This window comes from Osmerus mordax, chromosome 21 (assembly GCF_038355195.1).
Source record: "Osmerus mordax isolate fOsmMor3 chromosome 21, fOsmMor3.pri, whole genome shotgun sequence".
NCBI lineage: Eukaryota > Metazoa > Chordata > Actinopteri > Osmeriformes > Osmeridae > Osmerus > Osmerus mordax.
Genome location: NC_090070.1, coordinates 5500052 through 5632189, shown reverse-complemented (window position 1 = coordinate 5632189; position 132138 = coordinate 5500052). Strand labels below are relative to the sequence as shown.

Below are 132138 nucleotides of genomic sequence, written 5' to 3'. Positions count from 1 at the left end.
TAATGGGGAAGGTGGAGCCAATTATGCAAAGAGAATTGGTACTGTCAACAGACTGTAGGACTATCTCTGCCTTCCACCCTCTTCCTGCTATCTCTCCTTCCTTTCCCTTTCCCTCATGTTTTTTTCTTCTTCAGGAAAAACAAATGTCCGTTTTTCCATTCATGTCTCCCCACCCACGGTCCCATGCCCTACACTTTCCCCTAGCCTCTTCAAAGACAGTAGGATAGATATCTTCCCTCCCTCCCCCACCCCACCCGACCGCCCCTTCGCTTCTCTCTGCTCCTCCTGTGACTGTCATGGGAAGTGTATACGAGAAAGATAAGGACCATTTATGTGTATGTGGGGGTGGGTGGTCTTATTTGCCTGCAGGTGAAGAGGGTTTCAGGTCTCTGCGGGCCCATCTTTACATTGTGTTCCCCCACCGTTCTGTCAACACTCCACTGGAGCACTGTTGATTCAATGGCTATAGCCTCACACCAAGGACCCTACAGAACATATGGTCGCTGTCCACACACCCACACTATCCCATGCACCACTCATATCTCCTCGAGCTTCATCATTGATGAACCACCAGTATACATGCATTGAGAAGGGCCCATATAACATCCACATGCTGTGCATATGTACATTCAAATAAATGTTTGTTTGTCCAGCGGTAGATACAAATATAGAGAGTTATTTGTTCCTATTAGTGATAATAGTTGACAGGGTTGATGAAAAGTCGCCACTGTCTATTTAGTGGCATCAACATGGAACAGAGGGGGATAGGGTGAGGGGTGAGACCGGGTCGTCAGCAGGGCCAGATAATGTCACGCAGGTGCTGCTCCTTTCCCCCCCGAAGGCCACATTCTTCCATGGCCATGTGTTGCCTGAGCAAACCACGCATATGAGGAGCGCCGTCCCACCACCGACTAATCAGTGCCCCGGCAACATGCATTGTTGCTCTATGCAAATCCATTCACATTGGGATAGAGGCTCGGGGGGGGATCCCAAGCTCAGGCAACAAGAGTTGGAATAGAGAACGGAGGCCAGCCAATAAATGAAAGTTTGCCTTAAATCCGTGGGATAATAGAGGCAGAGGTTGGGGCCGAGCCTCGAAGCCGAGATAAACAGAGGGATTACTCCTCGGTTTTGCATCACTCGCTCTCCTCTGGGTGGCCCTTAACCAGCAAGAAAGCAAAGGGGGAGAGTTGGGGGAGAGAGAAATGAGAAGAAGAAGAAGAAGAAGAAGAAGAAGAAGAAGGAGGGGAAAAAAATGGTTAACGCATGGACATTCACACAGCACATGGGGGAAAGGGGTGAGCCTAATTCCATCAAAGACGGAGAAATTAGCAATTAATTTATTCGAACCTCCCCGCCCTTCAGCCAGCCCCCCCCCAGCCCCCGTCTATTTTAGGCCCAATTGTTGGTCAGTTCTGCAACATCTGGTCCGGAGTCGTCCATGTGACTGTCGACTGATGGCCCCTCCAACAAAGTAGCACATAAGAGAAACCCCCCCCCCCTTTTTTCATTCATTTCTTGTCCCTCGGAGATTAGTTAGGGACGTGGAAAGTAATCATTAAAAATGTTGCTCTTTTGCAGGCCATGCATAACCACTGTGGGCAGCGACTTTATTTGCAATTGTAATTTAAAGAATAATTAACGAAGTTAAATGATTCTGTAAATGTAGAACAACTTGAGTCTTTGTGCTCAAGGGTGCATGAATCTCCCTCCTATGGCTGGTTGCTCTGATAAACTCAGTAATAAAAGGATGTTGCCCGACGCTAATGACAAATTTTGAAGTGTTTTTGGATTGGATTTGCTCATCCTTCTGTCTACTCCTCTATGCTTTCTCTCAGATGTTCTGTGGATTCATTTGGTACATTATCAAATATTTTTTATACAGTATTTGTTGATCTGTCCATAATGTTCATTATTATCATTGTTTAGACTGGATATACTCAAGTGTTTTGAAGTCCGACCTGTAAACTTAAGTCACAAATGGGGAGATTGTGTAACCAATGCCTGCTGCATGTGTTGTAGACCTATGTCTAGTTTAGTCAAGCCTCAACCTAATGTTTTCCTATCAAATGTGTTGTGAGCAATCAGTGTTGACCAGGCGAACTGCTATTGCCAAGTTTTTATTCAGTGTTTGAGATATGGGCTTTTGAACAGCAGCAACAGCAGATTATGACTCTCCCCAGCTCTGGTGGAAACGAGCTGTTGACATTCTTCAGGGTCATTGTCCAAGATAGCAGGGCCAACCACCAGGATTTAGAAGATAAACCTATCCACTGAGACCTTTATCCACTTCACATTTCACTACAACTGGGAAAGGTTAACAAAACGACTCATGGCAATGTTGCTTTACGAGGCCTGTCTTTCTCATGAATGTAGATTTAAATCATGTCATGTTGAAAATTACAGTACTGCAGTCGGGTACTTTTTGGATACTTGTGTTATAAGGGCTTTTACCATTCAGCTTGTTTATCATAAAAGTCTACCACGTCATCAAGATGGTTAAAAGTGTTTAATGAATATCAAAACGTTGGGTATCAAGTAAAATATATTCATGTCTTGCAAATGCAACTTTGCGCTATGGTTTAAGAGTGATTGGGGCTAGTTGTGGTTAGGCTAACAGTTAACATTACCAAACAATTAACATTTAATGTTTATCCGAGTCCATTTTAAGACTTGTGGCCTCACCTACTCTGCCCATTTCAAATGCATGTCATGTAATGTACTTAAAATGGCTAGTGGCCTTTTGGACTAAATGTGCCAAGAACTTACCCTGCACTCTCACACAAAATGGTGCGAAGAGGAAAACAAGGCCCATGAGCAAAAGGGACTCATTTTGAAACAAATGAAAGGAATTTATCGTTAATCCGCAGTCAAAGTACAGGAAGACGAGTATGTTATTGTTTTTTTCCCATGATCCTCTTGGCGACCTCGGCCCTAGGAAAACAACCCCGCCGCACCAAATTTTGGTTGTTGTTGAAAGGACACAAAAGCACAATGAGGAGAAGGGAGCACCACTGGCTGCTGTCTTGGACCCAGCAGAGGAGTAGGCCTCACCATACAGCCTGACCACTCCAATTCTGAGCTGATGCTAATGAGAGCGCTCTGATCCCTCCGGCGCTTCCCATGTTTTCAACACCTTCAAGGACCACATGGCGTTAGCAGCATAAAGACAACTAAATGAGAAATCCGAACGTTTTTTTGTGATGCCGGGGGCCTCCGCTTTTCACTGTGCCTACCCTTTGAATATTCCGCTCCCGAAAAGAAAAGATCATAAAGAAGGTGCCACGGGGGGCATGGATGAGTAAACTTTTCAGGAAAAAATGGCATATTTGCCGATCCGAAGCAATGATCGATTCATGGCTGTACGGCGCCAAAGCCGGCAACGGAGGGAGAATCTCTCCCAGATTGGGCGGAGGAAAAGAAAGAGTGAAAGAAAGGAAAGGGAGATACTCAAATTTGGAGGGTGTTTCTCACAAGCACTGTAATGAGATCACTAACATCTTGAGTCGGCCTCCACTATAGTCACCAAACAACAGCCTCGCAGATGAAAGGTGAATGGGCCTAGGTTCCCGCTGGCTGTTTTAGACTCTCCTTTTATAGCACTGGGCCCGATGAAAGGCTCCTGGGCAGTAGCTCATATTAGAGCAGAGGCACACTGGTTAATAGGATGATGCCTTTTGGCTTTTGTCATGAGATTATTAAGGGGCTCTGTTGTTGCCGGTGCCTGTTGAGTACAAGCCTCTAGAATCTTCTCTCCTCTCCTCATTGTCTGGATTTATGTGTCAAAAATGGGTCCCTTTTGATGAAAACACCTCTCAGAGCTCAATCAGGTGAGCTCTGTTTAGGGGTCTCACATTTAGCCCCTCAAAATATCTCAAGTGCTCTGTATTTTACTAAAAGCCCTTGAATCTGTCATCATCTTTGACAAAGCCAAAAGCTACAGAGGGTATGTCGGGTCGGGGAAAGGCTACGAATTAAGCAATCATCCTCACCGAAACAAGAAAATATGAGTGAAAGGAATTCATTTAGCCCCTTATAAATTAGTTGTGCAGTGCAAAAGGGGCCAAGGAGAATTGTGCATTTGGTTTGTCATTCGAAGCAAACCAAGGTTGTTGATATGGAACACCATCGCCTTTGCTTTAGAATGGCTGTTTATAGTGTGCCTGTGTATAGGCAGTGGGGCACAGTGCTTCTCTGCAAGTCTTCAGTCGCACACCCAGTAGAATTCATCATGGCGCGAGACTTACAAATAAGAGCAATCCATGAAAAAGACCATATCAATTCAAGCTTCATTTTTAAGAGATTATGTGACGACTGAGATTATGCACTACTGAAGGAAGTAATTGGACAGAACCGGGATAAATGTTAAACAGGTTAGCGTAAAAAACAGGGAAAGCTTTATGTCCATTTCACAATCATTGAAGGCCTTTTCAATCACAAGTGCTTTATACCCTAGATTAGTTTTGGTGACTTAAGGAGCTGGACTACCTCAGACCCCCCCCCCCCACAACCACCACCATCTGCACCTACCCTCCTCCTCCAACCACCCCCGAACCCCTCTCAAAAATAGCGCAAGGATACTGCCAGCCTTTTCACTCACTTCTTAACAAGACGGCTCCAAAGCACAGACCCACTCCAAGTAATTAAATCAATCCCTTTGTGCTTCCCAATATTCTCCTTCAGTGGATGACTGCTCCAGATCTGATTATGTCTCTTCATGCATATTCAGGGTGAAGCTACAACTTGTCCGTAACAAGCGCTTAATGTTTGCGTCATGAGACGCTAACGTTCTCCAATTTCTACATTTATTTTCCCTCCCCTTCATTCCGCTTTTGATATCTATCCTTAGTCTGCAATTTGTTTTTGGCGGGTCTTAGACAGCAAAATGAGTGGTCACTTCAAACGTCCTGCCATGGAAAGGGGAAAAAAGCGTAGATGAGAAGTTAGGGGTCGAACCCTGATAGACAAATTGGATTAGTGAGTATTGGATTAAACGGAAAACGGAGGGATAACAAACAAGAAAAGCTGGCTGTGATCACAGGGTTTAATATATTTCTTTTCCTCTCCGATCCCTTTCTTCTCCCTCCCCCTTTTCTTTCTTTCTTTTTGAGGTAAAGATCCCAGGCTTAAGACAGACTTATTAAAACCAGGATTAATTTGTAATGCTCCCTTAACCCTCAGGGTCAACTGAAGATTTGTTATCTAAAGCAAACAGGAAAAATTGTACTATAACAACACAAGGGCTTAAAGTCCATTTATGTGGGGCTTTTGTGACATCTTAGGTTTAGAGGTAAGTGTTATCCTCAAGATATCTGAACTAAGAAAGTGAACCCTAGCAGGACATTTTGGATTTGGGGATGAATACGCAAGACTTGTGTTTTTGCAATTGTTCATCTTGTCTTTCACAGACACAATGATGCGGCTGTCATGTACACGTTGTGTGTTAAAAAAGAAGAAGAAAGAACGCAAATCAACCTTAATCTTGATAGCAGCAGAAGAAATAATGCCAAACCTCCATCCTTATGAATGAATTCACAAAAGGCCCACACTTCTAATCAGCAGATGATGAGAAGTAATACAATTGAGACCGTTGGCCACTCTCATTAGCCTTATCTTTTTAAGGTATAGCGGTGGCTTCGATGGTAATCTTAATCTTATTTGTTTATCGAGGCTCACGTCACTCCGGTCAGCGTGAACGCCTTTGGGGACATTCTTGGTCCTCACCAACCAGTGCACCATGCGCTGTGATATATGCTCAACCTATACCATAGGATTGTGGAAGGCACAAAGGTTTGAACTGCGGTAAAAAAAAAAAAAACTTTTGACATGAAAACGTTGACAACTGTCACACTGGAATAAAACAATTGGCCAGAAATGCGATACACTTTTATTATATTTTATTGCATTTAATCAAACAGTGTTAAAAACAGAAACAACAAACATCATTTTATAATAATTCATATATATATTTATAATTGTATACTTTTATACATACTTTTATCCCATTTTATATGTGACACTCAACCTCTATTCAGGGGTCAAAACTACAAACCTTATTCAAGGTATATTTCAGACCCCGACAGAGAAGGTTTTGCTAAACGTGCCTTCCAGTGTGTTGGCATGTGTGCTCTAGCAAAACATAAACAGACCTTGTGCCCTGACAACTTCTACACCTGCTTGAGAAGGTGCAGTAATCCAAGATGCCATCCCCCATGAATTGATACCTGGATATTTGTTGACTTGGGCATCGTCTTGAATATCTCGTCGTTTGTTTGATGGAATACACAGTTGGCTAACGTCCTGAGCGTACAGCCAATTATAAGCAGACAAACAAGCGCCGCCTCGGTCCAATCCTTTATTTTAATCAAACTACATTTTTTTTCAGTTCACATGCTGGGTTTCAGTAAATATAGAACCTGTGCCATTGATCTCACATTCAGTTATTCTAAAAGTCGTGGTAATCGTTAACTTTTATTGAAATGTATACTATGGTAGGCCTCTTGCAAAGACGGTTATTTTTAATCTCCACCTAAAAGGGTAAAAGAGAATGGCAGAAGTCCAAGTGTATTAGTAGTTAACAATAAAATACATGTTACCATCAAGTGAAGTGATGAATTTGCTTGTCGCTAACCCTGAAAGTTAAAGTGTGATCAATTTCCTCCTTGTATGTTGCTTTTAGTAATCCTTCCTAAATTGCCCTCCATTGCAGTTTGTGTATCTGCTATTTTGCAGTGGATTAATGCAAGTCACTGGTGGCAAGTGTTCAAATCAATGTTTATTAATGGTTTCTTTAAGTGTTTAAAGATTAAGTCATTAACATATTGATGAACTTTTCCAACTTGCCCAGGGAGAAACAAGCATGTACTGGAGAGCCTCAACAAGGTTCTGTATTCAATCCAGTTTGCATAAAGAAGCAGGTAGTCAAAGCTAATAATAGTGTATTTTATAAGGTTATGGTTGCATGGTCGGTCAACATTTGGCTATTGCTCATGTTTCACTCTATAGGCTCATTGGAAGTTGATATGTCATTTCGGGCACAGAATGAAAGAAGTCAAATAATACAAATTGTATTATTCATAATTATTCTGCTCTCAAAGTTTAAAAGGATTACATATTATCAACCGATAGGTTGCATACATTTAGGCAGGATAACATTAGGTCCCAGTCACTGTGTCCTCTTCACAATATGGAGCTCCGTACAGTCACTCAACACAGATTGATTTTGCCATTCGACGGCGACCTGCCAAAACCCTTTGGCTCGCAATGGTAATTCCCTCATGCACCTGATAAGGTACCCGATCCATAATAAATCAATTCTAATTAGTTTGAGGGGAGGACTTGGCTTAGGGGACTCCACACTCTTGTTTTTTTTCCACGTTCCAAATTTGTAGTTGTTGTTATTCACCCGCCAGTCATCTGCACACCTGATATCAGTTAATCTCCTGATTATTAAGTGGGGATTATTGATGGAGAGGGAACAGCTGTATTTTGTAATTTTTCGTTCGTCCCAAGGACATGACTGTTTGTTTCCTCTACACAGTTTTGGTAGGGGTGGCGGGGGGTTGTTCCCAAACCCCATAAGACCCCTCCCCCCTCCCCCACCAAAAATGGTCTAAAATGAAAAAGAAATACCTAAAATATATGGGTTCTCCCTACACTAACTGCATTAGCATTCTGACAGACGATGGGGGAGAAGGTGTGTGTGAGTGTGTGTGAGTGTTTGTGTATGCGAGCATCTGCCCTCCCACTGTGGCTGTGTGTGTGTGTGTGTGTGTGTGTGTGTGTGTGTGTTTGTGGCTAACTGCTGGGTCTGATGGGGAGCTGTCAATCATAAAGAAAGTGCAAAGAGGTGAAGGTGAGACCTACCAGGCAAGGTGAGAGCAAAGACACTCCAGTGTTGCAGGTTTCCCCCACATAAACAAATTAACATCTTTCTAATTGGAATGCCCAATCACAAAACCAAATATTGTTTTGACCAGCCGTACTACTGACCCCTTTGCCTAGAATTACCCACAATCCTCTACCACCCCATGCCTGCCATTGATTTCCTCCGCCATTTTTTATGTTTTGGTTCATGCTCAGGCTCTCCGTATTTGAAAGTTGATGCTTCTCTGTTAAAGGGGGGGATTCATGCATAGACTCCCCTACTTTTGTAGTCCGTTGCGGGTTTTATATGATAAGCTTTTTTTATACGTTCAAAATCAATATGTAATCCTGTGCAGGGGCTTATCCCCTGGACTAGGCTATTCGTGAGGCTCTTTGAGCTTTGTTACAGGTCTTCTGGCAGCTCTATGCCCCCAGATTGATTAGGTGCAGTGCCAGAATCCTATCAAATGGCCAGCTCTGATGATGGTGCAAACTCTTTCAGGGCCTCTAGTTGACTGGAACTGTAGATAAGGCCGGGTGGCAATTCTCTGGCTCCATCCTAAACTACGGTGGAGGAGGGTGGTGGTGGGTGGCAGGGAGGAAAGGAAGGGGGGGGGTTATTATCTGCAACTATTTTTTCATCCATCTGCTCAAATGTACTTTTTTGTGTTCATTTACACATCTGCATGGATTGTGTTGCGGTTTCCTTTTCTTGCAAGCAACTCCAGTCTTTACAAACTTGTAACATTCACATTGGAAAGACAATTGATATGTTGCTGGTGCATCGACATGCAATCAACTTAGTTCTGCCTAAGTCTCTTTTCCTTTGGACTCAGGTTTCTTTCTTTCACTTTCTTTATCCTGTCTTGTCTGATCTTGCCCCTTGCTTTGTTGAACAGGTAACCCCAGAGTTAAAAGCGAATCCACCCTCATTGTACATTGATAGAGCAAATACTCATCTAGAAATGGTGCTTTCCCAATCACAGAACTCACAAAGCCAGCTCTAAACATTTCAAATTTGAATGAAAAACGAATTATACAGCATGTGTCATGATCGGTATCTGGAACATGACAATACATCTAAAATACACAGGCTTCCATGCTTCCTGGGTAGTGACAAGCCAAGTTGAATATGCATCCTTACGGGGCCCATTCCAAAACACTTACGAGTAGATTTAACCTGGTTTTATGTTCGTCAAAATAAGTCCTTAAAGACTCTTTTTCTCCCCTCCGCCAAGCAACTGAGAAATGCTGTGTCGCCCTCAATATATATTTTTTCTCTTTTTTTCCACGTATGAAGGGTCACGGGGAACTGAACCTGTGCATTCTTGTGTGGCTTGCCAACGCTCACATGGTTACCACTGGTGCGCATTGTTAGGGATATCTGAATGAGCACTGGCCATGCAAGTTTTAACGTGATTGCCTGGGGGCAGTAGAGTGAAAGAGCAAGGAACAGAGTGAGGGAGAGGAGGGGTGGGGGGAGGGGGGGGCATAATCCTAAAAGGATTGGAAGTTGCCTTACTCTTTGCTCAGCCACCCCCTCCTCTCTCTCCTCTGTTTTTGGGGGGGTTGCAATGGGGGGGGGGGGGGGGGGGCGGGGGGGGGGGGTGACGGGAGGTGGAGCGGTGTGGTGGCTTGGGTCGGGTCGGTTGGGTGAGTGGCTGTGGCATCTCAAAGCTGGTGTCTGATTTCTCCCTCCTGCTCCTCATTTGTTCTGCCGTGTCTCTCATCATTCCTCCTCATTGTTTACCCTCCTAATGAGAGGGGCGGGGCGGCCTGGCCTGTGACGGACAGCTACATGCTCCCCTCTGTTCCCTGGCTTATCTCCCTCCCTCCCTCTCTCTCTCTCACTTCCCCACCTCTGTCTCTTTCTAGCTCTGTCTGACTTTACACATGTACTCTTATGCATTATTTTAGTGCTCTGCACTTGACACTGAGTGACTAATAATCCTATTTGAATTTCCTCTTCCTGTTCATCCACTCTAACTGTCGCAAAATCAAAGACTCCATCTTCACACTTGAAATGGAAATTGGTCTCATTCTGGGGCTGGAGAGCGGAGACACATTCTTTGATAACATACCAGATACGATTCATTAATAGTTAATTGGGTTTGTTAAGTAGTTCATTGGGTGTGTAAATCTGTTTTAGTTACCTACAATAAAATAAACGGAAAGGACGTGGAGATTATGGCGGGGAATTGTATGTATGATGTCCCAAACATTGGTGTCATTTGGACTACACTGAATAACAAACTACATAAGATAACAATACTGGAAATACAAACTGTACTTATTGCAGACTGACATGTGAACCTCTGCCCCTCATCAATTATTAACCACAAGTCTCATGTGGGCTATTCCCCTATATGTGGTCTATACCTCTAGATGTGGTTTATCCTTTCCAGACCCAGTACATCCATATTGAGGTCAGATGTACACCAACGATGTCTCAATCTGTCTTTGGCCGTTTTAGATCCTATTTGCTCTGTGTTTCAGGGCAGTGTGGAGTATCTTTAGCAGGCCTACCTGTCAGCACATGACCTCCCAGTGCACCCGTGAGAGGTGGCATCTCTCAGAGTCTTTAGTGGGGACCTGATGCTTGTACCTCCATTGTACAGGAGCCAGGTGATATTACAGACCCAAACACTAGCTCTGTGTAAAGTACAGTACATCCCCATGCATGCTGGAGCTCCACATGTTTACAGTCACCAGCACACGTCAACCCTAGTAACAGCAGTGCTGGTCATGTGGTTCAAGTTCTATTTACAATGTTTTGCTCATTTTAGTTGGAAAGATGATTGGTTATTTGTTCGTCTTAATTGTGCTTTTTAAATGCTTAGTTTGAAGGGTTAAGCAAAAATTGATCATTTACTTGGATTCATTTTATAATGTTTCTGCACAGGGGACAAATGTGAGACAGACATCGAAGCCTTTAATTTGTTGTTATTTTAACTTAAAAGTGTGGTTTGCTTTTAGACATGCTATTACTGTGTAATAAGCCGATTAACCAAAGCAATAGTGCTTTCAATTTTCAAGATCCTCGAGTCATAAAGAGACAATACTACATGAGCAAGTTGAATACAAAATGCCATAAAATGCATTTTATTTTTTATGCTCATAATTGTTTTTGAAGTTCCACATTTGTGAATGTTCATATTTGGTTTAACTTAAATGGAGAGATTAAGTGTCATTTGAAATATTGAGGTTTATTATATATGGAAATGTGTATTGTCCTATGTCAATATTTAAACCAAGTGGTTTAAGGATTTGAGATTTAAAGATAAGATTTTTTTTTGCTTATTAAGTGAGCAGATTGAGATTTTGTGGTTTAAAATGGTCATAGAAAGGTCACCATTTTCTAACAAAATGTAAAATAATTTTAGATGGCACAGATGGCTACAATGCATAACAGCACTCTCATGCATAAGATATCATATTCAAAGACGTTTTGACATGTGTAGTCTTCTCTCTGGTTAGCTGTGACAGAAACTGTGGCACGGGTCCATATGTATATCAACAATTCAGTTATGAATTGAGGAAATCGGATGAATTTTCCTTGCCCTGCCTCAATGAAAAGTGTATTAATTACAACTTTTGGCAATGTTTCTGGAATGGCCTGAATGCGATATTGACATACAGTAGTTGGCTAGATATTATTAGATGTACGGGTAGATTTTGAATACTGTTGTTAAATTACAGAAATCAATAGAAGAAAAAAACAATTAAAGATATTATTTTCCCATTTTTAAATAAGTTAACAGGATCTGCAATCATGGACATACTGTTTTTGTATGCTACAATTTTCACAAAACTGAAAATAATAATTGTAAAATCGTGCATGACAAACCCTTTTTTATTATTCCAAAGTGCGTCTTCGACCTCCCAATTCCGCAGTACGTGCCTATATATACATTTATATTTCCAGCGCTGGGCAATGCAACACTTTTTGCTTGCATCCAAAGAAGAAAAAATCCTTTTAGCGTCTGTTATCCTTGATGAAGTCAATATAAAACAAAGTACAAAACAATCAGCGTTATCTTAACACAGAGTCAAGTGCTGGTGTTGTCGTGTTGCTAGACATAGCCTACCTGGGCACGTTTCTCTCAGAGTGGATTGCCCTGTACTGCAGATGTTCATACTTTGAAGTCAGTCGCTAATACTGCACAGGTGTTGATCACAAGGATTTTTGGACAACCTCAGACACAGCAGTTGAGTGTTCAAAAAGGGCCGAGAGACTACCAACTCCAGTTTAAGCTTTCTGACAGTTTGGGACTTTATGCATCATCGTTTTAATAAGCGCCGACAACATACACGACCCTCTCCAATCCTAGAAGCTAAAAAGACAAAATGTACACCCCCACCTCTTCAGACGCGCTGATCCCTGGATTTACGGGTTTAGTATTAAGAAAATGCTACTGCAATTTGGGATTAGACCCCAATACCTTTACAACAATGGCGTTGTTATTTGATATCTTGATACATGCAATCGATCACATCCCCTTTGACAGGCCTGTGTGGTGGCCGAACCTTACAAAGGTTGTCGCAAATTTGTGAGATTAGCCAAGGAAATAAGAGTTTGTATTTTTTTTAGAGGCCTACGCGCAGTGCCATTGCTCCAAGTTAAAACTTTTTTGACTCTGCTGTTTAAATGTCAGCTATCAGCTTTCTAAACCCAAATAATTTGGAATGTTGTAAAACGTTCATAACATTATGTAGGGGCCTATTTAAAACGTCAAAGTATGCTTCTTAAATATTTTGGTTTGACTTGTAGGCTATTTAAAATTGTATTTTTTTTTTTATGTTTATTTCACATAGGCCATTGTTCAGGTTCTAACAGCTCTGATTGATTTGATTTTCAGACATGAACAAATCGAACAGTTTTTGACCAAGCAGTTGGGTACAGAAATGTTTTCACAGAAAATAATTGTGAATGTGAATTTCCAACAGTTAATGGAACTTATTTACACCATTACACAGGACTATAATAGAACATTGATTGAGGGCACTGAAATTGATCGTAACATTTATGTCAGAGCTTTCTTGAGAGATTAGCCCAGTTAGACTGAACTCCGCTTCTATTTTGCAATAGAAATCATAGCTAGGATTAACTCATCATTAATATTCATGAAAATATATTACACGGTTAAATCAGAGCCTCCAGAAAGTGTTTAGAAAAGCTACAGCTTTGTAAAACTACTTCAAGTTGTGCAGTAGGCCTATATGAAACATAGGGCTTTTATTGATCAAGACTTGTCGTTGCAATCAATGGTCCTTTTACAATTTTCCATTAGGTTTGATAGTCCTGTAGTCTGCAGCTTTGTAAAACAAAATGTATATATTTATATTTATGACGTGCATAATTTCTTAGTATTTTTGCCGATTTTAGTCTATAAACATGGGTAGCAGCAGGCCGGTTTTCTTCTCCATTGTCCAGATGCAGTAAACTGTTCTTTGATTTGTTTCGTTTACGCAAAACAAAATGGGCAAAAATAAAGTATGATCTAATTGAAGCAGAAAACAAAGTCAAAGTTTCGTATTTTATCTATACTATTAGAACGACTTTCATCAATTACATGCGCTCACGTGGTATATAGTATTACTTTATCTTTTGCAGGGGAGGGGCCTTCTTGCAACCCTCGCAATTGACTGGATATTCCTGTCGCCTGTAAGGACGTACAGGCGCTGGGATTGGATGAAGTGGGCGGTTCGGCATGTATCTCTCCGCTCATAGAAGGGTAGGGTATGAGAGGGTGATCAATCTCAATCCGTCAACATTGGCAACCAACTTACCATAGTGCAAGACGCAAAGATGCAATTGATTTGATTTTGTTTTGGATTTTCAAAGCAGAAGTTTGCCTCTGAGACGAATCATTCATTTCGAATTATAAAGGGCATCCAGTTGCAATATACTTGATTTTAAGTGTGCATATACAGATACGAACTCGTCCATTTGTGTACGCACCTTGGTTGTCTCGTTCTCAAGACTTTTCTTAATGTGGATATTTTTAATACACGGGATCTTCTCGACTTGAACACAGAGACAGGGAATACAAACGACGAAAAACGAAAGATAAGGTGAGTTCTTCGATATTTTTTATGGTTTCTATTGATCTTTTTATTTTATTTTACCTACATGTTGCCAATGTAAATCACTTGATAGTGCTTGGATTGTCAAGCCATACTTTTTGTGAAATTGTCCTCTATCATTTGTGATCTTTAACTTTGGCAAGCTATGCGTTATTACGCAAGTTAGGATCCTTTCCAAATGATCGGTAAATTATTCATTAAAAACAATCGTCCTCGTTTTAAGAGTATACTATAGATTTAATGCAATAATTATCTTATAAGACCTTAAAGTTGACCACACTGAAAATTGTGCTCGTATGGTGTAAACATGATGCAAGTACCACTTCAAGTTTGGTTGGCGCACTTTGATTTGGAAGGGCAAAACTCTGAGGCCTTGGAAAAATGGGGACCGAATGTGTGTTTGGGGTGTTGTTAATTTATTTTGCTGATAAGACCTGCTCTGTTAATTGTCTCCCTGGAGGTCTAATCTGAATTGTAATGGAGTTCATTTGCACAGAGTTTTAACCATTTACATTTGCTTAAACTCCTTCCTGCGGTTATGGAAATACAGCCACGTATTTACGCCTCAATAAAAATCCATCAGCCGGTCCGTGTCCTCAGCGTGGGCCCAAGTAGGTCTATTTAAAGGCAGTATATATTGATTGTTGCTACCCAATGAAGTGAATAACCAAACCTATTTGTCTCAACTTTTACATAATAACTATCTAAACGACCCCCACCTATTATGTAAATGCTTATTCAGATAGATTGTCGTGTATGCCATCAGGGGCTACTTGGTGGAGAGAGAAACAAGACTCACAATCAAGACTTACAATGTGACTGTAGGCTTATACATTGTATAATACCATCGTATAATAACAGATATAGCTACATAAAGGGGTACTAGTTGAAAACAAATATTTAATATGGCACAATTACAGAGTGCAAGATCTCCATATAGGTTTTTATATTTGGGTTGTCAAGATGTACATGCTTTACCTACAGTAGCCTATGCCCCAACATTTGGAATATCAAACAACATGGTAAAAAGGATACCATTTAGGATACAGTTTAGTCTACGTCTTAAACGCTCCTATAGCATCGAAATAAGTTGATGCAATAGGAGTGTTCAATGCCTAAATATTCGGACTTCCTCACTTAGTAGAAAAATATCTTGCTAATGCCATAAAATCTACTAAACTGGTAGTTTAATTATTTGGAAAGTCCTTGATGACCTGATTTATGCAAGCCGCCGTGACTGAAACCTTCCCTTAAAATGTTACTCATTTGGGGCAATTCCTATTGAGCCAAGCAATTAATTGTCCAATAATTAATACATGATGCCTAATGTAGGCTTTTTGTTTTAAAAGCTAAATGCCATCATCAAAACAAGGGTTTCTAAGTTGGCCACAATAAGTCGTGTCAAATGGCATTAACTCACGACTAGCGACAGATTTCACCCGTAATTATTTATTTACCGTCGTGATGGATGACTGCAACCCCAGTTTATAATTGGATATCGTTTAGCCATGTTAACGCGTCATGTCATACTTTGTTTGGGATTTTGGTAACCAACCGATTTCTTTGTACAAAGAATCAATTTTCGATTAATTAAGAGAAATTGCGATTAACGTGCCACACAATTGGCTACATGTCATTTTGTTTGCCATGCACCCTTATGTGGCGTGCTTACTTTATATTTATTATTTCCAAATAATTATCAGTTTAATGTTTTGCCGCCTACTCGTGTCAAGTTTGTTTAAAAAAAAAGTTGGCCAGAATTTTCCTTTTGCTTGTTGATACTCCAGATGTAAGAAAAATCAAGTCCTTTGATCTTATTAAACATTACATTTACTCCTAACGCATTTCGAAAAACTTTTATCTAGTTAGGTCACTAGATTTGCCCTGGTTAACATTTTAAGGCTGCACTGTATCTCAGTTCAACAAGTGATTTTATGGCCTATACTCATCATGCCTCTCCACACAGGGACCTTTCGACGGACTGCAACATCGGGGAAATCGATTTTTTTCGCGCTGACGTTGGTTTCCCCGTGTCCGTTTCTAGCATGATGTCATACCTCAAACAAGCCCCGTACGGCATGAACGGACTGGGGCTCAGTGGAGCGACTATGGACCTTCTGCATCCATCCGTGGGTTATCCAGGTAAGCAAGGAGTAAGGGAAATACACATAGTCTGTTGAACTAGGCCCACAGCCTGGTATTGGTGTACTCCTCTCCGTAGGTGTGCGTAAGTCTACACAAAGAAAAATACATATTCTTTGAAGACTTAACAATAACTGTCCATTTCTGAAATATCACTAAACCAATAATTTATAAAGCATTTAGTTAGGATCGTCAGTTGACAATTATTAGCCTACTATATTTATTCGTGAGATGTGGTAGGACCGAAATGCTTTGAGAACTTTTAATTGACAGTGTGTTCCTTTGCAGGTAATCCCAGGAAACAGCGGAGAGAAAGAACAACTTTTACGCGTACTCAGTTGGACATTTTGGAGTCCCTTTTTGCAAAGACGCGCTATCCGGACATATTCATGAGAGAAGAGGTTGCGTTGAAAATAAATCTGCCAGAGTCTAGAGTACAGGTTTGTAGTGAAATTTATGTTGGCCTTTTTAAAAAGCACTCTATTTAAGAACAAAACATCACATAATGTGAAAAGTTATTTCGTTATGCCATTAGTTAGTTCTATTCATGGACTCGAGGTCTATGATAATTTAACTTATAACTTATTATTTAGAAAATAATTTACAAAAGTAATCACTTAAAAGGACAATCCTTTGAACTTTTGAATCCTCTTTTGAAACTGGCGTGAGAGCCTTTATGTAACCAGCTTTAGCGCCCCTATCCCGGGCTTATTTGGCAATTATGGCCGTTCCCTCTACAGTTTCAGCGATTTAGCTGAGAAATGTACACAGTAGACAGGACAGTAGGCACCCAGCCCAGGTAGAGGCTGTCAATGAGGTCATCACTACAATTTACTGTCATGACCTTGGAATGTAAAACTCCTGAATTCAAATAGAGAATTCTCTTTTGATTATTTACTGATTCTTTTTACCTCTGTGCTGGCCAAATGCGTGGCATTTTACTGTAATTTAAAAACCAAAAGGTCCATTCGTTCTCCTGCATGTTAAACTTCAAATAGGTTACATGTTAATATAAATCTGGATTGTAACATTGACCTGTCTCACATGAAATGTTCTGAAGGTGACCTCTATGCCTTTGTCCCTCAGGTGTGGTTTAAAAACCGAAGAGCCAAGTGCCGCCAGCAGCAGCAGAGCGGGAACAGCGCCAAGGTTCGACCAGCGAAGAAGAAGTCATCTCCGGCAAGGGAGAGCACGGGGTCAGAGAGCAGTGGCCAGTTCACACCTCCGGCTGTGTCCAGCACCGGCTCTTCTTCCTCCTCCTCTTCCTCGGCCTCGTCCGGCTCCAACACGTCGGGCCACGGAGGCCAAGGCCTGAGCGCTTCTACCTCCGTCACTGCCCCTGTGTCTTCCATCTGGAGCCCCGCTCCCATCTCCCCGGCCCCTGCACCTCCCCCGGTGCCTGATCCCACTCCCCCCACCAGCGCCTCCTGCATGCAGAGGTCCGTATCGGCCGGTGGAGGAACCACCTCCTACCCGGTGTCCTACAGCCAGACGGCGGCGGCCTACGGTCAGGGCTACCCGGCCGCAGCCTCAGGCTCCTACTTCGGAGGGGTGGAATGCAGCTCCTACCTGGCCCCCATGCACTCTCACCACCACCCCCACCACCCGCACCAGCTCAGTCCCATGACGGGCTCCTCCATGTCTGGCCACCCGCATCACCACATAGGCCAGACCTCAGGGCACCACCACCATCACCCCCACCACCACCAGGCCTACAGTGCGCCAAGCCTGGCCTTCAACTCCTCAGACTGTCTGGATTACAAAGAACAAACAGCGGCGGCCGCGGCGGCCTCCTCGTGGAAACTCAACTTCAATGCCTCAGACTGCTTGGACTACAAAGACCAGGCCTCCTGGCGATTCCAAGTCTTGTGACTTGTTCTTTTTTTTCCTTTTCAAAGAAGTGTTCTTGTTTTTGTTGTATTCTTTTGAAGAGCATTCTCTTCCGAACGTTGAGAAGTTATGTAGAGACAATTACCAGGACCCTTTTAAGTTAACATGTAAGAAATCAGATAACATGACATGTCCATTTGGCCTTGTGTTTTATTTTGCCTTTTAGAAATAAATCATCTATAGCTAGAACAACCGTACTGGTAAATTTGAATCAGATACCCACAGTTAGGGCAACAAGGAATATTTTTGAAACAATGAGCCACTATTGAGCTCAACTCATGTAGGCCTTACTCCCTCCCCTTATTCTGCGTTGGAGCAGGAACTGCGTGTTTTGGATTTTGCTTAAATACTCTTATTGACCCTCAATTAGTAGAGCATCACAATTTGTCCTAAAACGTCAAGTGAAAGAATCACAATTGTGATTCACCCATATCAGACTTGACATTAATAAATCATGACGCTGCTATCGTTTTTTTCTTCTTCATTTTGCTGATATTCCAATTTATGTTGAATTCAACTTGGATATTGTTCATAACTCGTTGTCCGGACTGTAGTGTTGTATTTTGGAAGTTTAATTGCAGCACTTGTTTATAAGGTCAAATATTTTGCTATTGTTCTTTACGAAGAAATGTGAATTAGACACGCAATGTCAGTATTCCATTGAGATTTCAAATGTACATTCGTGTCTTTATAATAAAGATTCGTTGAAAACACGATTGAACACTTCGTTGCAAAGTTTTTTGTTGTCATGTTTTGCAAGACATGAGAACGAATATGGGATTCATTTACATTTCTGTGGTTGCTCCCCAGAAAACTTTGAACGATTGATTTTGCACTTTCCTATTTACATATACATATAATTAATGGAGAATTTATACTTGGAAGCAAATTGTTTTTGAACTAGACTAAACTGTCTTTAATTCACATGTTCATTTTGCATGCACCTGCATTCAAGCATGGGATTTGCAATCCACTCATTGCAATCACTCTCCTGTTTAAGAACTGGTATCTTGCTACCCTACATCCAGGTCCAGATCCATGTCGATAAGTTATATACCAACAATAATTAATAAGAAAATGTGCTTGAGGCACTCTCGTTTTAAAAATACAAGTTGTTTTATAAGATTAGGGTTCTTTTCCAGAGAAAATGCACTGATTTGTTTTGTACTTTTAATTAACATCATTTCAATTGTGTGTTGGCGTGTCCAACTATTTGATGCAATATAGAAGCTTAAGGCAAATCATATGCAGGAAAGTCCAGCTATTTTCCTGTTCAGGCTGCATTCTCCTGTGATATAATCTCAGTGAGCAAACCCCCACAGAGCTTCAATCAGGGCTGGTCAGGTTAGCAAACATGTACATTGGAATCCCAGCATTTATGTTTGCATGTTGACAGTAATGTATAATTTTGTTGATCTAAGAGGAAAAAAGGGACAAAATCACGCTTTTAATTAACAGCCATCTCGTCTCTTGCGGTGTTCCACACCCGTGTGTACCAGCTGGACAAACAGGTTTAGGTAAACATGGCGCCCAGGAGCAGCCTACACGGCGTGTGTTTGCCTGGGTTGTATCCCACTGGGCAGCGCCAGTGTGCAGCCTCCCTTCCTCTCCCCTCCTCCCGCAAACAGGTCTGGGATTGATCACATTTGCATTGAACAAGGAAGAGCTAATCTCTGACCATGTTCAGGCAATCAAGGCTGCTCATTTTGCTGAACACTCATATCCCAAACATCTGTTTTTCGATGTCCCGTTACCACGACAGCAGCTCCTTTGGGTGGACATTTACATTTAGTCATTTAGCAGACGCTCTTATCCAGAGCGACTTACAGTAAGTACAAGGACATTCCCCCAAGGCAAGTAGAGTGAAGTGACTTGCCCAAGGACCCAACGTCATTTGGCACGGCTGGGAATCGAACTGGCAACCTTCAGATTACTAGCCCAACTCCCTCACCGCTCAGCCACCTGACTCCCACAAATGGACAGTTCCATTTGCTGTTTGAAATCTTGTGTGTTGCTCTGTGAATTTAAAATGTTTAGGTGTATCTTTTTGGCCCTTGGCTATTTGGAGTCATAGAATAACATAACCAAATTGAGATCTACTTCATGAGCCAAATTTGTTTATCATATCTTTTGATAGACTTAAAATGTGCATAAAGTATATCAAAGGTACATTTTTAGATTTAAATGTTTCATGGCATCGTCCTGGACAGTTCATTGGAGTGGAACACACTTTCAAAGCATGATGAACGTGTTTCCGTGCATGTAAAAACAAACTCCTTCGACTTGCACAATACAGTTCAAACCTCAGGCCCTTGGCTAAAGTTCATTCTGACAGATACGCTTCCTTTTCCTAATAAGGAGCAGTCCTATGCTCCAGAAAAACTTCAAAGTAACCTCTCAAGTAGGCACTCGTGTACGTATAAGAACAAGGCACTTTGGCCCGGCTACTGTCCCACACCTAAATTATTCACCGTGGGGACGTGGCCAATGCGAACAAAGCTACTTCCTTGATTGCATCGAAACCTGTTGGTGACCTGCCCGCGGAGGCGTCCACGACCTGAACCGTGACAGCCGTCTAAACGTCTTGCATGTGTAGATGTTGTCTGTCAGTCTGAGTGTGAAGGAGGGCCGTCTGGTTGGAGAAATGGGATGGGTATACGGGTTCGAGCCGACAGTCATCCCTCGAATAACAGCAACAACAGACTTAGGGCCATGAGTTTGTAGGCCGCCATCAGGCATCGGTGAATTGTCAACATTTCACTTTTTCGGGGTGGTTCTCAGAAGCACTGTACTTCACACCACAAATAGCCCTGGAAATCATTTCATTTTCTTTTCCATGAAAATAATACAAATGTTATGCCCCAAAATAGCGAAATAGTGTGACCGGTTCAGAAGTTGAATTTCGGTAAACAGTAAATAAGGACAATACGTTATGGTATGAGAAGAAATTTATGTTTTTGTGCTTCTTTAGAGGCAATTGCTGTGAAGAGATGATAACTCTCTTAACATAAATAGGCCTCCGTCCTGCAGGCCTGAACTAGACTACGTTGTTTTCCTTTTCAACCACCATGTCATTGTTAAGCCCTTGTCAGAACCAAATGCTGATAATTGACAAGATCCTCTACACTTCTAATATGTTTTTCTAAGAGAGGCCCCAAAGGACCATCCCGTTTCCCCCACTACTCTCTAAACACTAACACAACCACCCAGCAGTGTTGCTTTAGAGATGGAAAAAAACAACACATAAAGAGGGGAAAAGCCAAATCATGGCTTCTGATATTGTGCACTTCCAGTATACAGCTCCTTGTGTATATTTTCATATGGAAATCCCCTTTGCATGGTGGGTAAATAGATTACGATACAGTGGGGGATTAGGGATCGCCGTGCCGCGGTCTCGCTAATCCTGAGCACAGACTGTCAACAGCCCTGACATGTCCAGGACTCCTTCTCATACAAAATGGCTCCTCCGCTACTTAAAAAGCAAATCTGGAGGTTTCCGCCATGAATATTCCCCAACTCGTTATTCCTCGAGAACGAGTCAAGTCAGCCGGCGATGGAAAAAGCATTGTGAAAGAAAAAAGCAAGGATGAGAGATTGCATGAGGACAATAGGGGACACTGTGAGTTGCCCATGTTGTGTTTCAGGGTGTTAAAAAACGTTATTGATATGGAAGTGCAAGTTACTCATGGTTTTGATGTAGCTTGGATGAGATCCGAGGGCTTCCAAGTCAACATCCCCTTGACCACAGATATCTGGCCAGCTGTTACTGAATGCAGCACGTAAAGTTTAACGCACAGAAGTCAGTGGATCATGGAGGATACCCTGCGTGGAAGTAATGCCTCCAAGTGGCTCTTACTTCTGAGGATCTGGGAGCTAAACCAGGGCCTCTCCTTGAAACAAATGGCGATAGGGAATCTCTTTGTTGGGCCGTGCCTAAGCCTAATCTAATGATTCAGATGACTGGGGGCCGTGCTTAGTTGGATAGCCAGTGGCTCGGTTCAAACAAACCGATACGGGTGGAAGTTTCCCAAGGATTAACACTTAAGGAAAGAAAAAAACATTTTCAATACCAGTGCCTTACAGGCGATCCCCATTAACTTGAGTCTTGGAGTGCTATGGGGAATGTGAGCACTCTAAATGTTGCTGAGCTGTGCATTGAAGTCCATTTCCAAACATTGATACACCTAGGCTATTGCTTGAAAGAAATACACCTGTTTATTTTCAGCCAACACAATTTCTTGTTACGTCAATGAATAGGCTAGATAGATTCATGCATTGAGCCTTCACTCAGGCCTGCACAGAACTCTACATACATATTCACGTGTGGCGTATTTTGCTGGTTAGCAGAGATGTCGAGGATAGGTCCTTGAGTAATGACTACAAAATCCAAGAAATACTATATATATTGTACTCATTTCTCAAAACTAGCCATCTCAAGGTATTTAAGTATTTGTTTGTCGCTGTGGATAAAAGCTAAATTGAATAAAATAATTACTAATGTGAACGATGAGGAAGCAAGAATTTCCAATCTAGAGATCAAGGGAAGTTTTGACTTGTCTTAACTGACACCAGTTTCATCCAAGCAGGTAATGTTTATAGTAAATATGACACATTCTCCCTAAATCTTGAGGCAGTATCTCGTTCGGTTGGGTGCGCAAGCTCTACCATCACTTTGATGTTATATAACTAATTGTGGCAAAGAAAGGAATCTATTTGTTTGTGGTAGACTTTGTTGTGGTGTTTTGTGGCATGTCCCCACACGCGTGCGAGAGCCCAGGTTTGAGGTGCCCTTCGGTGTTGCTGTCACAGTTTGACGGACAGCTCAGCGCAACACAAGGCACCTGGGATTAACGCTGGCCAAGCATAAATAAACACCGGCATTTTAAGGCCAGGCACCAAAGACAGCAGCTGATGTGTCCAAAAGACATTTGACGGCTTGATATGGCCTTGTTGAATATTTTCACTCACGGAAGTCATGTTTTAGTCAGGTCATTTCTGCATGGGAGTTTATTTAGCCTGAGTTCAGATTTAGAGAGTGTTGTATGGTGCTACTGAGTAAGTCAATCCCAAGGAAGGAACAAGCCTACTCTTTCTAAGACCCCTGGGACATGATACTTTATTTGCCATCCATCTCCCACTAGAATGATCGGTCGCATTGCAGTTGATCCATGTGTACTCTGTGAATACACCGACACCAGTGGATGTGAGAAAGATAGAGATGGAGTGATGGAAAAACAGAGGAGAGATGAGATCTGTACGATTCTGACCATTTAGAGGACGCCGATAATGCAGCTCATAAGCAGATCAGATATGACTGCTTTTATTCACAAATGTAACATGGGATATGCACTAATCTTATTTATTTAAGAGCTTTAAGGGCTCACAATGAGGGGCTTTAGCCTAAAGAGAGATCTTCTCTTATCATTAGTTTAGAGGAAGGCGATTAAGAGCAAATTATAAAATAAAGAATTAAAGTCTCGAGGCCCACAATCTAGATGAGATCTCAGTTAAATACAATCAATTTGAAAGAGTGCAGTGACATATGGACTTCACCATGGGATACGACATGATGCATGGACAGACCCACATATGCAGATACAAAAAGACACACACACACACACACATTTCATATCAAGGACAATTGCCCTTGACTCAGCAATACAGTCCTTTTCTGTCTGACCTTCACTCTGACGTGGTGTCATTGACCGCAGGCACAAGCCACTAGTGAATGAAAAGGGATGAAAGAAAATATGTCGTTACATGGCGCACATTCTCTCTGAAGGGCTGATTCCAGTCCAAGCCACTAACTGGGTCTCGGTCTCCATCAAGTAATTCACATTATGGGATGTCATCGTTAGTCCAAGTCTGAGGAAAGTCGTAAGGGACAAACCATCCACCCTTACACACACCGCTTTCCGGTTTCTCCGTGCGGTCCTCCTTTTCATCTCGCCTAAAGAACGGTGTCTCTTCAGCCGAAAACACTTCATTGGATTGTCTCATTATGAAAACAACAGAATCGGATGAAGGACTGGGCATACTAGGCGACTCTGCATGGGGGCAACCCTTTGGGTTTACCTAACCGACCCTGCGCAGTATTTGAGGGGAGATGTGACAGTGCAAGAATGGGGTCACCCCCTCACCCCCTCCCCCTCCTCTCCCCTGGTCTACCCTGGTCTCTGGGGGGGGGGGGGGAGCCACTGGGGCTCATTTAGCCCCGGTGGCTAATTAAAGGAGAGGGCAGCCCACTGGGTGAAACGTCAGTGCCCTCCTCCCTCTCTGCCCTCTGCACCACCGCGCCCCTCTCGCTGCTCCCCCCCCAACCCCCTTGTTGTCTTAAAAGTGGCCGCGGGAGTGTTAATAATTTGTCTCTCTCTGTTCTTTTTTTCTCCCCTCGTCACTCTCTCCCCCTCTCCCCTCTCATGTCTCTTAAGTGATCGGGATGGGGTCCTTTTAAGGCCGGCCGCCCCTCTGTCTCTTGTCTCTCCATTCTTTTCTCTTTCTCTCGCTCTCCCTCTTCTTCCCCTTCTATCCTCTTTCATGGTCCAGGGCCCCGGCCCCACCTTTTCAATTTGGCCTGCTCGGCGGTGGCCCTTAGAGGGGGTGTGGACTGGAACTGTTGCTATCTTTGTGATGTCCTGTGATGTGGGCTTGGTAACTGCAGTTGGGGGGAGGGGGGCTGAGGTTGGAGGAAGGGGAGTAAGGGGGGGGTGACAGAGGAGACACCTTGTGATCAGCACTGTGGACAGTCATGACAGGGTCCCGGAAAGGCGCCTCAGGAGAGCCCCCCCCCTCCCCACCCACCCACCCTTAGAGAAGTTATCACAGGGAACTTTGTGAAATGTTCCTTAAACGGGAATTCCTTTTAGAAGAAATACGTCTATCCTAAAACCAGACATTCCCGGGTGCCGGAGGAAAGCTGCAGGCAGTGCAGGCAAAAAGCGACAGCCTCGTCGTAGGCTGCCAAAAATGGAATTAAGTCAGTTGCCAGGCGGGATAAGGAATTGGATTCTTTTCCTCCTCTGTTATCCCCCTGGACCAGATCCTGTGGCCCCCCAGGGGGGTTGGAAGGGGGGTTACGGGGCCAGGTGGCACTATGTTGACGCTAACCACAGAGAACCAGGCCTCTGCCAGGTCTGCCTACCCCCTCTGACACTAGAGCACCAGACAGGTCCACATCGAGCCACACCTGCCCCAGACACATAGCCCCAACCTTGGCTTGGCTAGCTGCAGCTGGCCTGGGCCCCTGTCCGGATCCCTGGGTCTTGAACCATTGTTGCCTACTACACCAACTGGCTACATATGCACAGGCCTCGACCCAGCTGGACGATGTACTTGATAGTGGTGTTTAGTGATATCAATGGCCTATATTAACCAAACAGACTTTTGTTTTCTGGTAACCGCTTATGCCAGCATGTTTCATGGCTTAAAGGCACATTCAAAAGTGTAAACGCTGGAAATGTGCGGATTAACAAAATAGTCATAGATGTGGAGAAAATCCTCTGATTTTGTCACGAGTGAACTCACGCATTCAATTTTCTCATTTTTCTCACTCTTTGTCTCCAAGCTCTAAAGTTTGAGTATTAAACACGTTGAATCATTGAGCCCAGTGGTCCCCAGGGAACAGGGTTCTGGCATTTGGAATGGACCATCGCACCTCAAAATAAATTTTCCCTTTACTTTTTATTAACATTATTATTTGGTCCTCCCAAGAACGATTTGGAATTTAAATTCCTCTATAATTGGGCATATATTTTCTCTGTCTGCCATGGCTGTGCTTATCAGTGAGGGGTAAGAATTAAGACCACATATGGAACCAAATAACATTTTTTTAAAGCCGGGAGACTTAAGTAGAAAATTGGCTTAGCATGCAGATAGCAAACTCAACAATGGGAACATATATACGAGCTCCGAGTGATTGAAGTCCCTGTCTTTCTGATGAACAAAGTGTTTGATTTTCTCCATGGCTCTTACATAAACTGCTAACTTGATTTCACACCACGGATCTGAGTGTGACAACAAACACTTTAATTAGAGGAAGATGCAGGGTAGGGGACTTTAATGTTCCTGAAGTGAAGAAAAAGGTGATAGACTGTAATAAATCCCCAGTGCTTCCCAGACAGGCTAAATATACAGCAGGATGCCAAAATATATTAATTTGTTCTTCCTCTCTTTACTTTTCACATCTTATTATTTTTTTCTACTTCCACATTGGGAAAGGGGGAATAATTTTGCATAGTTAAAGGGGGAAATGATATCTCTCCTAAACCCAAATAGTCATTTGCATTGTGGATTTTTGTGATGCCATATAATTAGTATAGGTTTTGGGGCAATGGTAACAGTCCAGTCATTGATGTGTTTACCTGCTGCTCTCAGTAATGCTTGCCAACCACCCAAATCTGAGTGGCACCTCCAGAGCCTTTGAACCTAACCTCTCCGAACGCCAGGATTAGGCCCATTCAGACTCCCTCCATTTTGAAGTAGTTGTTTTACGCCGATAAAAGCAAAGAGAGCGAGAGAGACAAAGTGAAAAAGAATGAAAAGAAACGACCAACACAAAGGAACCAAAGGCAGTATGGACACCCAGACCTGATTCGCACGTTATTAACCGACGGCCAGATCACGGAAACTGATAAACGCAAACCCAATAAACGCCCCAATCAACACTTCCCTCGGCCCTCCCTCCCTCCCCCCCACACATTCAACCAGCCAACCTCCCTGACACCTCTACCCCAGTTCCAGCTTTATTGGTCAGCAAATAATCAAAGCACTTTTTTTTTTTTCTTGTGAGGGGATTAGAAAGGCGAAGCTTAGCCCGTTGGACCAAACACTAGCGGGGAGGCCAGGGGGTCTCCTTATCAGGGCCGGGCTTCTGCAGCCAGCCTCGCTACAGGACAGATTGCTTTCATATTCCCCCGTCTGTGGCACAACAAAGGCCCAACTACGCCGCCATAATGCTCCGACTCTGATGGGACGTTAAGGGCCCCGACCCGCGCCTTTATGTATTCATTAGGATGAGCGTGAGCTGATTTCCAGCCATTCTCTCTCTCTCTCTTTTTATCCATCCATCCCCCATTAAATTAGGTTCATTTCCTCATATTCCCCTGTTCCATACAATGGGCTGGGTCGTGGCCGTGCATGTGGATGCGTAGGCTGCGGGTGTGATATGTATATTATAGCCTGATGAAGGAGACGGTTCTGTGCCTCTCAGATGCTGAGCAGGCTTGACCCCGCCCTTCACCTGGGCCGTCTACCCTCCTGTCTGTCATCGCACACTGCTGAGTGGATGTATGGAGGTGAGAGAGAGAGAGCCTCCCTGCATTTTGTTGCCCTCTAACCCCTAAACTTGTGTGGGAAAGATAGATAGAATGACGCGCTCTTTTTGGAATGACGACCCGAGCCCTCGTCCGAGGCGGTTTGTAATCAGACAGTGGAAACGGAAAAGGTTCCCAGGAAAGCACATTTTTCCATTGTGAGTAACGAGGCATATATTGTTGCATTGAAATGTCCTCGTTGTTTAAATAGTTCTTCGATGTTGGCATGATTCCACGATTGTATTCTTCTTCCGCAACGAGACATCCCTGATTGTGGCACAAGGACAACTGTGAAGGACTTGCAGTGGATTGCAATGATAAGAAGAATTGCTCAGTAGAAAGCAGTCAAGTTCCGAAAATAGTTCTGGGCCCAGGCAAGGACTTGGTTATGACTGGGATTACCTTGCTATTGGAGGGGCAGCATGGAATACAAAAGACGCTTGTGTGTTGTGAGGGGGAGTTAGACGGCAGTGTGTATTTGTATGAGCGTGTTTGCGAACAAGCAAGCTTGTGCAGGGATGTAGTGTGGGTTGGTACACGCACATGTTGTATAAGATCTTTCTGGCCTGATTGGCTCATACATGGATTGGTCCAAAAAGTTGTTGACACAAAGCTAAACTTTATTAACATAACTAAATTATTTCTCAACAATCCCCACATTTAAGAATTCAAATGGTAAGCACTAGTCTGTGGTGTACAGTGGACATTAGTGGTGTTCAGCTATGCTAAGGTAAGCAATGGTGTAGTTTGGTTAGTACAAAGGATTGCACAGAGAGTCATTGTGACTTTGAAGGGGCACCTGTTCAGGATCGGGGGACCCCAGTCGGTGTCGAGTGCCAATGTGAGTGCCAGGAACTCCCTCTAGTGGTAACTATGAATCCATGCACTCTCAAGTGAATGGATTCCTCTTGCACTCCCTCCTGTTAACTCTTCCTGTTTTTTTCTGTCCTGGGTCTTTGTGGTTCTCCACAGCCGAGTAAACAAGTCCACAAAGTGGAATACTAACTGTGCACATTTTCTTTTTAAAGCACAACGGGTATAAAGAGACATGGGGGGCAAAGTAGACACATATAGAAGCCAATACCATTGCCAATACAATATCATTGTTATTTGACTTTTATTTGATTGTTAGGCCTATTTGTCTGTCAGACTTCAGACAGGGAAAGTTAAGCGTTTATTTTAGTAATTTTTTACGACGTAAGAGTCTGTATAGTCAGACAAGTTCAAACAGTTCCTGTCCTTCTTTGACACACATCCTCAACCATTGAAAAATTATTTCTCGCTTTCTCGATATCGGAGTTTACCAATGCAAACTCAATGTTTCCTATCAAAACGAATACTGATGAGCCAAGGGGCAGACAGTACTGTAGAGTGCCCAGTCTAACTGCCAATCATCAAACAATTCTTGATGGACCTTTGGTGCATACCCCAAGGGAATGCTGGATCTTTGAACAATAATGCTACACATAAACAGTCTGACGAAGACGGATGACAAAGGCGTTTAGGTTTGATAGACAGACCTAGCCCAGGCGGATCCTTCTAGGCCACCTATGTGTGTTCTTGTTGCGTGCCTGCAGCATCATTTAGCCAACAAGCTTTGACTGACATACAAATAACCCTTATTTACCAAAATGTCCTCTATAAATGGTCTATACCTGGCACCAATGATGTATGTACTTTTTTGGTCTATAGCAGAGATATAGCTGACATCTAACCCCAATTTGCGTCACACTAATTCCTAGTTTAAAGTTACAGTGCTCTCTCTCTCTCTCTCTCTCTCTCTCTCTCTCTCTCTCTCTCTCTCTCTCTCTCTCTCCCTCTTCACCTCTCGCTGTCGCCGTGGCCCTCGGGGTAGCCGCCCATTGAGAGCGGAGAAGAAAGGCGACATAAAGGAGAGAAAGTAGAGGCTGAGGAGGAGCAGAGGGGGACACAATGCTCTCCGGAGGAGACAGTCGTGGTGGCGCAGGGCTCCCATTGAGGTTGGGGGACGGGGACAGAGTGGCGCCAGGGCTCTGGGCGGACACCGTCACAATCAGACAGACAGACAGACAGTGAGAGAGGGGGCAAGGGAGGAGGGAAAGCTAGAAGAATGTGTGTCTGAATGACAGCAATAGGTAGACATAAGCACGACGTAGTTCATAAGGTCATGTGTGTGTGCGTGCGTGCAAGCGAGTAATTCTCTGATTCAGCTCGACACATGATATCTCTAGAAGCAACCGCTTGAACCTAACTAACGCATGCCGAAGATAGCCAAAATTGCTGAATTGTTAGGTCCTTGTTGACTATCCTTGTTTACTGTGTGAACCTGTATGAAAGAGTGTACATACGCGTCTGTCATCTACAGAGTTCATTGACTGTCTACACAACCAACATGGCCACGGGGCGAAGCATGAGGTGACATGACAGTATAGGTGTGTGTGTGTGTGTGTCTGCATGTGTGTGTGTTAGAAAGACAACTGTCTAGAAATGTCATTGAGGCTGAGAACCCCTGAAGGACTGGCCTTGTCCCTCAGGAGAGAATCAGAGTTGAAGGGTTGAAAAGTTCATTCCAGAGGTAGGAGAGAAAGGTGAGGAATCCAAATATATGAAGACGACACAAAAGAGGATTAGTCAGGGCCAGGTGACAGAAGACAAAATAATAGTAGTACTAAAACCTTCCCTTCTGAGAAGTGATTCTGGTGTTAACATAGTCACTGTTTTATCTTTCTTGTGTAGGACAATACGTACATTTTTATTAATTTCCTGTAATTGTACATTTTGTGTTTGCAAAGTTTGCTGTTTCAGTTGTTGTGGAGTAGATTCACATTGTACACAATTGTACATAAATAGGTTACATTCTAGGTTAACAAAATCTGCAAGCATTTTGATACCATAGCACTATATTAAATCTTAGCTGTACCTAACTGATAGAGACCAGCATTATTTGTTGTGGGGTCCCACAAGGAAACATTTTTAGCCCTCTCCTTTTCCTTTTTTACACCATAATTGCAAAAGTCTATTCAGGATCAACAAACACTTAAATCCTTGTCTGTGACTTGCAATGTCCTTTTGGCTATGTGTGCAATGCTGGTATGTTGCTAGATAATTAAAAATCAAAGGTACACAGAACAATTTCCTAATTTAACCGGAGACTCCCGTCCACTTCTTGTTTAGTGATTAATTGACAAAATAAAAAAAATTGAGGGCATCTGCAGATTATTGTGTATTATGGTATAGTATTTACCGGTACACTATGCCATCACAGAGCAGGCCATCCTGAAGACTACAATGGAAGTAAATATTTAATTTAATTTGGGATAAATATGTGACCATTATTTTTCTTCTATATTGTCAATAGATATGCACATTTAATCCATAATGTGGACATTTTGTGACCATGAGATGTATAATAGTCTGTGTCCAAATGCTTGACCATTGCTTTTTACAGTAAACCATCAATGAAGACTGTAATAATAGACTGTAGGTTTAGCTTTACAAAACGCTTTGTACCCTCTACGAAAATGTGTTATTGATGTGCCGTAATAGTTTTTGTTCAGTAATGCTAATACAGTACCAGCAAGCTGTGTGCTTTGTAGACTGCCCTATCAAACCCCATTAATCCTATTCCCAATGTCATCTCAAGTCTGCATAATCATTGCAATATCTCCAAACTCGAGATAAAGTAACATTTAAATTCCCATCAAAGAAGATGTCATCGGATTTAGGAACATCAAATTTCCCAATGGTTGAGCAAGGTCAGAACTCACACACCATTCACAAACACACACGCTCCAACCGAAGCAACGTTCTGATTCAGTCTGACAGACCCAGAATTCCTCACATTGCTTTACTTTGTCTCAGTGCACACGGACTCTGTGTCAAAGATGCTCTGGGCTGAAGAACATCTAGTGGAAGAATCTGCTCTCCTTAGACTCTCATCCAAACCTTTAACCATTAGAGGCCATATAGACAACAAGGCTGGCTCGGCACCAGCACTTAAGGGCACTTTCTATCAGCGCCATCCCAGGCAGATGGTGGAATAAGTGTGATTGGCAGAAGAAGAGGAAGACGAGGCGACGGAGAGGATACAGTTGCCAAGGAAGGCGAGAGGGGTGGGGGTGGGAAGGGGGTTGAGGGGGGTGGGGAGGGGTTTGTGGGGCGTGACCGCTCTTAATTATCCGATAGGGTTGCCAAGCGTTGGAACGCCGACAAGGTTTTTCTTCGCCGAGTGACAGGTTGCCAGCTCGGTTGAGGAGCCAGTGAGGTGCTCGTTGGGGTTTCAGATGACAACTGCTAAGTGACTAATGCTTTTCTGGAAAAATGGGCGTGGACGGCCTTCGATGCCATCCTAATAAAACATGCCACAAATGGATCACCCTCAAGTGCTCAGGACATACAATAGAAACTTGCAGTGAGGCAATACTATAACCAGGACCAAGGTGGTAGAGCGTATCTGCTTGTCAAGGTTGCCTATCAGACCATCTGAATGTCCCCACACTTTTAATCCTTGGTTTAGATTTGTTTCCCAGATCCACTCTCCAAATCCCCCTCGGAATGTTTCCATGTTCTTGTTACTCTCGCAGAGATATGGATCGACTGTTGCGGTAATGGCAATGGCCGCTGACTACTTCACAGTCACCCAATGGAGACAGCAGACAAAGCCAGCCGCCTCCATGTTGCATAAGAGTTTCTGCAGCCATGGTGTGACTATCTGGGGAGGCACCGAAATGGCGGACCCGTGTTGGGTTGATAGGGGCGGCGGTGAAGACATTGACTGTCCTGTCCTGGCAGTTATTATGGAACTGCTATCTGTGTTACTCAGGGGTGGAGATAACCGGCCATCTCAGGTGAGATCACCGACGCCACAGTTCAAACCAGAGTCAAGAGAAACTCCCATAATGCACCATGTCTTAACAGTACCTAACACTACACCCAAAGCTCTTACCCAGGGTAACTGTCTCTGTTGATACAATCGCCATCCTTCTCTGTTGTCTGGCATATCTTTTTGGCATTGTTGTGGCGTTTAGAGGCCCAAAAATATTCTTAATCCCCACATGAAAAGGCATGTAAGACATAACAAACAACTGTCAAAAGAAGAATTAGCCGCCAGTTGCACCCGTAAACTGTCCTAGTTTGGTTTGACTTTGGTAAACGTCTTGTTTGTCCATATAAGTTCAACTGTCGAGCAATGAAAGCTTGAGCTAATATCCAGTGCAGCGGTCAGAAAACCACATTCCTCACATTCCACCCCTGCTCTGTCAGCTTAAGCTTGCTGCTGAAAGACTTCTTCACTGAGTGGTGTAATTACCGCCAGTGGAGGCCACAGGAAATTGTTACTTCACAAACGTGTTTTTTCTTTAAGGTGCATGAGCGTATCTGTGTGTAGGTAAATGTATTTGTGCATTATATTTACTTGCGTATGTCAGAAATCCTGTGTATCTGTTTGTGCATTGCTGTGTGTGTGTGTATGTGTGCGTGTGTGTGGATATGTGCGTGAGTGAATGGGAGGTTACAACTGAGGCCACAGTTCTCCTCGGGCTTGTCTCATTGACTGACAGGTCAAACCGGGGTTTTAGAGGGCAGACAATACAGGGAGTAATGAGAGATGTGGTAAACAAGCCAGGCCATGCCTCTATCGTCGTTCTACAGGTAACATGACTTGTCAGTCATTTTGAAATGGTGCTTTGTTAACACATCAGCTGCCAACACTGGAGAGGAGGCCAAGGAGGAAAAACCCACTCATTAAAAACAACTCACAATTAATATTTCCGCCATATTGATGAGTGATTGGAGTGGTTTTCTGTCTATGAATAGGCCTGAGTGTGTGTTTGTGTGTGTTTGTGTTTGTGTGTGTATTACACACACATTGACTGACTGACTGACTGACTGATGGTTGGCAGGTTGAAACCCGCTGAGCAAACTACTCAAGGCTGCCTAATCATGCATTGTCAGGGCAAATAATGACTGTGGAAGGAATGCCAAAATTCACCTTCCAGTCAAGAGTCACAGTCAACCCCATGTGAATTCAGACATAACAAGTAAAGACATGCTGATTATGTCAGCTGCATTTCCTTTGCATCATATGACCTAAATGTCTTCACTTTGTTGTTGGAAGATAAAATATGTCAGGATAGTTTACAGGTAAGAGTGGATTCACGTGCGTTTTGTCATCCGAAATATTCTCAATTTTGATAAAAGCGAACTTTTCCAGAATGGCCTTGACAGATGAGTTCTTGGCTCGTCACTTAATCACCATTTACAGCTGTTTCAGGGTGATCAACGTTTTATCATGCAAGTAGCGCCCTCTGCTGGTACACTGTTAAAATCGAGCGGCTGACTGACGGGTGATCAGACCAGCTGTCTGGTTTCAGATCATGCTTCGATTCTCAATCTGACATCATTCATGTGAAGTATACCTAGTCATTTTTCTATGTACACTGATCATACTAAATAACCACATTGACTAACGAGCACCCATGAGTTAGATAGAAAACGCTGAACAGTACAACAGTATCAACAACAATTCTGTAATGAACGGATTGTGATCTGACGGCATAGGCGGAAATCCCGGGGGGGGACAGGGGCGACACGACCCCCCCCCCCATCCTGGGAAAAATATGATTTGTCCCCTCCATTAAATCACTGTAAACATAAGGACATTTAAATAATATGAATGATATACATTTAACATATTACAATGTAGGCTATGTGTTACAGCAGTAATTTTGGTCTCGCCCTCAGGAATTGCTCTTGAGAAAATGTCATATAATTGTCCCCCCCAAAATTGACACCAGATTTTCTCCACTGTCTGACCGAAATCAGTGTGTGTCGACATAAAACATTTGGCGCATCGTACATGCATGATTAGGCTTACTGCAACTGCAATGTTACATGCCATCATCATGTCCTCATGTGACTCATACACTGCTTACGGGTGTAGCGATGTCACCAAACATGTCTCCCACCACATGTCCAGTCTTGGTTACTACATTGTATGTGCTATGATCAATCACCACAAGATTACAGTGCGGTCAATCTATTTCTGTACACTAAAGCTTATTATCAGACTAGACTGACTCCCCGACTAGGGTGACTCCCCGGGTGAGAGTGATCGAGACCGGATGCAGGTATAACTGCATAGCGCTGATCGTTTTCTGTCCTCGGGGCTCACGTTTCTTGACGTTGTCGCACCGTTTTCACGGTACCCGAGTCTCTGACTTGCCTGGCTGGCTACCCTCAACTCTATTCGACTGAACTCATAACACAGGACGAGCAACACAAGTCCTCACAATGTTAACTTTGTTGACAGGAATGTATTTGGTGGTGCAAGCGGCGTCATCGCAGGTAAGACTGTCCTCCTTGACTACTCGAGCATAGACCTGTCTGAAAGTCAACATGTCATGCATTGTTTTCTTTTTGTTAACACTTGGAACTTAACATTTTATAACGCATTATTTCGACACTTTGTTAGATTACATTTGCATTCGAATGCATATTGCGTAGATTAAAATACATATATCACAGTCGGCATTTAAGGTATCAAGCTCTAAGCCCTCTGATTCATTATGTATACGGACGTCCATAGCGGAGCAGTGTGACCTTATCATCATTAATTCATGGTCTACCCCAACTGGTCGGATAGTGTTTGGTTGAGGACAGGGGTGCCTATTGCAGATTAGCACCATGGACAGCTCCGTGCACCCTAGGGGTGCAACCACAAGGGGGGAGTCAACTGTTTTTGCTCCCCAGATATGCATAATGTTAAGGCATGGTAACAAAGTTTGGCATAAATGCAATTCTGTGACAGCATTCCATGACTCCTAGACATGGACTTAATTTATTAAAAACATACGTACACCACCTAAAGAGAGAGTGTGCTTGAACATCCACTAAGACTTTATTTAGATTTTAAAAACGTTTACTAGTTTGTTTCCAATTTATAAGAGTGCATTCCACCTTTTCTTATCTCAATCAGCTATGTGTAAAAGGTGGGCAACAAGCATCTCTTCCTAACATGGAATAAATGTTGCAGTAAGTAGACTGTATTGTGAGACTATTTCTGTTAAGGTCACTTATTGCACATTGCAAGAACCAATGTATGATGTATGATTTGTATGACAGAAAACCACTCCAATCACAATGTATGATTGTAAGAACCAATGTATGAACAATGATTTGGCATCTTCAGTGGAAATGTTTTAGGGAGGATTAATCAAATAAAGTTTTATTTGTATAGCCCTTTTTAAACGAAAAGAGAGCTTTACATACACCCATAGAACTGCATATAAACCTAGACCTTCAAAGAAGACAAGGACAAACTCAGAGAGAAAAATTGAAGAAACCTTTGGTGCAATGAGGGATCCCCTCCTCCAGAGACGGTTGGTGACACAGAGTGGTGCAGACCATAGACTGGACACAATTATGCAGCCCAGAGCAGAGATGAAAGTTAAATTTACAAATGGATGGTGAAACAGATATCAAGAGTTCTGAGCATTTCAGCCCCCCGCATTGGCGCAAGACAGTTTAGGCAGTGGTCCGCCATAGGGCTGGAAAGCACATGAACAGCACAACACCACAGGTCGACAAGGTATGGGCAGAAAAGGACTGGGAACTCTGCTTGGTCCATCATAGGAGACTTTGGAGACCAGGTCCAATGTTGGCAGACTGGCGACCTGGCAGATGTGTACAGCTCAACCTGGGGGGTGGGGGAACAAATACCAGTTACAGTAACAATGAGGGTGAGGTCACCACTAATGGCATTCTAATTTTGTATCTGTTCTTAGTTGGATTGTTATTGATTAGATGGAATATAGTAGGTCTATCCTACTGAAAACCCCTATCTTTACATGTTAATGCCGCTTTCTTTGTGGCTGATCAAAAGGTTGTGTTAAATATATTTTCCCTCTAACTAAACAGGCTATGAGTAACCAATTTGTGGGGTGATATTTTATGCTGGTTGAACAACCCTAAGCGTCAGTAAAGGATGCATATTAAGATTTTGAACGATGCCCTTTTCTTTTTTTTCAGTTTTTAGAACCTTCTTCCATAGATGGTAACATTGGGCGTGGTTAAGCGACAGCGCTGAAGCGGGTCTTTATGGGCAATGTGTTCTATTTCTCGAGTAGGGTGGATAAAAAGACCAGCATTTGTAAGTATTCAACTACAGATCCCAGGCTAGGCTAACATCCAGTGCTGCTCTCGCACGATATTTCAAGGCAAGCACAGAGGTGACCCTTCTGTCTAGTCCGAAGAGGGAGAGTAGTTTCTGTTGTCGTGGAAGATCTTCTGTCTTAAGCTAAATATGGTAAGATGGATGCATTAATGATGTTTGTTTTAAAGGTGTATTCAGCGGGCCAAATAAACATGAGTGGCAATTCACGAAAGTATTGTTCCTTTGTGTCTACCAATTTGCTGTTTTTAGTTTATGTTTGACATTGGAAAGAGCGCAGCTAGCTTGCTAGAATAATCGCTTTACTGTACCGGTTTTTATTGAAGTTATGTGGCTTCCTAGTAGTAGCACTACCCTTCATACATTTTTGAAGGCCAGATATTTGCCTTTGGTCCAGCTATATTCGAAGGAACTAACGATGCTAGTTGACTGCGTAGTGAGAATTCAAAGGTGAAGTGATGGTTGAATCTATCAGCAGTTATAGCTTTTCACATAAAAAATAACCGATTATGTTTCCACTGTTTCACACTTGCGTGTACATCGTTTTTACGGTTGTCACCTTTGTTAGCTACAAACAATGAACAGTGGCGCGTGGCATGCGCTACAGATTGCATCGTCATCTTTGATACATGAATTCATTCAAGTTGCATGGACTATCGAGGATTAACTAGCTAATAAAAATAAAAACTACAATTTAAATGCTACACCCATTATATTAATATATTTACAATGCAGGGGAGTGATAATGCTGTTGTAGGCTAATGCACCATTGTGCTAAGTGCAACTGTCGACCAGTTTGGGTGTTAAAATTTTAATCAACAAAGCGGTCTGATGCAGTTACTGCCGCTTCATTTGCTAGTTCCAGCAATGTAGGTCAACACTGCAGTGTATGACATTCGGATGGTGCAATTTCCTTCCAATGTACTTTTTTTGCAGGCCGACCCAATCCGTGTTCTGGTGACTGGCGCTGCAGGACAGATTGCCTACTCTCTTCTGTACAGTATTGCCAAGGGAGATGTCTTCGGCAAGGACCAGGTAAGCTTGATTTACAGTTATATAAACCGCTAGCACACACTGCAAGCAAACCAGATTTCCTCCAGAAACTAAGCAGATGGATGTTGTAATATGTATGCTATAACTTTGTTACATAAGAACGTGCCTGAATAATACATGGATGCATTTGCTGCCCAACACTGGGGGGATAGATAAACTTCCATTGCACAGTCATCACTGGTTTTGCATCATCGATCCCTAGCCTATCATCCTGGTCCTGTTGGACATCCCTCCCATGTTGCCAGTCCTGGAGGGGGTTGTGATGGAGCTGCAGGACTGTGCTCTCCCCCTTCTGAAGGGTGAGTTGTGTGTGTGTGTAACTCTGTTCTAGTTTGTTGAGTGAGAACATATGCATTTCTTAAACATGGAACATAAAGTTCAGGGTTTTTTTGGGGGGGGGGCATGATTTATCTGTAGTGGATCATCTCACCCCATCTGTACTATATTTAAAATGCTTTGGATGGAGTGAAAGTGTGGGAGTGTCGGCAAGAAGGTCTCCTATTGGTCTATTTTCAAGGCCCTTTAGGAATTTCCAACCAATGCTGGAAGTGGTGGGACAACAATAGGAGGGGCGGTGTTTTCCTGGCATCACTTGCACCAATGAGTAGCAACCGACTGAAGTTCATTCTGATAATAAAATAAAAAAATTGACCATAGTTCCAACATCACTTATCAACTAAATCTACTGAACTGAGTGTGTAAGGTAACAACACACTGAATTCCCCTGATACTAGTATGCCTTACATAGGCCTACAGTGGAATATTGCCTTAACATGGCTTCCTGCCAAGAGAGTTTCCATCTCATTAATTCACCTCCATGATTATACTGCATTTAGATTACCATTAGGCTCAATGGAGGTAACCTTCAAAATGTATATTCTGCCTTAACTAAAGCATGACTCTATTCTCTATTCAGTCTTAAATGACTGTCTTTCTAGTCAACTCGTTGTGTAAATAGGTTGTAATGTAATATGTTAAGAATGGCATTGTCAACATACTCAAGAGTCTCATATACACCCCTCATCCTTCCTTTAGAGGGTTATGGGAGTAGAAGGGCAATGCGTGTCAAGGGCAATGCGTGTCAAATATAATGCAGGACTTGTCAATACAACTCATAGATCGAAAATCTGACAAGTTTTCCCTTCTTCCGCACCCCACCTTTCCCCACAGAGGTCATCCCCACCGACAAGGTGGAGGTGGGCTTCAAGGACCTGGACGCCGCCATCTTGGTGGGTTCCATGCCCAGGAAGGAGGGCATGGAGAGGAAGGATCTCCTCAAGGCCAACGTAGCCATCTTTAAGACCCAGGGAGCCGCCCTGGAGAAGTATGCCAAGAAGACTGTCAAGGTGACCGCCTGTCTGCCTCTTGTCTTGTCTGTGTGCCCAGACGCTACTGCAGCATTGCGGCCACTGCACCGGTGTTTTGCTGAGACAGTCAATAAATATTCGAAGGACATGAAGGCACAACAGTACCACAAAGAACAGGTTTAGCCGGAAGCTATGGTTTCCAAAGGCCTTAAGGGATAATTGAAGCATTTTAGTGAGGCTAAAGGTTTCTTGATCTTTTCTTGCTTTTAAGGTCAGGGCTTGGTTGGAATCTGAGATTTTTTACGAGTTTAGTGCTGAGAATACATCCAGAGGAAGTGAAACTGATTCCACATCTCTCCTAAGATGACCATAAAGTATGAACAGCTTTGGCTGCTTTTCTGAACCAAATTGACATGGTTCAAGATTTGGTTCCAGGCTTTTTCATGTTACAATGCACACCTGTCCACTAGCAAACATATTGAGGCAGATTTTCCCTCATAGCAGAACTGTAAGCTAGTGAGTAACGGCTAGATTGCAAAGCCGGGGATCAAAGTTTGTCAATGTGTCGTGTGTACATACTTTCAGTTGTGTCACATGGTCTTCCACACAACCCTACGTCACGTGACAAACGAGGCTTCCCCTCCACCTTCTCTGAGGCTGAGGATAGACATTTGCCTTTTAGGAATGTTTCAAAGACGGCTAAGAGAACCTAGACAACCAATGTCTGTTCTAAGTGCTTATGGTGCCAAGTCTCCTTGGCACAGGGGCATGGTGTGCGATTGTTGGAGACACAGCCAGACATTGACCTAGAAATCCATTTTAAATTGATCTCATGCTTGACCTTGATTTATAGCGGAATGTGGTCTGTCTATGTGACGGCTATTTTAAAGGCAGGATCTATCAGGAAAACATGATTTTCCATGGCAATTTTATTGCGATATTTTCTTTATAAAACAAATATCACAAATAATAACTACTTACTAATCGAACGGTCAAGGTTAGTAAGTTGTTTATTATATGGCATTTTTAGCTCTTTTCATTTTGTAAATGGTAATTGTAAATAGAAAACATGTCGTTTTGTTCAGCTGTAAAGTCTTCTCACGGTGTGTTTCAGGTGTTGCCTAGCAACCAATCTGAAATCTGAGCAACCAAACCTAGCAATCTGCCTAGCGCTTTTCATTTTTCTCTGTGTTCACACTTTCCGCTATTTTAGAAAGTTAAGAATTTCACATTTACATTTAGTCATTTAGCAGACGCTCTTATCCAGAGCGACTTGCAGTAAGTACAGGGACATTCTCCCCGAGGCAAGTAGGGTGAAGTTCCTTGCCCAAGGACACAACTCAATTGCACGGCCGGGAATCGAACCAACAACCTTCTGATTAGCCAGACTCCCTAACCACTCAGCAATCTGACCCCCCTATTTCCTCGTCGCTGTTGATTTCTTCATTGTCATCTGGATAGTAAAACTCCTCGATATCGCTCATTTTGAAGATGACGTCAGAGGGCAATAAGTATCTGTATCAGACCGCAGACCGGCGAGGAGGTCAATACGCGGCTGGCATGACTGCCCATTAGCCAATCAGAACGCTCGTACTGTCGTTGCCATATAAAAATTCACAGTTACTCTCTATGACGTGTGGATAAACCAGTGTACCTTGTGCAGTCTAAATCTACACGGTGTACAAGATTATATGGCTCTAAATCTGGTTTGTTTGTCAAGATATTGTATCTGCTGTCTTCCATGATAAGAGGACATAGATGCTGTTGTGAAAGAAAGGTTTCCTCAGTCTCTCCCTCAAACCTCTGCCCCTCCTCCCCTCCATCCCTCCCCTTGCTCTCTCTCAGGTCCTGGTGGTGGGGAACCCAGCCAACACCAACTGCCTGGTTGCCTCCAAGTCTGCTCCCTCCATTCCCAAGGAGAACTTCTCCTGCCTTACCCGCCTGGACCACAACAGGGCCACTTCCCAGGTACAGATGGGTCAGGAACACACACACTGTGATTCATGCCTGTTTTCTTCATGGAAAATGTAAATACATTTAAGGACAGTTTAATGTATGTCGGTTAAAAAATACAAATCAAGTGAAAAAGAATTCAAGTGAAAAAAAAAAAGGTCTCAACCGGGCCAGTCAGGTATAACAGTTGCACATCTCCCTGCCTGTAGGTGGCGATGCGCTGCAGTGTGTCTGCTGACAAGGTGAAGAACGTCATCATCTGGGGAAACCACTCCTCCACCCAGTACCCCGATGTCCACCATGCTAAAGTCAACGTCCATGGCAAGGAGGTGTCCGCCTTTGACGCGGTCAATGACGACAGTTGGCTGAAGGGAGACTTCATCTCGGTGAGTTTCACATCATTGACTGGCCTAGTTTGCCTGGTTAGGTCTGGTTCTGGCTAGACAAGACCACTGGGTACATGGGGAAAATGCACTACCTATCTCAAGCATCACAGTATTCTTTGTGGTCTAACAGTATCTGATGATCAAAACAAGTCCGTTCTACTGAAATACTTTAGAACTATGCACCTTTGAATCTTGGTCTTCTACTGTACATTCTATATGAACAATTTGTACATCACTTTGGAGAATTGCATCTGCTAAATGAATAAGATGCAAACAATTTCAATGTTTAACCGGTGCAATGAGGTCCTGTAGGTGACATGTTGATGTTTTCATCAGAGACATGCGTATCTTATCACTCGCATGTTTACTTTTGCCTCATCACTCGTCTTTTTATCTGAACTTTGAGCTTTCGCTGTGACGGGAGGTCTCAGTGAGCGTTTGTGGTCCAGGGCCATGTTCTCTTTGTAGTTTGTAAACGATGGGAGTTACTGATACGCTTTCTCTCTTATCTTCTCTCTATCCTGTCCCTTTTGTTGTTTGTTGTCTCCCCTCGTTTCTTCCCCCCCCCCCCCCCCTCCTCTGGCTTTCTTCGCACCCTATTCACATCCTCCTTCCCCTCCGTTTCTCCCTTTATTCCCCCCCCCCCCTTTTCACTCCATGTTTTCTCCTCCTCCTCTCCTGGGCTGCAGACAGTGCAGCTGCGCGGCGCCGCCGTCATCAAGGCCAGGAAGCTCTCCAGCGCCATGTCTGCGGCCAAGGCCATCTGTGACCACATGAGGGACATCTGGTTTGGCACTCGTGAGGTCAGTCAGGGGGCCGGGTTGAGGGTTGGGGTTGGAAGTTTGGGTAGAGTGGTTGAGTTGGGGTAAAGGCAGGTGGTGTGATAGAATTTTGGTATAACAAAGATCAGAATCGAACACACCCACCGCAAAAAAGAACCAATCTGCGATTGTTTAAAATCAGGTCCTCTTCCACCGTGTTTTGAAAATATGAATTGTGGTTATAAGAAGATATTTAATTTACTTAAATATAAGTATACTTAAACAGTTTAAACGGTTGTTTTGTTATAGTTTTTACAACATAAATCGTATTGTTTGTGATGCCGAAATGGAATTCTATTGAATTTTCATCAGCGGAATGAACAGTTTTCTGATGTAAATAACTGTCAACAGGGCGAGTTCATCTCAATGGGAGTGTATGCTGGTGGAAACTCCTACGGAATCCCTGAAGATCTCATTTACTCATTCCCGATCCACATCAAGGTAGGGTTCAAATGACTGTGCGATGAAGTAGTGCGAATGAAATGTATAGTGCCAAATCTTTATAAGCTGAAAACTGTTTAATGTCTGCAACCACAACCTACCAGGAATTGATTATTTTAATATTTCCCCTCTTCGACCCTTCCGTCCTCTTCTCCACAGAACAAGAGCTGGACAGTGGAGGATGGGCTGCCCATCAACGACTTCTCCCGCGCCAAGATGGATGCCACCGCCGCCGAGCTGGTGGAGGAGAGAGACACCGCCCTGTCCTTCCTGTCCCAGTGACTGGCACCACCCGAAGACACGCAGCAGCAGCACTTAGACACAGAGAAACCTCCTGACTCGCGGCTGTAAAAAAACAAAAAAAACACCTCATCGTCCTTCCACTATTGCGTCCGTTACACGCCTCTTGTGTGTTTTCCTCCTCAGTATGTATGTGTGTGTTTGTGTGTGGTCCAACAGTTAGAGATAAACTCATGTAATTACTACATTCGAAACTTGGCTTTGTCGGAAGACACTGGAAGAATGTCCTTTCGGTAGATGATAACGCACAATAGTTGTCCAGAACGTGTATTGGAGCGTGCTATCCAACAATAAAACAAAGACAAAACTTGCTGTGGTTAGTGGTGGATCATTGATGCAGTGTCTTTAAACTTCAGTCTTCAAGCTTTTACTGTAAGTGGTCTTACGTTTTAGCTATTGAAACAATCAACTACTGTAGTCAACAATAAATGCAAATGTTCCTACTATTGGTAATAAATTACCTATATCCATCTATCTACACGAAGACAAGAAACTCACATGTAGTTGTGAATAATTTAGAGCAATATATGTTGATCATTTAGTGTTCAAGCCCCTGAGATTTCTGCATTTTGTCTACTAATTGAGTGTCAGCATATTCTGTAGAGTGACCTTAACAAGCCACTTGAAATGAAAAATATTTTTTCCCTTTGAATTTGTAATTTCCCTTTTGGTAGGTATTATATTTAGTATTTAAGATGTTTGCTGTGCATTAAATACACAATCGTAGTTAGGCTTGAACTTCCAACCACAGGTCATGTGCGGTGATATGTCACCACACGGGGGCAATGTTAAGTAAACATAATAATGGGCAACAAGTAGCGAACAGTTTGAAGACAACCCAAGCCTGTAATGTCTGCAAATAAATTAATACTCTATTATTTTAGAGTCATTACATTGATGAGATGACAATTTTATCTTTACAGCTTTGAAAAAAAATTCAAAATAATTTTGGAGACTTGAATGACCGACTCTAGCTCCACCCACCTGAATTACATTCTGATTGGACAAAACAGGGTTTTACATTATTTGATTGGTTAACACGATTACCAATCCATGCTGTCTCTCACCGGCATGTCAAAAATCCAAGTACGACATTTCCGTGTTTAATTGTGCGTATAAATGCTTGCCATAACCTCTAGAAGTGGTCCAAGGAGCCTGTGTAAAAGATAAAAATACGAACGAGAAAACCGAGGAAATCGCACTTTTTAAATTATTAATTTGTCTGACAAGAGTACTGTCTGAAAACAAACTCGGTAAAGTAACCAAGCACCTTGTCCTTGGAGTTTTTGAGGATATCAGTAATTGTGTAAGGTGGGTAGCCAATGCAATTTAACGGCCGCTGACATGCGAAGTGTAAGTTGCTTGAGAACGTGCTTCTTGTGGAAATATGCTGGCATGTAAAGGAAAGTTGTTAAAAGCAACATATTCTGGCCTGATAGCCCACGCCACATTATCTTGCAGAGAACAGCATGGCAACCCATTGCACCTTGTGTGTTGAATGTACTGTCTAAGTATGGCCGAGACTGCAGCCCCTTTGACAATGAAGATAGTCAACATGGAACTATCCAACGACCGAACAGCATTGTCATTAAGGGGTGGGTCATTTTCACGTAGGCTATGCAACAGTGCTGTGGAACCCCATGAAATCGTCAAATCCAGTTTATGCCCTTATATTTGTGACGTGTCGGGGGGGCGTGCTTTATAAATAAAATATGTATTTATATGATTACCTCCTCTTGCCTCCTGCTTTCCAAATAATACCGACCAAACAGCGCATACTGCATACCAATTGGCAAGACTTTGCATAGGTGCATCAGTCCACCTCTAGAAGACGTGGGCAAACGTTACATTTCTGCAACTGGTGGAGTGACGAATTGTTTCGTGGACTACTTATTTCTGGGCATCTCATTCGGAATGATTTGCTCTATTCCCAATATTAGACTGTAATACGAAGATTGGCAGGACTTTTTTGTGTGCTGTTTTTTACGAGAAACCATTTACTGCTAATATTTTATCTTAATATCCCAAGATGTCACTTACCGCCGCTGGTAAGTTCTATTGGGTAGTGTTATTTATGCATTATAAGAATAACTATTCAATTTTTATGTTTTTGGTAAACAGACGCATAACAATTGATTGTATTAGACATATACAGAAAAAGTTATTTAATTCAGACTTTGCTATGATTTAGTTTCCAGCTTTTTTCATCCTTTGTGTCGTGAGATGAATACTGATTGTGTTCTCACTGTCACACAACACCATGATTGGCAATTTGATGGAAATTGCATTTAATCCACACAAAGCTGTCAAGTGCTTGCTTGTATTCTGTAATCAAGTTTACTGTTATTGTGTTGAGTAGGCCTTTGAGTCAGTGGGTGAATATTTAAGTCAACTTTTAAGTCCAGAAATGGCACAAAGAAAATAGTTTGTTGGTTTCTTAAAAGAATGTGTGAAATGAAAAACATCTTCAAGGACTCAAGTAGATTCTTAAAGGGATGCAAAATACAGCACAGACATAATCACATAGTGGAGATGACAATTTAAGTAATTTAAAACATGTTTTATTCATGCTTTGCATTTACACACTATAAACAGACTCTAAAACGTCCTCCTAAATGAAACAAAAAGCTATTAAGATAGATTGAGTAAACACACAACTGATAACGTCTTTCTCCTGTCCTGTTTCTCACGTTGGTAAGCTAAATGAAATCCTTCCCATTTTCTCCCACTTTTTTCCTCTCACGTTCACCTCTCACCTCCCTCCCTCACGACAGATCTCAGTAAAGGAGCCATGTCCGAGTTCCAGGAGCAGATGCGTCAACAGCTGGAGAGCTCCATGCACAAGGAGCTGGAGAAGCTAGGGGCCACCACCAAGGGTGCCGAGGCAGAGGTGGGCTAGTCTGGGGCCTCTTACGACTCAGAAAACTTTATTGTTCAATCACATTAACATGTGACCGAAGAGGGCTGTCTTTGATGAGAGCTCAGTAGACGGCGTGAAAGAAAGGACAGGGTTGGGCTAGAAGAGTTTGTGGCGATAGCGGAGAGAGAAGATTTAGTGGAGTCAGGTGGCTGAGCGGTTAGGGAATCGGGCTAGCAATCTGAAGGTTGCCAGTTTGATTCCTGACCGTGCCAAATGAAGTTGTGTCCTTGGGCAAGGCACTTCACCTTACTTGCCTCGGGGGGAATGTCCCTATACTTACTGTAAGTCGCTCTGGATAAGAGCGTCTGCTAAATGACAAACTGTAAATGTAGTGCTACAATGTAGTGTTTTGGGGGTGGGCTCGGTTGGGTATGTGTAGCACTCAGTGTCTGCTAAAAGGGAGGACGTGCTCTGGTCCCTGGAATGTACCCTTGAGAAGGTGAATGACCAATGGGTCTCTTCATGGGTCTCTCTCATACTTACAGACATTTCGATTTCTCAACTTGGACTCTGCCTTGCTGTTGCGTCCCCCCCCAGCTGTTTGTCTTGTTACCCCATCGTGTTTATTCTGCACAGTAGGTTTTCAGTTACATCCATACCTTTCTCACTGCTGTCAAAAAGCAATAGGATCTTTCCCACTTTGCGAGCCGTACTCCAATTACCAATCCAATAAGTGCTATTTACAAACACCTCATTTGTTTGAATGGAACAAACTTATAATCTGCCTCTGGAAGCAGTTAAGCGGCTGTATTTAGGTTGCTGATGCATGCAACAAAGAAGAAAACAGCAGCATCAATCAAAGGTTTGAGCCAGCCATTTCTCTGCAGAAGGTGTGGGTAGTTGACTCCCACTTGAATGTCACCCTGCAGAGTAAAAGCAATTAAAAGTTAGGCTTCTATCTCTCTCTCTGTAGATGTGGAGTAGTAGTAGTAGGGGGGGGGGGGGGGGCTGTGCAATTAAACACATGATGGAGCCCCGAGGCCACAGGAACAGGTAGAGCACATCAACTGGGTAGGAGTGCTAATCATTATCCTGGCGGTGTTTTCCAATGCTGTGGAGTGCAACGCACAGCAAAGCCATTAAATGGAGGTCGAACGAAGGGTGGTGGCAGTAGTTTTGATTCTGGGAGTGGGCAGGAGAAGATTAAAGGCCAGACGGTTGCATGAAAACAGACACGCTCAGTTACAGACAGGATACAGGAGACGGTGAACATCATTATGAGATTATTTAGTCTGGTTCCACAGTTATTTCCCAAGTTGGCCCTTTTAAAATGTATTAAGCCACACTGTCACACAACTTTTTTTTAAAGGCATTTTTAATGATGTTTTGACTTCAGTCACTGTTTTGTCTTGTACTAGGCTGTGTTGTTTATCAGGACTCTTCCTAGGCACCAAATCCTAAAGACGTGCAATAAGGAGGCCATGTCTATTTAAAGGGGCTTGGAATGTGTGTTGTCTATACTCTAAACTGATCTTTTGACCGTTCTGTTACAGATATCCAAAAAGGACTTTGAGGGTTTCAGAAACCTCTTCCACAGATTCCTCCAGGCAAAGGGACCCTCAGTCGACTGGGCCAAGATCCACAGACCCCCAGAGGGTTCGGTGAGTCACTTCACACCAAATACCATAACATACAAACAATCTATGCCGTTAATCATCCTACGACATGAGTGTCTCAGGTCATACTAGCGCGAGGAAGTTTCAACACTTGATTCTAACCTTAAGGTTTATCCTTGTGCAAGGGATGAATCATCATAGCTCATCCAAGGAGAACACAGTTTAGAGAAATTGTTTTAGGTCACATACTTCACTCTGTCTTTATCTGTATGAGACAGTATGTCATTGCGTCTCTGGGCCAAATGGCTCTGTTCTTAGTCAGCCCGCCCCCCTCCCTCCCCACTCCCCAGCTGAGCAGATGGGGAACAGTGCGGTGTCTTTGAGCCAGTTGAGATAGACAGGTCAGAGGGGCTGTCCAGGGAGTAGTCATGTGACACTCGACAGGGGGTGAGGGCTGGGGGGGTACTGTGGTCCTGTCTGCCTGGAGAGAGACCTGGACAGAGAGCCCAGTGTTGGTTTCCCTTTTCTGGGCAGGCAGCCAGAATAGGCCCCACTGATCCCCCCCCCCCCCCCCTTCCCCCCCTATCAGCCCCCAGCTGAGTGGACCATGTGAGTTGGAAACAAACTCTGAGCGTGATGGTGAGACAAAAGAGAGTTATGCTGTTAGGATGTGATGATTGGTGCATGTGGTGAAAATTGGCATAGCTAAGAGGGTCAGGGTGGCTGTTTCAAGCTTCAGTGTCAAAGGACACACAGTAGCACTGATAGCGGTTTGCGCTAGTGCGTGCCATTTGAAACAGTATGGGTTTGAGGGAAAGGACGTGTAGCAGAGGAATGAACCAGCTACCCTGAAGTCTGATGACAAATCGACATCTTTCCCAATACCAAAAAGCCTCAGATATCCAGTTCAAAGATGTATTAAGGATGGCCTGAGGCCCACAGTAGGCTATGTACTGTATGTGGGTCTATGTATGTATGGACACTTGTTCTGTGCCAGTTTGTTTGTAACCCCCATGAGCCTGTAACAGGGATAGAAAGCAGGACCTCTAAGTCAGAACCAATCTAGGTAACCAGATACAAGAACAGAGTGTATAAAGACTGTGCCGAGCCATTCATCACGTGATTGACATTTCACTACCTCTAAGTCTCATCCCCCCCCCCCATACACCATTTCTACCCCATGGTTCCCAAAATACCCAGCACACGGAAGGTTAACCCTATGAATAGCCTGATCCCCCCCCAGCATTGGAACGCCAGACTTGAGGGTGTGGGAGTTGGGTTTGGCTGACATTTGTATTCTCTGGTAGCATGCACTACAACCTTACACACAAGTGTCTTACACTGCTGGGGGCGTCTGCAACCTAACAGTGCCATCGTGAACATGGGTCAGTTAGATTTGGGTTCACAAGTTTGGAGATTGCGAACCTTATCTTGAACGTCTGGACAGGATATTATTGCTTATAAGAAGTTACCTTGTTGCTTATCATTGAGTTCCAAGCAGTCTTAGTCTGTTTGGAGCAGTGCTTTTTTTTTTCTCATGGCCGCCTTCGTTGTTAAGCCTTTATTGTAGCCTTTGTTGTTATATTGAATGGCTTTGATAAATGTAGTCTCAATATACAGATAATAAGACTCAAAAACGTTAAGTGTGATGCAAGAGTGCTGACTGCAATGAAACCACACTCTCTAGTCCAGCATATAATTAATGTTTGGAAAAAAGTCTGTATTTTTAGGCTATTTAATACTTTTTGTTAATTATTTACCTCACAGCTACTTTGGCTAAAACACTGCTGTGCTCCAATCAAATCAACATTTATTTGTATAGCCCTTTTTACACGCAAGCATGTCACAGAGGGCTTACAAAATACAAAAAACCTGATCCCTCTCAATGTCACAAATGGTAACTGAATGTACACTCTGCTTCTTCAATTAATCTCTACATATTCCAATCTCTACATATTCCAATCTTGACTACGTATCAAGTACAGGGAGTTGTGAGGTTGTCGATATCTCTGTTATGATGTTGCCAGGAAACACACAGAGGAGGAAAATAATGTTACACCTATTTTTAAATACCAACCAATCACCTTGTAACTGGTACAAATGAACAAAATCATGTTCTATATATCATGATTTCCTTTGGTCCACTTTAAGAAGGCTTTGGGCTTATTGCAAGTAGTAACAGAGTTCAGGTGTTTGATCACGTATTCAGAAGAAATGAAACTCCCAGAGGATGACAAAGGCTCCCAGGAAGCCATTCCCTACAGCTATATCAACCAAGGGAATCCTTTTGGTACTTCACTTGATTTTAATCAAATACTTTTTTATGGAATATGTAGAGATGAATTGAAGAAGCCGAGTGTACATTCAGTTACCATTTGTGACATTGAGAGGGATCAGGTTTTTTGTATTTTATACTTATGAAAAGGTGTGAGCCAGGAGGAAGATCAGGTCGGCCTGTTACCATGCCAACTCTGACATAACGCAACTCCCTCCAACAGCCCGGCACGTGTTGAAAGTGTATGCGTGCGCTTGTTCACACATTTATCTGCATGTGATAAGGTTGGTAAACGGGAAGGAGTTACAGGAAGAGGGTGGGGAGGGATGAAACAAGGCAGTGAAGGGGTCAACGTCTGAGAGGCAGAGGCATTGTGTGTTTCTCCTATGACTGGATGCAGAAAGAGGTACGGTTGTGAATGTGAAACGCACACAGGCTATATTCACCCCTGTCTCGCTTTGTCCCCCATTTCAAAAATCTGTCAGTCTTTCATTAGTTGGCTGCTCAGAACTAGAAAAGGCCAAATGTTTCAATGTCCCTTCTCCTTGTCCCAGGGTGACCCCCCTAAAGGGACCTCCCTATTCCAGCTGTACGCTGTGAAGACTGGGAATTCTGGCAGCTGTATAAACTTGAAATACTTGTTTTCCCATTAAGGGAGAAAATTCATGTTTATCTGTATGATGTGTTCTTTCACAAAGGTCCTTTTGTTATATTGTATTCACAGATGCTAATGATAAACCTTACATAACACATAGGCCTTTAAAGAAGTGTTCTTGAGAGACCAATATTTTTCATTTTATTTCAACGTATTCACTAACTCAGCTAGCTATTTAACGACGTAAGCATGGGAAAACAGACTTGCATAAGAGTTGCCTGAACAGACTCACATTTGTCTTTTCTGTTATTTAGCCAAACACTACAACAACAAATACTACTACTACTACTACTGCTACTACTATTATAAAGTCTACTTTGATACAATGGACATAGCTGTACGTCCAAAACACATTACTTGAGCCTTGTGTTGCAGCCTCTCTCTTACTCGAGAAGTGATTCAGGGGGCTTTAGTCTCCCAGTAAAAAACTGTGCTTAATTCCACAAGCTCTTGGTTTAGACAGCTGTCGCCATGGCTGCACTGCGTAGCAATGCTGCATAATAGAGTCAGGTGCCAGTGTGTCCCCAACCCTTCCCCCATCCCCACACACACACGCACACACGCACAAACCCTATTCAGAACTAACTTTGGTGCCCTCTATTTAATTCCAGCATGCACAAAGACATGGACTCATGCTAGATGTTTTTCTGTTTTACTAACAGAAGTATCACAATTTGAGCCCAGTGTCCTAATCAAGGTTAGCATAACCACTTAAATAATACACTTAAAATTCTCAAACCCCAATCACTGAAACAGGATATTCCCCCCTCGTGCTTTGGTGAATCATGAAAACTGTCAAATGTTTTTCCTTTTTGCCAACATTTCAACAAAACAAAACGTCTTCCCTCGTCCAGATCCAGCCCTATGAAGATATCAAATCCAAGGGTTTGCCAGACAGCGTGGCGGCCAGTCTTAACAAGCTGGTGGTGGTCAAGCTCAATGGAGGCTTGGGGACCAGCATGGGATGCAAGGGCCCCAAGAGTCTCATCAGCGTCCGCAACGAGAACACCTTCCTGGACCTCACCGTCCAGCAGATTGAGGTACGCCCGAAACCTGAGAGAGCAGCACCCCATCCTATCTCCGATGCCAACATCTGCTCATGAGTAGTGCGCTCAAAAAGGCATCCCAAATCACTCAGATTGACCCTTGAATCTTCACTTCCTGCGTAAGCGTATTGATGTATTGCAGCTAAATGATTCAATGACGCGTTAAGTTCTGTATCTCTGTATCCGGTCTCCCTCTTGCTGCGTCTCAGCACTTGAACAAGACCTTCAACACTGAAGTGCCTTTGGTCCTGATGAACTCCTTCAACACAGACGAGGACACCAAGAAGATCCTGCAGAAATACGCACATCACAGGGTGAAGATCCACACCTTCAATCAGAGCAGGTGACGTGTATACATCCACAAACATACATGTACATAGATATACACACATCTGTGTGTATATTCGAATATGGCCCATTCATTTGTTTGGGTGTTTGAGACCAACATTATGCTCTACTACTATACACTTTCTTATAAATCTCCCCAAATGCATAATCTTTATTGTAATATCTCTGACTACTCTTTCTTCATTGACACGTGCCCCCTTCCCTTCAAACCTTGCCCTCTCTACTGCCTGCCCTGCAGGTATCCCCGCATCAACAAGGAGTCCCTGTTGCCCATCGCCAGAGATATGAGCATGACCGGGGAGAACAGCGAGGCCTGGTACCCTCCAGGTCATGGCGACATCTACGCTAGCTTCTACAACTCCGGCCTGCTGGACAAGCTCATAGCGGAGGGCAAGGAGTACATCTTTGTGTCCAACATCGACAACCTGGGGGCCACGGTAGACCTGTTCATCCTCAACCACCTGATGAGCCAGCCAGCCGACAAGCGCTGCGAGTTCGTCATGGAGGTCACGGACAAGACCAGGGCCGATGTCAAGGTGATTGGGAGGGGGGAGGGTGGGGGGGTAGATCTACCGTAGGAACTAGGGTCGACCGATTATCGCTGCCGTTATTAAGCATTTTTATGGTTATCGGTCATTTTCAAAACCGATTCAGCTTTGCTTCTTGCACCACAACCTGGTGCTGCTGGATTGGGACTACTAATTGTTACCCATTTTATTAGCTTATAAAACTTCAGGGAACTATTACATTTATTTTCCATTATTTGTTCATTTGTTGCTTGTTGTGGTTTAAATGTACTTCTTTAAGTTTTACAGAATGCTGCTGGATGCTCCCTGCATTTTTTATGTTGTTGTTATTATTATTAATATTGTTATTATGAACAGTTCTCAGAATTAAAGATATTGTTAAAATAATTTAAAGAGAGTCTTTGTCAGACACCTTTTTATTCTTAATCTTGACATTAATTTTCATTTTTACACTAGACATATATATCGGTTCAAAATATCGGTTATCGGTCTACTTGATCTGTAATAATCGGTATTGGCATCGGTCCTGAAAAACGCATATCGGTCGACCCCAAGTAGGAACTACAGGTGTTTAACCCTTCGTGTTATCTTCGAGTCATTGTGACCCTTCAGTCATTGTGACCCATCGTCGTGTTGCGACAACTTTACCTAATACAAAAATAAAGTGAAGCATTTTCTTTTAACCGTCGGGCTGTCTCAGACCCGCCCACAGCGCGAATAAATTGCTTTTAATAATTTGCAATTTGTTTTTGTATTGGGTAAAGTTAACGCAACACAACGATGGGTCGTTCGGGTCATTGTGACCCGAAGGCAGCACAAGGGTTAAAAGACGCTGGGAGACAAACCATTAAAGGATAACAGTTAAGAATGAGGGATACCGATAAGTGACTAGGGAAGTCACTTTAGGAAAATCAAGTTAACGCTCTTGAATACATACCTGCAGATGTTTCGATTTCAATTTGAACTCTGTGGGAGCAGTCGGCGGAGCTCGTGCAGAGGGTAAAAGAGTATGTTTGTTTCAATGTCTTTTGTCATCCCTTCGTACCACACAGGGCGGTACTCTTACCCAGTATGACGGCAAGCTGAGACTCCTTGAGATCTCCCAGGTGCCCAAGGCCCACGTGGACGAGTTCAAATCGGTCACTAAGTTCAAGATCTTCAACACCAACAACCTGTGGATCTCACTGAATGCCATCAAGAGGCTGCACGAGCAGAACGCCATGGACATGGAGATCATCGTCAACCCCAAGGTGAGAGGGGACAAATATATTTGAGTCTTTTCAACAACCGCAGTGGCAAAGACTGACGATAGATGTTAGTTTAAATACAGTGAAGTAAAAGCCTGTTGTTTCTTGTTCCATTGTATTCCATTGCAACAAAGAGGTAATCCTAGCATATCTCAGTTAGCCCAGATGCCCATTAACTTCATTGCGCTTACATCACACGTCTGACTAGCCCTCCGAAAAAACTGTGATATGATGGCATCCTCCTGTTCAGACACTAGACGGAGGCCTGAATGTGATCCAGCTGGAGACTGCCGTTGGCGCCGCCATCAAGAGCTTCGACAACGCCCTGGGCGTCAACGTACCCCGCAGCCGTTTCCTGCCCGTCAAGACCTCCTCCGACCTGCTCCTGGTCATGTCCAACCTCTACAGCCTCGATGCCGGCTCGCTCACCATGAGCAAGAAGAGAGAGTTCCCCAGCACGCCCCACGTCAAACTGGGCAGCTCCTTCACCAAGGTAGCCTTCGCTACGGGTACCCGGATATGGGTTGCGCACAGTGATCGGTCGTGTGCAAGTTTCGATGTTTACTTTGTTATTTTATGCTAGGTCCACGACTACCTGACCAGATTTGAGAGCATCCCCGACATGCTGGAACTGGACCATCTCACAGTGTCGGGAGACGTCACCTTTGGAAAGCAAGTCTCTCTCAAGGTAAAGATTGTCTCCCGGTTCACCGTGAGTAAGGTGGGATATATCTGTGTAAAACTGTGATAGTGTCGTCATTTACAAAACCGATTTATTGAATGTCTTTAACTCTCACAGGGCACGGTTATCATCATTGCCAATCATGGAGATAGGATTGATATTCCTGCCGGAGCATTGCTGGAAAACAAGATTGTATCTGGCAACCTGCGCATCCTTGATCACTGAGGTCTTAAGAACCTTTTCACACACACACACAAGACTCATGGCTAAGGACAAGCTTGTTTGTAACAAATGCAAGGACTGTTACAGAAAGAGACCTACAGATTTGAAAGAATTATCAGTGTTTGACACAATTATCCTACAGTCTCGGCCCATTAAAGGGGACTGGTTCTTGCTCTCTAATGCTGTGATTGGGTACAACATCACACGCAACACTTCTAAGGCTGTTACATGGTTGTGTGATTCAGTTCTGAGCTTCAAAGTTTTACTCACCACTTTGTCTCCAATTATAATAAAAGTGAATGTGATTCATTTTAATATTCTGTATTTGTAATCCTACATTTTTAAGCGCGCCTCAACAACATAATACATGTACTTCAACATGAATGACGCTAGAAACAATGTATATTCTGGATATGGTAATTATGTTGTGTTAGTGGTTAGGCGATCATGTGCCTAATTCTGAACAGGTGCAATCTAATTGCATGTGTGAGGACAAGCTGGACTTCGAAAGACCCTCTTCAGATTAAACATTTGGTATGTATCATTGCTTTTATTTGAAGCAAAAAATGTGTCCATCTTCAGTGGAACACATTCTTGCTTGTCTTGCGGAACAGAATGTAAGCAGTCATCTATATTTTGTTCTACTTGCAAACTGATTAAAATAGTCAAACATGAAGTCAAATATTGCGAAAGTGCACCTTATCAAGCTTGATGAGTTGTAAATTATAATTTACTGAAGGAAATTTAGATCAGTGTTGTTTTTACAGGTTACGAAAACTCCAGAAGCTTTACAGTCAATCATTGATCATTGACAATGATAAGTGGTCAGATTACTGGTCTTATTGGAATTGGGCAATGTTGTAAAATGCAGTCATTGCGCCTATTTTGTAAATAGATCACTCCCATCAGTTGAACCTTCATAACCCTGTTAACTGGCCGCATGTTGAAATTTGGCGATGACACATTGATATTAAACTCATGTTACCAATGTAGCAAACCGATCATGTATGAAGCCATACTACTATCAGACTGTACAGTTTTAAGTAAAACCATAGCCTATAGTTTATGTAAAATTATCTGTGGTAACTTACTCCAGTGAGAACTGTTCTTCCCCTATGTGGTCTTTAGGGTTTGTAAGTTTTCTCAAAAGGAAAACAAATGGCCTCAGCCCAAATTTCTTGCACAAACAATAGCACAAGGCTACTATTACCTGTTACAGCTGCACTGTAGCTATATACTGTAGGCCTACTTAACTTACCAATGTTCCACCGTGTTCTAAAATATGAGGCAGGCTAAAGCTTGTCAGCTATGGAATAAGTTCAGACAACAGATGGACAAGAACGACAGCTGAGAAAATAGGCCAATCCTAAAGTAGTTCCATGTTTCATATTTTATTCAGAAATGATTCTGGGATTCAAGACATTTGTAGTTCTCAGGCATGCTCTCAGAATTGTTTGTCACTCGCTTTGTAATGCATCTCTTACCGGAGCAGCAATGAGGGCCCACCAGTCATTCACACTTTCTCACGCACGCACACAGGAACATTAGGCACTCAAAACAAACAGTACACTGTTGTAAAGAAGTCAGATGTGTAGTCTTTGATATTTATCAAAAGTAGGCACTTTTGAAGAAGACAGCAGTTAGTTGGTGGTGCTTTTTTTTTTATACCCTTGGATCCTCTTGCATGAGGTGTCAATGCTAACAGTGCAGGGGCAGGCAGTTCAGAAAACAGGATACTATTTGGGATGGAGCTTTGCTACTTAGAAAAGACGAACCAAAAAGTCCATGCATACAATTAACATTAAGGAATCACTATTGTTGTCACTTGAATACAAATTCAATTTATAGAATTCACAGCCAATTTTCATGCTTGATGTAGCTCAAGCATCCAGCTTTGTCGGAGTTATACTGTGTATATATATTATATTTTGAATTGTTCATGATGACTAATTCAATTATTTAATCAAGAGCGACTGCTTGATTTGCTGTGAATTGAGCAATTAAGTGGAAAGATCAATGTAAATCAACTAAGGACAGGTACTTTAAGAGATACTTAGTCAACTTTGATAATATGCTACTTTCTCTAAAGCGATTAAGTAGTGAGAGCCTTGTCAAGTAGAATCTTGACTACAACCATTTTAAAATGAGTTTCTATTCACACGTCTGAATCCCATTTAAGGAGTGGCCACGTATTTCATTTTTGTTGCCGAGTGCTACAAGGACATCCACAGTTTACTGCTGTTGACAAAAAAAATTAAAAAGAAATCTGGTGAGTGTCTTGCCAGCTTCCCCATTGACAGTAAATCATAATTTATTCATCTGTAATAATAAATCATCTAGTTGGATTGCACACAGTGAGATGAGGTGACAGCAGTTTAAAAGGAGGCACTGATGCATCCCAGGTCTCTCAGCCCCAGAGACAGTCTGCGAGGAGCCCACAAGCTGTGCACATCTCTGGGTTTGGTCCCACAACGTCGCAGGGCGGTCTAGTTCTAGTTCTGCTAGTTCTCCCTGTCCCCCACCCACCAACCTCACCCACCCCCAGACAGCGCCCTCTACAGGTGGCCTGCAGCCAGTGAGGTCCGTGGTCCTAAGGCAGGCGAGGATGACCAGGAGGGTGAGCTACTGGTACAGATTCTTTTCGCCTGAGGAGCTGTGTCCCTCCAAGGTGGGCGTGGTGGTGGTGGTTGGGGCGGGTTCATCATGTCGCACGCGCGCGCGGCAGAAAGCCATCACCTCTTCTGTTCCCAGATCTCTGCCATGCTCAAGTCCAGCTTCTCGAGTGTCCTCAGGGCCTGAACGTTCTCGGTGTAAAAGGCGATGTCCACGCCCACCAGCCTAGAGGAGGAGGAGACAGCGGGCGCTCAGTATGGTCGTTCAATGTCTGACGACAAAGCAAGATCACAAGATCTTGCTTTGTCTCGAGAAAGTATGTCTTCGATAAGACATGAATTACACTTAAACCTTTTGGCCCTAGTATGGAGGAGTCACTTGACAAGCACAGTGACCCCCCTTCCTCGCAAGTCTTACAATAACAGTACTCACCCCTGTTGTGGACCACCGTCGTTCACCACCCCGAGGCGAGCCAGCTGCCGCTTGAGGTGCATTTTAAAACTGGCGTTGATCCTCAGGAACAACATCTGTGCAAAGCAGACGCGCAAGTGATTAGGCGTTGCGGTGTTGCGTGTCGAACGCTTTTCCCCTACAGAGGGTACGACTCGGCGAATCTCCACTACCTGTGTTTGTTCCTCGGGCAGAAGCTCATAGATGGCCTCGTGCATTTTGGCCATTTGTTTGCAGACGTTGCGAAAGCAAACAGACGGCATGGGGGCCTTGACTTCATACTGTCAGGAGATAAAAATGTCAATATTCATACCGACAAACATGTAAAGTCAACGGTAAATATGTCGATATCACAATGGTCCGGTGAGTAGAACAGTGTATAGATTTCAATATCACTATTGATATATATCAGCTGAACCTCGCCAAAACAGAACTTCTCATCATCCCGGCTAAACCCTCCATCTCCCACGATCTCTCAATCACCCTGGGATCTGCGACGGTGACCCCTTCATCCTCTGCCAGGAACCTTGGGGTTACCATGGACGACGAGCTCTCCCTCACGGCCCACATTGCTGCAGTCTCCCGGTCGTGTAGATTCACCTTCTACAACATCCGGAAGATCAGGAGATACCCGTCTGAGCACTCCACCCAGCTGCTAGTCCAAGCACTTGTCCTCTCCAAGTTGGACTATTGCAACTCGCTGCTCGCTGGTCTCCCAGCATGTGCAACCCGCCCTCTTCAGAGGATTCAGAACGCAGCGGCCCGCCTGGTCTACAATCTACCCAGACGCTCCCATGTTACCCCGCTCCTCATCTCTCTCCACTGGCTACCTATCATGGCCCGTATCAGATTCAAGACCCTGGTACTGACCTTCCGAGCAGTGAACGGGACTGCACCCGTCTACATCAAGTCTCTCCTGCAGCCTTACACCCCCACCCGCCACCTACGGTCTTCTTCAGACAACCGCCTGGTGGTCCCACCGCTCAAGACCGCCCGGTCCCAACACAAGTGCTTCTCCTGTCTGGCCCCCCAGTGGTGGAATCAACTCCCCACCTCCATCAGAGACACTGACTGTCTCTCCACCTTCAAGAAAAGGCTCAAGACGCACTTGTTCCGGGAGTACAACGGTACTTAGGAATGGTTCGCTTGACCCGATGTTAGTTTCCTCAAGGATCACAATGACTCTTGCTTAGAGACTTGTTGCTCTTGTGGTTAGTGGTAACTGATTTAAATTTTTGTACTCGCTGTGATATATTGTTTTTATTATTGTTGCTTGCTCTTTCCACAGGTACACTTGCACTTATAGCGGTTCATGTTGTTTAATTGTAACTTGTTTAACTACATGCTCTTATGGTTCTTCCCTTTGGCACTTACTTTGGTTGTTCACAATGTGTGCTTCATGTTTTGGCTACTCGCAATGTTTTTGTGGCTATCTTGTTGTTATGATCAGTGAGCTATGCACTTTGTAAAGCTCTCTCTTGGAAGTCGCTTTGGATAAAAGCGTCTGCTAAATGAATAAATGTAAATGTAAATAAATGTAAAGCTCTCTCTTGGAAGTCGCTTTGGATAAAAGCGTCTGCTAAATGAATAAATGTAAATGTGATATTATATCACAATATTAAGTGTCAATATCACAATAGTCCACGTAGCACAGTGTCTTAACTTACCCTTGATAGCACCTTCTCAAACAAGCTATCCATGATTGCCACCAGCTTGGCAGAGATCTCTGCTGTGTGATCGTTGTAATCCTGCCCGAAAGAGTAAAACAACCATTCAATTTCAGACCGAAGATACACTCCCTGAAATCCCAGACCTCTCCCACCTAACCAGGCTGGCATGTTTCCTGGCTGTTGGGACTGCAGCCCCACCTTGGTGATGTGGTCGAAGTGCCTGAGGACGCTGTACTGTTTGGGCTGCAGCTTGGTTTCGAAGTGGGCTCTGATGACTGGAATGTAGTGGACCACCAGCTGCAGGCAGCGGGATGCCAGTGCTGAGGAGAGACGCACACAGGAGGGACTTAAACCTAAGGCCTAAGAAGTGGGGTGCTACCACTGTCAAAGTTCAGGGTCAGTGTTTATCCATGTGTCTAGGCACTGAGCCGGCTGGTGTTGCCAGCCTGATCGAATAACTTGCTCATTTGCAGACCTAGGTGATTTGAAATGGACTCACTCGGTGGGTGGAACAAACACATGATCAGAATCTCTGCTTTCTGAATCGGAAGATTCTTTTTTGTTGCAGCTCTGGTGTGGATGCTCCTCAGCTTGGCCGCTACTGTAACCGTCCTTCGGAATCTGCACTCACATGTATTGTATTGTGTGTGGGTGTGTGGCGGTGATAACACAGTACAGCGTGTGGGTTCCTTACCCAGGTTTTTAGTGGTGATCGTCTTGAGCCCCACCACCTGCAGCGCTCCCGCCCCCAGGACCAGCTGGCAGCTCCGGGAGTTGAAGTGCTGCCACAGACGGCAAACCACCGCAGTCAGCACTCTCATTGCGGCTACGTCATGCTACATTTTCGTGGTGGACTTGACAACCGTGGCTTACAGACAGGCCTGCAGCCCGCGGTCGAGTAGCATCTCACCTTTAGGAGATCTGAGAGACGGGTTAGCATATCTGTGGCGATGGAAGGGATGTCGTTGACGCACTGACAGTACTCCAGAAAGATCCGGATCAGCAGCAACACAGTCCTGGGGGGGCGGGCAGAGGTCAAAAGAGACTTATTGGAGGAACATGACCGTTAAAAACAGCAATGATCATGACTTTTCCGTCGGCCGATTGCAAATAAGTCGAGTCCCAGCTACAGACGGACTCACCCAACGACGGCATACTTCTGACCGTCAATGTGTAAGTATTCACTTGGCTTCCTGTCTTCTGAGGCTGGGGAGGGCGAGGACACAGATTAAAAGCTAGTTTGGTCGTTTTCCCGCTCTGATCGCTTCAAACCCCCCCTTCCAAGCCAGACTGGAAGCCAGTATGACGCGACAGGGACTCCACGCGTACCTATGGGCTTGCGCTCCGGTAGTGTTATCCTGCCGTCGGAGATGGAGTTCACCAGGTCCTGGAACTCTGCCGGGACCTCGGCCTGCTTCCACCTCTCGTTATCCAGCAGCAGACTGAGAATGACACACACACACACACAGTGAGCTTAGTGCAGAAGCCAAAGCGGTTTTCTGGTCCCGTTTCTCCGCGGTCGTAAACCTTCCATCACCTGAGCTTGGTCTTGCGCTCCTCGTGGAAGCGGTGGACGAAGCGGTTGGCCTGACTCTGCAGCGCGCCGCGCAAGGACATGCTGCGCCGGCAGCACAGCTCCTCCGTGTCCCTCACGAAGCCCTCCACCGCCCGGGACAGGCACACAAACTCGGCCGAGCTCAGGCGCTCCAGAGAGCCGTCCTAGAGAGAGAGAGGGGGGGGGAGAGAAAGAGGAAGGAAGGAGAGAGAGATGGGACGGAAGGTGCAGACTAAACACTTGAGTGCTTCAAAACTAAGTCAACAAAAACATGTTTTCGAGAATTATCTGCAGCTGAGAGCAAGTTTACGCCTGTCCATCTGATTTACAAAGCAAATGGTGTGGAAACCTGACTCTTTCCTGACCACTGAATGAAAAACTATTTTCCAAGCAGGACAATTAGGGATTGGAACCGACCCTAAAACACGGTCAAAGACTCAGCTGACGGTAGGTCAAAGTGCACTGGCCCGTGCTGGATGTGTGTTTGTACCGTCCCCAGTGGTAAGACCTACCTTCGCTCTGGCCATGAGGACCTTGACACAGCGGTCGTGGCTGACGTCGGAGGCGGTGTAGAGCAGTTCCTGGATGTTATTGGCTATCCTGCCTAGCTCCAGGTCTGTAGGCATCATCTCCTCGTTAGACCTGGAAGGTGAGGGAAGACGATCATGTTTAAGTAGGCTAAATAATAAAAAGCCAGACATTTTCTGGCAGTGAGTATTACAAAGCATTCAGGCACTACATAATGTTGACCTTGGAACATACGTTACAGGGACCATTAGTGTGGTCAAATCAGTGTGGTCAAAGTCAGGTCAGTGGCACTGCAACTTGAGTGTTTGAGTAGACCTACGTGACTCCAGCGCCCCCTCCTGGAGGGTAGCTGGGATCCCTGCTGGAGGAGGACTCTGTGGTCCCAGAGGCCGAGTCACTACCGCACGCATCCGTACGAGAGTGGCCCTGCTGGGACCTGGGCCCCACGGCGGAGCTCTGCTCCTGGGACCTGGGCCCCACGGCGGAGCTCTGCTCCTGGCCCACGGTGGCCGGCGACTGCTGGGCGTGGTTGAGGGCGTCGCTGATGAACATGCCCTCGTGGGTGAGGTAGGCCAGCTCCGCCTCCCCCGGAAGGAGCTGCCCCGGGGCCCCCGGGGCCTCCGCCGTCCCCCCCGCCCCCCTTTCCAGCAGACGGCTCTTCTGATTACTGTCCAGCACCTCCAGGACCACGTTCCTGATCACACTCAGCGTCGCCTGCCAGCCAACACACAGGGGACACATCACTAGGTTCAAATAGATGCAAAAGACTAGCACAAATTCAGCATTAGTTACATATTTAAGATGATTTTATGATCGGTGGAGCCATTTGTGTGTCGCACTGCATTCCAGACGGGTCACTTGCAGGCTATCGGAATGAAATAAAGTGGATGTGCACCTTGATTCTTTTCAAGAAGAGGATGAAGTTCTCAAAAACGCTCTGCAGCAACTCAAACCACTGAGGGAACGTCATGAGGCGCATCTGGTCAGCCAGCCTGGGGAAAACCAGCGCGTTCACACGTTACAAATTCACAAAAGGTTTTCCTGAGCACATGCATGGAAGCCGGAACACTATCAAGTCTAACCACTCTGCACAATGGGAGAGTGACAAACGAAAGCCATTCCAGCCTGTTTTCTTTTTCCACCCGTACAAAAATCAAAAGGTTTTACTTTCCTTTAGGGAGGATTTTTCAGAAATGGTATGCCATTGTTCGGTCACACCTTAAGAGTCTGAGTGGAGCCATTTCTTACAGCTTGTGCATTCATGAAAATAGTAAGGGACGCCAAGGGGCAAATGTTTGTACTCACTTGTTGACAATTTCAGAGTCAATTTCTTCAATATGAGACACTGAGTCGATAACACACTGTGAAATTAGAGGGTAGGCGTTTGAAACACTGCTCAAATAATGTTTTCAATAAAAATAATAGCTACGCAATACACTTTCTACTGTTTACTTTCCGTCATTTTCCATATGTGAAGCCAAAATATTTCGTAGAACAAGCTGTGCTTTCTCACCTGAGTGACAATGCTCTTGGCTGCCAGTATCATCTCTTCGCTGTATATGTCAAGAAAATCCAGCTTCCGCTGCCTCAGCAAGCCAAATACCAGAGATTCCAGCCTGTCCTGTATCAGTACCGTGAGCACAGACAAAAACACACACACACACAGACAAAAAGATTAGTTGTGAATACTGCAACATCTGCTAAATTAAATAGCTGAAGTGGGTTCGAAAAAGCCATAAGGAATGATTCTACTAGTAATTTGGGCAAGATCTTGGAGTAACTTTGTGGTTGAATCCATTTAAAAACAATCAAGTGCAATTTGGAAATTAGTTGATCGATACATTGATTTCTCCACTAAATTATTTCTAATGGCAACCATGAATCATCCGTCATCGTTTGGAACTCATGGATTTACTCCTAAACCCCAAGGCGACTGTTTCAACAACCCACCTTTACAGAGACAACGTTTTTGTTTTGCACCTGTGACAAACACAACATCCTTTTGGTGCTTTGACAACGGCCACTTGCTCACGTTTAAAAAGGTTGAAACAAAAATTTTGAATTGCAAGGGCAGGGCAACTCCATCTTGGCTCATGCGCGTCTGATCTAGAGCACAGTCAGGGCGTCGGCTTACCTTCTCCAGGACTTGTCCCTCCTCCTCCAGGCTGCGGCTGAGGTCACTCCTGGAGTACATGCTGAAGTCCTCGATCATCATCTTGTCAATCAGCTTCTCCAGTTCACACAGCTGGGAGCCCAGGTGTCTGTGTGTGTATGTGTGTGTGTAGGGAGGGGGTTAGAACATACATTAGAGAGAGTAGAAGAGACACTAGCAACACAGACAGAAATGCAAACAAGAGGACAACCGAAAGGAACTCCACCTTCAGGTCAAAACCAAACACATCCAACTCCTGTTGAAATGTGGCCAAGTGAGGGGGGCTGGAACTTGGTACACTTAAATGAAGCTTAAAAGATGCTGTCATATTGAAATATCCGTCATAGTAGTCAGACAAAAACAAATAACTGTAGGTGTCGATCCATGTCTGAACTTGTCCCCCTACGGAGATGACCCTATTGCAGAATGACCCTGACGGGGGCCTGTCCCAGCCCCAAGCCCCTCCCCCAGGTCCGCAGCCCCTCCCCCAGGCGACCGACCTGAAGCTGTGGATCCCCTGCAGCTCCTGCTGCAGGACCTCCTTGGTGGTGGCGATGAGCTCCAGGGCCCCCACAAACTCCGAGGTGGACAGCAGCAGCTGCACTGTGGGTTGGGTCTGGTGCACGGCGGCCATCAGCTTCAGCTTGTTGTGCAGCCTGACGTGGTTGGCCCGGGAGAGCGCCTGGCGCAGGGCGCTCAGCGGGCCCTGGCACATGAGGCGGTGGACGGCGGCGGTGCGCTGGCGGAGCGCCGCCGCCGAGCGCTGAGTCTCCTGCAGGCGGTCCTGCAGCTCGTGCTGGGAGGACATGGCGTGGAAGAAGGCTTCCGAGCGCAGCGAGATCTGGCGCGCGATGCTCACCTCGACCACGTCCAGGTAGTGGCTCAGCTGGAAGGGAAAGGGGAGGAAGAGAGAGAGAGAGACAGATTGTGAGTGAGTCAGTGAGTGAATGTGAATGAGAGATAATGAGAGGGGACAAAGGGACACAAGACAGGCGGATAGGAGGAGCGAAATTCACATCAGAACTGCTCAGCAGCTCTGTACTACCTCGGATAAGTACTCCAACATGGCTGCATGTTCTACACCAGATACTATGGTGTACATATAACATCAATGGGCCTTTCGGTTATGAAACTCGTTTCCCAGAAGGCGAGATAAGCAAGCCCACCTTTTCCTGAAGTAACCGCGACGACGCCATGTCGCGGCTGTTCTTCCCGCCGGCACTGTTGAAGTGCGACCACGGCAGGACGGCGTTGAAGGTTGAGGGGTCGCCCAGCGCAAAATCGGGCTTCATGAAGATCTGGGGTTCACCGAGGGTGTGGGTAAATAATACAGAAACGGAATGACATCACATGACACATCGTGAACGAGTAATGAGTGAAAAGCCATTTTGGAAGGCATCAATCACGTTATTATTCAAGGCCCGTTCATTAAGGTTAGGTAATCGTCAAAACCTTGCTGCAAATACAGACTAAATCACATAATCTAAGGGCGTAGCTGCCGATGTAAAGGGCGAGATATCCGTCATTTTCCCAAATCAAACAAGCGGTGAGGCGCAGGGTTGGCGAAAGGTCTGGCAAATGTTGACATTGAATGTGACAAAAGGGACATTTACCTTAGGAACTTGCTCCAGCTCCGTTCTTGATTTGTCTACAGGGTGGAAGGGGGGAGGGGGGTTGTTGAATCAAGTCATTTCAGTGCATGGGACAAAACCTGATCCCATGCAGACAGCCATGACTCAGCATACGAGCAGAGATGGATTTTGTGGTGTGTTGGTGCGGCAGGGGCAGAGGCGCTGTTCAATAATGCATACCATGGTTGTTTGTGACGCTCGGGACTGCGTCAACGTCATCCTTGTTGGGACAGATGTTCCTGCATCGCTCATGGATTTTTTCCCTCTAAAGATTGGTCAAGATACAAAACAGTGGTTCACTTACGAGTGTGCCGTCAAAATAACAAACTATGAAATGCATTCTACATGTCATGAAAACCACAACGTTAATCTCAGGTTTTCCAAAAATATCAAAAACATAAGCTAACCAAGAAGGGAAGAATCCTGGCTTGAATAGTACAACGGTGAAAATTCCACGCATTTTCAACAGCAGTTACATTACAAGTCAATCTGTTGAGCAACGGATACCTGACTAGGCTGGACCGGTTCTGTCAAATCTACTGAATAATTAAACCTGCTGGCCTGTTACCTGAGCCGTTTCCTGAAGGTAGGGGCCAAAGTGCTCCTTGGTGATGTTGGGGAGGTAGAAGGAGGGCATGACCTCAGTCTCTGCAAAGTCCAGGCCCCATGTTTTGGTGAAGAAGTCGGACTCCCTCTTGGTCAACCGAGGGTCGTTTAGGGCGGCGGGGAGGTTGACCTTAGAGTTGTACACTGTCCAGCGGTCGTGCTCTGCCACCACCGACGGGCCCTCACACAGCCCCCGGGCCTCACCTGCAAGAGCATGTGGGAAATTCAAACATTTAAATTCAAATTCAAAACTTTGTCCTTCCCCATAGGGGTAGAAATGTGTCTTTAGACAGAGGCTCAAAGAAACAATACAAAACAAAGGTGAGCAACAATAATACATATTCTTTTATTTTATTTTATACAATGACGTAAGCGTCATGATAATCCACAACTGTTAACACACAGTACAGTAAATAACTTTTCTTCTCCACAAAAGCTGCTATTATATGGAAAGTTAAGTCAACAGACTTCACGTAAGATGCCCGGCTTTCTGGGCCAGTTTTCAGAGGTAACATTCTTCAAAGCAAGTGTTAAAACATAGCTTGGTCGGTCCACATACCCGTGGGCTCCTTGGGGCACACATCGGGGAGGGAGCGGACGGGCCGGTAGTGTCGCGAGGAGGGCTCCTTGTCCTTGCGGTAAATCCCGTCGTTGCCGCCACCGCCGCGGGGATGAGGCACTGGGGAGGAGCTGTGACTGGAGGCCATGTCATTGGGGCACCACTCCAGGGAGGCTAGCCGAGTGGTGGACAGGGGTCGAGTCAACGACCAAAAGCAAGGATTTCAGACCACACTTGGATGTTTACGTAAACACAACACTAGAATTAGGCTAGCTTTTAAAAGATCCTTGTCCACTGCTAGAATCCACAAATATTTTGTGGTAGGACAGATTTAAAACGGCTTGTTTCTCAAGTTAGCGTTTGATCAATGTATGCCTACACCCAGTTGAAGTTGAAGACTTCAGGCTAGAGGAAACTGAAAAAGAAGACACAAAGAGGTTCCTTCTGCTGCGTTCACTTGTCACAAACACTTTTGACGACGGAAGTGAAAGTGGCAAAAACATGTTTCATCAGTGCCGGGATAGGACACGCAGGTGTTAGAGGCACAGCTGTTTGTGTTAGTGTCTTAGAAGAGTAGATGTTATCTCGCTGTGTGCAGTACACAGTTTTGGGGACATTTACCTTGCCATTCGACAAGTTATTTTCCTGACAATTCAAACAAGGACTGTGGTTGCATGTCTGAAACACACATGGCCAAAAGACTGATCTGACTAAACAGTGCTGCAATTTAACTAAAACTATGATAAGCCTTAGTGTAGGAGTGAAGACCCTCAGTCTGTTGTGTAATCATTCTGAGGATTAGGATGATGGGTGGGCGGGCACCTTCTAAACATAGATCGAAATGGTACATAGTTAGGCAAAGGTCCATGCAATTGATCTGTTGATCAATGCTTTGTTGGTAAACTACCGAGCGTAGCAAGTCGACGAGTACACCATCATCACATCATAACCAAAGCTAGTTAGCCAAGTTAACTACCGTTACTACAAGTGCAGCTACCTTTAGCCTACTGTACTGTCAGTCCCAACCCAGGCAGTAATGTTGGGGTTGATGCAAAAGCACAAGGGATTATGCCACCAATCTTTTTCATAGTACAGACAGACAGTAGACAGTAACTACCCGTCAACGTTTTTCTAACTGGCAACCTACGCTAACAATACTAGCTCTAGCTAACGCAAACTCGAGGATCACTTCAATACGCCTGCGTTTGATGTAGCCTAGCAGTATTGTTATTAGCCAGCAAACAATTACCTAGCCTAGGTAAACTTGCAGTACGCGGCCTACACCAGCTGGTTACACGTAGACTGATTGACGCTAATGATGCTAACCTCAAGCTAGCCAACATTAGCTCACTAGCCATTGACAGCTACCAAAACAGAAACTGCAGCAGTGATAGCTCCGGCCTCTTCACCAGACCAACATATCAAGTCAAATATGTATGTATGTATTTATATAGTACCTGTTGTTTGAAACACAGGAGTTCTCGATACTCCAATCCACCATCACGGTAACATTGTGAACGAACAAGCAACAAAAATCTATCAAGCCACCGGTTCCATGCCCATAATGCACAGCGCAGGCCTTCTTCCTTGCGGTTGTCCCTACCTATCGTGACCAATCTAAATTACCACTGCCCTCTACTGGCAAGAGCCACATTCATTGTTCTGAAATATAATCCAATCCTAAAAATACTTCATCTCGACCTACGGTCCACATGAATATGATACTCTTTAGGCTGAAGACTTCACCAAATACCTTTTCATTGACCTTTTAGCACAATTTAATAAATAAGGACAAAACTAACACTCGTACAAATGTGAACAATTGAAAACAACTTTTATTATTTCCAGTTGGTACACAATCCTGCTCAACAGCTGCAATAGTAGGCTGTTTGAATACTCAACATCCTGCATCAAGGTATCTGGGTGTGAAGATGGTAAAGCATGATTAAAATGGAAAAAAGATACAAATATGAATGCAAATTGGTCAAAAAACACCCATGATACAGCTGAATAGCTTAAAGTAAGCTTCATTAAAATAAAGGTGACAGTTTAGATAAAAAATGTGGACACATAAATACTGTACATCAGCTCTGAACAGCGGCACATATGGATAATTTAATATTTCTTCTCATTTATAAGTGTAATCATTATCATTAAGTTTAACTCCACTTTCAGTTATGACACACCACTCCTTCAAACGTGAATAAAATACCTGGATGGCAAGCCTATGTTACTTTAATTTGAATAACATTCTCGGTATGTGTAGGCTATGCACAGTAGTACATTCTGATGTAAAGATATTTTGTTGAAATTCATGTAAAACAGGAGACATCAAGCACTTTCATGTCTCAACCCCAAAAATGTATTACTTATGTGAAACATTTTCATTATCATTCACCAATATCACTTCAAAAACTAGCAGCTAGCATTACAAAGTAGCCTAGTCTCTGCTCTAACTGGAAATACACTAACAAACATCAAGTCCCACAATCATCCTCAGACTGTATTGCTAATTATGTTTTCCTCAGAATTGAGCCTGTATAGTACTGTAGCTTTCTGTATTGTTATAATGTTGTGAAAATATAGTTATACTGTATTCAAACATGTAACAGCACTGCTGGAAAGGTCACTTCATTTGTAAGTAGAAGCCAAAAAATATTCCAAAGCTCTCCAAAATATTTTAAGTTAAGAAAATTCTGAAAATTCCAAGCTTGTGGTGGTTTCCACCAATAGCTTGGTTAGGGAGTCAAATCACAGCCTTGAAGTATATGGGGTTTCCAGTCGTCTAGTCCAGGGGCCCTTGGAAGATGAGTCTGACGTAACCGCTCTCTCCAGCCAGCTGCTGCACGCAGAATGGACAGGCAGCGTGGAAGGTGTGTGTGCCGTGCGGTAGCGGGATCTGGCTCCAGAAGCTTGCCGTCTTCTCCGAGCACACGTGGCCACAGGGGCTGAAGGCATGAGTGGGCGGTGCAGCGTCCAAGTAGAAAGCCGCCTCGCAGCCCAACCAGAGGGGCACGTAGGGGCCTTTTGTCCTGCACATGGGGCACTCGCGCTCCCGACCCTCCTCCGCCTCCTCCTCCTCGGCGTCGCGGTGGCCGCCCCACCCGTGGTAGCCGTGGACGTGGCCGCAGCGCAGGTAGGCCCATGGCTGCTTCTCGTCCAGGACCTCCTTGCGCCGCAGGCTGGGGAAGGCGAGCGTGTTGAACCCCACGGGGCACTGGGGGCGACCGGCGTTCAGCTCCTGGCGCAGAGCCTCCAGGTGTTTGACGGTGGGTGTGTGCGAGAGGCCCTCGGCCGTGCGCCACAGGAGGGTGGCGCCGCACAGGTCGATGAGGGAGCCGTCCACCAGCTCCTGGGATTCGCTGTCCACCTGAGGAAAATGATAAACAGACAGTCAGACCTTGAAACACCTGCAAGTCTATACTGACACCAGCTATGGAGCAGGGCGCTTCATTTCTGTCTCAGTAAAAACGACACAGTCCTGCAGATGGCAACGCTTAACACGTTCTTTCCCTTCCACTCACATCTTGCAATGGGGGATGGGAGCACGGGGGGAGGGGGAGAGGTAGAGAGGAGAAGAAAACTCCAGACTAACAGGTTCTCCATTCGGCTTCCTTATGTGGGAATGCTGTTCGTTTGGGGGGTGTGACGAACGCCGTAATGGACCCCGCGGGGTTTTGTGCGAAAGGCCTTTGGTTTGTTGTCTTAGCCGTGTTTTACCCCAAGTTTTCATACAGCAGAGTGGAAGGCGCAGAGCTGCAATGATTAAACCCATTGACCTCAGCCGAACATCAAAATCCCCCCCCCCCCTCCCTCCCTCCCTTTCTTATCTGCTGCCAGCGTTTCCTCCTTCTCTCGCTCCAGGGTGTCCCGGTTGGGTGTGGGTCTGTTCCTGTTCCTCTCATTTTGGGAAGAAGCCACACTTCATCTACTGAACACTATGATATTCCCTTACATATCGCATACTACTGAGAATAAATGACCGAGTTGTTGAAGAGGCACAGATAGATGGACTCTACAAAGTCAATGGACAAAGTGAAGTGGTGTACAAGTTTGGACCCAAAATGAAGTTAAGTAATGGGGTTCCTTTGAAACATGGCTGAATATAACCCATCCAGACGGGCTCTCCCAAGCTCACTGTGTGGTCTCCAGTGAGGGGGAGGTGAGAGGGTGGGAACTAAAGCTCTGCAGTCTGAGTCTTCCAGGGTTATTACCGAGTGACACACCAGACCTATCATATAAATCATGAGGATTTCAGACATCACATTCTCTCATTTCTCTCTCTCTCTCCCCCCTCTCTCTCTGTCCTTCTCTCTCTCACACACACACACACACACATACACACAAATGCATCGTCTGAGAAACTCGATAGACCACCAGCATAGCCAAAACTCAAACCATACTACAACTCAAAATAATTGCTGAGTAATTTGCTGAAAATCCATTTCTGTTCATATTTCTCAGTTGTTATCCAATATCTATAAACATATTTAATTGACTTAAGTATCTGTATAGTCTAAAGTCAAGGGTAGTCCTGGGTCAGTTCCTATGTGCAAATACAGTCAAATACTTTGGTGCACTTGATTTGTCATGTGCGATTAAATCAATTCATGAGGCTCAAAAGCACCAGTCAAATCAAACACGCCTCAGCTACTTTCATATAACGGATCTCCGTCATTGAGCAGCTCTGGTAGAGGGAACACATAGTGTGTTTACATAGTGTCACTACTGTGTTCGCCAGAAAGTTAATGTGGAAACTCTTACGAGTTTCATTCAATTTCGTTCCATCTATTCAGCACAGCACTGCACCTTCCCATGGGAGCAGTTCAATGTCCTCCACTGGTAACAATGGAAACCTATAAGCTACCTAGTCAAGACTCATACAGTATGATAGCACAAGATTCAAAGTGTGTGTGCTTGAGGGCATGAGACAGATAATGGCCAAGTAAGACAATATCCAACTCTTTTTCACATGCATGGATTGCACACCCAAATATTAGTTGTGTGAATGTGTGTGTGTGCGTGCCAAAATGAGTTGTGTAAATGTGTGTTTGTACCGAAGAAACAGAATAGAGTGAAACACTCTGTAAACCCTTTCTCATATACAGGCAATGCATGCAAACCCGAACACACACATGTTCGTTTGTGTGCATTTTGTGTGTGTGTGTGTCCAGCCACCCACCATCTTGCCCCGTTGCTGTGCAGATCTGGTCTCCCTCAGAGTGAACACGTTGCCACAGACGGAGATCTCTCGCCATAGGCCTGGTTTGGAGTCCTGCGTGAAGCCATGGCGCGGGTGCATCACTAGCACGCCATTGGTCGTCAGCCCGTCCATCTGGCCTTCCTGCATCCTCCACTTAGCTGCCTTCTCCTGGAAGGACAAGTGAGATGTATATCAGCCAATTTCTGGAAGAGTTTTTTTTATCATTTCGGGGGCCCAAAAAAGCTCACAATTCTCTCAAGGGGAAAACATATCAAGCCACTCTAAATAAGCACCCACAACAAAGTTTGTTGCCTTTCAAATGCAACAAACCGAGGCGTTTTAAACGCAGTGCGCAACCGGAACATCTGTCTCTCCCCTAGAAAGTCGCCCTCGAAAAGGAACGACATCTACGGCAACAAGCAGTTTCCACGTCGCTTTGCGTTCCTCACCCCCAGGAAGATGTTCTTGGACGAGTCGAAGCCCGCGGCGTAGATGCGCGCCGTGTACGGGGGGCTCCTCTGGCAGATGATGCGGCAGGCGAAGCGGGAGATGGTGCTCTGGACCGACTGGCTGTCGCCGTGGCTCTGGCCCCCAGGCACCGTATCTGTCACCACAAAGTCTATGGGGCTCTCCGTCGACCGCCCGATCTGAGAGACGGCAATGGAGGCTGTTAGTTAACGTTTGTCTCACTTAACTTGCGTTCCGTTTAGGATTGAAAGAAAATGTTTTCTTTTTTTTCTTTTTTTGGGGGGGCCTTTTATAGATTTATTGGACAGAGGCAGCTAGAGATCGACAGGAGATGTATGGGAGAGAGAAAGGGGAAGACGTGCAGAAATGGCCCGAGTAGGAATAAATCCCATCCCAGATCGCTGCTTGCAGCGATCTGGGATCTGTGACCCAGTGATCTACCGGGCCGCCCCAAAGAAAATGTATTTCTGTTTATCCAGCTATCGGTTCTAGTATCTGCTTCTATCTAGCTGGATAAAAATATGTTCTTTCTGTTTTCTTCTGAAATGATAACCTGAGACCTACTGGTCCCAGTTTGTCATCTGAATTGTGAGAAACACAGAGCACATCCAATCTTCATTTTGCCCGTTGAATGACTTCAGTTTCTCATTCCTTAATTGACCTCATTGAAGGTTGCATTATTCGTGCTTTAACCTATCAAGACCTTTTATGTCAGGGATAATCAGGTACATGATTTTAGTACAAGGAAACAAGTGATGACTACTGGGGCAGGGCTATGAACTGGATAATGCCACAGCCAAAGCTTGCATGGGGTCCGACTCGGCTTGACTCTTGTCCTCCATAAGCCAAGTGAGCATATTCACTGCAGCATATGAATAATGTGTGTAAAAAAAAAGGCGAAAAGCAGAGAGGCATAAAAATAATATAGAGGGAGCACAGCTAGCAGTGGTGTTATGGACAGAATTGATTTAAAGTAATAGCTGGGAAAACTTGGAGACGGGATGGAGAAAGAGCAGAGCGAAAGATGTTCTATTGTTGTCATTGTGATCATTATTTCTTGGCTGTGTGGAAAGACTAATTATACACACAAGGCAAAATCAATTAAGGAATCCAGCATGGGGTATGTATGTGTGTGTTTGAGAGAGAGAGAGAGAGAGAGAGAGAGAGAGAGAGAGAGAGAGAGAGAGAGAGAGAGAGAGAGAGAGAGAGAGAGAGAGAGAGTGTGGTGAGGTAGGAGACAGAGGGAGACTCAGGGTGGGGGAAGCTAAAAGACGAGATTCTGTGAGTGATAGTAAGTGTCTGACACCCATATGGTGTGCTAAACTGCTTGCTGGACCAGTTAAGGGAAGCCCCAGCTTAGGATCTAATTGGTTAGATCTGTTTGCCATAACTTCTGGCTGTGTGAGACAAAGCACATGCCTTTCCATAAGATGAGGTGATTTAGAATTAACAATCAATTCCAAAAATAAGGTACAAAACAAAAGAGACACCAACATGAACATAGTATTAAGGAGGTTAACACAGCAAGTGTAGTCCAAATATTCTGCAACACGAGTACAGAATGGAAGTACAGATTGAAGTCTATTTGCCTGAGAATGGGTTGACTCCAGTGACCAATCCCATAGACGTAGACTGTGCAGACCTTGTGGTTACTGAGGGCTCCACTGACCTGGAACATGTCCGTATTGCTGTCGTGAGTGTACTCCACCACCACCGTCTGAGCCCGGGACAGTGTGTAGGAGATGCTGTGCTGGTCCTTGTTGCTTATGGCCTGCAGAAACGCAGAGAAGAATATGTGTTAGGGAGCAAGGAATAGCTAAACAAGAGCTGGCGTGTGCGTGGGTGTATGAGCTTATGTGAAAAACTGATAATGACAGGCAGGGAGACAGTAAGAAAAATATGTATGTGTGTGACGATACTTAATAATTGTGTCGTTACGTTATGTATCCTTTATTTATTTATTTACGATTGAACACCTGGACCATCTTTCGTTTCAATGTTTTGTCACTGAACTACAGAGTTTATAATCGAGAAGGGTTGTCGAGTGCTTTCATGAAATGCTGTGTTATTGGGATTCACTTTGTTACCTTGGCTGCCTGAGGTGTGCAGCCTACGTGCACTGTGCTGGGTTTCACGCCATTGGCCTTTGGTCTCCGGCACAGAGAGAAACGGCTTTTACGCCTCCCTCTGTCCCCGTTGGGTAGAGAGCCATTGTACCTGAGGAGAAAAGATCAACCACACCTCTTAGTCAAGCTTCCATGCAGGCACAGATCCTCCTATCTTATTATATCATCCTATATTACATTTAGCTTTTACATTTTTTATCCAAAGTTATGTCCAAAAGTGCATATAGTGAGTGCAGCTGATTTCCAAGGCAAGAACGTTATCTTTCAAATGTTTGAAGAAAACGGATATTCGGATTACGTGAGGGTGTACATGTTTATATACAGCATAATCAATCCAAATATATAAAACAAAAAGCTGTAAGGTTTCTGTGTCCAATTTAGGACAGACACATGCATGCTGCATTGCCACAATTTAATCGTGAGCAAATCGTGACAAAAATTGGTAATGTTTCCAAAAATGGGTCTCTTTATCCCTGGTCTCTCACTGAAAGGATGAATCCCCTCATGGAATGGGGTCGCACTCACCGTCAGCTTTGCATTTGTTTATACGCGGAGCTCCGTTTAAACAATGTCCAATCCTCTTACACCCAATCAGCATTTCTAGTAAGAGGTTATCTTTGGTCACCAACCCCTGCTGGCAACTGGCCATGTAAATATTTTTTTTTCTGAGTGGCTGACTGAGTAGGGATATGTTTGAAAACAAGGGCTTCCTGTGTTTCATAAAAGTATGCACCAGCCACCTACAGAGGCATACGGAGGTCTGGGAATTAACAGTTAACTGCTCTTGAGCCATTTTACACCCTAATTGGCATCTTTAAATCCAGAGCGAAAATAAAATAAAATTGCAGCTATTTAGTTTCCATGTACAGTAGAAACTTGGTTTCATAGACTGTATCAATCTGTTGTGGAATGCCTTTGTCAGAGTAAAAGAATACTTATAGCACCACAAGAGCCACAATTTAGCTAACAACCTCCCTCTGTACAGCAAACCAAACATTCTCGTTTGCTTGAATAAACATTCTAAAATCAAGACGTCAGCAGCAGTCGATTGTTTAGTCTCCCAGTGGTTAAGACTATATGCATTTAACTGGATTTAGATGGAGTGTTGCTCCACTTTTCAAAACTAATAAACACCAAGTCCCAAAATCAAATTATGTAAATCAGGCCAATGCTACTCTTTGCAGTACCACAACTCCTCTCACAATATGACGATCTGTAGAGCTTGTCAAGTCATTGATCATTCAATTTCAAAGAGCGGTTGGCACAGAAAGATAAAGGTGTTTTTCACTTTTTCGTTTTACACCAGAATCATGAACATTCCACTCATAAACGTATGAAAGGTCTTATCCTAAAGGTGTTCACAGTTTCTGTGTGTTTTCAGAGCTTTCATAAGCAACAAGAGGTTTTCAGTGTCACTTAAACCCACCTAAATCAACACATTCAGAGAGGTTGCCTCTATTGGATCTCACTCTTGCTTCCACCAGCTTGCATACTTAACTCCATGTGGAATTGATTTGCTCTTACCCCAGAACAATGAGCTCCCCATATTTGACTGGCACTTTGGTGGAGGCTGTCGTGGTGGAGATGTTTTCTTGGTCGGGGGAGAACATTGGTGCTGCTGTCGGAAGGAGGGCTCTCCCACAATGAACACGTCCTCGGTCTCCTCTCCTCACAGTCGAGTCATCCTGTCGCTTTTCACGCCACACTCTACCTGCAGACAAAACAGAACAGCAAATTGGTCCAAGGCAGACAGCAGACGCAACAAACATCTTCAACAAGTTTACGAAAAAGCTAGTCATTAAGGCTTCACTGATTCAACAGAAGCAACAAACTAATTGATTTTCAAACTGAGTGCGCTATGCACAAATCTGACACTGTGCCACAGACCCACTAGCTAACTCTTATGGTCACCAAACACCCATAGTTACTTTTTTAAAGGACTGGTATCAGAAGCAACAGACTGCTAATACGGAGGAAGCAGATTGAGAGGAACAGGATGACATTCGAGTCTATCGCTGGAGGATAAGCCTTTATCCCTCGCATCTAGACAGGTTCACTACTCATCTTTAGTTCTGCAAGAGTTCAGAGAGCAAGCTTTCCACATTGTAGCGGGAAGTTTGTGAGGTGCAAACATGTATGTTTCTCATATGTCATTTTCAGCCCAGAGATACTACAGGGCTGTCTTTGAATGTTGCTTTGTGTGTGTGTGTGTGTGTGTGTGTGTATGCACAAGATACGCTCTAGCCAGTTATTACCAGTTATTTCTAACATACAAATTAGTGAGAAAGCCAGGTTAGTCAATGTTGATCAAACTTGTACACCATTCCTTAGTAAACAAAGGAAAACCAAACCAATGTGACCTTTGGTCAACCTTTGGTAGCCTTAAGCTGTGCAGCACGACAAGAGCTTGGAGGGGGTGGGGAGGGTAGTGTTAGTGTCAGCTCAAGGAACTGGTCAAGGTTTGATGTGCCCCCCGCTCCCCTGACCCCTGGTACTTGCTGACCCTGACCATACGCTCCTGCAGAACCAATCCCAATCCACTCATTGCCCTGCGGGAAAGCGCCGCTGGTTGACACACGCTAACACAAACACACTCGAACAATGAAAGGCTTAAACACACTTGTATTTACAACGAGGACACACAGCCTTCGTCCCTGCTTTGTTTTGGGCCTGGTGTGGAGTTCATGTGAGGGCCAAGCAAGGCAAACAGGCCAGTGGGGTTGGGTGAGTGTGTGGTAGCAGGAAGTGAAGTGCTAGTCAATTGTTGAAGGATTGTTTGCTACCTTAATTTTTCATGAGGAAAGGAAAAAGAAAAGGGGTATTGATGTTTAGGATAAAATGACCTGAAACTTGAAGGATGCTGAGACTAAACCTTAAGTAACACAATACTCAAGAGCTAAGACATCTCAGTGACTTATAAAAATGGCCAATGCCTAGACAGTTCCACAGAAAGTACCATGGAAATTCGACCGCCATCTGCCTAAATGCTTTCCACAATCAGCTTCTTAATAGGTCTTGGTGGCCTCTCAGGGTCTGCTATGGCCTCAGGTCACCATGGAGATCTGGAGATTACTGTGAGCACAGCCGCCTGGCCTACAGACCAGACAGTTATCAGACAGCTATGGAGGTGTGGCCTACATAAATCGGCCTCAGGTGAACCAGCTTTCGTTATTTTGCCTTCTGCGGACGAGGCTACGTCAAGATTAGCAAACCAACGCGTATTTTGATTCAGGACAACGTTTTAACAGTACAAAACATTACTCTCCAACCAGTGGCATTTGAAACTTATTGTTAAGCATTTTGGGATGTTATGTGTAAAAGACACTAAAACACTTTATCAACTCTTTACAGCCAGCAAAGGCAAAGAGGAAAATATCTGAAAAGTGTCTACAAAGGTTTAAATAAACTGAAAAGGAAAGAGAACAACAGAGATGAAAGATCCCAAACAGCCTCGATTACAGGTCAAACTACTGCCAACAACTAACAATCGAGTCATTTCAGCAAAAGAGACCAAGAAACAGGCTTTCTTCCTCATTTCGTTATGACAGATCACCGTTTGAAGATGTGTCTGTTAGATTTAATCAGAAACCACCATCTGGTGGTAACTAACACCTTCGGTGTCTGCAGAAAGATATCCCACTTGAGTAAGACAATACTTGTCTGTGTGTTACAGATCTGTGGGTGTGTCTTAGAGTTCCCTTTTTTTTCTTTTTTTTTTGCCTGCTAATTATAAATGATGGTGTGTGAAAGTAGTGTGAGAACTGAATAATTTGAGATGCAGGTGTAAAAGGTGAAAACATGCTAATTGAATGCGTCTTCCTGTGTAAGTAATGACATATTCAGTGTTGCATTCTACGTCATTAGTCTAGTGCTTCTGAAATGCAGGCTGATTCAATATGGACCGATTTTCAATTCAGATGTTATTAGATGGCAAATACTTTCCAGTAGCTGACTTAATAGTAGGGGTAAAGTTAGATAAAGGTCTAACCAATTATCTGATCCAAAAAGGTACCAGACGGCAATAGGACTGAACAAAGAAAAATAAAATGCCGGAAATGCGAATAAAAGAGTAAAGAAGGAAAAGCAATCCAATTCCTGGTCTTTCACTGGCCCTGCTCCTGGTCTCGTATATCTCTACGTCCCACACAGGATTGGCGAGGTCAGGCTCCTGGAGAACATTCTGGAAGTTCATGTCTTGGGTACTTCTCAAAGTCGCTCCACACGCTGGAAGCTTGGCACTGCCTATGGGCTGAACAGGGTACCATTTGCTTGGGGGAATAAGGACCAGGATGTTCCAGCTATGAAGACGGCCATCTCATCGAGTGAGGGTTTCTTGGGGGTAGTAGGCCTCATACTTCCAAAACTCCAAAGAATTAGCTGTCAGTTCCTTTCTAAAGCTGTCAACATGTTGGACACACTCTATGTTCGCTCGTCCATGAAGGTTGCGCGTCGATCCATCACCAGAAGATCAGCTTCTTTTGGCGTCTTCTTTTGTCTAAAATCACGCTTAAGTTTTCATCATGGCCAGGGTTTGCGTGGTTGGTTTGCCAACTTTTCTTGCAGGTGTGAAACACCTCCACCATACCAATGGAGCAACTACACATGAAGAGACTGCAGAGCAACCACAAACCAACACTTACACCTTTACATTCATCACACTTTACGCTTCATGGTCAAATCTGATGAGCGTTTACGACAGTACTGCCACTTACTCGAGTGGTGACACAATGTAGTCGTTTTTAGTTTTCTAAATTAGAATGTTTCAACAACATTTAACAACCATTATTCTTTCAGATTGGTTGTACATCATTCTCTTATTCTAAACAGAGACATTCTCCATCTGTTTGAGAAAGCGCTTGTCTTGATATTTACTAGCTAGGCTAATTACTGCATATTTAATATATCAGTTATGAAACATTGTGCTTGATTTAACCAATGAATCCACCTACTGCAGAGTTAAAAACAGGTTTAGAAGGCCCCACAAACGAAAACATATAAAAACTAGTACCACGCTATTATTTACACCCAAAAAAATGCTTCATGGTCACTCCTCCTTTCTATACTTTTTGACCGTATTTGGGGTTGAACAAAGACTGTCCTGCTAAGCGAGCTATTAGATCAATAAATCCTATGAGGCTCACGCCGTGCTCACCCGTGGCTGTCAGACAGAGCTGGCAGCCAGTGAATGTGACCTCGTGTGCCAAACGGAACAGCCAACACCTCAAAGAGCGAGATAGTACCACCACTGTTCTGAGGTTCCATGTCACAGCTCCGCCCCTTAGGCAGACCGTGCCAGAATCAGACTAGCAGCAGGGATAAAATAAACCTGTCGTCTCCCGAGAATGAGCATTAGGAGCTGGGTAGAAAGACACAAAACGATGCCAGGTTAGATTATTCTATATAGGTAGACCTAGTAAGGAACCTCGTACACAAGCTGGCCTATATCTACTATCCTTATATGTATTACACCAACCATGCTAAGGGATGGTATTAAGATTGTTTCCTAGACTATGAATAACCACAGATCACATACTAGTGGTCTTAATGAGCTAACCAAGATGATGAAATGACCCAGCACTTCACCATCCTCCTCATCACGGAGACTTGGCCACCTGTGCATAGCAGGCTCCAAGACCAGATCAGCCTATATTTCAATAGACCGCTTTTAATCACCAGTGAACAATGTGGTGCCTTTGCTCACTACACACCATGTCCCCCTCAGAAGCAATTGAAAAATAAAATCAAAAGACAAGATAATGCCAACCGGATAACCGATAAGGAGTCACCCTCCTAAGTCACACTTGTTTATTCCCTGTCCATGAATAAAGCCAGTTAACTACAGGGGACAGAGGCCCATTCACTGCTCTGTAACTGGATAATGGGACAGGCTTAACAGCTAGTACAGACCCACCCTCTACGAGACAAGGAGGACGACTTTTAAAGTGACTTCACTTCTCCGCAACAGAAGCACTTTTGTGCGCCCCAGCCCTCTCGTGATTAAGACGTAACAACCTCCGGTCCCACTGTTGGGATGAATAATATCGACTTTACTGCTGTCTGTGGTGTCACAGAACACGACCAAACTGTTTTACTCAGAAGCAGCATTACAACAAAGACAATAATGTGTACAAAACGTGCACTTTCCGCAAGAGGGTGCTTCACAAATCCTGCATTAGCCTTAGCAAGTGTATGCTTAACAAATCCTTCAGTAGCCCCCATAAACACAACTAGGCAATCGTAGCCGTGTCATGTACCGGAAGACAAACGGTGACAATACAGTTAATCCAAAAACAACTAGTCTTAACAAAGCAAAGTTCCCATTTCCGTTTTGGCTGGCAAATGTTCTTTTTTTCACAGATATGTATCCTGGCCAAGTCCCATGAGGCATAGGTCTTACAAACACTTCACTGAGGTCCGAATGTTACATTTAGAAGAGGTCGGAGGTGATATGTTTCATGATCGAATGAAAGGGTCACTATCATCTGTAAGTGACCGATTTTACAGCCCGTCCGTCTCTAAAAAGAGATTATCACGGAAGGGGCTAACTCGGTTCCAAACACCACACATCAATGCTTACCATTCATAAAGGGGTCAGTACCCTGAGCTAATAAGCTTAGAGACTGCTGAAGACGGACAAAACGTGTTTGAGCAGTGGAGAGAGAGAAGGAAATCGAGAAAGAGAAAGAGAGAGACAGACTCTTTCCAGTCCATTTAAACTGAGAGGCGTGCTTTTCGAGTGTATGCATCGCGGGGAGAAGGAGAGCTGCCAGCTAGCCTCACTACGTGGAATAACGTCTGGACTGTGCCGAATTAGCAGATGGATAATGGTAGTTGAAATTTAAGCTCCCCCCATTAATTATTTATTGAGATAGAAGTCACACACAACACCCAAAGACATATAAACAAGCATTTCAAGGAAAAGGATCTCTATTGTTAAGATGTCATGTCTCTACCGTCTTTTAAAAAGTTTAAAAAAAAAGTTAGATGAGAACTTTTTGTTTTACTTAAACAGAATTGTCAAAGGGGGCAATTTTCCTTACTTAGTACTTAGTATGCTGAATGTTTTCCTTTCGGTCCAGTCTGACTGGTGCAAATGAGTGAACCGGGGTACTAAACAAACAACCGAGCTCTGTGTTTTCCTTGTACCCCAGAAATGGAAAGGGCCAGACCCTCTCCCAAGTTCAGGGAGAGAGACGGAGAGGGAGGGAGATAGCAGGCAGTGGATTTTAGCTTCCCATGAATGAGTCTGTCAAAGACATCGACCCGACCTTGATAACGAAAGGGAAGAAAGGAGGGGTGGAAGCCAAGAAAGGAATGTGGGGAGGAGAGGAACAATTAAAAATGCCTTTGTATCCCCAGAGACAGTTCAGAGGGGCTTGCTGCTTGACTCTAGCAAAGCCTAGGTCTGAGACAGCCCTTGAAAGTAGACGGGATTACGGCCTATTCTGGGACAGAGCTGCGATGGATGCCAGCAAAAACGTCATGCTGATTCATCAAGTTTAATTACAAGAAGGTTTAAGCGGTCAGTTGATGTCCGAGATCTTTTGTTCAGTGACTCTCTGTTCCACTTATACTCAAAAAAAGTCTCAGAAACCTACAAACCAAACACTGTGAGTACGAACCTGTACAATAAACCCCTCATTGTACACACAGAGGCCCCTTTATAGGCACTGGGACATACGTAGAACCACTCCATAGAGGCTAGAAGTCCCACATAAACATTCATAAATGTAAGTCAAAGTAGGTCCTTGTGAGACTGTTGACAGTATGAATGAGTACTAATGTGGCTTTTTAGTGCTTCAAGTAAGGCTGTTAACTCAACGTGTACCCATTTTGACTGCCTTAGCAAGGAACTGTAACTTGATACTATCCAATAGTTGTCCTCTGAAATCCTCCGTTGTTCACACTGAATAACCTTCGGTCACCCCACAATTGTTTTTATTCCCCAATCAAGCCATGCAATACACACCCATCCTCTAGGCTTGTTCCCTCAACAAATGCACTTGTATAACTGATGTCAGTGAAAGATGATCCTTACTGAACATGTTGTCATACCAGGGGGTGAGAGCATGTTATCAGGTTTTCTGAGTCCTCCAACCACAGACATGATTCAATAAAGGAGGAGATCTGGGCCATTTCAGGAATGGAAAACCAGGAGAAGTGATATGATGCTGTTATTTATAAACAGACACAGTTGCAGTCCACAGAAAGGAGCAGTCAGGCGTTTCAGGACAACTGGAAGGCAGTGTCAACGTATGCTAGCAGAAGTATACAGAATAGACGAAAGTCATGGAGAATGATAAAGCACACACAAAGCACTACAATTGCAAACGACAACCTGCAATAAATGTGACTGGGCAGTCGAACAAATGGGGCAAATTTTCGGGGAACAAAAGAGGGGCTCATGAAGCCAGATGCTCAAGCGAGATGATGCATGCAAATCAGTTTATGTTGTCGGAACAATAGCCCCCAGCTGGGCTTTCCCTGAGTGAGCCAAACCGGCTTGTCAGCCGCACAAGGGAAAGAGAGACCCCTTTATAATACACAACCAACAACGCTCAACGCGTATTTTAAAGTGCTGTATGGGTCTAACAAAGAGAACCATACCAATTTCATTATTAAGTATTTAAATACTTATAAGTAATCGCTTGGCTGTGCTATGTGATATCAAACAAAATCAACATCAGTAACATTATTGCTGACTAAGGGAAATATTGCCATTGTTCTTTGACTTACCAATGATTTTTCAATTGGTCTACGAGTGAATAAGACAGACATAATAATGAGTAAAAGTATGCATTCATACAAAGAAACCATATTGGATTATCACAATACACTTGCTCCCCGTAAATTGAAAACGAAATCCCTAAAATTAAACACCAACTCAACTTACCTAACAGGCTGAAAGCATCGTTTCTACTTGCCGATTTTCGCACTAAACAGAACTAGGGCTATCCAACACCGGGGTTAACAAAAAGCATAAAACAGCTCCTGCGTGTTCCGACCTAAAGTCCCAATAGGTCAGCATGCATTATCAACTGACAATTAATTTGCGTTCTATTCAGATTCAAACTACTTTATCTAGCAATCACGGAGTCAGTAGCATGTGTGCTCTGGTCGCTCTCTCGCTCGCTCTCTCTCTCTCTCTCTCTCTCACACACACACACACACACACACACACACACACACACACACACACACACACTTACACACATGCCAAGCGCCGCAAACTGGGTTACGTCATTAAACACTTCGAAACGCTCTATGGGTTTTGTAGTTCGTTAGTCTTGTAAACGCACGTGTGCGCAAATAAATAATACAATCGAAAGTTGTTGTGAACGCAGATGAACAGGTCCTTTTATTTCATTTGTGTGAGTTAAGTTAAGCTACATCAGCATTTAGATATTTTATAAACTCTCAAGGCACACTGATCTGCGTAGTTCAGTTTATTCGCGTGCACACCCTTTCACATAACTGCGCACCTAGCGTTTCTACATTTCATTTCAAGATAAAAAAAAAAAAAGTATAAGCGCTCTGCACACCCAGTCCACAAACCTGAAGGAGGTGATCACTGCGTGTGAATCATAAAAACACATAGGCCTAGCTATCCAATAGCAACAGCGCATAGTTTAGTTCTTAGGTCGTGTTCTCTTGGTTCTTCTTTTGGTCCGGACCAAAAAATAAAAGTATAGGCTACATTTAGTCCAGGCTCGCTTAGGGTTCATTGTTAACACCGAACCTAAAAACATAAGGCATAAGGATAAGGTCGCAACCTGATTGGACAGCTTTTATGGTTCATTTGGAAGTGGACCGAGACACTAGGCTACTTTTCAAGCAATCTAGAGCATAGACATGTATATATGTCTATGGTCTAGAGGTCCGATTGTTTGGTGGACACCAAGGTTCGGGTGGCAATGTTCACACTTGTTCAAATGAACCGCACTAACAGAGCAATATCGCACCAGAGTTTGTTTTAATTTAACCAAACCTGTGAACACACCCTTAAGAACATAATCCAGCGCTGGCTCCATGGTATTAGGCTACGTAATAACAATTTTGTGAACTGCTAAGACTAGCAAATACTGAATTTCCAGACCGCCAAATGTTTGGACCGTTCCATGTCTGGTGTTGTCATGCAGCCATGGAGACTGTAACTATGAACAGTGTTATGTTTACGCAGTTTAAACTCTCCCAAATTTGGAAGGCACAAATAACATCTCCATAGTAGCCCATTCCTCAGTCTATGAGTGTGTGAATGCGTGTGTATGAGGGTTTGTGTTCTGTGAGTGCGGATTGTGAATGTGGGTGTGTCACAAAAGGCAAGAGAGATAGGGAAGTTCCTTGTGCTTGAACATATCCTGTGTCTGCTGTAGGCCTAAAAACAAAAAACAAGGTGTTCTAATGGTCTAAGTTCCCAATAGTTCATTTTTGAACAGCACAGTTGGAATGGATGGGGGAGGAAAACTAATGCAGACAATAGCTGCATAATATGCTTTTTTGCATAGTCATCCCAGTGAATCCACCGAACAATAACCTCTTCATGGGGCTATGTGGGTTGAAATTGTATTGTGTGGGTGATGACAGCTTTGTTGAGTTAAAGGAAAGGGGAAAAAAGTAGGTTATGACACAATTCGAACAGGATGATGCTGATGTTTAATAACCTGTTCTGGATGTCCTTTCAACGTACTCTTACTAATGCTCAAGTTGCAGAGGGAGAGTTCTGTGTTTAATGGTTCTTACTAACACTAACTGCTTATTGACACAGCATCACTGGGACACAAAGATGAAAAACTGTAGCCTAGCCTACTTATACATACATTTCTAACAAAATTGACAAAAAGTGAATTAATATCAATTCCAGATATGCTTTGTCAGAAAGGGAAATTACCACGCACAGCTTTGGTTAAGAACCAATATGTTTGACTGTCAAATCCGTTTATTGAATGACCAGCCAAAAACCTGTGTCATTTATGACCCAAAATTGAAACGTTATCAAAAGTGACTTTGAGACTGCGACAGCCTTTTTAAAGTAACCAAATACAGTATGTTGTGTTCTTTGTTTGTCATTGCTATCTGAATCTTTATCTTGTTATGTGCAGATACAATCTTCAGAGTATTGATTGACTGATTCATCTGATTATAACTCAGCCCCGTTGCCTTTTTATTTTCTTTCTTTCTCATCTCTTTCTTGGTCTGTAAGACTGCCTGTCTCTCTCTCTTTCTCTCTCTTTCTATCAGCCAGGTGCTCTTGTTATCTGATATCTTATCTATGGCTCGTCAAGGTCATTGGATACAGTGGCCATCTAAGATGAGGTGGTCAGAAGGACGTTTCGCTCTGCATGTGTTTAGTATACAAGTGTGATCCAATGCCATTTGTCCAAGGTTACACCTGCACTATATTGTGTTTGTTTAGGGTTGTCATTGCTAAATTATAAAGGCCTACTTGTATGGTTTGGAGGATAAATGAGACAAGCACATTTATAATTAATGCAGGCATAACTGTGTGCGAATGTACTGCATGGGGCCAGGATGTCGTAATTAACAAATAGTTCCATCTAGTGTTCTTTTAGTAAAATAGCACAGACCAATATAAGTCAAAACAGAGACGATTAGGCCCTGATATTTCAGATATTTTCAATATAGCAACTACGGTTATAGGCTAGGCTACTTACTCAGAGAAAGGCCTACAGGGATCTTTCCTAAATATTAATTAATTCAGTAGTCCCATTAATTAAATTCTTATACCGAAACTCTGTTATTATTTCAATTATTTCACGTAGGCTATAGCCTAATTAATTTGCACTCCATTCCTCTTTTTGATGGGGTGCGACAATATAAAAATTGTAATTAATGAGTTTGCAAGGTTTCCTCTAATAAATTGTTTAACAACATAAATATTTTTTCGAAATAATTTTAGTTTCCTTTGTTTTCTTTTATGCTTTGCAATAATGGCTTCCTCTTTCGCTTGTAGTCAAATTGTTCCTAAATTATGGCCGGGGCTGGAGGTCAAGGCCCCTCTACACAGTAATTTACGGAGAAAAAAATACAAAATAAAGAGAACTAGTTATAGGAGGACTCGACGAGGATTAAAATTTTTGACTGCGTCAGCACTTGGAGTAGAAGTGGGTAGCAGGCAAGACACTGACTCCTTTCGCAATTCTATACCAAATTCCAGCATCACATTGCCGACACACCTTCCTACCTGGGCTAGCAAGCTGCGCTTAAACATAGGCTATCTGAAGAGACCGACAGGAGCGCAAACTCGTTGAGCGCAGCTCAGCTGAGCAATTAGCCTATTCACTTGGTCAAGATGGCGGAAGGGTTTACAGTAAAGGACACAAATGTAAGTAAGTCATATTTGTTTAAACATATTCCATGTTATTCAAATAGCTGATACATTTGTTAAAGGTTTCAATTACAACTGTCTAATACTTAATCAGGTGCCTTGGAACTCATGGGCTCAAAACAAAAGTCACCGATGAGACAAAGCTACTTTGACACTAATTTTCAGTGGAATGTGGTCCAACTTAGTACAACTACCTCCCGTCATTATTCCGTTAGGCTATGGCTCAGGACATCATGTGGATATGTAGCTAGAATAGCTTGCAAAGGTTGTTACAGATGATGCAGCTTTGCGTTTATCCATTTGAAAAACATCAAAGATGCTTTGACTCAGTGTATTGTCTCAGCTGTAAAAAGTGCTTTCCACCCAATGCAACAAATATTTTAGTTTCCATTAGGCTTATAACTATCTAAACATCAATAAGTTGGCTAACTAATGTTGTATTCATACTTTCTTGTATTCTTCTCCAAAAAGAATAATGTATCTGATGACCATTCTCACAGAAGTAACGTGGATAAATGCAGACCTATTTCTCCTGATAAACATTTTCTGGTAAGAATATGATGAGAAAATCCTGGTAAGATATCTACTCTGTATTTAGAAAATAGGTTATAAGGAATACATTAAAAATGTGTGTGTGTGATATGTCTGTGCCTAGTCGGTTCCTTTCAGAGGTTGTGTCAGAGGTGGAATGAGGCCAGGGAAGAAAATCATTGTAATGGGAATTGTGGATCCTCACCCCAACAAGTAGGTCTAACTCATTATCAGATACGAACAGTAGGCTATTGTCATGATATGAATATACCTCGTTTTACTAGCGCTATTGATTCTCAAGCAGTCCAGATAGAAGGAAGTTATGGCAGGCTTTTAAGATTAAATCCCTGTACAGTTACTACTATATACTACTAATACATAAATATATGAGCGAGAATATAGGTTGTGCCTTGTTTACACCTTGCACACCCAATAATAACCCACTTACCTTGTGTGGGTCTTCAGGTTTGTCATCAGTTTAACATGCGGCTGTGGCACAGCAGAGGACATGGCCGCTAACGTGGCACTGGAGCTCTGCGCCAGGTTCAAGGACCACCAGTTTCTGCGCCAGGCCCGCGTCTCAGGCACCTGGGGAGACACTGAGAGGCTCATCCCCTACTTCCCTTTCATTGGGGATCAGCCATTCCGGGTACAAACACTTCTTTGTGGCCTTTGTTACATCACTGTTTCCGAATCCTGTAATAAACGGGAGAGGAGTAAACGAGTTAGAACAAAGATCTTTGATAACATTAAAGTGACATTATTTTTTTACATGGAAGTAGTTGCGGAAACCCAAACTGCCAGATTAACTGTTTTCAGAGGATTTATTAGAAGCCAAAGACAGAATGACTTTAAACTTTATCTTCTCTAACCTCAGATCGAGATCCATTGTGAACAGCTGCGATTCCGTATATTCGTGGATGGACACCAGCTCTTTGACTTTTACCACAGAGTGCCAAAACTCCCTGAAATCGACACATTATGGATCAAGGGGAGTGTTAGAATTACCAAACTGGGTTGAAACAGAAAAAGAAATTCAGCATTGAATGGACCTCACTAGAGTGAAGATCCTGCAAGCAATGTTTTCCTATGCATCTTGAGATAAAACAAAACGAAAAAATACACAAACTTCAACAACAAATAGCCTTTCCAACAGCATTGAATCATGCTGCTAATTATGTGTGATTTTGTTTATTCAGAATGGCCTTGAGTTCACAAGGCTTGGACAGAAAGTACAAACAAAAAATGTCCGACCAGATCATCCATTTTTAAATACTGGTGCTCTTGTCTGTAATTGTGTCTGTGTTATGCCTTAATGCAATTACTGGTCAAATGAGACTTAATCAATGTATGTATTTTCATGAATAAGTAAGCAACTGTGATAACATGTTGATGACTAACAATGGACAGTCAGAAAATAGTGGTAGGTAAACAGTTGAATTAGTGGTAAACACCAACAAAATATAGTGTGACTTTGATATGATATATCACTGGGTGTTTTTCCTCAATGTTTATTTATTAGATAAATAAGTGACGGTTATGGGGCTTGTCCCATCAATCTCTTGGTCTTATTTTAACTGTATTAAATAGTTATGTGTAATTCAGTGGTCTTCACTGCTTAATCGCTACTTCTTAACTGATGATAATGAATAGGATTTTGAGCTGTATCAGTTACGTTAAGAATGCAGGTAAGTAGCTTGTTTAAGCATTTGGCAATAATTATTGTGGACCAGATTGCAGCAACCTGAATGAAATTGATTACATGAATGAAGACACTGACCTGCAAAAGGTGACGTTGATTTGATTAATGATGATTCAAAAGAGTTGGAAATCTCTCCTTATAGTATGATCTTTAGACCACTCTGGTACTCTTCAGGACATACAATCCATTGCAATTTCTGAACGAAAAAGGCTTGCCTTGTCTCATGCCTCGCAAGCAGTGGGCGAGTCCTGACTGCCTGCCACACCAAAGCTCTTGTTGCATGCTGGGTAATATTCGACGAGAGAAAGCAAAGTAGGATCATCATAACCGGCTGACTCAACAATAGTTTTGTCTTTAATGCAAACCGTTTCCCAACTTAATGTGTCGCTGGCTATGATCTACATTCTATAGCAAGTGTCTACTTCATGTGAGCCATGAAAATGAAGCGTCAAGATATTAAGGTATGATTAATTGTGTGTTTGTGTGCAGTAACAAACCCGGATACACAGCCTGAAAGCTAGCTACTAGCTAACGTTACTGGGCTGCAGACTTGGTAATGCAGCTAGCACTAGCATTGGATAGCTAAGAAAGTGTATAATCCTTTCTAAGAAAAATAACGACATCATTTGTTGCAGGCTTAATTAATGAAATTGACATTGTAACCATAGACTGACGACCTCTCTAGCTGAAGCCAACTGTGTGGTGAGCGGGCAATGATGACCTGTGTTGTGTTTCTGCTAGCAGTAGCAGTAATAATAGCTGTAGCTAGTAGGTTTCAGCCAGACTAGCTGTCCTCGCCCAATCCTGGCTGGGCTGGAGTTGGATCTTTAAGGTGTTTTCCGTGGCCTAGCTGGTAAGCAAGCTAGCCAGTTCAGTCTAGCTTGCGAGCTAGCTAGCTCTAACGGTACTGTAGTACCCGGTTTCATTTATGGTGAGCATAATAATAGTGAGATCATGTTATAATAATATATGATTATTTAGGTATCTACATCTACATTTAAATGCCTGGTTAGATTAAGGTAATAAGTGCGAATGCACACCACAGAATGCTAGGTAGTAGCTTTCCCTAGCTAGCAAAAGCCAGCTATTTAGCTCTAGCTAGCTACTGTCTGAACTGAAACTGTCAAACATGACAACAAACTGACAGGAGCCCGTGACCATTGGCCTTACTTTGAAGACTAATTATAGCCAAGCTAGCTAACATACCAAGTGGTGGCACAAAAGCTGATGGATAAGTGTTTAATCGTTCTTGTTTTTTACTAGCACCTGTTAAGGATTTGAATTCTTCATGTATGTCAGGAAACATATGGTGGTAATTGCGATATCAGCAACCTTTAAACGTTGATTTGTTTTTCTTCTCCAAAACGTAGCCTAGTTGGTAATGTTGCACTTACAAAATATATCAAGCTCCATAGTCCTTAGTATTTAGGATCAAAAGTGGAACATTGGAATTTGCATGAATAGGCACAGAGAATGTACACTATAATATTCCTCTATGGGGTAAATTCAATCACCCCATATTAACGGATGCATGTGATTTTATTCAGAAAACCCTAAACCTTAGTTTCTCTGCTTTAAACCAGTTAGAGTGGATCACTTTTCTGTTAGGTCTAGCTTGATTATTAGTTATTACAAGTTGTTACAAGTTTTCTACTTCCCTCTTAGCACTTGATTACTGTTCATTTGAAAACAATATGTCCACTTTAAGTCCAGAGTGCATCAGTAATTTAATTTGAGTTAAGCCCTTAGCAACACAACAGACAGGGGTAATAGGTAAGGCCCAAAGGTACCATCAAGAGACCTCTGCTCTTCCAAAACCTCTCAGATTGCAATGGATTAGTCGTTGGTATAGCATTTTGTATCAGTATCTTTATTGTATTCCAAGAATTAACCTGTCAAATTGTGTATTTTTATTTTTTATTGCATTTCCAAGTTCGGTAAGGGAATTAAAGACATTTTTGCTTCTAGGTGTTCTCCATCATATGAACACTAACACAAGTGTATTCTCCCTCTCTTCACAGCGGGACTTGTAACCTCAAGGACGTGTGATTGCTTCAGGACCATGGAGCCAGATGTGATACGTATGTACTCATCTTCTCCACCCCCTATGGAGGACGGCGCCGAAGAAGAAGACGATGAGTTTGGTGACTTTGGTGGTTTTTCCGGTGTCCCCAACAGTGTCAGCTTCACAGAGTTTGACACCCCAGCTACCTTCAACCAGAACCAAGCCTTGACCGCCACCTCGCCGCCCGAGCTCCTTAACAACGGAGGTGTGGTTGCAATCTCTAACCTTAGCTGTGGTTCTGTAAGTCGGGGTCCTGCAGAAGACCTCTCAAAGACCAATGGGGTTGCGCCGGGAGGGGATGGCAGTCCTTCTGACCGAACTGTCAACACTGAGGACCTGAAAAGGCTTGCTGACCACTCGCAACCCAACCATCACTCGAATTCTCTGGACCTTGACAGGAATACCCTAACTGACAACAAACCTTCGGATTGCAATGGCGGTGTCATGGAAGTCCTAACAAATGGCTTTGCCTCTTTCGAAGTGCAGGAAATCCCCTTCTCCTCACAGCATGCTGTCCACCCTCACCAGAAAGGAACCTCCACAGAGAGTCCAGACGAGTGCCCTCCTAGCCCGGAAGAAGATGATTTTGCAGATTTTGCTGCTTTTTCTAATGCAGACATTCAAGGACACCTCAGCCAGTCGACCAACCTGAGTGAAAACACGGATTGCACAGAGGGGGGTGATTGTCTAGCAGAAGGGGCCTACCGACGGAATTCAAACGTGGGGCAGGAGAGTGGTTCCGAGGACATCGTCAGGGACGGCCACGTAACCAACGCAAACACTCCGGGGCCTGATTCCGTTTCTCATCCTGCCGTGGCCCCTGACAGACTGAGCAATGGGGACGGGGGCTTTCACACGGACGGTAACACTGAAGATAGGGACGTAGCCTTTGCACCAGAGCCCTCAAGCTCAGAGGCACTTTGCACTAGGGAACCTGTTGCCCAGAATGGCATGGGTTCCGAAGGGTCAGGCGAGGCACTTATCGAGGAGAACGGAGTTTCGCCAGACACTGGTGGAGACGGGGAAGGAGAGCAAGCGGACGAGAAGGGTTCCGGAAACGAGACCGAAACGGAGACGGAGACGTCGTTCGGACGTCCGCTGTCGACCGAAGCCCTAGAGGAGTACGGGGACATGAGCACTACAGGTTCAGTACCGTCACCACCCCTGCAGGAGGAGATGGCCACCCCCGTCGGCCACAGTCAACTGGCCGAGGACGACGAAGACTTTGGAGACTTCGGGGACGTGGGCTCGTTTGGCGGACAGGGTTTTGCTGATTTCGAACAGCCCGAGACACAAGAAGACGGTGTTTCGACTGGCTCGAACGCTGTACCCGCGCAGGAACTGGGGGACGATGAGGACTTTGGAGATTTCGATAGCCCCCAAAACCCTTCCGTCGACAAGGACACGGAGGACAGGGAGGAGTTCACCGATTTCCCCGGCAGCGACAGTTTTGCCGATTTTAGCTCGGCCGCTGTCGCCGCGGACACTGACGCAGACGCTGGCTGGAATGCCTTTCACGAGCCAGAACAAGGTCAAGGGGAGGGAGACTCCTGGGCTGCGTTTGGGGGGGAACAGAGTGCCGAGCCGTCGGAGAAGAGCGAGGACGAGTGGCAAGAGAGCGGAGCTGGGACATCTTTTCCATCCGTCAGGGATGACACCAGTAGAAGAGAGAGTCTGTCGGTGAGTTTTTTGGCTTGCATAGCTGGAATGCTTTTGAGCAAAACTGGGAGACTGTCTTCCTTTCCACTGAAGCTGAGGTTTCATGTAGCTTTAATCAACCATCCTTGCTCCTGGGTGCTCGAAAGGAATTTCTGACACACTTGATGACGTTTATAACCGAAGTAGAGTGCCAACACCTGCCCCCCTCCACCCCTTTCCCTCCCTTAGGAATTTGAACTGGCAGGGTATTCCACACCCTCAAGTAGATTAAACAATTTCTCTTTATCATTGAAATACACGTTTGGTCACTTCACTGAAAGCAGTGTCAGTTGCTGCTAGTTGCGTTAGCCTCCATCCTCGCTAATCATCGTGGAAATATGATCATATTGGGGCTACGGGAGAGGACAAATGTGTCAAATCTCAGAAAGGACCAAATGCTGTGTGCCTGTTCCATCATTAGGCATCGTTGTCCTGCCGGCTGGAGAAGCTCTTTCAGGCCACCTTCCCAGAGACACCTGTCCCTCAGGTGGGGGAGGAGGTGCTCTCCCTGAAAACCCGTCTGGAGCCCCCTGAGAGGTTACAGCAGGAGGAGGATGGGAAGGGCAGCGCCACAGATAACAGGTGAGCGAGATCTTTCCCGCGAGCCACGTCGCGGGTAGCCACGTTAAACATAGTGATATCATCTTTGTCCAGAGCACAGCATCATGCGATTTTGTGTAGTGTCGAAGTTGTGACTTTGTGCAAGGGGTATGACGTAGTTGTAGTCGGGGTCATCACGTTGGCGATATTGACTAGTCCTCCATCGCATTGGAATCCCGACAAATCCGATTTCCGTCCCGCGTCCGCAGGGGATTGTGGGACGTGTGGAGGCAGCTGCAGGACATCCACAATTCCTTCGGCCTGAGGCACCAGTGGGGGGGCTCCCACAGCAACAAAACCCTGCTCTGCTCTCTGGGCATTGACACCAGGAACATTGTGAGTTGTGCTGGCAGTCATCAGATTCACTCTCTCCGCCCTTCCTGTGACCTTGTTTAATTTATGAATGTCTCAGCATTGGCGGGCAGCCCAAAACTATTCTGAAAGGACATCTTAATATCAGTCATCAGTGTAAGTTGTAACTTATCAGTTATACGAGAAGAGCATTGTTTTAATCTCCTGTTTGTCCAAAGAAATCCTTGCAACTGTGGGCTTTTTTTAGGGTCCTTTCGATTTAAAACACCAACTCTGTTGGGATACATCAAAGAGTCGCTAAGGTTATGGTTAGTGACAGGTTATTGATAATTATTAGCAATGTGTACTGTAACTTTTTCTTTTTTGTTTCCTCCACAGTTGTTCACAGGTCAGAAGAAGCAGCCAGTGATCGTCCCCATGTATGCTGCCAGCCTGGTGAGTTGAACCCTGTGTCTAGACTCTCTCTGCTCGGAACTGAAAGACAAAACCAAGGGGTCAATTAATGAGTTATTGATCTCAAAACGTGAACTTTAGTAACTGACAATAACGGCATGTTAAGCCTGACTATGAATTGTTTGTTTTCCCACTTTTGCAGTAGGACACATATTCAGTAACCGTATGTTATATAATGCTCAATTACATATATATCTCGCGGATGGAACCGTTTTTAAATTACATTACTTTTCTTCAGCCGGCCTCATACTTAGTGTGTTAACACCAGTGGTGCATGGCATGATTTGTGTCTGCTAACATTTCGGCATGAATAAAATAAATGACAATTATTATTTTTTTGGTCCTCCCCACTCCCTAACCCCTTTTTAATACCCTGATTTTTAAACCCCGTCTTTCTCTATAAACCATAGGGCATGCTGGAACCCACCAAAGAACCTGTGAAACCCATTTCGGCCGCTGAGATGATTGCGTCCATAGCACAAGCGCCTCCAGTGGCCCCTGAGATAAGCACCTGTCCCCCGGATACAGCGCAGGTAGCCCAAACGATCGAAGGTCCCGCTGTTGAGGAAGATATTTGAGTTAACCTGCCCAAGTCATGCATATTATAATTGTTGATCCATGATTACATATAAATGACGGTTAAGTGAAGGAAGTTACAATGTGTAAATACAGTATATTCTTTTCACAGAGTAACCGTTTACAATAGTTTTGACAGCACATTCTATGTGAGGCTTAGCTACATCTTGAAATGGATTTATAGTGGAAATCAGATTTGTACAATACCCTGCGCATATATAAGTCGATGATTAGCTGTGTTCCATAACCGAGGGCTCGCCACCTTCCTCTCAGCCAACGCCCATTCCCCTCTTGTCAGCAGGAAACACTCCCGCCCGTCCAGTTTGACTGGAGCAGCAGTGGCCTTACTAACCCCCTGGATGGTAGGTCCCTCCCCTCGAACCACCTCCACAACCCAATGCCTTGAAGGTTTCCCCCCAGGCTCCCGACAGGAGTCCGACCAGTCTATTCTCTTCACCACTCCTTTATTTTCTTTCTGTGCTGGCTTTTTCTTTATCTTCATAGCATAGTCATTTACTAGTCTCCATTTTGTTGTCACTCCCTATGCCTGTAAGTCACTGTAACTCAAGGTAAAGATAATAAATGTCAAGTGGAGTGCTTGATGAAATTGTTCTAAAGAGACTAATCAAAGAGACCAATTAAAAATGAGAAGTGATTGTGATTAAAACCAAGGGTGACTTTTGATGAAGTATTGCCTACATTTTAATTCGTAATTTAAGGTGATTTTTGGCATCAGTCCTTTGAGTTGATTGATGTTATTATTCATCTATGAATTTGACATCGCCACCATTCATCAAACCATTTTCTTATGACTGCATTGAAAGCAGCTGCTTCCCCAAACCAAATCTCATTCCCTCTACCTTTCTCTAACTTGAACTTGTCAAATATCGAAAACCTCTTCATGACATACAATGCAATACAAATCACCATTCGTTCTTTTTACCATCCACGGCGGATCACCAATCCCCCCCCCCCCCCCCCCCCCAAAAAAAAACATCTTCCAGAACTCACTTTTGTAATTAACAAGGCTCCATTTCACGCCACTTGGTTAACACCTCTTTAAACTCCCCTTACAACTAATGACAAGCAGCATGTCTTCATGTGCGTCTCTTCTCTGACTCTTCTCCGTTTGTTAACCCTCTCCCGCCTCGGCCCGCCATGTTGAATGTCAAGCGAGCGGAGGCTCCTCTCTGCTCAACCTCGATTTCTTTGGGCCTGTGGAGGACTCTGGCTCTAGCGGCTCCACCACCATCCCAGGTCAGCAGCACAGGATTCTCTTTCCTGGCAGCCGGGGTCAAATACATGGATGACATAACGTGTAAATACCTGAAAGTATTTGAGGTGCGTGAGGGTCTGTCACACGCATACAGATTTTTCTGGACAGTTCCGATTGGGTAAACCGAGCACCTAAAATATTTCAAAGTATTTGCAAGTTGTATTTGAGCCGGGTCAGAAGTCCCTTCCTCTTCTCTACTGTTTCTCTTGTTAATGATGAATGTTTTTTCAATTGACTGACTTCTTTTGCCTGCTTTTTATTTTTTACAAAATCAAGCCCATTCTGTTTTTATCGGTTGGTCTAACAGATGGAATAAGAAAATGCATGGATGACGGGCTGGCATGATTGATCATGAGGCTTTCAGTAGCCAACTAATTTAATCCTGAGCAATTTAACAGTTTGGGAATTTAATCAAAGTTGCTTTTAACAAGTTATTTTATCTGCTCAAATGTTTTTTTTAATTACATTTAGTGAGTTTGTATGTGTGTGTTTGCTTGAAAAGGAGTTGACCCGGAGCTGTATGAGTTGACCACGGCCAAAATGGATCCCAGTGGCTCTGGAAGCCGAGTGGCAGATGCCTTTGCCCGCCTTATGTCCACCATGGATAAAACCAGCACCTCAACAAGGTGGGTGTCCGTTAGAATAGCAAAACGTTACGGTAGACAAAGAGAGAAATGAACAGCACTCACAAATTCCAGACATGTCCAATCAATGGTCTGAAATGTACAATTGATTTGATTGGTTGTCTAATACCTCACATTTGCTGTCCAAGTATCTCAGACTTTGCATATGGGATATGCAGTGGTAGCTTAGGTGTGGGTTTTTTTTATCGACCAAAAGAAAAGGGGTCAGGCATAGTTTTTGTATGGCCAAAACAAATGCCCTATCTTTACGCTGAGATGTTGTAACACTAGATGGAGCCTTTTTTCAAAATCCACAATTTTGCACCCCCTAACTATAACTACTATTATTTATATTATACTACTACATTTACATTGAGCTGGAGGGCCAAAGTCCAGCCTATACTATCTCAGCCTGTAAGCCCAGATAACTTATCTATTTAACATGGCCATAACATCATCTCTTGCATCAAGAAGAAATGGTTTAGAAGCACAGGTCAACAATCTTGTTTTCTTTTCTCAACAGAAAACCCCGGAAAGAGGAGAACTTGAGTGAGGAGGCGGCGAAGGTGATTGCGTGTCTGCCTGACCTGTCCTTCATGCAGGCCAAGGTCCTGATGTTCCCCACCACGCTTACACCCCTGGGCTGCTCAGAACCCACGTCGGACTGACCCCCCCCCCCCCCCTCAAAACTCCCCCAATAGCCCTCCTCCTCTCCTCCATCACCACCATGTCGCTTCCTGTCGTTTGCTCTTTGACTTTACGGTGGCCATCATCGTTTACCCGTCGTTCCTTTTTCTCAATTTTTTTTTCTATTTCAGTCGATTTTTAATAATTCTTTTTTTAATCACGTGAAACATTTACCCATTGTCCATCAATATGGGAAATGGGTTTGTCAGACCTGGAACAGGCCAAGCCTGTGAGCAAGCTGCATTAATAGTAGGAGTGAAGATATTATTTACAGAGATGTTAGTTTGTTTGTTAATTTATAGATCAAGGTCCTAGAAAAGGTGTATCATTTATAATAGGAGAATCAATGTGTATATAATCAGGGACTATTAGAGATTTTTCGTTATTCTTTTGTGCTGGGAGTGTATACATGTTTGTCTTTGTGTGGAAAATGAAACACTGGTTTAAGTTCTTCAAGCAAAGGTCAAATAAATTAAAATGGAATATATACAACTTATATACTTATACAAATATAAATATATATATATATATAAATACATAGATATATAATGACTTGAAACCACACTGCCTGCAAAATCCAGCTGAATGTTTTCCCCATTGTGTTAATAGCCTTAGTTTTTCTTTTGTCATTTTACATAGGGCCTAGATTTTTAACCCTTATTTCTTAACCTAAGGCTAAAATACGCTGTTGTTCCAGTACACCCGTTAGTTACTTGTGATTCAATCGTACCCTCCCATCACCAGTCATTCGACAAGTATGAAATTGGCAGTTGGCTGTATTGTGTGTTTGTAGTTTTCTTTTATAATCAATTTTTGTTTCCCTTTTTCCTTTTCTTAATTTCTTTTGGGGGGGTGAAAAGATGTTTATGGTTTTAACCACTGACAAAAAACACTGAACGAATTCTGACATCAGTAGCTGATTGGAGGTAGACGTACATCATAAGGGAATTATGGGACCAATTTCTGCTTCCATGTGTTCAGTTACAGTTACAGTTATGAAGTGCTTTTTGTGGTTTCGCTGTCATTGTCTATTCCCTTTTCTTTATTTCTCTTGCTATTTGTTATGTTGTACCACTCAATCTGTTCCCAGGAGGATTTTGCACATTGTAAAGATGAAATGGATGTAATCATAGTTCACTGTGGCTTTAGACTGTGTACAGTAAAACTATGGACTGTAAAATGTATGGGAAAATTCCTATGGAAAAAATGAATCACGTGATGAGCCTGTAAAAAGGTTAACATGCATGCCCGGGTTCTTTTCAGACTAAGTGTGTAAATTTACTTTTAGTGTACACAAGAAATTAAAATAATTTAAGAGAAATACGGCATTGTTGTCATTGCATTAGACTATGTATAGCAGCTATGCATTTCTGGTTTCTCCCCTCTTACATCTTTAAAGGGGTCATACAATGATTTTATAGGGTATTTCACACTGTTTCTTAAGGTCTCCGAATAGGGTATGTAACATTGGTTGGGCTGAAAATGGCCGGGTGCTGTTCTATGCGCCCTAATGCAACCCTGTGAAATAGCCCTAAAATGAAACTAGAGGTTTTCTCCCTTTTATGGTATGCTCATGAATATTTAGATGAGCTGTGCAATGATTGGTTAGTTTACGTCAACTCGTGTTTTTTTGAAAACCACCCATTTTACAGCGGCAGTTTCAAATTGTGAGATTTGCATAGGAAAGAGGTGTCAATGGACTTTGAGGTTCACTATGTCCATTTAACCCACCAAACTGTCGTTATTCAACTATGACAAGGTAAACTCGGTTTTGCATTCAATGACTCCTTTCAAAGTGTCTGGGACACTTTCACAAAAACATCTACATAACAAACAGGTGGAGTTGGCAACAATTCCCTCCGGGAACTCAACATGGGGAAATTCAGTGGTGTGGTAAAGTTATACCATACTTAAAATAATACTATCACTGTGCTATGAAATACATGTTTTGGTAATGTAGTACAGTGTGAACTTGGCAAAATCAAAGGATCGGGAGAATGGTTGCATTTGCACCTCCACAGGAGTAATACTACAACACACATTCCTTCTTTTCAATTTATTGTAGAAAATAAAACTACAAAAGTGTAATTGCATCAAGGTAGTATGCACATTGTACATAATTTTTTTTTGACAAATGAATATATGTTGCATAGAACAAGGCACAGATTCAAAGTCAGCGGTAAAGCCCAAGAATTCCTGATTTCTCTCCCACATAAGAAAATGTTCCACAGCATGTCATTACACACACACACTATACTCTTGTCTATATTTCTAGATGAATACGTTCCATGTTCTGTACAATCCAAAAATGTTAGTGTCATGTTAGAATAAATATATGTACACTGTAAATGCAAGGTAATAAATAACTTCATAATACTTCAAATAAAATTAATGAACCATTTGTAATTTCTTGGCGGCAATTCTGAACTGTAAAAAATGAGACTAGTGTAGAAATCCTATTTTGATCAAATTCCAATCAATTAAAAACATAAGGCATAGACTGACAACCGTGTCAAAAGTTCAGTTAAATAATAGAACTTTTAAAATAATTGATGGATAAAATGTAGACAACAGCATTCAGTGTTAAAGTAACACTTCAACAAGCAAGATAGAGAATTCAGTCAGACATTTTGCATCGTATCAACTAATAACATCTATTTCTGAGTAAATATTCGTAAAATATTTTCTAAGTTATGACAAATGTCTTTAGCCTGTTGAAATGACAACATTGAAGTATTTAAGCCATATTGCAAAATGTATTAACCAATTCAAACATTAAGCGGCCTTAAGCACATGCTTGCAGTGCATTAAGTGCGTTAAAACTGGCTTGGTTTAACTGAAGCGCTACAAGGTTATAATGCATACTGCATATGCAAAAACACCCTCCCTTAGCCTAGAATTTTGGATGCAACTGCTCGATAAGAAATACTGCATTCCCAAAGTAAGCTGTATTTGTATGCATTGTGGAAACAAAAGTCGCTGAGAAACTGAAAGCACTCTGAAGGGTGAAGGGACTCTGACACTCCAAGGCACTCAGACAGTAATAAAAAATGCGTTCCATACATTCAAAATCTGTTTTTCATTCTGGAAAGCAAGCTTGTTGTTTTGCATGCACAGTGTAGTCCAAAAAAAAAGAAAAAAGACTCAAGATGATGACATATTTTGTTTTTACAATTTACGGACATGAGTATAAAACTGTACAGGGGGGAGGGATTATTTTTTTTAATAACCTTTAAAGGTGACATTTGTTTTGGTGTATCAAACTGTCACTCAAGACCCCACCAGCACTTCCATGATGTGGTCCAGCTCAGCGAGGTCCATTTTGAACGTCTGGTTTTGGGACAGAGGGGAGGGCGAACTCCCCCCTCCCCCACCAAAGGTAGATATGGTCTTGACAAGGTCATCTGTAGTCACCACGGGGGCCATTTTGGAGTTCGGGGCTGAACCGCCGGGGTTGAAGTCATACATGGAGGTGTCGATGTCCGTGAACAGAATGTCGTCCAGGGCAAAGTCTGTGAGGAAGGCCCCGGAGGAGGACGATGTGTCTGTATTGCTGGGTGGAAGGGGCTCGGCGGCTTTCACAGCGCTGCCTTCCTCCTGCATAAGCGGGTTCGGATCCCGAGGGCTCAGGGCTTTCCCCTCATCCTTCATGTTTGTTCCCGCGGACGGTACCCGGGTAGTCTGTGAGGGAGCAGAGGGAGAGGGGAGGGAGGGGGAGGTAGCGGAGGTTGTCAACGAGGTCGGACACAGCTCCTCGATCTCTTCCAAGGCCGAGGCAAAGCTGTCTTTGGGCGACGGCAGGGGCGGCGGCCTGGGAGAGGAGTGGGGGTGGAGGCCGGGGTGGGGCGAGGACGGCGGCAAGGCGAAAAACAGAGGCGGGTCGTCCTCCAGGAGCGAGGCCGGGGTCAGGCAGGAGTCGAGCGGTGACAGGCCGGGCAGCGATGAGGAGAGGACGCCGAAGGGCGAGTGTGGGGCTTCGTGATAGCCTTCGTCCTCCTCCATGGCGGCGCTCTGCGTGGCGGGCGCTACGGAGAAGAACAGCGCCCTCAGGCCGCCCTCCTCCTTGAACTCGTCGTGGATGCGGCGGATCATGTTGTTGATCAGGACACGGCGCTTGAGGCCCGGTTCGGCCGCTGTCCGTGGCCCGTACAGCTTCATCAGGGAAATGTTGAGGACGGTCTGCCGCTGGAGGGTGTAGGACGCCCTAGAGGGTACACCACCCCCCGCTGCCAGAACATCCCTGCCGTCCTCCAACTCATCCTCTTCCAGTTTGCGCTTCACACCGTTACCCAACATATATCTGTGGGCCAGAAAGGAGCATCGTCAGTCAAATATATAGTTAGATACAATAATCATTTACTCGTAACCATGGAAAAGAAATATCTACAGTACATACACTACAGTGCTGTACATTTCCCCTTATTTGGAAAGTTTGCATTTTGTGACTTTTTGGATCCAAGTTATGATTGGGATCTGGAAGGGAATATGCCATCCCAGGATAATGTGTACAAAAATAAAGGCTGCATGTTATGAAATTAACAGTGAAGTCAACAAAATTTGACAAATAGGACCTAACCCCATGTCTGATTTACAGCTGCTTTCTAGACATCAACAAACTATTGACATTGATATTGTCACTGACACTTTATTATCAAAATGTTCTTTTAGATAAGACAGTATGTGACAGTATGTGACACAAGTCAAGTTACATTTCAAGTTGTCATTTACAGGAACCTCAAGAGTTTTCCACAAGTGAGACGCTACCGAGACAACTGATAGGAAAGAGATCTTGACAGTTCAACACGAGGCTCAAGGAGAAAAGCCCCTTTGTTCACGCGCCCTTTTCGGTAAAAACAGCTTTAGTGGAACTAAAACATCTAACGTTCCTCATACCGCGGCATACAAGTTTCCTGGAAGTCGGGCCCGTTTCCTTCAAAAACACAAGTGACAAGAAGTGACTGTGGAGCAGGCGCAGCCGCTGACACTGCGTGTGTGGGTGTGTTGGGGGGTGGGGGGAATTGAGAGGTGGGTTTGAACATCAGCTGACCGGCTCCCGTGTGAGGTGGAGTCAGCTGACTTCGTGGGTGGCAGACTCCGACACAGTCCCCCCCCCCCTGACTCAATCAGAACACAGGACACATGTCAGCACAGGAAATGTTCGGCTTCCGTCCAAACGATGGGAGCGCTTGGATCGACACGCCGCCTCAAAGTTGATGGTCAAATATGGGTATATTCAAGACACCAGTGCCACCAGAGGTGGACTGTCTAATGTAAGGTGAAAAGGGGAAAACATTGCTCAATGGATTATTATATCTTATTTCCTCCAAAAAACACCATAAAGATTCCATACATCACATCATACATCTTGCCTCCTGGAACCTTTTAACTGTGGGGTTAAAACTGTCTGTGATTTATCACTCTCATTTTATGTCAAGTGTCCTCAGGCAAAGAAAGGAGGGAAATCCACAGTAAAGATAGTAAAAGATAATACTCCAATGCACAACCCACAAGACCGTACACTAGGCCAAGCTAAACTGTCACCTAAGATGGAGTACACCTCTCCTGGAGAGCTTTGTTTCAGCCATGTGTAATTCTATCCCACTGCACAAACTGAGCAGCCTGTCAGAGGTTTGCCTCTTGACTGGTTGGGCAATGTGCTGCCATTGTGAAAGCCAGAGAAAAAGACAAGATTCGGGATTCCTGTTTCCTAAGCCTATTTTTCTTCTGCTGCATACCTATATCTCAGTGTGAACGTGTGTGTGTGTGTGTGTGTGTGTGTGTGAGAGAAAAAGAGACAATTTGAAAGCCTCACTCACACACTGATCTTGGACTCTGAATACTGTGAGCACAGCACACCAAATACCCCTAGGCCACACACAGACACACACACACACAGGAAGTGCAAGCGCTGCCGGGGCAAGCTCCACGCTCGCCTGTTACCATGACGAACATGGTCAGCTGGGAATCCAGAGAGCCAGTGAGGGAGGGAGGGAGGGAGGGAGGGAGGACAGATGAGAGAAGGAGGGGGAGGGGGGGAGAGCTGGAGTAGAGACGCAAGAAAGAACAAATTGTTTCTCCATTCCGCCTGCTATAGCTGGTGCCGCAGCTTAGGGATGAGAGTGAAGGTGAGTGCGAGTTCTGCACGCGCGTGAGAGGAGCAGTGTGTGTTCACACGGCGTGGGCTACACTGTGCGGTAGACGTCTTGACAAAAATACGGGACATATCTTCCATGTACCTCCCCCATCCCAAAGCATTATTCATCCACCCCCCCCCTCCTCCCTCCCCACCCCCCCTCCGCTCACTCATTCTTTTCACACGTGGGGCCCTTCGAGGTTGCCATCTGCTGACACTGTCTGAGGATGGGCGATGGGTGGGGAGATAGAAGGATGGATGGAGATAATAGAGTGGACTGGGCTAACAAAGAAAGTGAGGATGGGAACGTGAAAGAGAGAGTGATACAGAGAGAGACAGAAAGAGACAGAAAGAGACAGACAGACAGAAAGAGAGAGAGGGAAAGGGAAAAATCTGATTGGGGTTAAGACAGCCATTGGCTGTCCATAGGGCGAAAGGCTGCAACGGCATCAGAGCTGAGGAGGCCACATACCTTTCTTTTGACCAAAACAATAAGGAATGGTGTCCGATTACAACACCATTACTGCAACATGGCGAGTCCCCTGCCCCATCTCCATGCTCTGCTCAGGGCCTCATCCAGCTTAGAGCAATGGCACTCGCACGCCTCTTTCAAATGTCCCTGTGTGAACTCCCTCGAACCCCTGGAACGGGTGTCTTCTCACACGCCGCAATATCAATAATCCTCCGTTAACACAGCACGTCTGGAGTGCTCCGTTGGAACGCTGAAGGATGGTGAAGTGTCATTTGATTCTCCTCCAAAAGGAGGTTGGAGCGCTAGGAGAAGGCCGTATCCCCACCCATCCCTTGCCCTGCAGGCCTTGTCACCAAGAATAGGTGGCCTGTAGATCTCTTTCATCAAAGACGAAGAAATTGTTTGTGGCACATTTACTAAGCAATTCTGGCACCTCGCAGCACACAGCCGTGCAGCACGGTCTGAGAATTAGTCATCAGCGCTTAATAGTTGTTTTCCCACACTACCTGCATGTAGGCTTTTAGCAAGCCTTTTATTTTTGTTTTAAATGTGCCCCAAGGTTCCTGGGAGAGGATAATCCATACCAGTTAAAGAAGACAAGGATCACTGTTAGGCTCTGGTCATGCGAGAAACCACAGTCAGAAGCCAGGCAGACTGGCATTAGGTTGTGTTTGCCCAGGTTTCTACTGCAAGCAAGTGGGTGCTTGTAGACCTGATTTATTGGGACTTGTTTGTGAGATGGTGAGTTAGTTTGATTGATTGCAGAAAGGAGGGGCTTTCAGAGCCAATTTGTCTGAAATGTTTAGGTGAACTTCCTTTCTTGTCTTTAAGAAATGAAAATAGGAACAAACACTGTTTACTGGAAACTGGGGCAGCCAGCATTGGGTTCAAGGAAGGTGGACTTTAGTCACTAAAAGTGAATGCTTCAGTTTTAATAGGCTTTCCTTCCCCTTAGCTAAGAGTTACTGTATATTGTTATTTGGCCATTTTTGTAATGTTCCATTGACAATGTCAGTAATTAACAATAATTTCCTAATTTCAGATCAGATTACTAATGTCTTCAGTCTGCATGCGTTGCTATTTCTTGCAGCAGGTCTGACATTGTTTAAAGACGCCATATTTCCAAAGATTAAAATTGAATTTTACAAAAGTCTAAGGAAAAGGCACTTTTCAAGTCAATAGTTCCTATAAGAATGCAGGATCCACAGTTGTTTTGCTGTAAGGCATGTCAAATTGTTTGAGAATGCATACAAAGCTTATGTAAACCTTTATTTTTGTGGGTTTTAAGTTCCCTAACTTTCAGCCTTATACTTTCGCTTCCAGAATCCATGGCTCATTAAAAAAAATTAAGACGACCCATACTGCAATACTCCAAACGTAACAAGTCTGTCAATATCTTACAACTATGACACATTGTGGACAAGTCTCAAATGTGAAGAAAAAAAAACATCCCCCAGCCTTACCTTACATAATTCTCACAAAGTAGCAATTGTACTAAGACCCACATGGACGTCAGTTCTCACTGAACAAAGTTGCACTGGTGATAAGCCCCTCCTATTCCTCGTTTAAATGGCACCAACAAGTTATCATGTCGTTGTTGTAGGCCAACATGAGTCCATTATGAAAACCGAAACTACGGTGTGCGTGGGTGTCACCATTGTCACCCCGTCAGAAAAAAATACTTCCAGTGAACAGGAATGATTAAGGCTGTGAGTAGACAAATACAGTAATTCACACAAATACCCATCTGCACTTGTAGCCTACATCCATTATTAACTTCTGGCTTAGTATGCATGTCTTAGGGGACGGTTTCGAATTTTTGGAGAAGGCAAGCTTAATCATCTCAATACATGAACTGCTGGTGACCCATCTCGAAACCTGTCAGAGCAGCTGCCCCCGACCTCCAAAGCCAAACGCCACAGATATGGGCTGTGATGGGGGCGCCATAGCCTACTCACCGCCACCTGCCACAAAGTACTCAAACGTTCACTCTCTGAACTGGGGGCCATGCATAACAAAATGTTTCGAAATGAGAAAACTGCGGGCGCACAGATGTGTGTAAATGTTTAAACAGTGTAATAATGTGTCATTGTGCCCAATATCTGTGAAACCTGACAAAAGCAGCGCTTGTGCAGTTACACGAATGCTCAAGACAAGAGCCCAGCGATAGAATGCGACAAAATATTTTTGTTTATTGAGAAACAAAATCCAATGTGTTAACTTCTTCAAATATAGGCGACCTGAACATATATAACATCTCGTTATGGCGAACTATGTTTCATTCGAGTGAACAGTAGCACAAGCAGTGAAATCATTAACTTACCACATGTACTTCCAGCAAGGGATTCAAATCCGGCATTGGGGTCAATGTGACGCCAAGAACATATATATGGAAAGGAAAGATGGACATCGAACTCTTCCTGTCTCTCTACACTTGCATTATCCTCAATGTTCTCCAGACAGTCGCGGATCTTGACACAATGGCGAGCTACCGGAGGCCGAGGAGATCAGTCACCGACCACCACCGTTCACAGAACAGCAGGCACTGAGTATGACGTAAAGTGAAGTTACGTTCTCAACCGACTGTGCTTACTTCGATAAGATCCGCCTCTTCTTCACTTACAAAAATATTTCCTTAAGCATTAAATTTGCTTGGAATCCTTCGTTGCTTAATCTCAAATTAGTGTAAAATCTTTAGAACGTATATTTCCAAACATATGAAACCTGTAATTCAGCACAATCGTTTGTCATCAAGGCTTCCTTACGAGTAGGCTATTCTACCAACAACACCCACTGTAAGTGTGCAACCACAAATATGCAAAGCATCCAAGCAATTTAACTTTGGACATCTTGGTATTAAATAATCACGCTCTCTTTGTCAGTTTGAAGCCTTATATGCTTTAAGAATGACCATATTGTAATTTACAAGATGCCTGTGTAGCACCTTAATCCAGGCATCAAAATCTATATTTAAACTAATTTACTAAAATCATTACTAAACATGGCTATAGAAAAAGGTCCATTCTTCCTCTATGGTGACAGACTTGCCTTGTAAACCACAAAATATCAGGAGACATCCTATGTCTAATATCATTTCTCTAGTCAGAATCATTCAACATTGCATATTTGTAAGTGTTTTTTTTTATTTTTTAAATTTCTTAGAGACAATGGAAGCTAATACAGAATGAAATGCCATTCAAAAGGACTGGTTACAGGTATAAAAAAAAACAATTTATGGGGACACTTTTCAGTTTGGAAAGAATGACGTGATAATCCTGCTCCATTCTCAGGCAGCTGTTCAGTAGTATGGTGGTTACCCCCAAGTTAGGCCGAGCATGACATAATTGCCACCAGATGGCAGGAATAAAAAGCAGTGGATTTTCCAACACCAGCCAGCAGCTGATTCCCCTCACAGAGGTAAGAGATGTGGTGATTCCATCGGTGACCAAGGATACACATCATCCACAGCTCTTGAGGCATCCCATATGGCAAAAGATACAAGATCCTAACCCATAAGATATAGCGTGCAATACAGTTTATGATAGAAACTGTTGGGAATTCCCTGAGGTCTAAGTCATGCTGGATGGAAAACTGTTTGATTACTAAGGTTGTTCGTTTTGCTTGTGCAGAGTAACAAGAAAGTACCACCAAATCCCTAGGCCAGAAGTGTTTATCTTTTGCAACTATTGTGCAATCGGAGCTTGTCTTACAAACTGTGCTTTGATAATTACCCCTTCTAATTCAACACAGTGAAGGACACCAGCTGAGGTGACAATGCCAGACACTGGTGGAAAGAAGCAACAGCCAGGTCTGAATCCTCTGTCTCGTTGGCAGGGGCGAGAGAGAGGGCATTGGGGTTGCCACAGCCAGAGCCTCTCTCCTATTTTTGGGCCTGGCACCGGTTCAGATAGACAGTTCTGCTGGGGCTCGCGTGGTCATGGTCACCTTCTCATGTTTCACCATCCATCCACAGACCTGAGACTGAACAGAGGGGCTTTAGGACCATAACTCAGGCCCAATCAGAGGTCCCACTGCAGGAAATGGACATCTTGTTACGCGTGGCTTGTAATTACGCATGGAAACAACTTTATAGGCTTGAGTGAGCAATGGAGGTCTCGGGGATACCTCTGAATCGACCAATCCGAGAGCAATTGAATCAAAACTACTTTGGTGGTACCCAACTGGACTGGAGGAACGGGGAGACAAAAACCAAGCCGTGGAGTGTGATTTGTTGTACTATTAAGCAACTGGAAGCAATTTTAGTGAAGCAGTCTGAAAATGAGGAGAGGGGGGGGACTTCAGACTAAAACATGAGTGAATTTATTTCCCCAAGATAGAACTGGTTTGATCTTTGACAAGTCCTGAGTTAGATTGACTGTAAATGCTTGAGCCCCTGCCACAGAGACCTCTGGTGCCTGTTCCACCACACAGAAACGCACGACTGGCACAAAGCACTCTTTTTATTTATCACGTTGCCACGGAAATCGAGGTAGACTCCCTTCCCAAATTCCCCTCCATTGGTACAGATATGTAGAGTCCAACTAAAAAAGAGCCACAGAGGTTTGGAATTAACTCAGGGGGTCAGATGGCTGAGAGGTTAGGGAATCGGGCTATTAATCAGAAGGTTGCCGGTTCGATTCCCTGGCCAAATGACGTTGTGTCCTTGGGCAAGGCACCTCACCCTACTTGGCTCGGGGGTAATGTTCCTGTACTTACTGTAAGTCGCTTTGGATAAGAGCGTCTACTAAATGTAAGTGTAACACTTGAGAACACCTAGACCCACCCTCCTCTCCATCCTGGACCAGGAGAAAATTTTTGGGGCCCACGCAAGGATAAGAAAATGAGCGACTGTGTTTTTTAACCTAGCTCCTGTGTGACGAGCATCCATCAATCCCCTTGTGTTTTTTCTCTCTTTTTCTCTTACCTGGTCCTACCACCTATCGTTGATTTAGTTTGACCAAAGCAACGGCTGTGAATTCAGGCCAAGGAATGAAAATAAAAGTGTGTATCTTTAGAAGGTTGGGCATGAAGGTTAAAAGTAGAACAGTCTTTCGTTTAGCAGCCGAATTAAAATAGAAACAGACTCGACCATACATTTAGATAGCATGTATCGTTCATGAAATACAGTACAAATATTTTCCCTGGAGCTCACTACTTAGCTCAATTCAGTGTTAAAGATCTCCAGCGCAAACAGACGACTACTTATTTGAGTTAAAAACAAACTAAGACGCACTGTAGAGATGTGACTTTACAAGTCCGTTTAGCCATGCATTAGCTAGGACAAGATAATGACTATTGGGACAGTCAGGAGTGAGTTATGTTTGTTTACGGGCTGAGTAACTACTCCGGGGGAATGTATATGCATATGTAGGTTAAGTAAACACAAGTGAAAAGGTTGTGTTTACCATTTTGCACTCTTCGTGCCATCACGAACCACAAGAACTAAGGTTTCTTTTGTTGTCTTGACCTATATAGATCAGCTAAAAAAAACAAAAACAAAAAACAGGTGTGAATTAAACATAAGTAGGAAGCTTAGTTTAAAAAGAACAGGTGTCATTCACATTAGTCAGGGGTCGTTCGTCATGCAGATTAAAATTCATGGGTGCTTGAGCATTAGGCCAAAGTGTCGAACAGTAACACAGTTTTGATGCATAATGCTCCGAGCTGTCCACTGTGACGGGAACATACGCAGTCACGCAGGCAGTCATCGCGGACTGCTGTTGTCAGAGCAGCCTGCTCAACACTGAATCATCCACAGAGGACTTTACTGTGTGCTTTGCTGCACACTTGGCTATTGTTCGGGAGGGTGTCGAGCATCCAAATGGGACCCTTCTGGGCCAGCGCGCACTCTCACTGGTTGGACTTGGCACAGTGTCACTCCCCCCCCCCCTCGTTCCCCCTGACACCTCCAATAGAATCTGATGATGTTAAACTACAAACTGTTGGGCAACGCTCTAACCGAGTGCACAACCTACTTGGCTGAGTAGGGGATGAACAAGTCACCGTTGACATAATGGGGGTTTGACTATCTTTTTTAAACACGTACCCAGCTCAGATTGCCTTTTCAGCTAAGTGGGTATTGTCTCTTCACACTGAACTTCACACATGGGCTCACTACTCCCCTTTTTCCTTTCTCCTCCTCTTCACCCTCCCTTTTCTCTTTTAGTATTCTACCTTCAGGGCTTCTTCAGTAGATTGGGTGAAAGGCTACAGCCTCTACAGCTGTCACAGATGCTTTCCCCCTTCCATTGCCCGGCAACCGAGAACAAATAAAGCCGGCAAACAGGCCCAACTACTGCCCCTCCACCCCCCACACACTCCCCCCTCGCTCCAAACCATCTCCCTAACCCCTCCTCTCTCCGCCCCCTCACTCCCTTAAAACCTCACACCAAAACATCTAGCTCTTTGTCTGCGCTGACTGACTGAATGTATGTTTTGTTTTCACTTAAAAGCAAATTGGGGTTGTGCCTAAAGAGAGGACTGTGGGTGAACAAGGACCTGACTTCACATCGCCTTTTTTTTTTTTTTTTTACTATACTTGCTTGACATAATTATGGAGGGCTGGTGGGGGGAGGGCACAAGCAGCACGCCAAGCAGTTAAGAGTGTGCCTTTTCTTCAGTCTGGGTTCTTGTGTCTAAGGGGGTTCTGTTGGGTAACACCAGGGCACATTTGGAGCAGCGGGCATCACGCCACCTCGACTGCACTGTTGAGTGCGCCAGATGTTAATCAAACTGGCACACAATGTGTACCGATCTCAGGGTGATCTGGCATGCAGACTTGTTTGTTTTACAATGCAAATTCCACAAAGGTTAAAATGCAGTACAGATTAAGGGGGTATCAATAACTTCCACCAGCAACACTTTATGGTAATCTCAACATAAACCTTCATATATTAGTAAGTTAATAATGATGATACATGGCAAAGTCACTGTACTTTCCGAAAGATGTTTGCAAAGTGTGATGATGGAACGGAATAACTGAGTAATAGGTAAACTTCAGTGTCAGATTTCAAGTGCTGCAACTGCAGTATGAGAGACATGTTGAGGCCTGCAGGCCAACAAGAGCTAATGGTGACCTCTATTGGCACACAGTAGCAACTGATTCCCAGATGGTTTGACAACTCTTGGCTTGTTTTGTGAAGTGAAACGTTGGTATACTAGTTATCTATTCATAATTGTATGAGCCACTAATTAATGTAAAGTTACTGTAGGTAAAAATAACATTTTGTTTAAATGTGTTGAAACAGGCTAGTAAAAGTTCCAGTAAAAAAACAAAAAAAACATTTGAAACAGCACCCTTTAGTGGGGATTACTATATCTAGGGCAAAGATCATCGTACCTTGCAGTTTAAGAATACTTTCCATTTAGAAACTATGCAATGTGAGACATGTGCATGCAGAATGTGTGTATGTGTATAGAAAGAAACCCCAATGAGACCATTGTTTATCAAAGATCTCCTTCATTGTTTAATAGTAGACATTGTGCCACAAAAATGTCATGTCCGCAGCCACAGATCACGTGCCGATATTATGAATTCCAGCTACTTGTCATATCATTCATTTCACTTGCTTCTCTACAGGATTAGTTAACTCTTACATATATGTATAAATATATACAGTTTGAAGATTTGATTTTTTTTTTTTTTTGTTTGGATAGTGAATCTTTGTTGTGCTGTTGGTTGAGAAACATTAGCCGAAGGAAAAAAAACTAACTGCATTCAACACCGCTAACGTAGCCCATGGTAATGTAGCATCATGGATGTCAGCTGACAAAGAAAAACACATTGGCTAATATATACAGGAATGTTTCCTACTACTGTATCACATAAATTAACCCATCTACGAAATAAGAGCAAGTCGCTAGTAAGTCTATTCTATAAAGCATAAAGGGTATTCAAACCACACAGCGCGCCAAAGGCATATTGTATCTTGCCACACAAGGCACTGGCACATCGATTGGGGGCAACATTGTGACGCTGGACCAAAAGACATTAATGTTCCCCTCCCCCGCCCCTCAAAAAGATATTTGGACTGATGACAGTGCCCAAAATGTGCTTCGGTCATGAGCGCATTCCAGATGCATTATGTGTGTGATCTGTTGGGCCGACATACATGATGCTAATTAAGCATGTGCTAACAATTGAAGTGCTTACTAATTCTTCTTGGAAGGATATACAGTCCATGTCATGCTGCTGATCACTGTGAAATAATACATAACCATCTTAGAAAAAGGAATTTTTCTACCTGAAGCATGTTGGGCAAATTATTGTTTTAATTAACTTTCTCTCATTCATAATTTGTTTATAAGCATTTAAAATTTGAATTCAATGTTGCCAGAAATATTTGTATGTATATATGTATCCATGAATGTGTGTGTATATATGTATGAATGTGTGTGTGCGTGGTTAGTATGTAAAAAAACAAAAACAAGCCCAGTCGTTTCTGTAGGTGTGGATGGGCTTACCGTTCTATTGCTGACCTTGTCTGGAGGTGGGGGGGACTTTTTTTTCCTGGTATTGTGGCTGCACACACAATTACAACCCAGGTCACTCAGTCTAACCTCTCTCCCTCTCTCTCCCTCTCACTTACTTACTTTCTATTTCCCTATTTCTGTTCTTTCTTTTTATCCCTGTGGAGCTTGCTAACTTTTGAGATAGGTAAGGGGGGGGGTGGCGGGATGAGTGGAAGAGCATTAGGGTTGTGGAGGCTTCAGCAGCAGCCCCCAGAGGAAGTCTTGACTGGCGTGCTTTGGATCTTGACGTTGGACTTCTCCGAGCCACCAGCGGTGGCACCGGGGCCCATCCTCTTCTTGATCTCGGCCGCCATGGTCATGAAGGCCTGCTCCACATTAGTGGCACTCTTGGCGCTGGTCTCGAGGAAGGGGATCCCCAGGTTGTCAGCAAACTCCTGACGAAGGACACAGGGAGAAGGGGAAAATTGAGAATGCCAGAAAGGGTGAGATAGGGTAGAGGGAAAAGAGAGAGAGAGGAATGAAGGAAGGAAGGTGATGATGAAGGGATAAATAGACCAATGGAAAATGTCAGGAAATGCTGACCCCTCCACCTACGGCCTGCTTGATCAATACCTTGGCCGTCGTGTAGTCCACCACTTTCTTTGTCGTCAGGTCACATTTGTTGCCTACTAACAACTTGTTGACATTCTCACTGGCATAACGGTCTATCTCCTGTAGCCACTGTTTGACATTGTTGAAGGACTCCTGGAGACGCAAAATGAAGGGGGAAATACAGAAGATGACAACTCAGCACCTAAACATCTAAATCCAAAATGTATAGTAGTAAACATGCATACTATGCACATTACTAAACATATCTGGAAAATATCATATGATCTCTTAACAGATGGAGAGGGAGGGAGGAAGCAAGAGAGACAGAGATAGAGAGAGAAAGAGAGCGAGGGAGGGAGAGAGAGTGAGTGAGTGAAAGAATAGGATCAACTGACCTGGTCTGTGACATCATAAACTACAATAATGCCATGTGCTCCTCTGTAGTAACTAGACGTGATGGTGCGGAACCGTTCCTGGCCGGCTGTATCCCACTAAAGAAAAGTGAAATCAGTCACACCATGAGACAAATTACAACCAAATGTGTCATTAAAAGGGAACACAATTCAATCAATGTGCCCTACTCCCTTGTTTGCTTACGATTTGAAGTTTGATGGTCTTCCCGTCCAGCTCTATGGTCCTTATCTTGAAATCCACCCCAATAGTACTAATGTAGCTCTCTGTGTAGGTGTCATCCTGGAGGGGAAAGCGAAAGTATGAGTTCATATATTCGTGGAACGTCGTAGGCTGGTTACACACAACAGGCAAGTCAGTACTTACGGCAAATCGCAAAAGGAGGCATGACTTTCCAACGCCAGAATCGCCGATTAGAAGCAGCTTGAATAAATAGTCACTAAAAGAGCAAGGCAGATATTTCACATATTTTGTCACCAAAGTGACATTTATAACAAATATAATTTTAAACAGAAATACAGGATAAAGTATACTCTATGCGTATTACAAATCAAATTAGGCTACCGCAATATATTATTAAAGTAGTTAATAATGTTCGCTAATATATTCGTCTATATTCAAATCAAATCAAATCTATATTCTATATTCTACGCTAACTGTCCAATTGTAAGAAATTAGACAATCTGTGTGACAATCGAATACGTGACAAAGTGAGCTCTACCCCTTGAGCTTAATGTCTAACTAAAACTACATAGATTAAGAACTAGCTCCCTTCCTTTTACATTTGCTTATCGTGTGTAATGTAAAAGTTAGAGTAGTGGTGTTAAATAGGCTGAAATATCAAGTTATTTAGACTCGTGACTTGGTTGAGCTTAGCTAGGCTAGCCAGTTGTGTTGGCAGTCAACAACTTCATCAGACAGCTGGCAAACTAGGCTAGTCCGCTAACAGCAAAACATCAACAAAGCAAGTCGATTTACCAATAGCTATGGAAATGCTAGGCTAGCACAGATGCGTCTATTGCTAGTAGTTAGCTAGCTGGTCCTAGCTTGTCTAGCTAACATTTGTACTCGAATTCCGACTGATCAGTCAAAGTATTAACATTAAATTGCATTAAAGTAATCTGAAATCGTTACTTCTAACGTGTCTACGTCAAATTGGTCTACGTTTAGCATGACATTAGCTGGCTGCTATCGCTCAGTGTGTACATTATGTCAGTAAAAAGACAAAGCAGCTGACGTTGGTTTTACATAAACGCTAGCGAGCTACATTAGCTAGCAACCTTACACTAAAAACAAGCTGTCATCGTCACCAAAAAGTGGCACTTACTATTCAGGATTCATCGTTGACTAAACACGATTATCAGTTATTACTTCAGGTACTGTTATTCGTTGTCGTTGATAACCTTGATATATATATAATCCACTGAAAACGAACGCCTTTAATCTAGAACAACTAAACTAGTTTGCTAGGTTGTCGCAGAGAGAACAGCATAATCGAATCAAATATGGCTGCCAGGCTCACCAGGAACTACCAAACTAAGAGGATCATGGATATTGTAGTGTACATACACAGGGACACAATCGAACGAAACTGTGCTTTGGTCTAGGTCTCTTGCAGCCAGGGTCAGTACAATGTCATGAATGTCACATTGTATGATTTAGAATCACAACCTTACGGTATCTTCTAGAAGTTGCTGGATGTTAAAAGGAACATCTTATAAGTTAGATAATAAGAAAGTGTTTTGGAACCATAATTGTTGTGAGAAACGTATTACAGTAGGCGAATTGTCCAAACAAATTGCACTATTTGTTAAATGGTAAAGACGTTGATCCCCACAGACTGCAGAAGTTAAGAACATAAGTTCGCCACTGACTCACTGGGTGGTACCGTAAATGTTCTGTTTGTTTCTGTTTAAAAACCACCTCGAAGTAGGCTTAATCTGTTTTCAAATGTGAAAAAAATACATTTAAAAAATTATCAATTAGATGGCAAAATGGCGTACTTTTTGTCATCGAATTTGGGCAAAGAAAGCAGACATTCATAAAGGTGTATAAAAAGGCGTTGCCACTACTTTACTCTCATAGGTGGTGTGCAACATGGGCATGTGTCATACATTCCGGAAGAAGCCCTTTTGCTTTAGTGCCGGGGTGGTGATTTCCGCCTTGACGAAGAAAGTTGTGCAGAGGAGGGCTACTGGTTTCAGGATTCGTAAAAATGGACAGCCAGGGAAGAAAAGTAGTCGTTTGCGACAATGGAACCGGGGTAAGTTCCTATGCAGAACACAGTATGTCATGATAATATGTGCATACCGGCTTATCTGCGGCTGATTTTGACAGTGAAGATGACAATGATCAGAAACAGGAAGTAACATTGCTTACTAGCCTATTTCATCGTTGGCTAGCTAGCTTATGTGGCTAGTGTTGACTGGGTGGGTTGTCAAAGGAATGTGTCTGTCAGCTTCATCTGCTGAATTAGCTATGCATTATCTACGAATGTATATACATTTGTGTTTTAGGTTGAATGTGGCCAAATGCATATAGACGTATTAGCTATCAGACTGTTTTGTAACTGCTGTAAATCCAAATCAGGGTAGCTGTCAATTAAGATTTTATCTCCTGCTGACATTGCGAACTGAAATCTGCTAACGTTAGCCTGCTAGCTAGCTGGCTAGCTGATATACCTTAAATAAACCATCGTAGTTGGCGCCCCCAAAACAGTACTATATTCTATTCTCACAATCAATTCCAACTAAATGCCATCATTGTGCCACGGTCGATACATTGTAGAATTAACTGTACGGTTTTGTGGTATCTTTGTGGCTATACAGAACGGAAGCACGAGCTATATAGCTCGTCGGCTTCTCCCATTGCCCGTCACCACATGCTTAATGCTCACCAATACAACGTGAAAGGACATACATTTTTAAGGAATACAAAGAACTAATGCATTTTTTTTATAAACACGTCGACAGACACTTCTTAAATCCTACAGTATAAATGCCTAACTGTTCACAAAGGATGTCGATTTTATAGCCCCGCCCTCGTCGAACCTCCTTTGAACTTATAGGAAGTGTCTGACAGCATCTTTGGCGTTTAATTGAATACTTGGATACAATCTGATCAACGTATACATTGTAAGAATGTTACCTTTACACAAGGGTTATTTTAATGTCTGCTCCGCGAAATATATGACACTTGTTATCTATTACGAGCTATTATGAAGTGGTCTCGAGCTGTAGATCGTAGAGCGCATGTCTTATACTTCAAGAGTGAGGAAGTAAGAAATCTTTCTTCCATGTAAGGAGTTATCAGAACATTTGCTATTCGCTTATAAATATGTCGGTCGCGGTTAATTTTTCATTCATATTGGGGTTTCTTTTGTCAAATAAAAATATAAAGATAACCAAACGTAAACTCTATACATATTTTAGTTGTACTAGTCAGCACCTTTTGGGTTACAGAATTGACCCCAACTACACGGGGTGTCATAATGTCTCCTACATCATTTTGCTCGAATCTTGCAGCTACCAGGTGGCTATTTATAGCTAGGTTGATATGACCGAACATTTATCCTTGTATAAATTAAACTTGATCCTTTTAAAACTAAATTAATAACTTATAATTAAGTCCACAATACCTCTTGGGCAGTAATATATACATGTTAAAAACATTATTTGAGTTTATGAAAAGGAAGTTATTAACCAATACATTAGAAGATACAGGATATAAGCGTTGTATGGTTGACCTAATCCCTCAGATATGCTGCAGGTGAAGCAGATCTGGAATTGATTTGGAACTGATAGCACTGCTGTGTACCTCCCTCCTTCCTGAAAGTTTCAGAGACTCAGCCAGTTAGGGTGGATTGTAACTTCAGGCCAGTTTGACTGGAGCATTACTGCACTATTGATGTGTCTAGGCACAGAGTCAAGGGTTTGAAAGGCGATGTTATAATGAAGGTTAAAAGTTGACAGCAATTTTCCCTCTGCCTTTTCCTGTATATTCATTGATGTTTGGTCAATGATGGAAGGAATGGATATTTTTGTAGACCTAACATATAACCGTAAATCAATCAAATATGTCAAAGGCCGAGACAATAAAAATGTGCGTGGTTGCTGCAGTTTAAACAGCAAAGACAAACACACTTTATAAATTGTCTCTCTCCCTTGTATCATAGTTTGTCAAGTGCGGCTATGCAGGCTCCAACTTCCCAGAGCACATATTCCCTGCGTTGGTTGGCAGGCCAATCATTCGCTCCACAGCCAAAGTGGGAAACATTGAAATCAAGGTAAGAATCCATAGGCTACTTGAAGAAATGTCTGTGTGTGTGGTTCAGATCTTACAAACCAGCTGTGTTCAAAACCAAAATGTGTTTGCACCCATTATCTAAAGTCTACTTGCATCATTCCTGTCACAGGGTTATTTTTTTCATGAAAGGAAATTGTTTTAGTGTCATTAATTTGATGATCTCTGATTTCACACATACCCAATTCATGAGCACTGACCCAATGAAGAGGGAAGTGCTCAAATGTCTGCCCGTGACTCATGTTGGAACAACCCGACAAGACTACAAAATGACCATCTGCCCAGAGATGCCCTGTTGATTTCTTTTCAGACCAACCACTTGATTAATGCAGCATGTTACTCTGATACACCTCACTTTGCAATTATATTTCATCATTCCTTCTACATCCATAATTTGTGTCGAGTATCTTTCTATGTTGGTGTCCTTGGGAACACGCGCAGAACAAGAAATATTTTCACAATTTGTTGACTTATTCTAGATTTCGCACCTGAACTTGATGTGGATAGTGTTGCTCATTAAAGTTTCATCTTGATAAGTTTTTATTAAGTTCGTATTTATCTCCAAATAGGTGGAGCATGCTTCACAAACACACACATCCACATATTTCACAGATGACCGAGCTCCTCTGTTCTTCCATCTTTTGACCTTCTTCCACCTATCTATCTCTCTCTCTCTCTCTCTATGGTTGAGGTAGAATAACAGAAAGATGGTAAGTGTGAATGGGGTGTGCTTGCGTGAGTGTTTTTTCAGTTACTCAGGCTCAGTTGTCTGCTCTTGATGGTGGCAGAGGTGAGCTAGCTTGTCATCTCAAATTAAATGGATTCTCTTTACTCTGGATTGTTTTGCATTAACTTACTTCTATTACTATTACTTTTATGTTCGTCTTCCCCAGTCTTGCCAACTATTTGTTGTAATTGTATTTCCTTTTAAACATTTTACTAACAAATTTGAACATGAAATAGTTTTGGCTGCAGCTTGGACAGCAATAATTGCAGAAGGAAATCGTGATGGTATCTGGCAGCCTTACAATCTTTGCTTTAGTCCACTGTCCTCTGTGATCAGTGTCCTGACACTGATCACATACTTAATGTCCACACAACACAAGAAGAGGGACCTGTAGGACTAAAGAGTTTGCTGACTAACTTCAATTTACGAAAAGACCTGAGTCTTTCATGTATAGTGAGTGGCATGTGAGTTTTGAGGCTTGGATCTAGTTCCTCTTTGAGGGATTGCATCAAGGGTGTTCTGCAGTGTATTTTGAGGTGATGCATGTACAAACATGACTAACCCAGTGTTCTAATTCTCTATCCATCTATCGAGCCTAATGTGGTCTGCAGCCCACTCTCCATGTGGCTATTAGACCGTTTAGAAGCCATAACCTTTTTTGATAACTTGACCTTTGACACATGCTCCTTTCAGGACCTGATGGTAGGGGATGAGGCCAGCGAACTGCGCTCCATGCTGGAGGTGAACTACCCCATGGAGAACGGCATCGTCAGGAACTGGGATGACATGAAACACCTGTGGGACTACACCTTTGGCCCAGAGAAGCTCAACATCGACTCACGCAACTGCAAGATCTTGCTCACCGAGCCACCGATGAACCCCACCAAGAACCGGGAGAAAATTATCGAGGTGTGTGTGTGGAACAGTTTTTTTAAATTTGTTTTAAGTCCTTTACAATAGAGGGTCCAAAATGGAGGAAGATTTTTACATTTGAACATGGCACCGGCAATCACAAAATGTATCAGTGTGTATGCTGGGGGGGAATACTTTGTGTAACAGTCTAATTCCTCAAGCCAAACCCTTTAGTGCTAAAACTAAAAGGATATTTTAAGCTTAAATAGTGTATCACCAAAACAGTGGTTCCATGTCTTAGGTGCATGACCCCTTTATACTTACCACTCAGAGTGGGCACTTAAAACTTGTTCAGTCACTGTATTTATTCTTTTATTCACAAATGTGTTTATTCATTTAACAGGTATAGTGAAATGTGTTGTACATTTAAGGACTCACTGCACTTATTCTTGATGCCAACTACGCAAAACCCCACTAGATAGGTTAGGAGGGTACATCTCAAAACTGCCATTTATTCGGACTAACACAGCCCTAGCAACCGCTCTCTGTGGGTGTCCGTCACTGTTTATAAATGATTCAGGCCAACCTCAGAGGGATTTCAATATAGAGCTAAATGCGTGGTGCCCTGGGCGACCATTTGAACCCCTTCAAAGACTATAAACCTATATAAAATAGATGTTTTAGGAACATTTATGATTTCTGGGTCATTTGTCCTTGTGTATGCTTTTTGTATCCATGGCAGGTGACTGATTTTTTTTTCTTTTCACATGAATTGACACACTTTTTCTGTGTTGCTGCAGGTGATGTTTGAAACGTACCAGTTCTCAGGAGTTTACATTGCCATCCAGGCTGTGCTCACGCTCTACGCTCAAGGTAGGTTTACCACCTGAAAGCCTAACGAGGCCACAAAAAGGAAGCTGGGGGTAACCTATCGGGAGGCCGTAAAATGTGACCTCACGGAGTTATGTGGAGCAGATATTGAAGAGCCTACAACAAAGTGAAGCTTCGGCCTCCGTCCTCATCAAATACCCATTTCAATTGGGATCTTTCTTTACCAAGATCAAGACTCGGCTGAGTAGAGAGCGTGTCTGTCAGCGTCGGGTCCTGTCTGACACAGCTGCGGGAGGAACACAGTCCGCCTGTGTGTGACCCTCATGTATGACCCTTTCACTGGCGACACGAGAGTAGAATTTGCAGTCGCCAGTAGTTACCTCGTACTTTCCCCTCGTACACAATCGTCGTGTAGTAGACCGGTTCGATAATAAATATGTGTGCTTTGTTTTGTGACGGAAAATGAAGTGTAGTGTGAGGCAATGTTATTGCTCACGATGATCATCGGCTCCAAGCGGTACTGTGTGTGAATGTTATTTTATGTTATTGTACAGAATAAAGGGGGAAAGATAGTTAGGGTTATACTCATGGCCGTTGTTGTTGTCCTTCAGGTCTGTTGACTGGTGTGGTGGTGGACTCCGGGGATGGCGTCACCCACATCTGCCCCGTGTATGAAGGGTTCTCGCTGCCCCACTTGACCAGACGCCTGGACATCGCAGGAAGGGACATCACACGCTACCTCATCAAGGTCAGCCTTCAATGTCACCACCTCTTGGCTTCCTTTGCCACTCTTCCCTTCATGTGTTTCATTTTTTTAAATATATATATATATATATATATATATGTAATCACAAAGGGGACATGGGTAGGTTTACCATTGAAACATTTTAAAACCTAACCCTGACAACCAAATTCAAGATCACTTTGTTATTTCTTCGAGGCAGCGCAAAGGCCTTTTTTTTCTTCTCAGTTTTCCTGACCTGTGGCTTTTTATTCGACTGCTCTCTAGTTGCTGTTGTTGAGGGGCTACGCCTTCAACCATTCGGCCGACTTTGAAACGGTGAGGATGATGAAGGAGAAGCTGTGTTACGTGGGCTATAACATCGAGCAGGAGCAGAAGCTGGCCCTGGAGACCACCGTGCTGGTGGAGTCCTACACGGTCAGTATCACCTTCCCACCTAACTGCTTAGGTTTCTCCCCCAGTCATCTTAGCAAACAGGGGGGTGGTCATAGATAAAGGTGGGTTTCCATTTTCTTATCTAGACTTATCTACGGTAAAAGCCTCGGAAAGGTTGAGGGGGAAAAAAATCTCTTTGTAGCCATTCCAATTTGTTCCCCTGGTGAGGACAACCTCATACTTGACACGCGGTTTGTTTAGGTGTTAACTGTTGACATCTCCTAGGCTAAATGGGTTGACAATGAGGGTCAAAATGGAAATGGAGAGGAGTGGAGACCACATTGTCCAGGGGTGGGGAGGGGACCTCTGAAGCGAGCTCTGGGAGCCCACAGGATACTCGACCACGTGCACACATCCCTTCACGACTCTCCGAGGTAAACCGCAAGAGAGCCGCAAGTCCCCGAGATGTAAACCATCGGAGTGGAATTTTCCGTACGTGAGGTCCAGCACACCTCCCCGTTTCCCCCCCTGACCAAAATCGTCTAGAGACACAGGCCCGAGGCGGGACGGAACAAGGAGCACCACTGTAGCGTTGGAAGAAGGGCTCTACCCAACCCGCCCCTCCCAGCCCATCCACGGGCTTGACATCATTTCCTGTGCAGGCCAGACTCCCACGCCACGTGCTGTACTGGTTTCTGTTTCCTTCTCTGGTCTCCAGACTCGGAGCCGTCAATGGGTCCTTTATGCTCCCTCCCACAGTGTTCCGTCACGCTTTGTAAAAGGTCTTCTGTGTCAGGAGCTTCGTCCACAGAGTTCGGCTAGCTCCTCAGTATCGCTAGCCAGCTAGCCATTGTCCAAACATGGTCTGTTGATGTTTGACAGATAACGAAGACATACCTTACCGGTATACTTTTAGGCACTTCACATTGGTGGAAGTCCAAAGTTGTCTTTAGTAGCCACGACACTGTCCATTTAAAGCCTTGTCTTGCTTACTGCACCTGTAAATGTTTATGGTTCTGTTAAACTAAACACGAAAATCTCCTTTTTTGAAACCTTGTTTAATACTCCCACACATTGATCCTGGTCTTGATTTTTATTTATTATTTGCTTATAATATAAAATATATGGTGGTAAAATGGTGGTCCTATATCTTTTTGGCGTGGTTAAAAACATGACAAGAAATTGCGTAAGGTTGCGATGTTGCCGTGTAGACTGACCCTGTGGTCCACCTCCTTTCCCAGCTCCCCGATGGAAGGCTGATAAAGGTCGGAGGTGAGAGATTTGAGGCCCCCGAGGCTCTGTTCCAGCCCCACCTCATCAACGTGGAGGGCGTAGGAGTGGCCGAGCTGCTCTTCAACACCATCCAGGCGGCCGATATCGACACCAGGTACCTCGCGGTTTACCTCCCTACCTCCGTCCCCTCTGTTGGACCGTCGGAGAAGTCAGCTGTTACTGATGTTGAAGAAAGGCTTGCCTCCCCCCTCCCCCAACACTTCTGCTCTGATCTTGTTCTTCCTTTATTTATTTTAAATTTTTTCTTGCTTCATCTTGTCCTCTTCTTTGGTTGATGCATTGTTTTGCGAAAAACCCTTCTTCTGCTTCATCCGTCAGGTCTGAGTTCTACAAACACATCGTTCTGTCCGGTGGCTCCACCATGTACCCCGGCCTGCCCTCTCGACTGGAGCGCGAGCTCAAACAGCTGTACCTGGAGCGAGTGCTGAAGGGAGACGTCGATAAGCTCTCGGTGAGAATGCGAGGCAAACATGAGCACCTGTCGCAAACCCATGTTACTCATGTGTATCTCAAGATGGCATGTTTTAGGTACATTTGAGTATGAACTGCATTTACAGTCTGCAGTATATCGAGATTGTCAGAACACTTGGCTCAAAGGGTGTGATGCAGATGTTTGATGAGCCACCAGGAGGCGGTGTTGTCTCAAGTGGGGGATATGAGTCGAGAACTCGCCTCGAACACTGAGGAGTAACTATCTTTGTCATGGGACCGTTTTTTAAATCATGCGCTTGACAACGAGATGAAAACATAATGTCTCATTGTCCGCTTCCCTGGCACCCCAAGACGCTTCTTACTCGATTTGGCACAATGATTGCCCATTTGCAGCATCTGCAACGAGAGGCCTTCTTCTAGTTCAGGGAGATGGCTTTCTAACCTGTAATTATAAGACAATCTAGCACCTATTTTTAGTAAGAGGGAGAGGGGGTGGGCTAATAGACACGTCTCCTCCTCCTCTTAACACGCCACCCTTTTTATTTTCCGTCTCCTCGCAGAAATTCAAGATCCGAATTGAGGACCCCCCTCGGCGCAAGCACATGGTGTTCCTGGGCGGGGCTGTGCTGGCCGACATCATGAAAGACAAGGACAACTTCTGGCTGACGCGAGAAGAGTACCAGGAGAAGGGGATGCGCGTGCTGGAGAAGTTGGGAGTCACCGTCAGATAAAGCGCCCCCTCCAGAGGTGGCTCAGCCCCCGCCTCTCCTTCCTCCACCTCCACCTGACATCCACTGGTCACTCCCTTCCCTTCCTCTCCACAGCCACTCGCCACCTTTTTCCTAGTTTCACTCAGCCTCTTTTCATGGCCGTTCAGTGAGGGAGGTGTGTGTGTGAGGGGGGGGGGGGGCGGGGTGCGGGTTGTTTGGGTTGAAAGGTGGGGTTGGGTGGAGGGGGGGGGGGTGGTTCGGGGTTGAGTGCCAACAACTCGCCTGGGAATAGTTTTAATCGCCTGCCTATTTTATTGAGTCAAACAGTGATCCCAGGAGTTATTAGTGATCAATTTATAAAGGGTATCAAATGCCCTGTGTTGTTGGGAATTTAGGATTTACGGGCCCTTGTCGAGGCAGTCCCGCCCCATTTTGTAAATCTTCCCTTACACCTATATTTGTCCTTTTTTTGTTTTGTTTTTCAGGATGTTTGCTTACTCCTCTTGATGCTCCTTTATTTGACGGGTACTCTTTTTTCCCCCAAAATTTGATCTGATCGATCCAACACAAGCATCGATGGGGGACTAAAGTTTGAAGTAATGCTTTATGAAGGTTGTGAGGAGGTCATGAGAGGTCAGTGTTGGGGTCTCTCTGATCACCTTCACCTCTATATCCGGTTATGAAATCCAGTCAGCCACCATGGATCAACACAGAGCTTGATGAAGAAGGAAAAAATAAATAAAAATAAGTTTCCATTCCCTCACGATATAAAAGGCATTTCATTCCATTGATGGCATAATCTGTCATGTGTTAGATTCCAGCAGGGGACTGGTCATCTTTTCTTTTAAGTTTTGTTCACATACTTTGCCGACTCGCTTTCTGTTTTTGGAGGGATATGTGTTGCCTTCTTTCTGTTGGACTGTATTGTTTGTATGTTATTTTGTTATTTTTTTGCAGTGCATTATTCCCCATTGCTCTCTCAATTAAAGAGTGAGGATGGGTTGCATAAAGGACACCGTGATGGTTATTGGAAAAACAAGTCGTAGTGTTTGAAGGTTTAGGTTACTTTCTGCCCTTAATGACTGATCTAGATGCAGATCTTCTCTATCATATCCACATCCTTAACAATTATGAGGGAAAACAAAACCACATGTCTCAGATCAGTTGCTAAGAGCAAAAGGAAACCATATCCGGTTTTTAAAAGGAAGTCATTATTCTGAGACCAACAGGAACTCTTCTATGGTCTCAGGCACTATTGAAGATTTAATTTGTGGGTCTTGGGTAAAAATGGGAAAGGGGGTTTGTTGTGGGGTATTGAAATATTTGTAATAATAAGAATTTGGTGTCAGTAGACATGAAGACCGCGTAAAAGCTGGTATTTACGTTTTTTCGTATTGGTTCTCATATGTATATCGGCCGCACTTCATACACAATATATATGTCTACATTTCTCTCAGCAAAACGGTCATCCAGTGCTAAGTGCAGTTATTGTAGCTGGATCCTATTTTGGTTGTTTCCTTTTGTTTTTGATTTTATTTTTGTTTCTGTTCATACTGTAACTGCCTACCGCTGATTTAAATAAAGCAAAGTGATTTATAAGTACCTGGTGGTGCTCTGTCTTTGAGACGGGAACATATGGTCACCATAAATACTTGTGACATTGTCGTTGACAGTGTTCCCAAATAAGACTGAATTGGGGGAGGGACATGAATGACATTCACATACTTATACAGTGCCTTAAGAGAACCTCAGGGATTCATACATTTACATAAGGATTTTCCCAATCATAAACACACACCATACTCCACACTTAAGGGAATACATTGTGTAGAAAGACAAAAATACAAAACTTAAACATAAATCACCCACCTGAAATGCTTGGGGGAAACACTAACAGCACTGTGAGTGTTGAGATAGGCTTGTACAAATTGGAAACCTACATTTGGCAATGTTTTATCATAGCAATCTTGCCACAACTTCTTCATTACATTTTTAGTAGGAGTTTTAATTGGGCCATTCTAGGGCATTTACTGTTTAGCTCCTTAGCCTATCCAGTATCATTTTGGTGGTGTGCCATGGCTTGTCATGCTAAAAGGTGCACCACAATCCTAGTTAAAGCTGGCAGCAGGTTTTCCTTCTAAGATCTCCTCTACATTGCTCCATTTGTCTTCCCATCTATCATAACAACCTGCTCTCTCAGAACAACCTGCTTGACCCCAACCAATCGGGCTTCAAGACTGGCCACTCCACAGAGACTGCCCTCCTTTCAGTCACCACTGCCCTCCAGTCTGCCAGAGCGGCTTCCAGGTCATCCGTTATCATTCTGCTGGACCTTTCTGCAGCGTTTGATACGGTTAACCACCAGATCCTGCTCGCCAGACTTTCTGAGATGGGCATCACTGGCACTGCACTCCAGTGGATCTCATCCTACCTGTCGGGAAGATCCTACCAGGTTTCCTGGGGAGGCAAACTGTCGGGCCCTCGCCAGCTCTCCACTGGTGTCCCACAGGGCTCCGTCCTTGGACCCCTCCTCTTCTCTCTGTACACCACCTCACTTGGACCAATCATCACCTCCCATGGCTTCTCCTACCACTGCTACGCTGACGACACGCAGCTGTACCTGTCGTTCCCCCCGACCGATCCGGGGATCTCAGCTAGGATTGAGGCCTGCCTCACAGACATCTCCGCCTGGATGACCGAGCACCACCTCCAGCTGAACCTCGCCAAAACAGAACTTCTCATCATCCCGGCTAAACCCTCCATCTCCCACGATCTCTCAATCACCCTGGGATCTGCGACGGTGACCCCTTCATCCTCTGCCAGGAACCTTGGGGTTACCATGGACGACGAGCTCTCCCTCACGGCCCAAATTGCTGCGGTCTCCCGGTCGTGTAGATTCACCCTCTACAACATCCGGAAGATCAGGAGATACCTGTCTGAGCACTCCACCCAGCTGCTAGTCCAAGCACTCGTCCTCTCCAAGTTGGACTATTGCAACTCTCTGCTCGCTGGTCTCCCAGCATGTGCAACCCGCCCTCTTCAGAGGATTCAGAACGCGGCGGCCCGCCTGGTCTACAATCTACCCAGACGCTCCCATGTTACCCCGCTCCTCATCTCTCTCCACTGGCTACCTATCATGGCCCGTATCAGATTCAAGACCCTGGTATTGACCTTCCGAGCAGTGAACGGGACTGCACCCGTCTACATCAAGTCTCTCCTGCAGCCTTACACCCCCACCCGCCACCTACGGTCTTCTTCAGACAACCGCCTGGTGGTCCCACCGCTCAAGACCGCCCGGTCCCAACACAAGCTCTTCTCCTGTCTGGCCCCCCAGTGGTGGAATCAACTCCCCACCTCCATCAGAGACACTGACTGTCTCTCCACCTTCAAGAAAAGGCTCAAGACGCACTTGTTCCGGGAGTACAACGGTACTTAGGAACGGTTCGCTTGACCCGATGTTAGTTTCCTCAAGGATCACAATGACTCTTGCTTAGAGACTTGTTGCTCTTGTGGTTAGTGGTAACTGATTTAAATTTTTGGTTCTCGCTGTGATATATTGTTTTATTACTGTTGCTTGCTTTTTTCCACAGGTACACTTGCACTTATAGCTGTTCATGTTGTTTGGTTGTGACTTGTTTAACTACATGCTCTTATGGTTCTTCCCTTTGGCACTTACTTTGGTTGTTCACAATGTGTGCTTCATGTTTTGGCTACTCGCGATGTTTTTTGGCTATCTTGTTGTTATGATCAGTGACCTATGCACTTTGTAAAGCTCTCTCTTGGAAGTCGCTTTGGATAAAAGCGTCTGCTAAATGAATAAATGTAAATGTAAATGTAAATAACAGGTGCCCGTTGAGACATCCCCATAACATGATGCTCCAGCACTGTGTTCTTGGAATGATGTGCCAAGTTGGGTTTGCACTGAACGCTTTTTTAGGACAGACAGTCTCGTTTTAGTTTTGTCACACCACAAAGGTTTTCACCACATCTACAGTCTCTTGAATGTTTTTGCCTATTTTTAAATTGAGACAAGTGGAGTTCTTGAGTAATGGCTTCCTTTTTGGCATCCAACCATACAGACTCGATTTGTGAAGTGTGTGGTATGTTGTTGTCAACACTTTGACCAGACTTGACCATAAAAGAAGTGTTGTATTTATGGCAAAAATGTGATAAGAGCATGACTAGAATGCTAAAAGTACAAGAGATTTGTATATTGTTTGGGGAATGCTAGGTGGGGTGAGAGGGGGGATGGAACTTTGGAGCTTTTCTGGAGATGCACCGTTGCAGAACCAAGCCTGTTCGGCCACTCTCTTTGATGTGCATCGTTGCCGTAGAGCTGAGCTTGGAATTCCCACCCATCAAGGTCTCCAAGGCAATGGCCTTTCCACACAAGAGTGATTCCCTTTAGCCGTCTGACATGGAACATCCCTCCTCAGCTTGGCCTATTCTCATGAGTCGGTAGAACGGTAAAGTTAGTGTCATGCTAAAGAGATATAACACACTTCCAAGGCCGAACGAAATACCTGTTAGTCTGTACAAAGCAGTGGTCCCAGTCCAAAGATAAGACATGCGAGAAACCCCACAGACATTAGGGCAAGCTGGAGGCATAGTAAGAGAGACACGGATTAACAGAAGACCCTTTGAACTGTCTGAGGGTCTCGGGAACAAGGGGAGTTTGGGGAAGCAGGGGTGGGGGTGGTCTATAGAGTTTGGAGGGACATGCATGGCAGATGCTTTTTTTTAATTACGGGAAGTGAAAGGCCTCTGCAAAAGTTGGTTTCATTCTTTTCAGCAGGGAAAACAGGCTAATTTGCAGCAGGTTATAATACCCGCCCCCCTACACCTACCCACAATGCCCCTGTAGTTGTATTCCACTTAGGGGACACTTTGTCAGGGATTAACCGAGACCCAGAAATCCCCTCTTATCCCAAAATGATTCTTTAATCATTAGAGCATTTACCTCATGGGTCTCAGGCCCACATTAAGTCCCATAACAAAGATTATTTGGATAATTGTCATTCGGGAAAAAATCCTTGTAAGACTCAATACAGATGGTTGTTTTATACCGGAAAGGTGTTTGTATTAAAAAATATATATACCCTATATGTTGCATCTTGAAATCCTGTGTTTAAAAGACAAATTCCCATTTTCCCAATTCTCAACTGCAGACAACTGGACAAACTTAATGATGGCAAAATAACTCGTCTTCCTCCTTAGGCTTTCCTGTTTCACAACTGATGGTTGTTTTAACACACATGAACCATAGACAGAAAATAGGCAATTAGCAAAAAAGGAAGCTATAAAAAGTCAATGCAGTTTAGAAGCCCAGTGGGGAGTTTTGACCTTGCTCCCCTTCCCCCCAAGCCCCCCCCAAGCCCTCCCCCCCCCCTCTCCCTTTGCAGGGTCGGGGCAGTTTGCTATGTGCATTAATTTCAGTCCAAGAAAACAGCACACATGGCTCTGTTTGAGATAGCGGGGCTAGCTTAAGGGAGGGTTGAGGCGTAGGGGACAAGAGGGGTATCGTGTTCACATTTGTTTCAGATTTCATCCGTGTAAACAAAGGGAGGCAGGCAGACACGCTGGGGCCTATTTAAATTAGGCCCAGACTAACATCCCGTCAGGGCGGCTGCCTCACGCCTCGCGCATGCTAGGCCTTCAGCACATTCTGACTCTGCAAGCTGTGATGGCATCAGTCTTCTTAGGGGGGCTAAAAAGACTTATTTTATAATAATATATCGGTTGGGGATCTGTTTCACACGTAAATATGGCAGGGAAGTTTTTGTGTCTATATTCCACAGTAAACACTTACCTTAAATTGAAAAGTCTTAAAAAAATGTGGTTTCTTTTAGTAATGCTATTTAGTACTGTGCCGTGTGGGGGAATAAGAATGCATTTTGTAACTTTTTTTGTCCATGAAGACAAATCTCTTGGCAAAAATTTCAATATAGAACCCTTGGTAAAAACGAGTACTTATCATATAACTCTTTAAAAGGAGCAGTTTGGAAACCAAAAGTTACGTTATTTTCAATCTGAAAAGAAACATTTTTTGCTATGGTGACAAATGGTGCACAATTGCACTGAGACTTCCGCTCTGGTGTTGACAACATGTGGGTGATGGTGTGACATTGAGGTGTCTATATTCAAGACTTTTGAACTATCCCATTTGGCTATCGATGCTACAAAACACCCCTGCATGTGCATATAAACTCACATACAAACATATAGCATCTTGCAGGCTATCTGGAATCACAGCTAAGGCTGCTTAGGCTGATGGAACGTTCTTTTTTGGGGGGTTGAAGGATGGAAATTTCATGTAACTGAGGTGAGTGGGGGCAGGGTTCAGACGGAATAAAGTTAACAGTTAAAAAGTCCACTTCCTTCCTCCTACCAAACCAAAACTTAGCACTGGGAACTGAGGCCTCTCTGTGCCTCACAGTAACCCCAAATGTGGCCGGAACGCCAGACAAACTCTCGATACAAGCGTCCACGAAAACAAACACTGGTCATATTATTTTCACTGCCCTTTTCCTGTTGGTTTGATTGAATACTAGTTACACCCTGTTGAGCCAACAGACACACAGACACCAGGCATTGGTTTTATGGAAATAACAGTGTGTCTATATTAGCCACTCAAGTTATAGTGGCATTGGGCATGTATATATAGAAACACAGAGGTTTATACTGAGATTGGCACATAAAGGCATAAGTTCCTTCTGTTCAATAGAGATACCGTATGACATTGACCTGTACCCGGTGACCGAGTTTATTCATTTGAGTCTTCTCCCATAATCATAATCCCTTTCCTTAACCACCATCATCCCATCGGATTCCCGAGTGGGATGATCCCAAAACATTTCCAAACAACCCATAAATATCGAATTATCAAGAGGAGTCTATTTATTCGAAGGCCAGTCTCCATGTCTGTGACTTGACTGCCAGATAAACAAACAAGGCGCTTCTGGAGACAATGCCACCGCACTCGTCTCTTTCCTCCTGCTCCTGCTCAGTGTGGGAACCCTTCTGTTGCCCCCCCCCCCCCCATTGGAGGATGCAGAGCCCCTGTCTCTGTTGTCTCATGCGCTCAATAACATCCTGATGCGTGTCCTGCAATGTTCCCACCAATGAGGAAACGGTACACAAATAAAGCTTGGCGCTCCCTGGCAAGCGTGGAGGGGATGGGACTGGAGCCAGGGGTGTGGCCATCATTTTGGCTCCGGCGGTGAACACCGGTGGAAGGATGGGTCCACGAGGGAGGGGGGGGGATTGTTCAGTGACAGGAAGTATCAAGATTTACTAAACCGATGGCGACACCTACGCCTTATTCTTGTTAGGGATACTGTTATTGTCACTGAGGATCAAAATACACCTATGATATTGTTGCAGGTCTGTCGTCTTCATTTGGGGTTGATTCATGTTTGGCAGATAAACTAACATGAACCCTCTGGGGAATTCATTAGTGATTCAGAAATATATGCATTTTGACCTTGTAAGAAGCTGATTTACTTGTCTAACAAGGCATGTTTCCACCTGTAAACTGGCTGTTATGGTGAAGCTTTACATAAATCTTGCAGTTGACTTAGTAGGATTAATGAGAGCACTGCTGAATTGTGTTTTACCTGACTTGGGAGGATAATCGTCAGCAGACAGCAAAAGTCATCAGGCTGAAGAGCCTATGGAACGAATTCCCACTGGCAATTTCACTCACGCCAGATGACGTTCCTTGTGTCGAGGTGGAGGTCATGTGTCCAGTTTCACACGGTGACTGAACTTTCATGACAGGAGTCGGTCAAGAGACACTGTCTATTTACTGAAGCCTAGCAGGTCAGAATGAGAGCTATGATAGGACTCTGGCGCTCATCTAAGGTCATACATGATGTACGACAGGCTTGGTTCTCACCCTTCTCTGTTGTCAACCTCAGACTCAGGTCAAGGTGTACGAAATCCGATGCACTGTTATTGTATGCAACCTCGTTGTGGTAGGACTTTTAACTACTTTAACGATGTACTGAAACTTGTGAATCACGATTTGTCTTCGTATGGCAGTCATTTGCATGGTTTAATCCTGTGCATTTGTTTGTTTCACAAAATGGCTAATAGGCTAGCTTTAATTGCACAGAAAACCAATAACTAAGCAATCAAGACCTAAAACTAATTGTGTGTCTGTTGTGTATCAAGTTGTCAAGGGGTCAGATGGCTGAGTGGTTAAGGAGTCAGGCTGAATATCAGAAGGTTGCGGGTTCGAATCCGGCAATGCAAAATTATGTTGTGTCCTTGGGCAAGGCACTTCACCCTACTTTCCTCGGGGAGAATGTCCCTGTACTTACTGTAACTCGCTCTGGATAAGAGCATTTAGCATTTGCTAAATGACTACAATTGAGCTAAATGACTAAAAATGTAAATACATTTGGGTTTCATGAATATGCCGGTACATATATCTATTGTTTTTGTTTCATGCATTTAATTTAAGACTGTCTGACACATAAAATACCTGTGGACTGCTTGACTTTAACACTCAACAGGCAGAAAATTGGCTGTCACCCAATGATCATGATGTAGGGCAATATTCGAGTAACTATAATTAAACGATATAATTCATTAAAAATGTCAGTTCATAAATGATAATTCAATGTTTTGTTGGGTATATCATTAAGTGGTTGGTTGCCATAGAGTAGGTCTACTTGTCTGTGGGAAGCAACAGTATTAGTGTTGGTTTCCCTTTCTTCAAACCCCTATTCAAAGAAGGGAAAGAAATAAGTGACCTCATTAGAAGAAAGTATGCCTTAAATGTTTGCACATGTTTTGTAGTTTGATACTATTTGCAGTTCCTCATTTCCACAGACGCCCAGGCCCTTAAGGGGCATTCTTTTTTTCTCTCTTCAATATGCATATCCAGACTCATAACCAGCAAAATAACCTTGTAGATTTTCGGGCTGCTTGCACTATTACGGCCCCATGAACCCCTTCTAGCTCCCAACACATATTTCAGTTTTGACAGATAAGGGGGAAAAAAGTCTCTGGAGCAAAGACAGGATCTGGCTTCTCTCTCTCTGTCTCTCTCTCCCACACACACACGGGTGTACAGAGAACACACACACAACCCTGTAGGCCATGCCCTGCCCCATGTATGGATTACCCTGTTACAGAAGGATGAAGCGGGGACCGAGCAGCACAACGTCGATCAG

At 43.8% G+C, this 132138-nt stretch overlaps 10 protein-coding genes across 14 annotated transcripts; 6 read left to right on the top strand and 4 right to left on the bottom strand.

The window, feature by feature from the left end:
- Nucleotides 1–15998: 15998 nt before the first annotated feature.
- Nucleotides 15999–17967, top strand: LOC136965292 (homeobox protein OTX1 B-like). Of its 2 annotated transcripts, XM_067259386.1 has the most exons (4): nt 15999–16095; nt 16384–16535; nt 17182–17332; nt 17405–17967. In XM_067259386.1, exons 1-4 carry the CDS (start codon nt 15999–16001, stop codon nt 17965–17967), a joined length of 963 nt encoding a protein of 320 aa, XP_067115487.1. The 2 variants fall into 2 exon arrangements, with proteins under 2 accessions (XP_067115487.1, XP_067115486.1); XM_067259385.1 differs by having other exon boundaries at nt 17182–17967.
- An 18480-nt stretch (nt 17968–36447) lies between these two features.
- On the top strand, nt 36448–43015 carry LOC136965373 (malate dehydrogenase, cytoplasmic-like). Its single transcript, XM_067259504.1, has 9 exons — nt 36448–36579; nt 37381–37479; nt 37700–37796; nt 38668–38843; nt 40650–40772; nt 40967–41143; nt 41833–41946; nt 42316–42405; nt 42565–43015. Exons 1-9 carry the CDS (start codon nt 36577–36579, stop codon nt 42685–42687), a joined length of 1002 nt encoding a protein of 333 aa, XP_067115605.1. The 5' UTR covers nt 36448–36576; the 3' UTR covers nt 42688–43015.
- An 821-nt stretch (nt 43016–43836) lies between these two features.
- LOC136965480 (UTP--glucose-1-phosphate uridylyltransferase-like) lies at nt 43837–54503 on the top strand. 2 transcript variants are annotated; one of them, XM_067259648.1, is made up of 10 exons: nt 43837–44016; nt 45480–45595; nt 47119–47226; nt 50966–51151; nt 51367–51500; nt 51744–52041; nt 53085–53282; nt 53530–53772; nt 53863–53967; nt 54079–54503. In XM_067259648.1, the coding sequence occupies exons 2-10, from the start codon at nt 45497–45499 to the stop codon at nt 54184–54186; spliced, it is 1479 nt and encodes a 492-aa protein (XP_067115749.1). In that variant the 5' UTR covers nt 43837–44016; nt 45480–45496; the 3' UTR covers nt 54187–54503. The 2 variants fall into 2 exon arrangements, with proteins under 2 accessions (XP_067115749.1, XP_067115748.1); XM_067259647.1 differs by lacking the exon at nt 43837–44016 and adding an exon at nt 44663–44753.
- Nucleotides 54504–56728: 2225 nt separating this feature from the next.
- vps54 (VPS54 subunit of GARP complex) lies at nt 56729–67530 on the bottom strand. Of its 2 annotated transcripts, none has more exons than XM_067259699.1 (23): nt 67405–67530; nt 65948–66121; nt 65351–65592; nt 64963–65047; nt 64765–64799; nt 64318–64449; nt 63652–64037; nt 63134–63260; nt 62513–62620; nt 62305–62360; nt 61895–61991; nt 61319–61713; nt 60984–61113; nt 60454–60635; nt 60246–60358; nt 60059–60122; nt 59827–59932; nt 59611–59698; nt 59115–59236; nt 58914–58994; nt 57420–57527; nt 57229–57323; nt 56729–57021 (listed from the first exon to the last, which is right to left on the bottom strand). In XM_067259699.1, exons 2-23 carry the CDS (start codon nt 66093–66095, stop codon nt 56916–56918), a joined length of 3006 nt encoding a protein of 1001 aa, XP_067115800.1. In that variant the 5' UTR covers nt 66096–66121; nt 67405–67530; the 3' UTR covers nt 56729–56915. The 2 variants fall into 2 exon arrangements, with proteins under 2 accessions (XP_067115800.1, XP_067115799.1); XM_067259698.1 differs by having other exon boundaries at nt 65944–66121; nt 67405–67524.
- Nucleotides 67531–67764: 234 nt separating this feature from the next.
- LOC136965042 (E3 ubiquitin-protein ligase pellino homolog 1-like) lies at nt 67765–82767 on the bottom strand. Its single transcript, XM_067259027.1, has 7 exons — nt 82638–82767; nt 75269–75455; nt 73706–73835; nt 73288–73389; nt 71600–71797; nt 71130–71318; nt 67765–69317 (listed from the first exon to the last, which is right to left on the bottom strand). The coding sequence occupies exons 2-7, from the start codon at nt 75352–75354 to the stop codon at nt 68733–68735; spliced, it is 1290 nt and encodes a 429-aa protein (XP_067115128.1). The 5' UTR covers nt 75355–75455; nt 82638–82767; the 3' UTR covers nt 67765–68732.
- Nucleotides 82768–85980: 3213 nt separating this feature from the next.
- Nucleotides 85981–88197, top strand: LOC136965044 (galectin-related protein B-like). The gene is made up of 5 exons (XM_067259028.1): nt 85981–86087; nt 86562–86639; nt 86746–86834; nt 87087–87270; nt 87499–88197. Exons 1-5 carry the CDS (start codon nt 86055–86057, stop codon nt 87640–87642), a joined length of 528 nt encoding a protein of 175 aa, XP_067115129.1. The 5' UTR covers nt 85981–86054; the 3' UTR covers nt 87643–88197.
- Nucleotides 88198–88636: 439 nt separating this feature from the next.
- Nucleotides 88637–96795, top strand: aftpha (aftiphilin a). Of its 2 annotated transcripts, none has more exons than XM_067259675.1 (9): nt 88637–88784; nt 90345–92068; nt 92508–92668; nt 92896–93022; nt 93377–93433; nt 93862–93984; nt 94329–94389; nt 95806–95929; nt 96450–96795. In XM_067259675.1, exons 2-9 carry the CDS (start codon nt 90386–90388, stop codon nt 96592–96594), a joined length of 2481 nt encoding a protein of 826 aa, XP_067115776.1. In that variant the 5' UTR covers nt 88637–88784; nt 90345–90385; the 3' UTR covers nt 96595–96795. The 2 variants fall into 2 exon arrangements, with proteins under 2 accessions (XP_067115776.1, XP_067115774.1); XM_067259673.1 differs by having other exon boundaries at nt 94326–94389.
- Nucleotides 96796–98253: 1458 nt separating this feature from the next.
- LOC136965316 (SERTA domain-containing protein 2-like) lies at nt 98254–105734 on the bottom strand. The gene is made up of 2 exons (XM_067259421.1): nt 105542–105734; nt 98254–100913 (listed from the first exon to the last, which is right to left on the bottom strand). The coding sequence occupies exon 2, from the start codon at nt 100907–100909 to the stop codon at nt 99884–99886; it is 1026 nt and encodes a 341-aa protein (XP_067115522.1). The 5' UTR covers nt 100910–100913; nt 105542–105734; the 3' UTR covers nt 98254–99883.
- Nucleotides 105735–110657: 4923 nt separating this feature from the next.
- On the bottom strand, nt 110658–114179 carry LOC136965026 (ras-related protein ORAB-1-like). Its single transcript, XM_067259004.1, has 6 exons — nt 114020–114179; nt 113059–113131; nt 112879–112974; nt 112677–112772; nt 112303–112434; nt 110658–112124 (listed from the first exon to the last, which is right to left on the bottom strand). Exons 1-6 carry the CDS (start codon nt 114031–114033, stop codon nt 111927–111929), a joined length of 609 nt encoding a protein of 202 aa, XP_067115105.1. The 5' UTR covers nt 114034–114179; the 3' UTR covers nt 110658–111926.
- Nucleotides 114180–114843: 664 nt separating this feature from the next.
- On the top strand, nt 114844–123138 carry actr2a (actin related protein 2a). The gene is made up of 9 exons (XM_067259003.1): nt 114844–114955; nt 116867–116977; nt 118415–118630; nt 119374–119446; nt 120016–120152; nt 120414–120563; nt 121763–121908; nt 122133–122265; nt 122807–123138. Exons 1-9 carry the CDS (start codon nt 114908–114910, stop codon nt 122975–122977), a joined length of 1185 nt encoding a protein of 394 aa, XP_067115104.1. The 5' UTR covers nt 114844–114907; the 3' UTR covers nt 122978–123138.
- Nucleotides 123139–132138: the final 9000 nt, after the last annotated feature.

Excerpts from the sequence above, each read along its gene's own strand:
- LOC136965316 (XM_067259421.1), bottom strand. The coding sequence starts at position 100,909 with ATGTTGGGTAACGGTGTGAAGCGCAAACTGGAAGAGGATGAGTTGGAG.
- aftpha (XM_067259673.1), top strand. The coding sequence starts at position 90,386 with ATGGAGCCAGATGTGATACGTATGTACTCATCTTCTCCACCCCCTATG. Across the intron at positions 92,069-92,507 it reads GTAGAAGAGAGAGTCTGTCG|GCATCGTTGTCCTGCCGGCT; the intron begins GTGAGTTTTTTG and ends TTCCATCATTAG. Across the intron at positions 93,023-93,376 it reads GCATTGACACCAGGAACATT|TTGTTCACAGGTCAGAAGAA; the intron begins GTGAGTTGTGCT and ends TTTCCTCCACAG.
- vps54 (XM_067259698.1), bottom strand. The coding sequence starts at position 66,100 with ATGACATGGCCTCCAGTCACAGCTCCTCCCCAGTGCCTCATCCCCGCG. Across the intron at positions 61,992-62,304 it reads GACTCTGAAATTGTCAACAA|GCTGGCTGACCAGATGCGCC; the intron begins GTGAGTACAAAC and ends GGTTTTCCCCAG. Across the intron at positions 60,636-60,983 it reads TCCTCATGGCCAGAGCGAAG|GACGGCTCTCTGGAGCGCCT; the intron begins GTAGGTCTTACC and ends CTCTCTCTCTAG.
- LOC136965026 (XM_067259004.1), bottom strand. Across the intron at positions 112,773-112,878 it reads AGACCATCAAACTTCAAATC|TGGGATACAGCCGGCCAGGA; the intron begins GTAAGCAAACAA and ends ACTTTTCTTTAG. Across the intron at positions 112,435-112,676 it reads TTTATGATGTCACAGACCAG|GAGTCCTTCAACAATGTCAA; the intron begins GTCAGTTGATCC and ends TTGCGTCTCCAG.
- LOC136965292 (XM_067259385.1), top strand. The coding sequence starts at position 15,999 with ATGATGTCATACCTCAAACAAGCCCCGTACGGCATGAACGGACTGGGG. Across the intron at positions 16,096-16,383 it reads TCCATCCGTGGGTTATCCAG|GTAATCCCAGGAAACAGCGG; the intron begins GTAAGCAAGGAG and ends GTTCCTTTGCAG. Across the intron at positions 16,536-17,181 it reads TGCCAGAGTCTAGAGTACAG|GTGTGGTTTAAAAACCGAAG; the intron begins GTTTGTAGTGAA and ends TTTGTCCCTCAG.
- actr2a (XM_067259003.1), top strand. The coding sequence starts at position 114,908 with ATGGACAGCCAGGGAAGAAAAGTAGTCGTTTGCGACAATGGAACCGGG. Across the intron at positions 119,447-120,015 it reads GCTCACGCTCTACGCTCAAG|GTCTGTTGACTGGTGTGGTG; the intron begins GTAGGTTTACCA and ends GTTGTCCTTCAG. Across the intron at positions 121,909-122,132 it reads GCGGCCGATATCGACACCAG|GTCTGAGTTCTACAAACACA; the intron begins GTACCTCGCGGT and ends TTCATCCGTCAG.
- LOC136965373 (XM_067259504.1), top strand. Across the intron at positions 37,480-37,699 it reads ATGTCTTCGGCAAGGACCAG|CCTATCATCCTGGTCCTGTT; the intron begins GTAAGCTTGATT and ends ATCGATCCCTAG. Across the intron at positions 38,844-40,649 it reads ATGCCAAGAAGACTGTCAAG|GTCCTGGTGGTGGGGAACCC; the intron begins GTGACCGCCTGT and ends GCTCTCTCTCAG.
- LOC136965042 (XM_067259027.1), bottom strand. The coding sequence starts at position 75,354 with ATGTTCTCCCCCGACCAAGAAAACATCTCCACCACGACAGCCTCCACC. Across the intron at positions 73,390-73,705 it reads GCACACCTCAGGCAGCCAAG|GCCATAAGCAACAAGGACCA; the intron begins GTAACAAAGTGA and ends GCGTTTCTGCAG. Across the intron at positions 71,319-71,599 it reads CCAAGAACATCTTCCTGGGG|GAGAAGGCAGCTAAGTGGAG; the intron begins GTGAGGAACGCA and ends TTGTCCTTCCAG.
- LOC136965044 (XM_067259028.1), top strand. The coding sequence starts at position 86,055 with ATGGCGGAAGGGTTTACAGTAAAGGACACAAAT. Across the intron at positions 86,088-86,561 it reads TTACAGTAAAGGACACAAAT|AATAATGTATCTGATGACCA; the intron begins GTAAGTAAGTCA and ends TTCTCCAAAAAG. Across the intron at positions 87,271-87,498 it reads TTGGGGATCAGCCATTCCGG|ATCGAGATCCATTGTGAACA; the intron begins GTACAAACACTT and ends CTCTAACCTCAG.
- LOC136965480 (XM_067259647.1), top strand. Across the intron at positions 51,152-51,366 it reads TCACCGTCCAGCAGATTGAG|CACTTGAACAAGACCTTCAA; the intron begins GTACGCCCGAAA and ends GCTGCGTCTCAG. Across the intron at positions 51,501-51,743 it reads CACACCTTCAATCAGAGCAG|GTATCCCCGCATCAACAAGG; the intron begins GTGACGTGTATA and ends CCTGCCCTGCAG.